We start from the raw sequence: 144,179 nt of genomic DNA on the forward strand, positions 1-144,179 counted from the left end.
ACTTTTCAATTTTTTCCTTTTCATTGTTGGCTATCGGGGGGATATAAATTGAGGTAATTGTCACGTGAAGATCGCCAAGTTTTGCCTTGACTGCGACAGTTTCAATAATATCTTGTCTAGGGGTGGGTATTCTGGTGAAAGTGTGACTCTTTCGAACACCAATCAGTACCCCTCCACCCCTTGTAATGCGATCTTCACGGATTATATTATATCCGGGGAAGGTAAGATTAATGTCTTCCGATAGCCAAGTTTCACAGAGGGCGAACACATCACAGTTGTGCTCGCCCACTAATGCTTTAAAGGAGTCTAGCTTACCAAGCAAGCTCCTACAGTTCCACTGTAAGATGGTAGCCCTTGGAGGAATTAATCGTCCAATCGGACCATCATGCTTAAGCATGGCCATTGGGCCAGCCACTGTTTGATCATCCCCTTCAGGAAAGGAAGGGCCCAAGTAGCGATCATGTGCAGGTGCTGCGGGAGGTTGAGGGTCATGAGGAGGGACTCTAGGATCTCGGAAAGGGACGGGGTAGGGGTTTTCGGACAACCCCCGATTGGAAAAGCCAAGCTTTCCAGAGGAGCTTCGGTCCGGGGGGATCGCTTTTTCTTGGGCTCCTTCCTGGCAGATTGAGGAGCGGGAGCAGAAGGATCAGCGTCTCGAGTTGGGACTGAGGATGTTGCTTTAGCAAGACGCTGTTGTGCCAAAGGTTTACTTTTTTTTTTTAGGACCTTCCGTTGTATCTTTTTGTATGATACTCTGGTCTTAGCTGATCTCAAAGGCACCTGTTCGGGTGCAGTTGGGTTGGACTCGCCATTTGCAGATGTATCCAAAACTGCAAAAGGGTTCGACGCGTTCGCACCTTTAAGGGCGTCGCTATAAGAGCCGCGTGCCCTCTCAGCTACCGTTTTTGTCTGTTCCCTTTGCAATTTACGGTACACCGGGCACAAGGCTACCTCATGCCAGTCTTCCCGACAATGCGAGCATTTTTGAGAAGGGGCTTTGCACTCCTCGGTGGCATGCGCCCCTCTGCATTTTCCGCAGCATATTTTGCGAGTGCAAAACGGATCGGCATGTCCGATCCGACTGCATTTCGAACAGGTGGCCACCCTTGGCACGTATGGCCGGTCGATCGGTATCCGGAGACCTTCAATAATGAGGGCCTACGGAAGAACCGTACCCTCAAACGTGATCCTGATTGAGGAGGTCGGTACATATTTTTTCCCCTCCTTCGCTGAGGCGTCAAGCTTAAAAAGCTTTTTTGCCTCGAGCACTTTTACTTTTGGCGTACCTGGGGCTTGAAAAGCGCCCACGCCATATTTAACAATATCCTCTTCAGGATATTCGAAGTCCTGGATCACGCCGGACACTTCAACCAAACTACCGGGGATATAAACCCGGTAGTGCTCCGTAAACTCCGGATCAGCCGCAATGACGTTGGCTTGAGCCCGGTCCTTTGCGGTAACCCTGATCTTATTTGGACGCATCCGAAACACATCGGCAACGCCCGGGTACTTCTTGAACAGCGATGCCGCGATCGTCCTCACATCGAGCTGTTTTGTTCGTGGCATAAAATAAACAACCGGCTTACCCTCCCACGACGGCGGGTAAGCACGCGCTCGGTGTTCCGATAGCGGCTCGTTGGATGCTACCAGCGGGGCACTTTTTGCCACCTGGGTATTCTTTGCCAAAGTGGCACCACTACATGCGGCCTTCGATGTCGAAGGCCTTTCGTCGATCGCTATTTTTTTTTGCCGCTGGCGCAGCCTTAGGGCGCCCAGGCTTTCGTTTTACTTCCCTGCAAGAATCATTCTCCCGATCCGAATCAGAGACATCCTGCTCTACCGCCATGGTAGAGCCGGGGACAACGGTGCGTATAGGGAAGGATAACACTTACCGTGACACACGATGCTCAGATAGACTAACTCACTCACAGACACACACACACACACACAGTAGGACTGCTACAAGCGTCGATCGATGCGATAACGCTGCGTCGATACGCTTGCTTATCGCTTGCAACGATCAGCAGCAACGATACACACACTCACACCACAAGAACACACGTCGATCGCTACTCGATCGATGGAAGTAACGGTACACTCTTCGCACGAATACAGGAGAAAGGCGGAGACACCGATAAGTGCGTACGGGTAATCGCGTTGACTACGCATTCGCACTCGAGAACAACAACCACTATCTGCCGTATGCGAAAAATACAAAGACGCTTCCGAGCGGAATACGTCCTCTCACTACGGAAGCTGGAGGCAGACGGAAATAGCAGAAATCTAAATAATCTTTTTAATCTCTGAAATCTTTGAGATTTCAAAAATCTTATAATTTGTAAAAATCTTAGAATTTTCAAAAATCTCAGAAATGTTAGATATCTCAAAAACTTCAAATATCTCAGAAATTTCAAAAATCTCAGAATTATCAAAAATCCCAGCATTTTTATAATGCTCAGAAATTTTTTATATCTCAGAAATCTGAGAAATGTCAAAATTTTTCGAAATTGTAGTAATCTCAGAAATATCAGAAATTTCAGAAACCTCAGAAATCATCGATGATTAATATTTTTCAGATTTTCAAAAATCTGAAAATTTTTAGAAATCTTAAAATTTTCAAAAATTTCAGATTTCTCAGAAATCTCAGAATTTTCAAAAATCCTGAAATTCTAAAAATCTCAGAGTTTAAAACATCGCAGAATTCTCAGAAATCTCAGAAATCTCAGAATTTTCTGTAATCTAAGAATATTCAAAAATCTCAGAAATTGTAGAAATCTAAAAATCTCATAAATCTCATTTATCTCAGAAATCTTAGAAATTTCAAAAATCACAGAATTTTCAAAAATCACAGAATTTTAAAAAAGCTTAGAATTTTAAAAAATCTCAGAAATTTCAGAAGTTTCAGAAATTTCAAAAATCTCAGAAATCTCAGATATCTCACAAATCTTTGAAATTTCAGAAATCTCAGAATTTTCTGAAATCTAAGAAATCGCAGAAATCTAAAAAATCTCATAAATCTCAAAAATCTCAGAAATCTTTGAAATTTCAAAAATCTCAGAATTTTCAAAAATCTCAGAACCTTCAACCATCTTAGAATTGTCAAAAATTCCAAAAATTTCAGAAATCTAAGATATTTAAAAATCTCAGAAATCTCAGAAATCTTTGAAACTTCAATAATCTTAGAATTTTCTGAAATTTTGAAAAACTCAAAAATTTTGAAAATCTCAGAAATTTTCAAAAATCTTAGAATTTTCAAAAATCTCAGAAATTTCGGAAATCTCAAAAATTTCAAAGAATTCAGAAATCTAAAAAAACTCAGAAATCTCAGAAATCTTTGAAATTTCAAAAATCTCAGACTTTTCAGAAGATTTGGAAGTCTCAAAAATTATTGAAATCTCAGAGTTTTCGAAAATATTTGAACTTTCAAAAATCTCAGAAATGTTAAAAATCTCAAAAATTTCAAAATTCTCAGAAATTTCAAAAATCTCAGAATTCTCAGAAATCGAGGAAGTTTAATAATTCTCAGAATTTTTTGATATCTCAGAAATCTCATAAATCTCAGAAATATCAAAATTTTCAGAAACGTCAAAATTCGTCGATATTTTAGAAATCTCAGAAATTTCAGAAATTTCAGAAACCTCAGAAATCTTAGAATATTAAAAAATTTCAGATTTTCAAAAATCTGAAAATTTCTAGAAATCTCAGAATGCTCAAAAATATCTAAATTCTCAGAAATCTAAGAAATAGTTTATTGTTTATTGTTTATTGTTTAATAATTGGTTCGTCCACCGAGAATGGTTTAACGAGGCAAACACGCTTGCTATGGCTAAGATGCTTTACAAGAATTTACAATAAACGCAGAGAACTTTTAAATTGGGACATAGACATCGTAAAATCAAACTGACACGAACATTGATTGAAACGCCTAATTATGGCCTTAAGCGGGGCGTTAGTACCGTATAGTGTGTTAGCGCGAGCTTCGTGCAACATTTGTCGGTGTCTTGAAACCGGTCGCGGGACAGCAAAAGAAATCCTACTTACTAGTGACGGTTCATCGATGGTTTCTAGTAGTAGTCCTGCTATAAAGATAACCTGAGCTCTGTTGCGCCTGACTTCTAACGTTTCTAGGCCCAGAAGAAGACAACGTTGATTGTAGGGTGGTAGTAAGGATCTGTCTGCCCAACCTAGCTTTCTTATGGCGTATCGTGTGAACCTTTTCTGTATTGTCTCAAGTCGTCTTATAGATATATCAGTATAAGGACAAGTCACAATAGAACAGAATTCTAACATCGGGCGAACTAACGAACAATACAGATTTTCAAAAATCTGAAAATTTCTAGAAATCTCAGAATTTTCATAAATCTCAGAATTCTCAGATATCTTATTATTTTCAAAAATCTTAGAATTTTAAGAAATCTCAGAAAATTCAAAAAACTCAGGAATTTCAAAAATCTCATAATCCTTTGAAATTTTAAAATTCTCAGAATTTTCAAAAATCTTAGAATTTTGGGAAATCTAAGAATTTTAAAGATCTCATAATTTTCAAAAATCTCAGAAATCTAAGAATTTTCAAAAATGTCAGAATTCTCAGAAATCTCAGAAATCTCAGAATTTCCTGAAATCTCAGAATTTTCAAAATTCTCAGAAATCGCAGAAATCTAAAAATTCTCATAAATCGCAGAAATCTCAGAAATCTTAGAAATCATTGAAATTTCCAAAATCTCAGAATTTTCCAAAATTTCAAAAATCCCAGAATTTTCGAAAAGCTTAGAATTTTCAAAAATCTCAGAAATTTCAAAAATGACGAAATTTTCAAAAATTTCATAATTTTTAAAAATCTTACAAATTTCTAAAATCTTAGAAATTTAAAAAATTTCAGAAATCTCAAAAATCTCACAAATTGCAGATATTTTAAGAAATTTTCAAAAATCTCAGAAATCTCAGAATTTTTAAAAATCTTAAAATTCTAGAAATCTCAGAATTGTAAAAAATCGAAGAAGTCTTAGAAATCTCAGAAATCTCAGAAATCTCAGAAATTTCATAAATCTCAGAATTCCCAGAAATCTAAGAATTTTCAAAAATCTCACAATTTTGAGAAATCTCAGAATCTGAGAATTTTCAAAAATCTCAGGATTATCAGAACTCTCAGAAATCTCTAATATAACCGGATTCTCAGAAATCTCAGAATTTTCTGAAATCTCAGAATTTTAAACAAATCTCAGAAATCTGAGATTTCTCAGATGAAGATTTCTGAGATGTGTGTGTGTGTGTGTGTGTGTGTGTGTGTGTGTGTGTTATCGGAGATTTCAGTTAATTCTGAGATTTCTGAGATTTTTCAGATATCTGAACTCTTTGTAATTTCTGAAATTTCTGACTTTTCTGAGATTTTTGAAAATTTTGATATTTTTGAAAATTCTAAGATTTTTAAATTTTTAGCGATTTTCAAAATTTATCAAAATTTTTAGATTATTGAAATTTCAAAAATTTCTGAGATTTCTGAGATTTCTGAGATTTGTGAGATTTCTGAGATTTGTGAGATTTTTGAAATTTCAAAGATTTCTGAGATTTCTGAGATTTTTGAGATATCTGAAATCTTTGACATTTCTGAAATTTCTGAATTTTCTGAGAATTTTGAAAATTCTGAGATTTTTGAAAATTCTAAGATTTTTAAATTTTTTTAGATTTTCAAAATTTCTTAAAATTCTAAGATTATTGAAATTCCAAAGATTTCTGAGATTTCGGAAATTTCTGAAATTCAAGAAATTTTTGATATTTCTGCGATTTCCTAGATTTCAGAAAATTCTGAGATTTTTGAAATTTCAAAGATTTTTGAAATTTTTGAGATTTCTGAGGTTTTATAAATTTCTGAAATTTCTGGGATATTTGAAAATTCTAAGCTTTTTGAAAATTCTGAGATTAATGAAATTTCAAAGAGTTCTGAGATTTCTGAGATTTCTGAGTCTTCTGAGATTTTAAAGATTTTTGAGATTTCTGAGATTTTTAAATTTCTGAGATCTCTGAAATTTCTGGTATTTTTGAAAATTCTAAGCTTTTTGAAAATCCTGAGATTTTTGAAATTTATCAGATTTCTGAGATTTATGAGATTTTTGAGATTTCTGAAATCTTTGAAATTTCTGAGATTTATGAGATTTTTTAGATACCTGCGAATTCTGAGCTTTTTGAAATTTCTGAGATATCTGAAATTTTTGAAAATTCTAAGATTTTTGAAAATTATGAGATTTTTGAAATCTCAAAGATTAATGAGATTAATGAGATTATTTAGATTTCTGAGATTTCTTAGATTTTAGAAGTTTCTGAGATTTCAGAAAATTCTTAGATTCTGAGAATTCTAAATTTTCAAATTTGTGAGATTTCTGAGATTTTTAAAAATTCTGAGATTTCTTGAAAATTCTAGAGATCTGAGAAATCTGAGATTTTAAAATTTCAACGATTTCTAAGATTTCTGAGATTTTTGAAATTTCTGAGATTTATGAGATTTCTGAGAATTCTGAGAATTCTGAGATATCTGAGATTTCTGAGATTTTTAGAATTCATAGATTTTTCAAAATTATGAAATATTTGAAGTTTCAAAGATTTCTGAGATTTCTGAGATTTTTGAGAATTCTGAAATCTTAAAAATTTCTGAGATTTTTGAAATTTCTGAGATTTTTGAAAATTCTAAGATTTTTGAAAATTTCTAATATTTTTAAATTTTTGGAGATTTTCAAAACTTCTGAAGATTCTGAGATTATTGAAATTTCAAAGATTTCTGAGAATTCTGAGTTATCTGAGATTTCCGAGATTTCTAGAAATTTTTAGATTTATTTTGAAAATCTGAAAATCTTCTAAGATTTCTGAGGTTTCTGAAATTTCTGATATTTCTGAGATTACTAAAATTTCGAAGTCGCAGTCTGCCTCCAACTTCCGTAGTGAGAGGACGTATTCCGCTCGGAGGCGTCTTTGTCTTTTTCGCATACGGCAGATAGTGGTTGTTGTTCTCGAGTGCGAATGCGTAGTCGACGCGATAACCCGTACGCACTTATTGGTGTCTCGGCCTTTCTCCTGTATTCGTGCGGAGAGTGTACCGTTACTTTTTTCGATCGAGTGGCGATCGACGTGTCGCTTGCAACGATGAGCGATCGCTGATCGTTGCAAGCGATAAGCAAGCGTATCGACGTAGCGTTATCGCATCGATCGGCGCTTGTAGCAGCCCTACTGTGTGTGTGTGTCTGTGAGTGAGTTTGTCTATTTGAGCATCGTGTGTCACGGTAAGTGTTATCCTTCCCTATACGCACCGTTGTCCCCGGCTCTACCATGGCGGTAGAGCAGGATGTCTCTGATTCGGATCGGAAGAATGATTCTTCCAGGGAGGTAAAACGAAAGCCTGGGCGCCCTAAGGCTGCGCCAGCGGCAAAAAAAATAGCGATCGACGAAAGGCCTTCGACATCGAAGGCCGCATGTAGTGGTGCCACTTTGGCAAAGAATACCCAGGTGGCAAAAAGTGCCCCGCTTGCAAAGAGTGCCCCGCTTGCAAAGAGTGCCCCGCTGGTAGCATCCAATAAGCCGCTATCGGAACACCGAGCGCGTGCTTACCCGCCGTCGTGGGAGGGTAAGCCGGTTGTCTATTTTATGCCACGAACAAAACAGCTCGATGTGAGGCTTACCCGTCGTCGTGGGAGGGTAAGCCGGTTGTCTATTTTATGCCTCGAACAAAACAGCTCGATGTGAGGACGATCGCAGCATCGCTGTTTAAGAAGTACCCGGGCGTTGCCGAAAAAAAAAATAAAAAAAAAAAAAAACAAAACAGCTCGATGTGAGGACGATCGCGGCATCGCTGTTTAAGAAGTACCGGGCTCAAGCCAACGTCATTGCGGCTGATCCAGAGTTTACGGAGCACTACCGGGTTTATATCCCCGGTAGTCTGGTTGAAGTGTCCGGCGTGATCCAGGACTTCGAATATCCTGAAGAGGATATTGTTAAATATGGCGTGGGCGCTTTTCAAGCCCCAGGTACGCCAAAAGTAAAAGTGCTCGAGGCAAAAAAGCTTTTTAAGCTTGACGCCTCAGCGAAGGAGGGGAAAAAATATGTACCGACCTCCTCAATCAGGATCACGTTTGAGGGTACGGTTCTTCCGTAGGCCCTCATTATTGAAGGTCTCCGGATACCGATCGACCGGCCATACGTGCCAAGGGTGGCCACCTGTTCGAAGTGCAGTCGGATCGGACATGCCAATCCGTTTTGCACTCGCAAAATATGCTGCGGAAAATGCAGAGGGGCGCATGCCACCGAGGAGTGCAAAGCCCCTTCTCAAAAATGCTCGCATTGTCGGGAGAACTGGCGTCCTCTAAAGCAACATCCTCAGTCCCAACTCGAGACGCTGATCCTTCTGCTCCCGCTCCTCAATCTGCCAGGAAGGAGCCCAAGAAGAAGCGATCCCCCCGGACCGAAGCCCCTCTGGAAAGTTTGGCTTTTCCAACCGGGGGTTCTCCGAAAACCCCTACTCCGTCCCTTTCCGAGATACTAGAGTCCCTTCTCATGACCCTGAACCTCCCGCAGCACCTGCACATGATCGCTACTTGGGCCCTTCCTTTCCTGAAGGGGATGATCAAACAGTGGCTGGCCCAATGGCCCTGCTTAAGCATGATGGTCCGATTGGACGATTGATTCCTCCAAGGGCTACCATCTTACAGTGGAACTGTAGGAGTTTGCTTGGCAAGCTAGACTCCTTTAAAGCATTAGTGGGCGAGCACAACTGCGATGTGTTCGCCCTCTGTGAAACTTGGCTATCGGGAGACATTAATCTTACCTTCCCCGGATATAATATAATCCGTGAAGATCGCATTACAAGGGGTGGAGGGGTACTAATTGGTGTTCGAAAGAGTCACGCTTTCAACAGAATACCTACCCCTAGGCAAGAAATTATCGAAACTGTCGCAGTAAAGGCAAAACTTGGCGATCTTCACGTGACAATTGCATCAATTTATATCCCCCCGATAGCCAACAATGAAAAGGAAAAAATTTAAAAGTTCAAAGAGGATCTTGGAAATTTAGCAGCGGTCTTGCCTGGACCGCATTTGATCCTGGGAGATTGCAACTCTCACGGAGTCGACTTAGGCTGCGATAAGGATGACATTCGCGCTCCTTTTATCTGAGACATCTGCGACAGATTTGGGTTTCCAATTCTCAACTCAGGAGAGGCAACTAGGATGCAGAAACCTTTTTTTTTTTTTTTTTTTTTGTTAACGGGGAGGGTTCCTTCAAAAGGTCCCCATTTCGGAAGGTGGTCTGCGGCTACAGACCAACCCTCAAGATGGGGTTGTGAAGCAGGGTTGTGGGGGGTGAAGCAGACCCGGCAGCCGATGCGAACCAACTAAACCACTCCTCGACCTGATCCGAAACCTGCCGATGCGCTGATGTGCGTAGTACTCCATGCAGGTTCGTTTGTGCAATGCACTCATCCCGTTGACGCGCGGTTGCTGCGTCATTCGTCCTTGTTGTCTCAGCTGCTGCTGCTGCTTCGTGCCTTCCTCTCCGCTGCTGCTGCTCAGACCCGTCCGTCCGTAGCCGTTACTCCCGGTTGGGTCTAAGCTCCTGCTGCTGCTTTGGTTACCCGTCGCTGCTGCTGCTGCTTCCGTTGTAGTATAGTCCTTTGTGTGCGGTTACGGCGGCAGCTATTCTACCTTGGTTGTTCCGTGTTCCGCCGTCGTTGATGTCGCCTCCGTCTTGCCGTTGGTGGACTTTCCTCATTCCACCTCACTTGGAGATTTCTGAAGATGGTCCGAGCGGCAGTCCGGACTGCTTCCCATGTGTCACGGTTGGCACACATTTCCGCCGCCAGATTGTCCATCGTCAGGCGGGTGTGGCTCTGCTGCTGCATCTCATGTCGGATCCGAGCAAACCGTGGACAGTGGAACATTACGTGGTCGACATCTTCCACGTCATGTTCGCACACCGGGCAGTTTGGCGAACCGTCGAGGATGCCTTTCTCGACGAAGTAGCTCCGGAGAAACCCATGCCCTGTAAAGAGTTGAGATAGAAAGAAATCAATTTCTCCGTGCTTACGATTTACCCAGGACATAATGTCCGGGATAAGTCTCCTCGTCTTCATCCCCGGCGATCCCTGCTGCTCTGCTCCGGCTGTCCACTGTTGTTGCCAGCGTTCCATGGTCTCCTCTCTGCGTCGCTTTCGTATGTCTGGTCCCAGTATATCCCCTCGCTACCTTGTCGTCATGGCAGCGAATATCCTCCTCAAGGAGGAGGACTAGCGGGATAGTACTTGCGACCACGCAAGCTGCATCGTAGGAAACCGTCTGGAAGGCGCTGGCTACTCGGAGTACTCCTGTGCGGTGTGGCCTCTGAACGGTTGTGCGATGAATATCTCTGTGTAGAAGTGTCCGTCCCCACGATGGTGCCGCGTAACGGACAATGCTGTTCCCAACGTTAACCAGGGCTCTCCTTCTGCTGCTTTTGGGGCCGCACTTGTTCGGCATCAGAGCGGTCAAGGCATTTGCGATACGCGTTGCCTTGGTGCAGACCTTCTCCAAATGCCGGCCGTAGTGCTGCTTGCGGCAGAGCTCGACGCCGAGGTACTTGAGCGATTCCGTGGAAGTGATCGTGTGTCCACCCGCTTGTAGTTGACCTACTTGCGGGTTGTGATACGTGCAGAAGATCATGTAGCCGGTCTTTTGATGGGCCAGCTTCAGACCCACTGCATCCATCCAACGCTCGATCCTCTCCAGGTTCCTCGTATTATGGTTGCTGATTTCCTGTGGGTCCCTCCCGATAAGGGTGAACGCCACATCATCCGCAAATCCAATAATGTCCGCACGCTTCCCGGACAGCTCCAGACGTAGAAGGTCGTCGTACATGACATTCCACAGTGTTGGCCCTAGAACCGAACCCTGCAGAACACCTGCCGTCACTGGTAGCGAGACCATTCCTTCGTCCGTCTCGTAGTGGAGCGTGCGATTGACGAAGTAGTTCCGCAGCAACGCCTGGAGGTACAATGGCGTGTTTCTTTGCTGCAGAGCTGCTCCAATCACTGTCCAGTTGGCCGTATTGAAGGTATTCTTCACGTCGATTGTCACCATTGCACACAGTCGGTCGCCCTTGCGCTTTTTATCCAGCGCAACCTTTCCGTTGGCGATCACCCTGTTGATGGCGTCCATAGTAGAGCGTCCTTTCCGGAATCCGTATTGGGCATCAGCGAGACCGCCCGTCGCATCGAGATGCTCCGTAAGTCTGCGCTGTATAAGTCGCTCCAACACTTTTCCCAGGACGCTCAGCAGGCAGATCGGCCGATACGACGATGATTCACCCGGTGGTTTCCCGGCCTTCGAGAACAGCACCAACCGTTGCCTCTTCCACTCATCGGGGAAATGGCCGGAATTGATGTAGTGCTGGAACGTTCTCGAGAAGACGCGTGGAAATGCCGTCATCGCCGCTGTCAAGGCCACGTTTGGGATATTATCGTCTCCAGGGGCACGCTGTGGGTTGAGCGATTTTGCAATGCCCAACAGCTCGTCCTCGGTGACTGAATCTCTAGCCGTGTCCTCGTCCGTCCGTCCTGTCTCTGCTTCTATTGCGGGCCACTCCATGGGCGGTTGTACCGGAAACAGTTCCCCGACGATGTGCTGTAGCTACGCTGGGTCCCGTTCCATCGGTACGCGGGCACCTTCCCACGCCTGCTTCCGAATTTTGTAGCCTGGTCCGAATCCGTGCGGACCCAGCTGTTCCGGAAGTTGTTCAGCGTGCTCTTTTTTGCTCCGCTTAACCGCTTGCTCCAGAGCTGCTCTCGCCGCTGTGTATGCTGGCCGCCGATCTTGTCGCTGTTCGTCCGTTCGCGCTCTCCTGAGTCTTCTCCGCATTCCGATGTAAGTACGGCGTAGCTGGGAAATTTCACTGTTCCCCCAATATACCGATCGCCGTCCTCCTCGTGCTGCGGGCAGTCTAGGCATTGTCGCGTCGCAAGCAGTGGCCATTGCCTGCGTCAGCTCGTCCGCCAAGAGGGTGCGGTTATGGATGTCCAACGACCCGAACATTTCAACAAACAGTTCTTTGTTGAAAAACCGGGTCGCCCATCTACTCTCCGTTGTTTGTTGTCTGTCGTTCTGTCCCTGGTTGCGCTGCGCCGTCGTCCTTCCGACCGAAAACTTGAAGGTGTTGTGGTCGCTTGGATTTTCGTCGCAAACTCGCCAGTTGTTGTCCCCCAGGAGCGACGGGCTGCAGAAGGAAACGTCGACGATGGAGCTACGGCCATTGTTGCTGCACCAGGTTGGCCGGTTACCCCGGTTCAACAAGACCAGCCCCAGCGAAGCCATAGCTTCCATCACCACCGCTCCCCTATGCACTCGTTCTCCATCGTTGTGCCTGCGTTCCATTCCCCACGCTCCAGACCAGGCGTTGACATCCCCGCCGATCACGGTGTCCCGGTTCCGTGGAATAACTGACGCAATCTCGGTCCATTTGCGTCTGAAGTCTTCCACTGTCGAATCGGGACCCACTGGAGGTAGGTACACGGAGCAGAACACAATCCCGCGCATCTCGACCACAACGAAGCAATCTCGCCGATTCTCAATGATGCGCTGGATGGGGTAATGTCCAGTCGATACTGCCGCAACTTTGCCCGTCGGGTCCGCTACCCAGTTGCCGTTGTTCTCCGTGATCCGATATGGATCGGAGATCAGCACCAGGTCGCATCCTTCCTGCCGGGCGGTTTGCAGCAGCATGTCCTGCGCCAACCGGCAGTGGTTGACGTTCTGCTGGAGTATACTATTTTTGAGGAGGCCGTATACTTATTCCAACTACTTGACGGCAGCTGCGCTGTCCAAACGAGTGGCCAATTGCTTCCGGGCCCTTGCAGACGAGGCACTTCCGCTCCTCAGTGCATGGTCCTGTGTGTTTCAGTTCCACACACCGAGGACACCTGCCGGACCGATCCTTTCCGCGGCATTTCATGGCGATGTGGCCAAACTCGTAGCACCGGTAGCACTGTCGTTTGGCCTCCACCTTCTTCAGTCTGCAGCACTGGCTGAGACTGACTACATGCTGTTTGAGCAGTACGTCGTCGGTCACTGCCACCTCAGGGCAACCGAAGAATGCGACCAGCGTGCCGTAGTTGGTTTTTACGGTCGTAATCTGGTCGGCATCAATCGCCACTCCCAGGGCTGTGCTTAGGTCCGTCGCAATCTCCTCACTGGTGCAGCTTGGGGGAATATTGGTACAAGTGAGGCGAGTTGTGGGGGTCCGTGGTCGGGCTTTTGCCTTGCCCTCCAGTAGGCTGGACACCTTTCTCCACATCTCGAGCGTCTCGGTGTGGCTCTCGCAGTTTAGTTCTAGTAGGAGGTTCCCCTGAAAGTTCATCCGAGCTCGCTGCACCTTTTTCTTGTCGTCTCCCAGCTTCCTGTTGACGATGCGCAGTATCTCGCCCAGTGTCGCGTCGTTAGTTGCTTCCAACTCCAACGCGTTCTGGACCCGATGTGCGCGTTGCTTCGGTTGTTTCGGCGGCTGCGGTTGATTCGGCTGCTGCTGCTGCTGCTGGTTTGCATCAAGTGCTGCTGCCTCCTGCTTCCGCTGCTTCTTCCGTGCCCGTCGCTTTGCCGACTTACTAACCACCTTCGTCCATTCGGGTGTCGGTTCCTGTAGTTTTTCCTGGTCCTGTCCGTTGTCCGTGGTCTTTTGTTTGTTTGTTTTCCGTTGACGTTTGCGTTTGTTGGTTTTTTTGTTTGGCTGTGTGTTTGTGTGTTGGTCTGTCGCGTTGTTGGTGGGGGGCAGGGTCGAGGGTGTGTCCGTGGTCGTGGCGGTGTCCATTTGGCTGTCACATGTTGTTGTGGTCTTTGTGATTGTTTGTGTGTTGGTGATTGTTTCCGTTTGTGTCTTTGTCATTTTGTTTGCGATTGTCGGGAGTGTGTTTATGTTTGTGTCTTGTGTGTTTTTTGATAGGTTTGTAAGTGTAGTTTGTCTTGTTTCTGGGTTGTCTAACGCTGTTACCGTCTGTGTCTGTCCATGTTCGATTTCCTTGGTCATTTTAGTGTAGGCTTCCCACTTCAGCAATAGCTGCTTGTTGGCCTCCAAGAGCAGTGCCGTCATGTGCACCAGTTCCTCAGCCTTCGCATCGGTGGTTCCGGGAGACAGCTGCGTTACGGGAGATTGGGGGGATGGCTGGGTCTCCACGAGGGAGGACTCTGCCACCTCGCCCTCACTACCCGCAAGCTGCCGCTCAACCGGTTCGGCCGTGGGACCTCGAGGTTCGTCTGCACATGACGGTGACTTGGGAATGTCCGTCGTTGCCGTAGCGTCTTTGTCGTTCGTCACGTTGTCAGTTACTGTTGCGAGCGTATTCAGGACCTTTCTGATGACAGGCTCCCAGTTCCTCGGCAGAACAGACTGGGCTCTAGTCTTCTGTCCATCGCGTATTGTACGGACGAAGCCGGTCAGCATCGCGATCGCCCTCTGCACCGGGTCAACGGGGCTAGCACCAGCAGGGTACCGCTCGAGGAAGGCCTCCAAGCTGCGACCAGCCACGGACGCAACCAACGGCCCTGTTCCCTTCTCCATGACCGGCTCAAGACTTGCCTGCCCTGCCAGGCCCCATCCAACCTTTGACGTTTTCAAAGGTGCGGTAGCTTCCGCTATTGGTAGGGCTAGCACGGCCGGCAAGGAGCTTCCAGTCATGCGTCTGGTGAGCAGGACCTCTTGTCTGGCTGATATCATCGGGGCCGTCGCGCCTGAGCTGAGCCGTCCTCTGGCAGATACCCGGATGGAGCCCGATAGTCGCTTTGGGGATGCGGTTAGAAGCGACTTGGAGTTGCTGCGTGTCATTGGAGGCATTGTGTATGAACGAGAGGAGGGAAAAGTGTAGTACCGTTTGGTTGGTGTGGGAGGGGAGGGATTTTCCTGGAATTAAAGGAGTAGAAGGAGAGTGTAGTATTGTTTGGTTGGGGTGGGTTTAGGTTGGTGTCGTTGTGGGGGAAGGAATGGGGCTGGATAAAAGGCGAAAGAAACAAGCAAGAGAGGAAGAGTTAAGTGGAGATTTGGTCTGCAATGAAAAGAGCGGAAGGAGAGTGTAGTATTGCTTGGGGTGAGGATGGGTTTGGGTGGTTTGCTGGAAGAGAGAGTAAAGAAAAGATGTTCTGAAAGAAGAGGAGAAGAAGGAGAGTGTAGTATTGTTTGGGTTGGGATTGGTTAGTGTATGGCTGAAGGACGGAACAAGTAAAGAAAGGGATGTTCTGAAATAAAAGAGAAGAAGGAGAGTGTAGTATTGCTTTGTTTGGGATGGGCTTAGAGAGGAGGAATTATATCTGAAAGACGGGAGAAGAAAGCGAGAGATATAGGAATGTAGGGAAAGTGATGTTCTGAAATAAAAGAGAAGAAGGAGAGTGTAGTATTGCTTGGGTTGGGATTGATTAGTATTAGGCTGAAAGGCGGAAGAAGTAAAGAAAAAGTTTGCTCTGGAATAAAAGAGAAGAAGGAGAGTGTAGTATTGCTTGGGCTGGGATTGATTAGTGTATGGCTGAAGGACGGAAGAAGTAAAGAAAGAGGGTTTTCTGGAATAAAAGAGAAGAAGGAAAGTGTAGTATTGCTTGGGTTGGGATTGGTAAGTTTATGGCTGTGGAGAAAGTGAAATGAAGAAAAGGGTTTTTCTGGAATAAAAGAGAAGAAGGAGAGTGTAGTATTGCTTGGGTTGGGATTGGTTAGTATATGGCTGAAAGACGGAAGAAGTAAGGAAGAAAGATGTTCTGGAATAAAGGAGAAGAAGGAGAGTGTAGTATTGCTTTGTTTGGGATGGGCTTAGAGTGAAGGGGATTATAGCTGGAGGACGGGAGAAGAAAGCGAGAATAAGAAGAAGTAGGGAAAGAGTTGTTCTGAAGTAAAAGAGAAAAGAGAGAGTGTAGTATTGCTTGGGTATGGGTTGGTTAGTGTGTAGCTAAAAGATGGAAAGAAAAGGCGAGAAATAAAGGAAAAAATAAAGGAAACAGATTTTCTGGAATAAAGCAGAAAAGGGAAAGTGTAGTGTTGCTTTTTTTGGGATGGGCTTAGGTGGTTTGCTGGAAGAAAGAGAGGAATTATAGCTAAAGGACGGGAGAGAAAGCGAGTAAATTGAGAGAAAGATGAGACAAATAGAGGTGATGGGGCCGTAGGAGGAACGAGGCGTAGAGAGAGATCGGGAGAGAGTAGGAGAGAGTGGTGAAAGGTTTGTTCCGAGATAGGAGAGAAAGGGAGAGTGTAATAATGCTTTGGTTGGGATAGATTTGGGTGGTTCTCCAGTAGGAGGGAGAAAGAGTAGCGCTGGCTGATAGAAGAGGCAAGCACGAAAGAGAGGAGAAAGTGTATGTTTTATATAGAGTGGGATGTGGTTGCAATTACAGAGGGCGATTAGATATGCTATTGGATTTAGCGGCAATTTTAGATTAATCAATCAAATTAATTATGCCAACGGGAATTAAATGAAAATATGAGTTTAATAATGCTCCGTAGGCAAGTTAGCTACTGGGGGAAACTTTGCAATATCAAGATAAAAAATCGAATTAATTATTGATTACTTTCGTACGCAAGGGTGACTAAAGGTGCCGCAGGAATATTACAAAGAACCAAATATTGTCAGTTGATATGTTATGTAGTTAATTGGAATTGGTGATTAGAATCTAAGGTGATGTCTACTGATACTTTGCTGTATGAATTAGCAATAAACAATTAGACTGTCTTTGGCAGTCGAAAGCCGTTGGGAGGGCGAAAGAGATAGTGGTGTTGTTATGGTTGCAGCGTGTGCAAAGGAAGGTCTATGTGAATGTGATGGTGCTATGGTTTCAACTGTGGTTATGGGTTATATGGTAAAAAAGCCGTTGGGTGCTAGAGGGAGATAGTGATAAATGGGAGAATACAGGAGAAGCAAGAATTGCAGAAAAGTGCGTACGTGATCTGGCGAGCAGGTGTTACGGGTATAGGATAGCATAGACGAGAAAAAGGGGTGGTGCGTAAATAAATATTATTTAACAGGTGAACTGTATGAGTTTTCCCGTTTAGGTAAAAGGTACGTGCGTTAACGAACAGGTATAGGGATTTTTTCCCCTTTACCTACGATGAGGGAAGCGGGTACGTGCGCTAGCTGGCAGGTGATGTTGAATTTTCCCGTTGGGTTTTTTCCCTTGGGCTGGAGTGTTCGTGTGTGAAGGGGTTATGTGTGTGCAAAATAATTATTTCAGAAGATTGTGAAATAATCTACGGGAAGGAAAATAAAACGTGCGACCAAGAAGGGTTTTTTTATGATGAAATGGTTTCAGAGTTAATAACGGGGTTGCGAAATTATTGGCTTTTAGCGGAAAAGGAATTTTGGTTAGTGGAGATGGGTTTTGTTTTACGGTTTTTTAATTGTGTTGTTATAAATTTAGAGAAGCAAGATATTGTAAGCATGCGAATGAATTTAGTGGGAATGTTCAATTTCTACGGATTAGTAATAAATGAAGGGTTGGGATACTTTGGTTTGAATCTACGCCGATGCTTGTAGGATGCTTCGTCGCTTGAAGAACAAATCTCTGCAGCATACACACACACACAAACACAAGCACAAGCACCACGATAATTGAGATGGGATTGGTTTGGCAGAAGGCCGCAGCCAGAATATGTCGTTGATCCGCGTATTTATTGTAGAGGACAATGAATCAAGACGGTTATCAACAACTCGGTTACCTCCCAATTATCCTCAATTATCCGTGGATTTAAAACACTGGCACTAACACTGTGGGACTGGTTTAGCAAAAGGCCTTACCAACTTGGGGTGTCGACGCCGTCCGTGGAAAACCGTCAATTAGTTGTAGAAGACAATTAACAAATATAGCAATCAACAGATGCGAACACCTCCCACTTGCACTAATCTTACACTTAAATACGAGCACTGTGCCACCAAGGGCGAATTAAAAAGCCGATGAGATAACGAAGCGGACAATAACACAACAATTGGCACAACAATAAAATTATTTTGATTAATAACTGTACGCAGAAGGCGATTTAAATACCGTTCAGGAACAATTTAAATTAAACGGTAACTGAAAAACCATAAATCAACTGTAAATGCTGACGGTAGGAAAAGCACGGAGATGTTGTCACAGAAGGCAACGGATCGCAACAAAATGTTTTATTTAATTGACTATACGCAGAAGGCGATTAAAAACACCGTTGAGGAATAATTAAAAATAACGGTAACTGAGAGGACCAAAAAAGAAACGATTTTAATGCCGAAGGTGAGAGAAGGACGGCGTTTTAGTTTAACAAGAACGCCGTCAGCAAGTTTGTCAAAGAGGGCAACTAATCACCACAATAAAATTATTTTGATTATTACACTGTACGCAGAAGGTGATTTAAATACCGTCCAGGAGCAATTTAAATTAAACTATCACTGAATGACCATAAATCAACTGTAAATGGTGACGGTGGGAAAAGGACGGAGGTTTGACACAGAAGGCAGCTGATCACCGCAAAAAAATGTTTAATTAATTAGCTATACGCAGAAGGCGATTAAAAATACCGTTGAGGAATGATTAAAATAAACGGTAACTGAGAAAACCAAAAACAACAATTTAAATGCCGAAGGTGAGAGAAGGACGGCGTTTTAGTTTAACAAGAACGCCGTCAGCAAGTTTGTCAAAGAAGGCAACTAATCACCACAATAAATTTATTTTGATTATTAAACTGTACGCAAAAGCGATAAAAACACCGTTGAGCAATTATTAAAATAGACGGTAACTGAGAAAACTAAAAAATGTTGAAATGCCGAGGGAGAAAAGGGGCAGATTTTGAAATTTAACAGGGACGCCGTCGGCAAGTTTGTCACAGAAGGCAACTTAACACCACAAAATTTGATTAATTAACTGTACGCAGAAGGCGATTTAAAAACCGTTGCAAGAAAATATTTATAATAACGGCAATTGAAAAAACCAAAGAAAATTCAAATGCCGGCGGTAACACGAGAACAAAAAGCTAAACAAAAAAACACTGTCGGCAAGTTTGTCGCAGAAGGCAACCTTATTCAATAAAACCAGTAAAAATGGGCAAAACGGCAATTTTACACGGTATCCACACGGAAATCACTCGTATTTACACGGGACACATTGATGCTGGCAGGATATACCCTCGCTGGGATCACCAAACACAACACATGAAGAAACACAATTTTCAAGCACAGAGCACTATGAAGCACGATGCCAATTCTCTGTTGTTCACACGATCACACACACAAGCACAATTTTCCACTTCACGATTTGCTGATTTAACACTTGCTACGAGCACTCCACTAATTTTTCCCTAAGGCAAGCCGAGCTAAGCCGAAGCAAAGCCAAGCATACAGCCGAAGGAAGAAACAGCTTTGTAGAACTCTGGTACCGAGGTGAGAGCGGAGTGTAAACACGTCTGCTCCGTTCGGCTGTTGGGGATGCAGACACCTAAGAATAGGGCGAGTGCACTGGACCTGTCTCTATGTCCATCAGCGATGGCCCTGGATTTTAGTTGGAAGGTGATCCAGGACCCTATCGGCAGTGATCACTTGCCGATAGAAATTTCCTACATCAAGGGAGGATGTCCAGTAGGTGGAATCCCCGTTAAATGTGACTTAACGAGGAACATCGACTGGACGAGATACGGTGAATTAGTAGCCGCTTCGCTTTCTCTTGACTTGGAAGATTTGTCTCCAGTTCAGGAGTACGAAAAACTTGTTTCACTTATAAACAAGTGCGCTCTTGAGGCCCAAACAAGGCGCTCCCACCAAGCAAGGACATTCAAAAAACCCCCCACTCCTTGGTGGGACAAGGATTGCCAAGCGGCTTTTAACAAGAAGCGGGAGGCGTTTAAAGCATTCCGGGACACGGGCTCAAGGTCTTTATATGAAAAATATAAAGGACTGGAGAGATCGTGAAAAAACCTGTTGAAGGCGAAGAAAAAGGGCTATTGGCGTAGATACGTCAATAACCTAGACCCTTCCGCTTAACTTAATTCGCTTTGGAGGATGGCTAGAAGGATGCGAAACAGTAACAACATCAACGAGAGCGAAAGCTTTTCTGGCGAGTGGCTTAATGAATTTGCCCAAAAGCTCTGCCCCGATTTCGTTCCTGCGCAGAACTTTCATCAAAATGCGCCTGGCAGTGACCCTATCATGGACTCACCGTTCACTATGGTTGAACTATCGCTTGCTCTCCTTTCAAGCGACAATTCTTCCCCAGGCCTGGATCAGATCAACAGCAAACTGCTGCAAAATCTTTCCGACATGGGCAAGAAACGTCTGTGAAGAATCTTCAACGATATGTTGGAGTTCAACAGCGTCCCGCAAGAATGGAGGGAAGTGAAAGTTGTCACTATTTTGAAGCCTGGCAAACCACCATCAAGACACGATTCATATCGGCCGATATCATTACTTTCGTGTCTGAGGAAACTCCTTGAAAGGATGATTGTTTTACGGTTAGAAGAATGGTTGGATACCAACAACCTTCTCTCAAGTACTCAGTTTGGTTTTCGTAAAGCCAGGCATACTAATGACTGTTTAGCGCTTTTGGTCACTGAAATAGAGCCCTTGCACGCAAGCAGAACATGGGGTCTATCTTCCTTGACATACAGGGGGCATTTGACTCAGTTTCTCCATACAAACTAAGTCAAAAGTTAGAAAATGCGGGCCTGGGACCAAAGTTGAATAACTTGTTATTCAACCTTTTGTCGGAAAAAGCTATGAATTTCAACAATGGTCACGTGCAGCTAAAACGGACCAGTTTCCATGGACTAGCACAAGGGTCCTGCTTGAGCCCCCTGTTGTATAACTTTTATGTTAGTGAGATAGACTCTTGTCTAGCGCCAAACTGCAGTCTTAGACAATTGGCAGACGACGGCGTTATATCTGTTGCAAGCAGAGACACCGACGAAATACAACTGGCTTTACAAACCACTCTGGACAATCTTTCCGAGTGGTCTGAAAACCTTGGTATCAAGTTCTCTGCAACGAAAACTGAGATGGTAGTCTTTTCTCCTTTTAGCGACACGGGAAAAAACAGGGAGAAAAGGCTATATGATCCGAAAATTGATGTCTTTCTGTATGGTGAAAAGATATCAACTACCGACAATTTTCGATACCTTGGTGTATGGTTTAATTCAAGGCTAAACTGGAGTACACACTTCACCCGTCTGGTGCAAAAATGCAGTAAAAGAATCAACTTTCTAAGGACAGTCACAGGATTCTGGTGGGGCGCACATCCATCAGACGTCCTGAGACTGTATAAGACAACGGTGCTATCCGTATTGGAATATGGAAGCATATGCTTCCATTGGGCATCCAATACGTTGATACTCAAGCTTGAAAGGCTACAGTACCGCTGTCTTAGACTCGCACTAGGGAGCATGAAATCCACACACAACATGTCCCTAGAAGTGATGACCGGAGTGATGCCGCTCAAACTACGTTTTGAAATGCTGTCGCTTCGCCTTCTAGTCCGTTGTTCAGTATCAAATCCCTTGATAATAGAAAATTTTGAAGCGCTTCTAGAGACAGGTTCTAAGAGCAAAATCCTCAAGATCTACGAAGATTTTGTTGCCCTACAAGTGCATGCTAGCGCTCCACAGGCATTAAATCGTGCTGCCCTTCCTGAGAACTACAGTTACATTTTAATAACAGATTCCTCATTGCACGAGGAAATTAAGACCATACCTAATGATCTTCGCCCGAGGGTAGTTCCGGGTATTTTCATGGATAAGTATGGTCATTTAGACCAAATAAGCCAGTACTACACTGATGGATCATCCTCTGAGGAGGGCATTGGCTTCGGTGTTTTTAGCGAGTTCACCGAAGCTTTTTTCAAATTGAGGCAGCCATGTAGTGTTTACACCGCAGAGCTAGCCGCAATCTTGTACGCACTATCCATGATAGCAGCGAGACCTTCGGACCAGTACTTCATCTTCACTGATAGCCTTAGTGCTATTGAAGCTCTGAGATCTCCGAAGACTGTTAAGAGTCAGGATTTCCTCACCATCAAAATCATTGAACTGCTTGGCTCAATGTTCGATAAGGCGTATAAGATCTCGCTAATTTGGGTCCCTTGTCATTGTGGAATTCCCGGCAATGAGAAGGCAGACTCACTGGCCAAAACAGGCGTCAAAGAAGGCGCTTTTTACGACCGACCTATCTCGGCCCAGGAGTTCCTTCGTTTCCCACAGCAACTTTTCCTGTCTCGCTGGCAGAGCATGTGGGAGGCGGATGAACTCGGGCGTTTTCTCTTCTCGATCTCTCCGCAAGTGTCCTTGCGGCCTTGGTTCTATGGGCTCTCTGTGGACCGGGCGTTCATATGGATGATGTCTCGACTGATGTCGAATCATTTTGCGTTGAATGCTCATCTACAGCGTATAACTCTGGCTCAGACAAAAGTATGTGGCTGCGGTGACGGATTCCACGATGTGGATCACCTTCTGTGGTCCTGCGTGGAATTTGAAACCGCAAGACCCTCCGTGTTGAGCGCAGTCGAGAATGTCGGCAGACGACCGGGTACAGAAATTAGAGAAGTGTTGGCTACCAAGGACCTTTCCTACATGAGGATCATTTACCGATTCGCCAGAGACAACGGTCTTGTCCTATGATTCCACATCCCAAGTATCCTTCCAATCCTTATTCGTATTCCCCAATTCCTTTTTTGTTAAATGTTGTGTTGTCTATGTTTTAAGTGTATTTTTTGTAGTGCCACGGGTGATCCGATGACTGGGCAAGAGCACTCGAGAGTGGTTCCAACACTGCCGTAAAAGGGAGGCAGGCGTTGTTCAAAGTGCAGTGTTCTCCACTCCAATCCAGTTTTGACACATTGAGTTTGACAGTGGTGGCGTCGGGTTCGGGGTGTTCGGCGGGTTCAGTCTCGGGAGTAGTGAAGTCGCTTTCGCTGCTGCGGGATAGAGCTTGTCGATCATCCTTTGATTGGACGTTGACTAGATTGAGCTTGGAATGTCATTGCTGGAATGCACTGGAGAGCACTGTACGCAGACAAATAAATGTTCGTGCTGTATTAACGATGTCTATTTGTTCGTTACAGTCCAGACCATATCGTAAAGATCAACAATAGAACGGCCACAACACCACCGGAATTCGGATATAATGAACCTCCATCATCACATAGACACAACAATAGTCCTGGACCATCAAAACGCACAACATCCACCAATAGATCATCATCATCATCATCATCATCATCATCATCATCATCATCATCATCATCATCATCATCATCAGCATCATCAACACCATCACCACAACCATCCACAACCGAGTATGCCCGGGATAAGGCAAAGAATAAGGAGGAAATGCTTTATCAATATAATTGTTTTTTTTTGTTTTCAACACAAGTGGTGTGAACAATACGGCACTGGACTGTCATATTCAATTGTAAATAAATAAATAAATAAATAAATCTTAAAATTCTAGAGATTTCAGAATTTTCAAAAATCTCAGAAATATTAGAAATCTCCGAAATCTCAGAATTCTCAGAAACCTGAGAATTTTCAAAAATCTCAGAATTTTGAGAAATCACAGAAATCTTTGTATTTTCAAAAATCTCAGGATTCTTTGAAATCTCAGAAATTTCAAAAATATCAGGATTCTCAGAAATCTCAGAATTTTAAAAAAACCTCAGAGATCGCAGAAATATAAAAAATCTCATAAATCTCGGATATCTCAGAAATCTCAGAAATCTCATAAATCTTTGAAATTTTTAAAATCTCATCATTTTCAGAAAGTTTTGAAACCTCAGAAATTTCAGAAATCTTTGTAATTTCAAAAATTTCACAATTTTCAAAAATCTTTGAATTTTCAACAATCTCAAAATTTTTAAAAATCTCAGAAATCTCAGATGTCTCAGAAATTTCAAAAAACTGAGAATTCCTAGAAGCCTAAGAATTTTCAGAAATCTCAGAAATTTTAAAAATCGAAGAAACCTGAGAAATCTTAAAAATCTCAGAAATCTCATAAATCTTAGAAATTTTGGAAAATTCAAAAATCTCAGAATTTTCTTAAATCTTAAAATTTTCAAAAATATCAGAAATTTCAAGAACCCCAGAAATTTAAAAATCTAAGAAATCCCAGAAATTTAAAAAGTCTCAGAAATATCAGAAAAGTGAGGAACTTCAGAAATCTCATAAATCTTTGAAATTTCAAAAATCTCTAAGTTTTCAGAAATTTCAGAAATCTCAGAAATTTCAGAAATCTTAGAAATTTCAAAAATCTCAGAATTCTCAGAAATTAAAGAATTTTCAAAAATCTCTTAAATCTCAGAAATCTCAGAAATCTCAGAAATTGTTGAAATTTATAAATCTCAGAATTTTCAAGAATCTTAGAACTTTCAAAAATCTCAGAAATTTTAGAAATCTCAGAAATTAAAAAAATCTCAGAATTCTCAGAAATTTAAGGATTTTAAGAAATATCAGAAATTTCAAAAATCTCTGAAATCTCAGAAATCTAAAAAATCTCATAAATCTCAGATATCTCAGAAAACTCATAAATCTTTGAGATTTCTAGAATCTCAGCATTTTCAGAAAGTTTGGAAACCTCAGATTTTTCAGAAATCTTTGTAATTTCAAAAATTTCACAATTTTCAAAAATCTTCGAATTTTCAAAAATCTCAGAAATTTCAAAAATTTCAGAAATCTCAGAAAACTCATTTATCTCAGAAATCTCAGAATTCTCAGAAACTTAAAATTTAAATTAAATTTCAGAAATCTCAGGAATCTCAAAAATCTCATATATCTTTGAAATCTTACATTTCTTTGATTTTTCAGAATTCCCAGTATCCTTGGAAATCTCAGAAATTTCAAAAATATCAGAATTCTCAGAATTCTTTGAAATATCAAAAATCTAAGAATTTTATTAAATCTCAGAATTTTTATAAATCTCAGAAATCTCAGAAATTTCAAAACTCTCAGAATTCTCAGAAATCTAAGAATTTTCAAAAATCTCAGAAATTTCAAAAATCTCAGATATCTCAGAAATCTTAAAAAATCTCATAAGTCTAGTTCGCTTGCAGACCCCAAAGTGTCATTTTGCATATTGTTATTGTTCTGCAAGCCTCGCGATGCGTGACGAAAATTATTGACGATACGGCAAGAAAACCTTCCGTGTCGATTATTCGAACATTCCGATAAAGCCTACCCAGAATGAAACCATTGATTTCATGGTGGATACTTTGAAGATTGGAGTGGAAAAAGTATCCTTGGTGCAGCTGAACAGTGTGAAGGGCATAGTTTATGTCACGATGCACACACTTGAGGAAGCGCAAGCTCTAGTGAGTGAACACGCTGGGAAGCACTTCCTGACGCACGAGGGGAAAAAGTTCCCTGTAAATATTGCCATGGAAGACAATACGACGATCGTGGAAATCCGTGATTTGCCCCCTGGAGTACCAGACAGTGATGTGAAGGCAGCATTGTCTGTGTATGGAGAGGTGTTGTCGATCACTAGAGAAGTATGGGCAGGGGTTGCCTCTGGAGTTCGAAACGTTCGAATGAAAATTACCAACCCGATAAAATCTTACATCACGCTGTGCGATGAAGTGACCAGCGTATCCTATCCGGGGCAGCGACAAACTTGCCGAAGCTGCCAAGAACCCGTACATCACGGGCTTAATTGTGTGCAAAGTCGGAAATGCCGCTTTAGGGAAAGCCTGTCCCAAGCTGACCCTGTCGTCAGCAACAAGAAGACGAAGAGTAAACCAAAATACTCTACTCTTGTGACGTCCGACGCGAAAGATGTGGATACAAAGCGTGTTGCAGCATCTACATCGAAAATCGGTCAAAGGCTTATCGTGCCGAGTGACGCCCGAAGCAGACACACAGCAGAACACGAAAGAGAAAGTAGCATCGAAGGAAGAAGCTACTGCCGTGCTAACCGCTGCTATCGTTCCTGCCGCTGCAATCGTTCCTGCTTCTGCTCCTGCGGCGATTAACGGATGGCCGTGTCAGCCCATCCCCCAACCAACAGAGAAGGAAGCTGTTTTCAAAGCTCCGCTCGATTTCCTCTCCCGCCCCAATTCCTCACACTCCAACGATGGAGTGCTTGGTGTAAAACGCAAGAAAAATGCGGAGACAGAGAACGAGAGTGATGCCTCGTGTTCTTCCACACACAGCCAAGCGAGTGAGACAAGGCGTAAGCCTGGTCGCCCTCCAAAAAGGCCCACTTACACACCACAATAGATGTCTTGTCGTGATGGATTCCAAATCGGTAAGTGATAATGTTAGTAGTAGCTACAATTTTGCTACTATTAACATTAATGCAATTTCTAACACGACAAAGCTTGAGGCCCTCAGAACTTTTATCAGGACGGTGGAGCTGGATATCGTATTTTTGCAAGAAGTATGTATTCCGGATCTGACGATCCCCGGATTTAGTGTCATTACTAATGTTGACGTCGCGGGGAGGGGTACAGCGATCGCTCTCCGAGATCATTTAAAATTCTCTCACGTCGAACGCAGTTTAGATTCGCGTCTAATTTGCCTGCGGCTTGAGAACACTGCCACCCTGTGCAATGTTTACGTTCCTTCTGGGAGTCAGCGTAGAGGGGAGAGGGAGGAGTTTTTCGAGCGAACGATATCGTTCTACCTACGAAATGCATGTCAACATGTCATTCTCGCAGGCGACTTCAACAGCGTGTTGGAGTCAAAGGACGTGACGGGAGCGAGAAACTTTAGTCATTCTCTCCGAAACGTTGTAAATAACATGGGTATGTGTGACAGCTGGGAGGTTCTACGAGGGAACGTGGTTGAGTTTTCCTATGTCACAAGTGGTTCTGGATCACGCATCGATCGTTGTTATGTTTCTTCGTCACTGAAAACACAGTTGAGGACGACCAGCATGCATGTCTTGTCCTTTTCGGATCACAAGGCTCTCACAGTCCGTCTCTGCCTGCCGACTCCACCCAGTGGCATGCGAAGCAAAGGTTATTGGCAACTCAGGCCTCACATCTTGAACAGCCAAAATTTAGAAGAGTTCGGAGTAAAGTGGAATTTTTGGACCAGACAACGTAGAAACTACGGCTCGTGGATTCAATGGTGGGTGGAGTTCGCGAAGCCTAAAATCAAATCATTTTTCCGTTGGAAAACGAATGAACGTTACCGAAGTTTCCGCATGCATCACGAACTTCTTTATAGAGGATTGAAGTCCTCATACGAGCGATATCTCACCGACTCTTCTGAGCTGGTGAATATTAATCGTATAAAAGGGAAGATGCTTTTCCTTCAGAAACGCTTCTCGGAGGACTTCACACGCATAAATGAGACACGCATATTTGGCGAAAGCATGTCAACCTTTCAGCTGGGGGAGGAAAGAAGGAGACGAACAGTGATCGATAAGGTGGAGGTTGCTGATGGATCGTTTTTGACTGATCTGGACACGATAAATGTTCATGTTGAGGGGTTCTTTAAATCATTGTACACAACAGACGATACACACACAACAAATACAGACCGCACATTTACATGTACACGCGTCATTTCCCAGGAATGTGAGACCAACAATGATTGCATGAAGGAGATTACCTCCGGTGAGATCCTTGATGCAATCAAACGTTCGGCTTCACGGAGGTCCCCTGGCCCGAATGGAATACCCACAGAATTTTACCTTCGCGCATTTGACATTATCAGTCGCGAATTTGGGTTAATTCTGAATGAGGCGCTTGATGGAGAGATTCCTACAAGTTTCGTTGACGGGGTCATAGTGCTCGTGAGAAAGCGAGGAGGTGGGCTAACCATGTCTGCATTTCGACCTATATCCCTCCTTAATGCAGATTATAAGCTCCTGTCTAGAATTGTCAAACATCGTCTCGACTTAATTGTCGGGAAGTGGGAGATAATCTCGGCAGTGCAAAAATGTTGCAATAACCCACGCAACATTTTTCAAGCTGTTCTCTCTGTTAAGGAGCGGGTGATTGATTTGCAGAGGAAACGCAAGTGCGGTAAGCTTATCTCATTCGATCTTTCGCATGCATTTGATCGCGTCGATAGAAGTTTTCTCTTCAACAACATGCTTTCGTTGGGGTTCAATCCTAAGTTAGTGGGACTTCTGCGGAGGATTGGTGAGCAGTCAACGTCCCGCATCCTTATCAATGGAACCCTCTCCTCTCCCTTGCCCATACGACGCTCTGTACGTCAAGGTGATCCGCTTTCCATGCAACTATTTATCCTATACATACAACCCCTCATCACGAGATTAGAAGGTATATGTTGCGGTCGGTGATACAAGTGAACACAAATTTACTTTGTGTTCAAGAGTGTCCACAGCCTGGAGTACTCTGATGCAAGCTATCCAAAACGTCGAGCCCTCCCTTACTCCCTCATTCCAAACCCTCCGCTTACCTGTCCTAACAAATGTTAGTAAAAGTAAGCGAATCCCAATCCTACGTTTGTTTGCTCACTACATCATCCACATTGTTGGAAACAACAATGCTGTGATTGATGTAGAAGTCCTTAAATGTTCATAGTAACCTTTGTAGTTGATTCTCATATCCAGTTTTTGTTTTCTTTAAATTGTAAACTAGAATTTAAGGTTTTTTATGTTTTTTTTCTAATAAATGTTTTATAAAAAAAAAGATTTATGAGATTTTTTAGATTTCTCAGATTTCTTCGATTTTTAAAATTTCTGAGATTTCTGAAAATTCTTAGGCTTCTAGGAATTCTCAGATTTTTGATATATCAGAGACATCTAAGATTTCTGAAATTTTTAAAAATTCTGAAATTTTTGAAAATTCAAAGATTTTTGAAAAGTGTGAAATATTTGAAATTACGAAGATTTCTGAAAATTCTGAGGTTTCCAAACTTTCTGAAAATGCTGAGATTTTTAAAATTTGAAAGATTTATGAGATTTCTGAGATTTCTGAGATTTCTGAGATTTATGAGATTTTTTATATTTCTGCGATCTCTGAGGTTTTTTTAAAATTCTGAGATTTCTGAAAATCCTGATATTTTTGAAATTTCTGAGATTTCTAAGAATCCTGAGATTTTTGAAAATACAAAGATTCCTGTGATTTCTCAAAATTCTGAGATTTTTGAAAATTCTCAGGGTTCTGAGAATTCTGAGATTTCGGAGATTTCTAATATTTCTGAGATTTTTGAAAATTCTGAAATCTCAAGAATTTTAAGATTTATTTATTTATTTATTTATTTACAATTGAATATGACAGTCCAGTGCCGTATTGTTCACACCACTTGTGTTGAAAACAAAAAAAAACAATTATATTGATAAAGCATTTCCTCCTTATTCTTTGCCTTATCCCGGGCATACTCGGTTGTGGGTGGTTGTGGTGATGATGATGATGATGATGATGATGATGATGATGATGATGATGATGATGCTGATGATGACGATGATAATGATGATGATGATGATGATGATGATCTATTGGTGGATGTTGTGCGTTTTGATGGTCCAGGACTATTGTTGTGTCTATGTGATGATGGAGGTTCATTATATCCGAATTCCGGTGGTGTTGTGGCCGTTCTATTGTTGATCTTTACGATATGGTCTGGACTGTAACGAACAAATAGACATCGTTAATACAGCACGAACATTTATTTGTCTGCGTACAGTGCTCTCCAGTGCATTCCAGCAATGAAATTCCAAGCTCAATCTAGTCAACGTCCAATCAAAGGATGATAAACAAGCTCTATCCCGCAGCAGCGAAAGCGACTTCACTACTCCCGAGACTGAACCCGCCGAACACCCCGAACCCGACGCCACCACTGTCAAACTCAATGTGTCAAAACTGGATTGGAGTGGAGAACACTGCACTTTGAACAACGCCTGCCTCCCTTTTACGGCAGTGTTGGAACCACTCTCGAGTGCTCTTGCCCAGTCATCGGATCACCCGTGGCACTACAAAAAATACACTTAAAACATAGACAACACAACATTTAACAAAAAAGGAATTGGGGAATACGAATAAGGATTGGAAGGATACTTGGGATGTGGAATCATAGGACAAGACCGTTGTCTCTGGCGAATCGGTAAATGATCCTCATGTAGAGGAGGTCCCTGGTAGCCAACACTTCTCTGATTTCTGTACCCGGTCGTCTGCCGACATTCTCGACTGCGCTCAATAAGGAGGGTCTTGCGGTTTCAAATTCCACGCAAGACCACAGAAGGTGATCCACATCGTGGAATCCGTCACCGCAGCCACATACTTTTGTCTGAGCCAGAGTTATACGCTGTAGATGAGCATTCAACGCAAAATGATTCGACATCAGTCGAGACATCATCCATATGAACGCCCGGTCCACAGAGAGCCCATAGAACCAAGGCCGCAAGGACACTTGCGGAGAGATCGAGAAGAGAAAACGCCCGAGTTCATCCGCCTCCCACATGCTCTGCCAGCGAGACAGGAAAAGTTGCTGTGGGAAACGAAGGAACTCCTGGGCCGAGATAGGTCGGTCGTAAAAAGCGCCTTCTTTGACGCCTGTTTTGGCCAGTGAGTCTGCCTTCTCATTGCCGGGAATTCCACAATGACAAGGGACCCAAATTAGCGAGATCTTATACGCCTTATCGAACATTGAGCCAAGCAGTTCAATGATTTTGATGGTGAGGAAATCCTGACTCTTAACAGTCTTCGGAGATCTCAGAGCTTCAATAGCACTAAGGCTATCAGTGAAGATGAAGTACTGGTCCGAAGGTCTCGCTGCTATCATGGATAGTGCGTACAAGATTGCGGCTAGCTCTGCGGTGTAAACACTACATGGCTGCCTCAATTTGAAAAAAGCTTCGGTGAACTCGCTAAAAACACCGAAGCCAATGCCCTCCTCAGAGGATGATCCATCAGTGTAGTACTGGCTTATTTGGTCTAAATGACCATACTTATCCATGAAAATACCCGGAACTACCCTCGGGCGAAGATCATTAGGTATGGTCTTAATTTCCTCGTGCAATGAGGAATCTGTTATTAAAATGGAACTGTAGTTCTCAGGAAGGGCAGCACGATTTAATGCCTGTGGAGCGCTAGCATGCACTTGTAGGGCAACAAAATCTTCGTAGATCTTGAGGATTTTGCTCTTAGAACCTGTCTCTAGAAGCGCTTCAAAATTTTCTATTATCAAGGGATTTGATACTGAACAACGGACTAGAAGGCGAAGCGACAGCATTTCAAAACGTAGTTTGAGCGGCATCACTCCGGTCATCACTTCTAGGGACATGTTGTATGTGGATTTCATGCTCCCTAGTGCGAGTCTAAGACAGCGGTACTGTAGCCTTTCAAGCTTGAGTATCAACGTATTGGATGCCCAATGGAAGCATATGCTTCCATATTCCAATACGGATAGCACCGTTGTCTTATACAGTCTCAGGACGTCTGATGGATGTGCGCCCCACCAGAATCCTGTGACTGTCCTTAGAAAGTTGATTCTTTTACTGCATTTTTGCACCAGACGGGTGAAGTGTGTACTCCAGTTTAGCCTTGAATTAAACCATACACCAAGGTATCGAAAATTGTCGGTAGTTGATATCTTTTCACCATACAGAAAGACATCAATTTTCGGATCATATAGCCTTTTCTCCCTGTTTTTTCCCGTGTCGCTAAAAGGAGAAAAGACTACCATCTCAGTTTTCGTTGCAGAGAACTTGATACCAAGGTTTTCAGACCACTCGGAAAGATTGTCCAGAGTGGTTTGTAAAGCCAGTTGTATTTCGTCGGTGTCTCTGCTTGCAACAGATATAACGCCGTCGTCTGCCAATTGTCTAAGACTGCAGTTTGGCGCTAGACAAGAGTCTATCTCACTAACATAAAAGTTATACAACAGGGGGCTCAAGCAGGACCCTTGTGCTAGTCCATGGAAACTGGTCCGTTTTAGCTGCACGTGACCATTTTTGAAATTCATAGCTTTTTCCGACAAAAGGTTGAATAGCAAGTTATTCAACTTTGGTCCCAGGCCCGCATTTTCTAACTTTTGACTCAGTTTGTATGGAAAAACTGAGTCAAATGCCCCCTGTATGTCAAGGAAGATAGACCCCATGTTCTGCTTGCGTGCAAGGGCTCTATTTCAGTGACCAAAAGCGCTAAACAGTCATTAGTATGCCTGGCTTTACGAAAACCAAACTGAGTACTTGAGAGAAGGTTGTTGGTATCCAACCATTCTTCTAACCGTAAAAGAATCATCCTTTCAAGGAGTTTCCTCAGACACGAAAGTAATGATATCGGCCGATATGAATCGTGTCTTGATGGTGGTTTGCCAGGCTTCAAAATAGTGACAACTTTCACTTCCCTCCATTCTTGCGGGACGCTGTTGAACTCCAACATATCGTTGAAGATTCTTCACAGACGTTTCTTGCCCATGTCGGAAAGATTTTGCAGCAGTTTGCTGTTGATCTGATCCAGGCCTGGGGAAGAATTGTCGCTTGAAAGGAGAGCAAGCGATAGCTCAACCATAGTGAACGGTGAGTCCATGATAGGGTCACTGCCAGGCGCATTTTGATGAAAGTTCTGCGCAGGAACGAAATCGGGGCAGAGCTTTTGGGCAAATTCATTAAGCCACTCGCCAGAAAAGCTTTCGCTCTCGTTGATGTTGTTACTGTTTCGCATCCTTCTAGCCATCCTCCAAAGCGAATTAAGTGATGGGGAAGGGTCTAGGTTATTGACGTATCTACGCCAATAACCCTTTTTCTTCGCCTTCAACAGGTTTTTGCACGATCTCTCCAGTCCTTTATATTTTTCATATAAAGACCTTGAGCCCGTGTCCCGGAATGCTTTAAACGCCTCCCGCTTCTTATTAAAAGCCGCTTGGCAATCCTTGTCCCACCAAGGAGTGGGAGGTTTTTTGAATGTCCTTGCTTGGTGGGAACGCCTTGTTTGGGCCTCAAGAGCGCACTTGTTTATAATTGAAACAAGTTTTTCGTACTCCTGAACTGGAGACAAATCTTCCAAGTCAAGAGAAAGCGAAGCGGCTACTAATTCACCGTATCTTGTCCAGTCGATGTTCCTCGTTAAGTCACATTTAACGGGGATTCCACCTACTGGACATCCTCCCTTGATGTAGGAAATTTCTATCGGCAAGTGATCACTGCCGATAGGGTCCTGGATCACCTTCCAACTAAAATCCAGGGCCATCGCTGATGGACATAGAGACAGGTCCAGTGCACTCGCCCTACTCTTAGGTGTCTGCATCCTAGTTGCCTCTCCTGAGTTGAGAATTGAAAACCCAAATCTGTCGCAGATGTCTCGGATAATAGGAGCGCGAATGTCATCCTTATCGCAGCCCCAGTCGACTCCGTGAGAGTTTAAATCTCCCAGCAACAAAAGCGGTCCAGGCAAGACCACTGCTAAATTTCCAAGATCCTCTTTGAACTTTTCAATTTTTTCCTTTTCATTGCTGGCTATCGGGGGGATGTAAATTGAGGTAATTGTCACGTGAAGATCGCCAAGTTTTGCCTTTACTGCGACAGTTTCGATAATTTCTTGCCTAGGGGTAGGTATTCTGTTGAAAGCGTGACTCTTTCGAACACCAATTAGTACCCCTCCACCCCTTGTAATGCGATCTTCACGGATTATATTACATCCGGGGAAGGTAAGATTAATGTCTCCCGATTGCCAAGTTTCACAGAGGGCGAACACATCGCAGTTGTGCTCGCCCACTAATGCTTTAAAGGAGTCTAGCTTGCCAAGCAAACTCCTACAGTTCCACTGTAAGATGGTAGCCTTACAGTTCCACTGTAAGATGGTAGCCCTTGGAGGAATCAATCGTCCAATCGGACCATCATGCTTAAGCATGGCCATTGGGCCAGCCACTGTTTGATCATCCCCTTCAGGAAAGGAAGGGCCCAAGTAGCGATCATGTGCAGGTGCTGCGGGAGGTTCAGGGTCATGAGAAGGGACTCTAGGATCTCGGAAATGGACGGGGTAGGGGTTTTCGGAGAACCCCCGATTGGAAAAGCCAAGCTTTCCAGAGGGGCTTCGGTCCGGGGGGATCGCTTCTTCTTGGGCTCCTTCCTGGCAGATTGAGGAGCGGGAGCAGAACGATCAGCGTCTCGAGTTGGGACGGAGGATGTTGCTTTAGCAAGATGCTGTTGTGCCAAAGGTTTACTTTTTTTTTTAGCACCTTCCGTTGTTTATTTTTATAAGATACTCTCGTGGCCTTAGCTGATCTCAGAGGCATCTGTTCGGGTGCAGTCGGGTTGGACTCGCCATTTGCAGCTGTATCCAAAACTGCAAAAGGGTTCGACGCGTTCGCACCTTTAAGGGCGTCGCTAAAAGAGCCACGTGCCCTCTCAGCTACCGTTTTTGTCTGTTCCCTTTGCAATTTTCGGTACACCGGGCACAAGGCTACCTCATGCCAGTCCTCCCGACAATGCGAGCATTTTTGAGAAGGGGCTTTGCACTCCTCGGTGGCATGCGCCCCTCTGCATTTTCCGCAGCATATTTTGCGAGTGCAAAACGGATCGGCATGTCCGATCCGACTGCACTTCGAACAGGTGGCCACCCTTGGCACGTATGGCCGGTCGATCGGTATCCGGAGACCTTCAATAATGAGGGCCTGCGGAAGAACCGTACCTTCAAACGTGATCCTAATTGAGGAGGTCGGGACATATTTTTCCCCTCATTATTGAGCTTCGCTGAGGCGTCAAGCTTAAAAAGCTTTTTTGCCTCGAGCACTTTTGCTTTTGGCGTACCTGGGGCTTGAAAAGCGCCCACGCCATATTTAACAATATCCTCTTCAGGATATTCGAAGTCCTGGATCACGCTGGACACTTCAACCAGACTACCAGGGATATAAACCCGGTAGTGCTCCGTAAACTCTGGATCAGCCGCAATGACGTTGGCTTGAGCCCGGTCCTTTGCGGTAACCCTGATCTTATTTGGACGCATCCGAAACACATCGGCAACGCCCGGGTACTTCTTAAACAGCGATGCCGCGATCGTCCTCACATCGAGCTGTTTTGTTCGTGGCATAAAATAGACAACCGGCTTACCCTCCTACGACGGCGGGTAAGCACGCGCTCGGTGTTCTGATAGCGGCTCGTTAGTTGCTACCAGCGGGGCACCCTTTGTCAGCGGGGCACTTTTTGTCACCTGGGCACTCTTTGCCAAAGTGACACTACTACAAGTGGCCTTCGATGTCGAAGGCCTTTCGTCCAAGGCAATTTTTTTTGCCGCTGGTGTAGCCTTGGGACGCCCTGGCTTTCTTTTCACTTCTTTCGAGTGATCATTCTCCCGATCGGAGTCGGAAGCATCCTGCTCTACCGCCATGGTAGGGCCGGAGACAAAGGAGCGGATAAAAAAAAGGGGTAACACTTACCGTATCACACGATGCACAAATAAACACACACCGACACACACACACACTAACTTGTGGCACAAGCGTCGATCAAAGCGATAGCGTTGCGTTGATACGCTTGCTTATCGCTACGATCAGCAGCAACGATACACACACTAACACCACAGGAGCACACGTCGATCACCACTCGATCGATAGAAGTAACGGTACACTCTCCGCACGAATATCGGAGTAAGACGGAGACACCGATAGGTGCGTTACGGGTTATCGCGTTGACTACGCATTCGCACTCGAGAACAATAGACACTATCTGCCTTATGCAAAATAGACAATGACGCTTCCGAGCGGAATACGTCCTCTCATTACGGAAGCTGGAGGCAGTTGAAAAATCAAATATTTATAAGAATTCTGGCATTAATGAGATTCTTTAGATTTCTGAGACATCTGAGATTTTTGAATTTTCTGAGATTTTTTAAGATTCTTAGATTTCTGAGAATTCTGAGAGTTTGAAATTTCTGAGATTTTATAATATTCTAAGATTTTTGAAATTTCAAAGAATTCTGAGAATTCTGATATTTTTGAAGTTTCTGAGATTTTTCGAAAATCCTGAGATTTTTTAAAAATTGTGAGATTTCTGAGATTTCTAAGATTTCTGAGATTTTATAAAAATTTAGAAGTTTCTGAGAATTCTGAGATTTCTGAAATAAATGACTTTTCTGAGATTTCTGAAATTTTTGAAATTTCTGAGATTTTTGAAAATTCTAAGATTTTCGAACATTCTGAGATTTTTGAAATTTCTGAGATTTTTAAAAATTTCTGAGATTTTTGAATTTTCTGAGATTTTCAAAATTTCTGAAAATTCTGAGATTTTGGAAATTATTAAGAGTTCTGAGTTTTATGAGATTTTTGAGATTTCTGAGATTTTAAAATTTCAACGATTCCTGAAATTTCTGCGATTTTTAAAATTTGTAGGATCTTTGAAATTTTTTTTTAATGATTTCTCAGAAATCTCAGAAATTTCAAAAATCTCAGAGATTTTTGAAATTTCTGATATTTCTGAGAAATCTGATTTTCTTAGATGTTTGAAATTTCTGAGATATCTGAAATTTTTGAGATAGCTGAAATTTCTGATAGTTTTGAAAATTCTAAGATTTTTGAGAATTCTGAGATTTTTTGAAATTTCTGAGATTTATGAGATTTCTAAGATTTCTAAAAATTCTGAGGTTGTTGAAAATTCTTGGATTTCTGAGAATTCTGAGATTTTTGCAATTTTAAAGATTTCTGAGAATAATGAAATATTTGATATTTCTGAGATTTCTTAAAGTCCTGAGATTTTTAAAAAAATTTCAGATTTCTGAGATTTCTATGATTTCTGAGATTTTGAAAATTCTTAGATTTCTGAGAATTCTGATATTTTTTGAAATTTCTGAGATTTATGAGATTTCTGAGATTTTTAAAAATACTGACATTTTTGAAATTCTTAGATTTCTGAGAATTCTGAGATTTTTGAAGCTATTTAAGATTTCTGAGATTTCTGTGAATTCTGAGAATTCTGAGAGATCTGAGATTTCAGAGATTTTTGAAAATTCAAAGATTGTTTAAAACTCTGAGATTTTTGAAATTTCTAAGATTTCTGAAACTTCTAAGATTTCCAAAATTTCTGAAAATTTTGAGATTTTTGAAATTTCAAAGATTTATGAGATTTCTGAAGTTTCTGACTTTTCTGATATTTCTGAAAATTTTTAAATTTCTGGGATTTCTAATATTTTTAAATTTTTGGGGTTCCTGAAATTTCTGATGTTTTTGAAAATTTTAAGATTTTAGAAAATTCTGAGATTTTTGAATTTTCCAAAATTTCTAAGATTTATGAGATTTATGAGATTTTTTAGATTTCTAGGATTTCTGCGATTTTTAAAATTTCTGAGATTTCTGAAAATTCTTAGGCTTCTAGGAATTCTCAGATTTTTTAAATTTCTGAGACATCTGAGATTTCTGAGATTTTTAAAAATTCTGAGATTTTTGAAAATTCGAAGATTTTTGAAAATTGTGAAATGTTTGAAATTACAAAGATTTCACAATTTTCTGAGGTTTCCAAACTTCCTGAAAATGCTGAGATTTTAAAAATTTCAAAGATTTATGAGATTTCTGAGATATCTGAGATTTATGAGATTTTTTAGATTTCTGAGATTTTTTAGATATCTGAGATTTCAGAGATTTTTTAAATTTCTGATATTTCCTAAAACTCTTAAATTTCTGAGAATTCTGAGATTTTTTTAATTTCTGAGATTTCTAAAATTTCTGAGATTTTTGAAAGTTGTAAGATTCTTGAAAATTCTGACATTTATAAATTTCAACAATTTCTGAGATTTAAGAGAATTTTGAAAATTCTTTAATTTCTGCGAATTCTGAGATTTTTGAAATTTCAAAGATTTATCAGATTTCTGAAGTTTCTGACTTTTCTGATATTTCTGAGATATTTAAAATTTCTGGGATGTCTTAGATTTTTAAATTTCTGAGGTTCCTGAAATTTCTGATATTTTTGAAAATTTCAAGAATTTAGAAAACTCTGAGATTTGTGATTTTTCCAAAATTTCTAAGATTTATGAAATTTATGAGATTTTTTAGATTTCTCAGATTTCTTCGATTTATAGAATTTATGAGATTTCTGAAAATTCTTAGGCTTCTAGGAATTCTTAGATTTTTGATATATCAGAGACATCTGCGATTTCTGAGATTTTTAAAAATTCTGAGATTTTTGAAAATTCGAAGTTTTTTGAAAATTGTGAAATTTTTGAAATTACAAAGATTTATGAGATTTCTGAAGTTTCCAAACTTTCTGAAAATGCTGAGATTTTAGAAATTTCAAAGAATTCTGAAATTTTTTTCAGAAATCTGAAATTTTCTGAAATTTTTTCAAAGAGATGAGATTTCTGAGATATCTGAGATTTATGTGATTTTTTTAGTTTTCTGAGATTTCAGAGATTTTAGAAATTTCTGATATTTCTTTTTTTTTATAAAAACATTGTTTATTTAAAACAACTTAAAAACAAGCTAACAAAAGAATAGTGGGGTACATGTAGGGACGACGTACAGGTTTTACAAAGAACACTTAAGGATATTTTCATCAATCACAGCATTGTTGTTTCCAACAATTTGGATGATGTAGTTTGCAAACAAACGTAGGATAGGAATCCTCTTACTTATGCTAATGTGACTTAAAATAGGTAAGAGGAGGGAAGGGAAGTTGAGGTTGTGGTTTGGGACAATGGCTTCCATAGCCTGCATCAGTGTGCTCCAAGCACTAGACACCCTGGAGCACAGGGCAAACTTGTGCTCCAGAGTCTCTGTCCGGGAGCAGTATGAACAGGCTGAAGGAGCCCGATTCATCCTGTCGAGCAGCAGTCCATGTGGCACCTTGTTGTGCACCAGTAAGTACAGCATCGAGCGTTGTTCGGATGAAAGTTTGTAGCTGGTGACATTTTTCCAAATCCATCGCCAATCCGTGGAAGGTGACTCCATAGCCACTTTGGAGTCTGGAAGTCTGTCGACCATCATTTGCCGCAAACTTTTGGTTGTCACTGTAGGTACCGGATGGTATGCGAGCTGCTGGATTACCATCCGAAGGCACGGATACGTTGTGGCAATGGAGCCTAGATTCGGGGGATTCCCAGCACAATCTATGTGCTGAGCCCCGATTTTCAGGCAACCCTGCTCTGCAACGTACCGATTCACCAGCAACGCTGTTGTGGTAATGGCGGGAATGTGAAGATTGAGTCCACCTCGGTTGCGTGGAAGGGCCAAATGGGTTAATGGGATCCGAAAACCCCCAGATCCGTCCCACAGGTAAGACCGCACCGTCTTGGAGGCCAAATCGATGTCCATCGATCGTGCACCACACACCGATGCAACAAACCAAAGCTTGGGCAGAAGGAAAGTGTTCAAAAGCACCACCTTTTGCGCCAAATTGAGGTCTCTAACACGATGCAATCTGACCAAATGACGGAACTGTTGGATCACGTTTTCCCAGTTATGCCCCATGGCCTCCCGTATATTGTTCGTGAACAATATGCCAAGCAGGCGCAATCTTTCTACTTCCCGCAGCCACGGAACATGCATCGGGGTGGTTGTTGGTGTGATATGTCCTATGTCCAGTGCCGTTGTTTTTTCCACGTTCAGCTTCGCCCCAGCGGTTCTGCCAAACGCTTCTATTGTTGTTTTAACCTCCTCGAGTTTGGGAAGGGAGGTTGTCACCACCGAGATGTCGTCAGCATATGCGTTGATCAGGTCATCCTGATCGCAACAAATACTTTCTAATCTGGAGATGAGCGGATTAAGGTAAAGGACAAACAGGTGCATGGATAAAGGATCACCCTGTCTGACAGAGCAGCGTATGGGAAACGACGGGGAAAGGTTTCCATTTACAAGGATACGGGAGGAGGATCGTTCACCAACTGTTCGCAAAAATCGCACAAGTCCTGGATTGAAGCCCAGAGAAGACATAGTTTGCCACAAAAAACTTCTATTAACTCTGTCAAAGGCCTGTGATAGATCAAAGGAAACGAGCTTACCACGCTTTCGCTGATTCTTGAGATCAACCACCCTCTCCTTAACAGAGAGCACCGCTTGAAAAATGTTGCAAGGTTTGTTGCTACATTTTTGCGCTGTCGATAATATTCCCCACTTCCTGATTATAGAATCAAGACGTAGTTTAATAATTCTCGACAGTAGCTTGTAATCTGTGTTAAGCAGAGATATGGGTCGAAAACAAGAAATGGAGCCCGTACCTCCTTTCTTTTTCACTAGAACTATGACACCGTCAACAAAGTCTCGCGGAAACTTTCCTTCAAGAGCCTCATTCAAAATGAGATGTAGTTCCCTTTGGATTATCTCGTATGTACGAAGATAAAATTCCTTAGGGATCCCATCAGGGCCAGGAGACTTTCGCGACGCAGATTTTTTAATCGCATCGAGGATTTCATCAGGTGTGATCTCAACCATGCAATTATTATTGGTATCACAATCCTCTGGAATGATTTGGATACAGGTAAACGTGTCGTCCGTAGGCAAGTCTTCGTCAGAGTACAGTTGTTTGTAATATGTGTGAATGTGTTGTCTGATATCTTCTTCTTGATCAATCACTCTGCCATCTTCAGACAAAAGTTTGTCAATTACGGTTCGAGTTCGCCTGCGTTCCTAAAGTTGAAACGTGGACACACTCTCACCAGCAACACGAGTTTCGTTGATGCGTGTGTACTCTTCAGAGAAGCGTCTCTGAAGAGATAAGATTTTACCCTTGACTCGGTTTATATTACTAAGCTCGTCAGGGTTTGTCAGGTAGTTATTGTAAGAGTTTTTTAGAACTCTATGCAGGATGCCCATACGCAAGCTAAACGCGGAGTATTTTTGATTCGTCTTCCAGCGGAAAAACGATTTGATTTTTGGTTTGGCGAATTGAATCCACCAGTCCATCCAGGAACTGAAGTTCCTTCTTTGTCTTGTCCATACGTTCCACTTGCATCTGAATTCCTGCATATTTTCCTGTGTTAATATTTGAGGCCTTAACTGCCAGTATCCATTGCTACGCGATCTTTGGCAAATGTTAACTGGCAGGCAAACTCGAACCGTCAGAGCTTTATGATCAGAAAAGGCCAGTACGTGTAAGCAAGTCGTCCGTAAGTGTGTCTTGAGTGTCGATGATACGTGAACCCGAACTACGTGTGATATGGGTAAACTCTACAAAGTCGCCTTTGAGGGCCTCCCAGCTATCACACATCCCCATAACGTTGACAACATTCCTCAGAGCAGGGCTAATATTTCTCTCGCCCGTTGCGTCCTTTTGATTCAACACGCAGTTGAAATCCCCTGCGAGAATGACATGCTGAGATGCATTTCGCAGGTAGTACGCTATGGTGCGATTGAAAAACTCCTCCCGCTCTGACCAACGTTGGCTTCCAGAGGGAGCGTAAACGTTACAGAGTGTGGTAGAATTCTCAAGACGAAGACAGATTATACGTGAGTCTAAACTGCGTTCGACGTGAGAATATTTCAGGTGTTCCCGTATAGCGATCGCTGTTCCACGTTTATCAACATTCACGTTCGAGAGCACTTTGTACCCAGGAAGCGCAATGTTGCCATCATACACTTCTTGCAGGAAAATAATATCTGCGTCAATTGATCGAACAAATGAACGCAGAGTATTTATTTTAGTCGGGTTTGAGATGGTATTTAAATTAATTGAAACTAATGTAAAACTAGCGAATTTCAAATAATTTTTTACCCCTCAGTGTGTGTGTTAGTCGCCGTGATTGTCTTAGCATTTTTCGGTGGTCTGCCAGGCTTACGCCTGACTGATTCTCCGATCGATGCGTTAGACGCGTCACTGTCAGTCTCGTCTTGGTTTTTACGCTTACCTTTTGTTTCAGCGTCAGGATTTGTGGTAGGAGGTGTGGGGGTAGGATCCCGAGGAGCTTTGAACACAGGTACAGCTATCGCCGTACCGCACTCGAGTTCCTTCTGCTGTGCTGTTGATGTCGAAGCTGCCGCTGCGCTGCTCGGTTTCATCGGTGCCACCGTCAGAGCCTTCGGTGCTACGGTCGGTTCCGTCGGTGCCACTGTCGGAGCCTTCGGCGCTACGGTCGGAGCCTTCGGTGTCACGCTCAGAGACTTTGGTGTTTCAGTCGGAGCCTTCGGTGTCGCTGTCGGAGCCCTCGGTGCTACGGCTTTGCTAGTGAGCGGTGCACCCGCTACTTTTAGCGTTTTTGCCGGAGCTTTCGGTGGTGCAGTGTTTTTGGGTGCTGTTGCTGTTGCTGCTGCTTTTGTCACCCCAGCATATGATGTGCCTTGCTTAGCCAAGCTACGCTTGCTCTGCATGCATCCCATGCCAGTGTGTTCGGGCATCAAGCAGTAACGGCAGTACGGATTTTGCCCATTATATGTGATGGTGGTGCGCTCTTCCCCGATGGTAATCGTCGGTCCGATTTGGAGTGTCGGTGATTTGAGGATGATCTTCACCGCGATGATCCCAGTTTTTTTCCCCGGCACTTTACTATCCGGACCGTACTCAGTCTCCGTGATAGAGATGATTTTGCCGAAGCAAGACATCGCTGCCTCGATTTCTGCTGCCGTGACATACGGCGGAAGCTCGTGCAGCCGCATTTCCGTTGCACCATCCTCTAGCATAATCGGCAGCAGATATGATGCTCCGTCGATGGTCAGAAAATGCTTCCCCTGGTGTTTCGATACGATCTGCTCTGCTTGTTGCATCGTTTCCGTCTCAACGTAAACGATTGCCGTCGAGGTGCACATTTGGATCCTCGTGACGACCTCTCCGGCTTCAAGCGTATCGACAATAAAGTCGATCACCTCTGAACGGGAAGGGCGTCTCGGAATCCCTTCGTACACTATTTTTAAAGTGTTTGCCCTAATGGGCCTTGGTTTGATTGTCTCCATGACAATTCGAAAAACTCTGGTTACGAGATGACAAAGTACTCTTGCTACTTGAAAAAAAAACACGTCTGCTCGCTGCAGCAGTCAAGAGTCAACTGCCATAAATCTCAGAAATATCAATAATGTCAAAATTCCCAAAAATCTTAGAACTTCAAAAATCTCAGAATTTTCATAAACCTCAGTATTTTCAAAAATCTCAGAAATCTCAGAAACAAAAGAATTTTCTACAATCTCAGAATTTGTAAAAATCTCAGAATTCTCAGAAATCTCAGAAATTGTTGAAATTTAAAAATCTCAGAATTTTCAAGAATCTTAGAATTTTCAAAACACTCAGAATTTTTAAAAATCTCAGAAATCTCAGAAATCTCAGAAATTTCAAAAAATCTCAGAATTCTCAGAAATTTAAAAATTTTCAAAAATCTCATAAATCTCAGAAATCTCAGAAATCGTTAAAATTTAAAAATCTCAGAATTTTCAAGAATCTTAGAATTTTCAAAACACTCAGAATTTTTAGAAATTTAAAAAAATCTCAGAAATCTCAGAAATTTAAAAATATCTCAGAATTCTCAGAAATTTAAGAATATTAAAAAATTTAAGAAATCTCAGAAATCTCAGAAATCGTTGAAATTTTAAAATCTCAAAATTTTCAAGAATCTTAACATTTTCAAAAATCTCGGAAATTTTAGAAATCTCACAAATTAAAAAAATCTCAGAATTCTCAGAAAACTCAGAAATTCCAAAAATCTCAGAATTTTAAGATTTCTCAGAAATCTCAAAAATCTCAGAAATCTAAGAATTTTCAAAATCTCAGAATTTTTTAAAATCTCAGGAATCTCAGAAATCTAGAAAATCTCATGAATCTCAGAATCTCATAAAATTTTGATTTTTCAAAAACCTCAGAATTTTCAGAATTTTTGGAAATCTCAGAAGTTTCAGAAATCTTAGAAATTTAAAAAATCTTAGAATTTAAAAAAATCTTTCAATTTTCAGAAATCTTAGAAATATTAAATATCTCAGAATTCTCAGAAAACTCAGAAATTCCGAAAGTCTCAGGAATCTCTGATATCTAAAAAATCTCATAAATCTCAGAAATCTCAGAAATCGTTGAAATTTAAAAATCTCAGAATTTTCAAGAAGCTTAGAATTTTCAAAAAACTCAGAAATTTCAAAAATTCAAGAAATTAAAAAATCTCAAAAATTGTGAAATTTGGAAAATCTCAGAAATAAAAGAAAACTAAGAATTGTCAGAAATTTCAGAAATCTCAGAAATATAAGAAATTTCAAAAATCTCAGAATTCTCAGAAATCAAAGAATTTTCATCAATCTAAGAATTTTAAAAAATCTCAGGAATCTCAGAAATCTCAGAAATATCAATAATGTCAGAATTCTCAAGAATCTTAGAACTTCAAAAATCTCAGAATTTTCAGAAACCTCAGTATTTTCAAAAATCTCAGAAATCTCAGAAACAAAAGAATTTTCTACAATCTAAGAATTTTAAAAAATCTCAGAATTCTCAGAAATCTCAGAAATTGTTGAAATTTAAAAATCTCAGAATTTTCAAGAATCTTAGAATTTTCAAAACACTTAGAATTTTTAAAAATCTCAGAAATCTCACAAATCTCAGAAATTTCAAAAAATCTCAGAATTCTCAAAAATTTGAGAATTTTCAAAAATCTCATAAATCTCAGAAATCTGAGAAATCGTTGAAATTTTAAATCTCAGAATTTTCAAGAATCTTAAATTTTCAAAAAACTCGGAAATTTTAGAAATCTCAGAATTTTCAAGAATCTTAGAATTTTCAAAAATCTCAGAAATTTTAGAAATCTCAGAAGATAAAAAAATCTCAGATTTTTAAGAAGTTTAAGAATTTTAAGAAATATCAGAAATCTCAGAAATCTTGGAAATTTCAAAAATCTCAGAATTCTCAGAAATCTAAGAATTTTCATCAATCTCAGAATTTTAAAAAATCTCAGAAATCTCAGAAATCTCAGAAATATCAATAATGTCAGAATTCCCAAAAATCTTAGAACTTCAAAAATCTCAGAATTTTCTACAATCTCAGAATTTTTAAAAATCTCAGAATTCTCAGAAATCTCAGAAATTGTTGAAATTTAAAAATCTCAGAATTTTCAAGAATCTTAGAATTTTCAAAACACTCAGAATTTCTAAAAATCTCAGAAATCTCAGAAATTTTAAAAAATCTCAGAATTCTCAGATATTTGAGAATTTTCAAAAATCTCATAAATCTCAGATATCTCAGAAATCTCAAAAATCTTTGAAATTTCTAAAATCTCAGCATTATCAGGAAGTTTGGAAACCTCAGAAAATTGAGAAATCTTTGTTATTTTAAAAATTTTACAATTTTCAAAAATCTTCGAATTTTCAAAAATCTCAGAATTTTTAAAAATCTCAGAAATCTCAGATGTCTCAGAAATTTCAAAAATCTGAGAATTCCTAGAAGCCTAATTTTTTTAGAAATCTCAGAAATTTTAAAAATCGAAGAAATCTGAGAAATCTAAAAAATCTCATAAATCTCAGAAATCTCAGAAATCGTTGAAATACTAAAATCTCAGAATTTTCAAGAAGCTTAGAATTTTCAAAAAAAATCAGAATTTTCAAGAAGCTTAGAAGTTTCAAAAAACTCAGAATTTTTAAAATTCTCAGAAATCTCAGAAATCTCAGAAATTTTTAAAATCTCAGAATTCTCAGAAATCTAAGAATTTTCAGAAATCTCAAAAATTTTAAAAATCTAAGTAATTAAAAAATCTCAGAAATTGTGAAATTTGCAAAATCTCAGAAATATCAGAAATATCAGAAATTTCAGAAATTTCAGAAATCTCAGAAATCTTAGAAATTTCAAAAATCTCAGAATTCTCAGAAATCTAAGAATTTTCATCAATCTCAGAATTTCAAAAAATCTCAGAAATCTCAGAAATCTCAGAAATATCAATAATGTCAGAATTTTCAAAAATCTTAGAACTTCAACAATCTCAGAATTTTCAGAAACCTTAGTATTTTCAAAATTCTCAGAAATCTCAGAAACAAAAGAATTTTCTACAATCTCAGAATTTTAAAAAATCTCAGAAATCTCACAAATCTCAGAAATTTCAAAAAATCTCAGAATTCTCAGATATTTGAGAATTTTCAAAAATCTCAGAAATCTCAAAAATTGTTGAAATTTTAAAATCTCAGAATTTTCAAGAATCTTAAAATTTTAAAAAAAATCGGAAATTTTAGAAATCTCAGAAATTAAAAAAATCTCAGAATTCTCAGAAAACTCAGAAATTCCAAAATTCTCAGGAATCTTAGACATCTAAAAAATCTCATAAATCTCAGAAACCTCAGAAATCGTTGAAATTTAAAAATCTCAGAATTTTAACGAATCTTAGAATTTTCAAAAAACTCAGAATTTTCAAAAATTCTCAGAAATCTCAGAAATCTCAGTAATTTCTAAAATCTCAGAATTCTCAGAAATCCTAAAAATTTTCAAAAATTGCTAAAATCTAAGAAATTAAAAAATTTGAGAAATTGTGAAATTTAAAAAATCTCAGGAATTTCAGAAACGTCATAAATTCCAGAAATCTCATAAATCTTTGAAATTTCAAAAATATCAAAATTCTCAGAAATCTAAGAATTTTTAAAAATTTAAGAATTTTTAAAAATCTCAGGAATCTCAGAAATCTCAGGAATATCAAAAAATTTCAGAATTCTCAAAAATCGTAGAATTTTCAGAAACCTCAGTATTTTCAAAAATCTCAGAAATCTCAGAAACAAAAGAATTTTCTACAATCTAAGGATTTTTAAAAAATCTCAGGAATCTTAGAAATCTCAGAAATTGTTGAAATTTAAAAATCCCAGAATTTTCAAGAATCTTAGAATTTTCAAAACACTCAGAATTTTCAAAAATCTCAGAAATCTCAGAAATCTCAGAAATTTCAAAAAATCTCAGAATTCTCAGAAGTTTAAGCATTTTCAAAAATCTCATAAATCTCTGAAATCTCAGGAATCGTTGAAATTTTAAAATCTCAGAATTTTCAAGAATCTTAAAATTTTCAAAAATCTCAGAAATTTTAGAAATCTCAGAAGTAAAAAAAATCTCAGATTTCTCAGAAATTTAAGAATTTTCAGAATTATCAGAAATTTCAAAAATCTCAGAAATCTCAGAAATCTAAAAAATCTCATAAATCTCAGATATCTCAGAAATCTCATAAATCTTTGAAATTTCTAAAATCTCAGCATTTTCAGGAAGTTTGGAAACCTCAGAAAATTGAGAAATCTTTGTAATTTCAAAAATTTCACAATTTTCAAAAATCTTCGAATTTTCAAAAATCTCAGAATTTTTAAAAATCTCAGAAATCTCAGATGTCTCAGAAATTTCAAAAATCTGAGAATTCCTAGAAGTGTAATTTTTTTCAGAAATCTCAGAAATTTTAAAAATCGAAGAAATCTGAGAAATCTAAAAAATCTCATAAATCTCATAAATCTTAGAAATTTTGGAAAATTCAACAATCTCAAAATTTTCAAAAATATCAGAAATTTCAGGAACCCCAGAAATTTAAAAATCTAAGAGATCCCAGAAAATTTTTTAAATCTCAGAAATATCAGAAAAGTCAGAAACTTCAGAAATCTCATAAATCTTTGAAATTTCAAAAATCTCAAAATTTTCAGAATTTTAGGAAATCTCAGAAATTTCAGAAAATTTCAATAATCTCGGAATTTAAAACAATCTTTGGATTTTCAAAAATCTCAAAAATCTCAGATCTCTCAGAAATATCCGAATTGTCAGAAATCTCAGAAATCTTAAAAAATTTCAAAAATCTCAGAATTCTCAGAAATCTAAGAATTTCAAAAATGTCAGAATTTTTAAAAATCTCAGAAATCTCAGAAATCAAAAAATCTCAGAATTCTCAGAAATCTCAAAAATCTCAGGAATTTCAAAAAATCTCAGAATTCTCAGAAATCTAAGAATTTTCAAAAATCTCAAAAATCATAGAAATTTCAGAAATCTTACAGTTTGTAAAAATCTCAGGAATCTCAGAAATCTCAGAAATATCAAAAATGTCAGAATTCTCAGAAATCTTTAAAATGGCAAAAATCTCAGAACTCTCCGAAATCCAAGAATTTTCAACAATCTCAGAATTTTTAGAAATCTCAGAAATTTCAAAAAATCTCAGAATTCTCAAAAATCTTAGAATTTTCAAAAATATCAGAAATCGTTGAAATTTTTAAATCTCAGAATTTTCAAGAATCTTAGAATTTTCAAAAATCTCAGAAATTTTAGAAATATCAAAAGTTAAAAAAATCTCAGTTTTCTCAGAAATTTAAGAATTTTAAGAAATATCAGAAATTTCAAAAATCTCTGAAATCTCAGAAATCTAAAAAATCTCATAAATCTCAGATATCTCAGAAATCTCATAAATCTTCGAAATTTCTAAAATCTCAGCATTTTCAGGAAGTTTGGAAACCACAGAAAATAGAGAAATTTTTGTAATTTTAAAAATTTCACAATTTTCAAAAATCTTCGAATTTTCAAAAATCTCAGAATTTTTAAAAATCTCAGAAATCTCAGATGTCTCAGAAATTTCAAAAATCTGAGAATTCCTAGAAGCCTAATTTTTTTCAGAAATCTCAGAAATTTTAAAAATCGAAGAAATCTGAGAAATCTTAAAAATCTCATAAATCTCATAAATCTTAGAAATTTTGGAAAATTCAACAATCTTAAAATTTTCAAAAATATCAGAAATTTCAGGAACCCCAGAAATTTAAAAATCTAAGAGATCCCAGAAAATTTTTTAAATCTCAGAAATATCAGAAAAGTCAGAAACTTCAGAAATCTCATAAATCTTTGACATTTCAAAAATCTCAAAATTTTCAGAAATTTAGGAAATCTCAGAAATCTAAAAAATCTTAAAAAATTTAAAAAATCTCAGAATTCTCAGAAATCTAAGAATTTCAAAAATGTCAGAATTTTTAAAAATTTCAGAAATCTCAGAAATTTAAAAAATCTCAGAATTCTCAGGAATCCCAAAAATCTCAGGAACTTAAAAAAATCTCAGAATTCCCAGAAATCTAAGAATTTTCAAAAATCTCAGAAATCATAGAAATTTCAGAAATCATACAATTTTTAAAAATCTCAGGAATCTCAGAAATCTCAGAAATATCATATCTGTCAGAATTCTCAGAAATCTTCAAAATGGCAAAAATCTCAGAATTCTCAGAAATCCAAGAATTTTCAACAATCTCAGAATTTTCAACAATCTCAGAATTTTTAGAAATCTCAGAAATTTCAAAAAATCTCAGATTGCTCAAAAATCTTAGAATATTCAAAAATATCAGAAATTTCAGTAATCTAAGCTAATTTAAGATATCTCAGAATTTTAAAGAATCTTAGAATTTTGAAAAAACTCAGAATTTTCAAAAATTCTCAGAAATCTCAGAAATCTCAAGAATTTCTAAAATCTCAGAATTCTCAGAAATCTAAGAATTTTCAAAAATTTCTAAAATCTAAGAAGTTAAAAAATCTGAGAAATTGTGAAATTTAAAAAATCTCAGAAATTTCAGAAACGTCATAAATTTCAGAAATCTCATAAATCTTTGAAATTTCAAAAATCTCAACATTTTCAGAAATTTCAGAAATGTTAGAAATTTCAAAAATCTCAGAATTTGAAACAATTTTTGGATTTTCAAAAATCTTAGAAATCTCAGATCTCTCAGAATTATCCGAATTCTCAGAAATCTCAGAAATCTTAAAAAATTTCAAAAATCGCAGAATTCTCAGAAGTCTAAGAATTTCAAAAATGTCAGAATTTTTAAAAATCTCAGAAATCTCAGAAATCTAAAAAATCTCAGAATTCTCAGAAATCTCAGAAATTTCAAAAATCTCAGAATTCTCAGAAATCTAAGAATTTTCACAAATCTCAGAAATCATAGAAATTTCAGAAATCTTACAATTTTTAAAAATCTCAGGAATCTCAGAAATCTCAGAAATATCAATTATGTCAGAATTCTCAGAAATCTTTAAAATGGTAAAAATCTCAGAAAACTCAGATATCCAAGAATTTTCAATAATCTCAGAATTTTCAACAATCTCAGAATTTTTAGAAATCTCAGAAATTTCAAAAAATCTCAGAATTCTCAAATATCTCAGTATTTTCAAAAATATCAGAAATTTCTGCAATCTTAATAATTTCAGATATCTCAGAAACTTCAAAAATCTCAGAATTTTAAGATTTCTCAGAAATCTCAGAAATATCAGAAATTTCAAAAATCTCAAAATTCTCAGAAATCTAAGAATTTTCAAAATCTCAGAATTTCATAACATCTCAGGAATCTCAGAAATCTAAAAAATCTCATGAATCTCAGAAATCTCATAAAATTTTGATTTTTCAAAAATCTCAGAATTTTCAGAAATTTTGGAAATCTCAGAAGTTTCAGAAATCTTAGAAATTTAAAAAATCTTAGAATTTAAAAAAATCTTTCAATTTTCAGAAATCTTAGAAATCTTAAATATCTCAGAATTCTCAGAAAACACAGAAATTCCGTTAGTCTCAGGAATCTCTGATATCTAAAAAATCTCATTAATCTCATAAATCTCAGAAATCGTTGAAATTCTAAAATCTCAGAATTTTCAAGAAGCTTAGAATTTTCAAAAGACTCAGAAATGTCAAAAATCTAAGAAATTAAAAAATCTCAGAAATTGTAAAATTTGGAAAATCTCAGAAATTTCAGAAACGTCATAAATTTCAGAAATCTCAGAAATCTTAGAGATTTCCAAAGTCTCAGATTTCACAGAAATCCAAGAATTTTCATCAATCTCAGAATTTCAAAAAATTTCAGAAATCTCAGAAATCTCAGAAATATCAATAATGTCAGAATTCTCAAAAATCTTAGAACTTCAAAAATCTCAGAATTTTCAGAAACCTCAGTATTTTCTAAAATCTCAGAAATCTCAGAAACAAAAGAATTTTCTACAATCTCAGAATTTTAAATAATCTCAGAAATCTCACAAATCTCAGAAATTGTTTAATTTGAAAAATCTCAGAAATATCAGAATTATTAGAAATGTCAGAAACTTCAGAAATCTCAGAAATCTTAGAAATTTCAAAAATCTCAGAATTCTCAGAAATCCAAGAATTTTCATCAATCTCAGAATTTTAAAAAATCTCAGAAATATCAATAATGTCAGAATTCCTAAAATTCTTAAAACTTCAAAAATCTCAGAAATTTCAGAAACCTCAGTATTTTCAAAAATCTCAGAAATCTCAGAAACAAAAGAATTTTCTACAATCTCAGAATTTTTAAAAATCTCAGAATTCTCAGAAATCTCAGAAATTGTTGAAATTTACAAATCTCAGAATTTTCAAGAATCTAAGAATTTTCAAAACACTCAGAATTTTTAAAAATCTCAGAAATCTCAGAAATTTCAAAAATTCTCGGAATTCTCAGAAATTTAAGAGTTTTCAAAAATCTCATAAATCTCAGAAATCGTTGAAATTTTAAAATCTCAGAAATCTCAGAAATTTCAAAACTCTCAGATTTCTCAGAAATCTAAGAATTTTCAAAAATCTTTTAAATTTCAAAAATCTTAGAAATTTCAAAAATCTCAAAAATCTCAGAAATGTCATAAAATTTTAATTTTTCAAAAATCTCAGAATTTTCAAAAATTTTGGAAATCTCAGAAGTTTCAGAAATCTTAGAAATTAAAAAAATCTTAGAATTTAAAAAAAAATCTTTCAATTTTCAGAAATCTCAGAAATCTCAGATATCTCAGAATTCTCAGAATTCTCAGAAAACTCAGAATTTCCAAAAATCTCAGGAATCTCTGATATCTAAAAAATCTCATAAATCTCAGAAATCGTTGAAATTTAAAAATCTCAGAATTTTCAAGAAGCTTAGAATTTTCAAAAAACTCAGAATTTTCAAGAAGCTTAGAAGTTTCAAAAAACTCAGAATTTTTAAAATTCTCAGAAATCTCAGAAATTTCTAAAATCTTAGAATTCTCAGAAATCTAAAATTTTCAGAAATCTCAAAAATTTTAAAAATCTAAGTAATTAAAAAATCTCAGAAATTGTGAAATTTGCAAAATCTCAGAAATATCAGAAATATCAGAAATTTCAGAAATTTCAGAAATCTCAGAAATCTTAGAAATTTCAAAAATCTCAGAATTCTCAGAAATCTAAGAATTTTCATCAATCTCAGAATTTTAAAAAATCTCAGGAATCTCAGAAATCTCAGAAATATCAAAAAAACTCAGATTTCTCAAAAATCTTAGAATATTCAAAAATATCAGAAATTTCAGTAATCTAAGCTTATTTAAGATATCTCAGAAACTTCAAAAATCTCAGAATTTTAAGATTTCTTAGAAATCTCAGAAATCTCAGAAATCTCAGAAATTTCAAAAATCTCAAAATTCACAGAAATGTAAGAATTTTCAAAATCTCAGAATTTTTAAAAATCTCAGGAACCTCAGAAATCTCAGAAATCGTTGAAATTTTAAAATCTCACAATTTTCAAGAATCTTAAAATTTTCAAAAATCTCTGAAATTTTAGAAATCTCAGAAATTAAAAAAAATCTCAGAATTCTCAGAAAACTCAGAAATTCCAAAATTACCAGGAATCTTGGAAATCTAAAAAATTTCATAAATCTCAGAAATCTCAGAAATTGTTGAAATCTAAAAATCTCAGAATTTTAAAGAATCTTAGAATTTTGAAAAAACTCAGAATTTTCAAAAATTCTCAGAAATCTCAGAAATCTCAAGAATTTTTAAAATTTCAGAATTCTCAGAAATCTCAGAAATTGTTGAAATTTAAAAATCTCAGAATTTTCAAGAATCTTAGAATTTTCAAAAATCTCAGAATTTTCAGAAACCTCAGTATTTTCAAAAATCTCGGAAATCTCAGAAACAAAAGAATTTTCTACAATCTCAGAATTTTTAAAAATCTCAGAATTCTCAGAAATCTCAGAAATTGTTGAAATTTAAAAATCTCAGAATTTTCAAGAATCTTAGAATTTTCAAAACACTCAGAATTTTTAAAAATCTCAGAAATCTCAGAAATTTCAAAAAATCTCAGAATTCTCAGAAATATCAATAACGTCAGAATTCCAAAAAATCTTAGAACTTCAAAAATCTCAGAATTTTCTACAATCTCAGAATTTTTAAAATCTCAGAATTCTCAGAAATCTCAGAAATTGTTGAAATTTAAAAATCTCAGAATTTTCAAGAATCTTAGAATTTTCAAAACTTTCAGAATTTTTAAAAAACTCAGAAATCTCAGAAATTCTCAGAAATTTCAAAAAATCTCAAAATTCTCAGAAATTTGAGAATTTTCAAAAATCTCATAAATCTCAGAAATCTCAGAAATCTCAGAAATCGTTGAAATTTAAATATCTCAGAATTTTAAAGAGTCTTAGAATTAAAAAAAAAACTCAGAATTTTTAAAAATTCTCAGATATCTCAGAAATCTCAGAAATTTCTAAAATCTCAGAATTCTCAGAAATCTAAGAATTTTCAAAAATTTCTAAAATCTAAGAAATAAAAAAATCTGAGAAATTGTGAAATTTAAAAAATCTCAGAAATTTCAGAAACGTCATAAATTTCAGAAATCTCATAAATCTTTGAAATTTCAAAAATCTCAAAATGGTCAGAAATCTAAGAATTTTCAAAATCTCAGAATTTTAAAAAATCTCAGGAATCTCAGAAATCTCAGAAATATCAAAAACTGTCAGAATTCTCCAAAATCTTAGAATTTTCAAAAATCTCAGAATTTTCAGAAACCTCAGTATTGTCAAAAATCTCAGAAATCTCAAAAACATAAGAATTTTCAAAAATCTCAGAATTTTTAAAAATCTCAGAAATATCCGAAATTTCAAAACTCTCAGATTTCTCAGAACTCTAAGAATTTTCAAAAATCTTAGAAATTTCAAAAATCTCAAATATCTCAGAAATCTAAAAAATCTCATAAATCTCAGAAATCTCAAAAAATTTTAATTTTTCAAAAATCTCAGAATTTTTCAACACCGCATGTGTTGAAAAAAAAAAAATACAATCATATTGATAAGGCATTTCCTCCCTATTATTTGCCTTATCCCGGGCATACTCGGTTGTGGATGGTTGTGGTGATGGTGTTGATGATGCTGATGATGATGATGATGATGATGATGATGATGATGTAGTGGTGGTTGTTGTGAGTTTTGATGGTCCGGGGCTATTGCTGTGTCTATTGTGATGATGGTGGTTGGTTACATCCGAATTCCGGCTATAGTGGTGATGTGGCCGTTCTATTGTTGTCCTTTGTGGATTGGTCTGGACTGCAACAAACAAACAAATATTGTTTAGACAGCACATTTATTTGTCTTCGTACAGTGTTCTCCAGTGCATTCCAGCAATGACATTCCAAGCTCAATCTAGTCAACGTCCAATCAAAGGATGATCGACAAGCTCTATCCCGCAGCAGCGAAAGCGACTTCACTACTCCCGAGACTGAACCCGCCGAACACCCCGAACCCGACGCCAACATTGTCAAACTCAATGTGCCAAAACTGGACTGGAGTGGAGAACACTGCACTTTGAACAACGCCTGCCTCCCTTTTACGGCAGTGTTGGAATCACCCTCGAGTGCTATTGCCCAGTCATCGGATCACCCGTGGCACTACAAAAAATACACTTAAAACATAGACAACACAACATTTAACAAAAAGGAATTGGGGAATACGAATAAGGATTGGAAGGATACTAGGGATGTGGAATCATAGGACAAGACCGTTGTCTCTGGCGAATCGGTAAATGATCCTCATGTAGGGGAGGTCCCTGGTAGCCAACACTTCTCTGATTTCTGTACCCGGTCGTCTGCCGACATTCTCGACTGCGCTCAACAAGGAGGGTCTTGCGGTTTCAAATTCCACGCAGGACCACAGAAGGTGATCCACATCGTGGAATCCGTCACCGCAGCCACATACTTTTGTCTGAGCCAGAGTTATACGCTGTAGATGAGCATTCAACGCAAAATGATTCGACATCAGTCGAGACATCATCCGTATGAACGCCCGGTCCACAGAGAGCCCATCGAACCAAGGCCGCAGGGACACTTGCGGAGAGATCGAGAAGAGAAAACGCCCGAGTTCATCCGCCTCCCACATGCTCTGCCAGCGAGACAGGAAAAGTTGCTGTGGGAAACGAAGGAACTCCTGGGCCAAGATAGGTCGGTCGTAAAAAGCGCCTTCTTGGACGCCTGTTTTGGCCAGTGAGTCTGCCTTTTCATTGCCGGGAATTCCACAATGAGAAGGGACCCAAATTAGCGAGATCCTATACGCCTTATCGAACATTGAGCCAAGCAGTTCAATGATTTTTATGGTGAGGAAATCCTGACTCTTAACAGCCTTCGGAGATCTCAGAGCTTCAATAGCACTAAGGCTATCAGTGAAGATGAAGTACTGGTCCGAAGGTCTCGCTGCTATCATCGATAGTGCGTAAAATATTGCGGCTAGCTCTGCGGTGTAGACACTACATGGCTGCCTCAATTAAAAAAGAGCTTCGGTGAACTCGCTAAAAACACCGAAGCCAGTGCCCTCCTCAGAGGATGATCCATCAGTGTAGTACTGGCTTATTTGGTCTAAATGACCATACTTATCCATGAAAATACCCGGAACTACCCTCGGGCGAAGATCATTAGGTATGGTCTTAATTTCCTCGTGCAATGAGGAATCTGTTATTAAAATGGAACTGTAGTTCTCAGGAAGGGCAGCACGATTTAATGCCTGTGGAGCGCTAGCATGCACTTGTAGGGCAACAAAATCTTCGTAGATCTTGAGGATTTTGCTCTTAGAACCTGTCTCTAGAAGCGCTTCAAAATTTTCTATTATCAAGGGATTTGAAACTGAACAACGGACTAGAAGGCGAAGCGACAGCATTTCAAAACGTAGTTTGAGCGGCATCACTCCGGTCATCACTTCTAGGGACATGTTGTGTGTGGATTTCATGCTCCCTAGTGCGAGTCTAAGACAGCGGTACTGTAGCCTTTCAAGCTTGAGTATCAACGTATTGGATGCCCAATGGAAGCATATGCTTCCATATTCCAATACGGATAGCACCGTTGTCTTATACAGTCTCAGGACGTCTGATGGATGTGCGCCCCACCAGAATCCTGTGACTGTCCTTAGAAAGTTGATTCTTTTACTGCATTTTTGCACCAGACGGGTGAAGTGTGTACTCCAGTTTAGCCTTGAATTAAACCATACACCAAGGTATCGAAAATTGTCGGTAGTTGATATCTTTTCACCATACAGAAAGACATCAATTTTCGGATCATATAGCCTTTTCTCCCTGTTTTTTCCCGTGTCGCTAAAAGGAGAAAAGACTACCATCTCAGTTTTCGTTGCAGAGAACTTGATACCAAGGTTTTCAGACCACTCGGAAAGATTGTCCAGAGTGGTTTGTAAAGCCAGTTGTATTTCGTCGGTGTCTCTGCTTGCAACAGATATAACGCCGTCGTCTGCCAATTGTCTAAGACTGCAGTTTGGCGCTAGACAAGAGTCTATCTCACTAACATAAAAGTTATACAACAGGGGGCTCAAGCAGGACCCTTGTGCTAGTCCATGGAAACTGGTCCGTTTTAGCTGCACGTGACCATTTTTGAAATTCATAGCTTTTTCCGACAAAAGGTTGAATAGCAAGTTATTCAACTTTGGTCCCAGGCCCGCATTTTCTAACTTTTGACTCAGTTTGTATGGAAAAACTGAGTCAAATGCCCCCTGTATGTCAAGGAAGATAGACCCCATGTTCTGCTTGCGTGCAAGGGCTCTATTTCAGTGACCAAAAGCGCTAAACAGTCATTAGTATGCCTGGCTTTACGAAAACCAAACTGAGTACTTGAGAGAAGGTTGTTGGTATCCAACCATTCTTCTAACCGTAAAACAATCATCCTTTCAAGGAGTTTCCTCAGACACGAAAGTAATGATATCGGCCGATATGAATCGTGTCTTGATGGTGGTTTGCCAGGCTTCAAAATAGTGACAACTTTCACTTCCCTCCATTCTTGCGGGACGCTGTTGAACTCCAACATATCGTTGAAGATTCTTAACAGACGTTTCTTGCCCATGTCGGGAAGATTTTGCAGCAGTTTGCTGTTGATCTGATCCAGGCCTGGGGAAGAATTGTCGCTTGAAAGGAGAGCAAGCGATAGTTCAACCATAGTGAACGGTGAGTCCATGATAGGGTCACTGCCAGGCGCATTTTGATGAAAGTTCTGCGCAGGAACGAAATCGGGGCAGAGCTTGTGGGCAAATTCATTTAGCCACTCGCCAGAAAAGCTTTCGCTCTCGTTGATGTTGTTACTGTTTCGCATCCTTCTAGCCATCCTCCAAAGCGAATTAAGTGAAGCGGAAGTGTCTAGGTTATTGACGTATCTACGCCAATAGCCCTTTTTCTTCGCCTTCAACAGGTTTTTGCACGATCTCTCCAGTCCTTTATATTTTTCATATAAACACCTTGAGCCCGTGTCCCGGAATGCTTTAAACGCCTCCCGCTTCTTGTTAAAAGCCGCTTGGCAATCCTTGTCCCACCAAGGAGTGGGGGGTTTTTTGAATGTCCTTGCTTGGTGGGAGCGCCTTGTTTGGGCCTCAAGAGCGCACTTGTTTATAAGTGAAACAAGTTTTTCGTACTCCTGAACTGGAGACAAATCTTCCAAGTCAAGAGAAAGCGAAGCGGCTACTAATTCACCGTATCTCGTCCAGTCGATGTTCCTCGTTAAGTCACATTTAACGGGGATTCCACCTTCTGGACATCCTCCCTTGATGTAGGAAAATTCTATCGGCAAGTGGTCACTACCGATAGGGTCCTGGATCACCTTCCAGCTAAAATCCAGGGCCATCGCTGATGGACATAGAGACAGGTCCAGTGCACTCGCCCTACTCTTCGGTGTGTGCATCCTAGTTGCCTCTCCTGAGTTGAGGATTGAAAACCCAAATCTGTCGCAGATGTCTCGGATAATTGGAGCGCGAATGTCATCCTTATCGCAGCCCCAGTCGATTCCATGGGAGTTGAAATCTCCCAGGATCAAAAGTGGTCCAGGCAAGACCGCTGCTAAATTTCCAAGATCCTCTTTGATCTTTTCAATTTTTTCTTTTTCATTGTTGGCTATCGGGGGGATATAAATGGATGCAATTGTCACGTGAAGATCGCCAATTTTTGCCTTGACTGCGACATTTTCGATAATTTCTTGCCTAGGGGTAGGTATTCTGTTGAAAGCGTGACTCTTTCGAACACCAATTAGTACTCCCCCACCCCTTGTAATGCGATCTTCACGGATTATATTATATCCAGGGAAGGTAAGATTAATTTCTTCCGATAGCCAAGTTTCACAGAGGGCGAACACATCGCAGTTGTGCTCGCCCACTAATGCTTTAAAGGAGTCTAGCTTGCCAAGCAAACTCCTACAGTTCCACTGTAAGATGGTGGCCCTTGGAGGAATTAATCGTCCAATCGGACCATCATGCTTAAGCATGGCCATTGGGCCAGCCACTGTTTGATCATCCCCTTCAGGAAAGGAAGGGCCCAAGTAGAGATCATGTGCAGGTGCTGCGGGAGGTTGAGGGTCATGAGGAGGGACTCTAGGATCTCGGAAAGGGACGGGGTAGGGGTTTTCGGTAAACCCCCGGTTGGAAAAGCCAAGCTTTCCAGAGGGGCTTCGGTCCGGGGAGATCGCTTTTTCTTGGGCTCCTTCCTGGCAATTTGGGGAGCGGGAATGGGATGTTCAGCATCTCGTTTTTGGACTGGGGTGGAAGCTTTAGCTTTGGCGAGACGCTGTTGTGCCAAGGATTTAGTTTTTGTCCTTAGGACTTTCCTTTGTACCTTTTTATAAGGTACTCTCTTCACCGGTCTCAATGGCACCTGTTCGAGTGCAGTCGGGCTGGACTTGCCATTTGCATCTGTACCCAAAACAGCAAAAGGGTTTGATGCGTTTGCTCCCTTTAGAGCATCGCTGTACGATCCGCGTGCCCTCTCGGAAATTGTTTTCGTCTGCTCCTTTTGGAGTTTTCGGTACACGGGGCACAAAGCTACCTCGTGCCACTCGTCCCGGCAATGCGAACATTTTTGGGAGGGAGCTTTGCACTCCTCGGTGGCATGTGCCCCTCTGCATTTTCCACAGGAAGTTTTGCGAGTGCAAAACGCATCGGCATGCCCAATCCGACTGCACTTTGAACAGGTGGCCACCCTTGGTACGTACGGCCGGTCAATGGGTATCCTGAGGCCTTCTAGAATGAGGGCCTGCGGGAGTACCGTACCCTCAAACGTAACCCGGATTGAGGAGGTCGGGACATATTTTTTTTCTGGCTTGCTTGAAGCATCAAGCTTGAAGAGCTTTTTTGCTTCAAGCATTTTTATCTTGGGCGAGTTCGGGGTTTGAAAAACCCCAAAGCCCAATTGCACCACTTCCTCCTCAGGGTAATCGAAATCCTCGATTACGCCGGAAACCTCAACCAGACTACCGGGAATATAAACCCGGTAGTGCTCCGTATATTCTGGGTCAGCCGCAATGACGTTGGCTTGAGCCCGGTCCTTTGCGGTAACCCTGATCTTGTTTGGGCGCATCCGAAAAACATCGGCAACGCCCGGGTACTTTTTGAATAACGATGCCGCGATCGTCCTTACATCGAGTTGTTTAACTCGCGGCATAAAATATACTATTGGCTTACCCTCCCACGACGGCGGGTAAGCACGCGCTCGGTGTTCTGATAGCGGCTCGTTAGTTGCTACCAGCGGGGCACCCTTTGTCAGCGGGGCACTTTTTGTCACCTGGGCACTCTTTGCCAAAGTGACACTACTACAAGTGGCCTTCGATGTCGAAGGCCTTTCGTCCAAGGCAATTTTTTTTGCCGCTGGTGCAGCCTTGGGACGCCCTGGCTTTCTTTTCACTTCTTTCGAGTGATCATTCTCCCGATCGGAGTCGGAAGCATCCTGCTCTACCGCCATGGTAGGGCCGGAGACAACGGAGCGGATAAAAAAAGGGGTAACACTTACCGTATCACACGATGCACAAATAAACACACACCGACACACACACACACTAACTTGTGGCACAAGCGTCGATCAAAGCGATAGCGTTGCGTTGATACGCTTGCTTATCGCTACGATCAGCAGCAACGATACACACACTCACAACACAAGAACACACGTCGATCGCCACTCGATCGATAGAAGTAACGGTACACTCTCCGCACGAATATCGGAGTAAGACGGAGACACCGATAGGTGCGTTACGGGTAATCGCGTTGACTACGCATTCGCACTCGAGAACAATAGCCTCTTTCTGCCGTATACAAATGATCCGTAAAGACGCTTTCGAGCGAAACACGTCCTTTCGCAACGGAAGCTGGAGGCAGAATCAAGTTTCAGAAATCTTAGAAATTTTAAAAATCTTAGAATTTAAAAAAAAATCATGCAATTTTCAGAATACTCAGAAATTTCAGAATTCTCAGAAAACTCAGAAATTCCAAAAATCTCAGGAATCTTAGAAATCTAAAAAGTCTTATAAATCTCAGAAATCTCAGAAATCGTTGAAATTTAAAAATCTCAAAATTTTCAAGAAGCTTAGAATTTTGAAAAATCTCAGAATTTTCAAGAAGCTTAGAATTTTCAAAAAACTCAGAATTTTCAAGAAGCTTACAAGTTTCAAAAAACTCTGAATTTTTAAATTCTCAGAAATCTCAGAAATCTCAGAAATTTCTAGAATCTTAGAATTCTCAGAAATCTAAGAATTTTCAGAAATCTCAAAAATTTTAAAAATCTAAGTATTTAAAAAATCTCAGAAATTGTGAAATTTGAAAAATCTCAAAAATATCAGAGATAGTAGAAATGTCAGAAATTTCAGAAATCTCATAAATCTGAGAAATCTCAGATATCGTTGAAATTTAAAAATTTCAGAATTTTCAAGAAGCTTAGAATTTTCAAAAAACTCAGAATTTTCAAAAATTCTCAGAAATCTCAGAAATCTCAGAAATTTCTAAAATCTCAGAATTCTCAGAAATCTAAGAATTTTCAAAAATTTCTAAAATCTAAGAAATTAAAAAATCTGAGAAATTGTGAAATTTAAAAAATCTCAGAAATTTCTGAAACGTCATAAATTTCAGAAATCTCAGAAATCTTTGAAATTTCAAAAATCTCAAAATTGTCAGAAATCTAAGAATTTTCAAAATCTCAGAATTTTTAAAAATCTAAGGAATCTCAGAAATCTCAGAAATATCAGAAATATCAAAAACTGTCAGAATTCTCAAAAATCTTGGAATTTTCAAAAATCTCAGAATTTTCAGAAACCTCAGTATTGTCAAAAATTTCAGAAATCTCAGAAACAAAAGAATTTTCTACAATCTCAGAATTTTTAAAAATCTCAGAATTCTCAAAAATCTCAGAAATTGTTGAAATTAAAAAATCTCAGAATTTTCAAGAATCTTAGAATTTTTAAAAATCTAAGAAGTTAAAAAAATCTCAGATTTCTCAGAAGTTTAAGATTTTAAGAAATATTAGAAATTTCAAAAATCTCAGAATTCTCAGAAATCTAAAAAATCTCATAAATCTCAGATATCAGAGAAATCTCATAAATCTATAAAATTACTAAAATCTCAGCATTTTCAGGAAGTTTGGAAACCTCAGAAAATTGAGAAATCTTTGTTATTTCACAAATTTCACAATTTTCAAAAATCTTCGAATTTTAAAAAATTTCAGAATTTTTAAAAATCTCAGAAATTTTAGAAATCTCAGAAGTTAAAAAATTCTCTTAAATCTCAGAAATTTAGGAATTTTAAGAGATATCAGAAATTTCAAAAATCTCTGAAATCTCAGAAATCTAAAAAATCACATAAATCTCAGATATCTCAGAAATCTCATAAATCTTTGAAATTTCTAAAATCTTAGCATTTTCAGGAAGTTTGGAAACCTAAAAAAATTGAGAAATCTTTGTAATTTTAAAAATTTCAAAATTTTCAAAAATCTTCGAATTTTGAAAAATCTCAGAAATCTCAGATGTCTCAGAAATTTCAAAAATTTGAGAATTCCTAGAAGTCTAATTTTTTTTCAGAAATCTCAGAAATTTTAAAAATTGAAGAAATCTGAGGAATCTAAAAAATCTCATAAATCTCATAAATCTTAGAAATTTTAGAAACTTCAACAATCTCAAAATTTTCAAAAATATCAGAAATTTCAGGAACCCCAGAAATTTAAAAATCTAAGAGATCCCAGAAAATTAAAAAATCTCAGAAATATCAGAAAAGTCAGAAACTTCAGAAATCTCATAAATCTTTGAAATTTCAAAAATCTCAAAATTTAAAGAAATTTAGGAAATCTCAGAAATTTTAAAAATCTGAGGAATCTCAGAAATCTAAAAAATCTCAAAAATCTCAGAAATCTCAAAAATATTGATTTTTCAAAAATCTCAGAATTTTCAGAAATTTTTGAAATCTCAGAAATTTTAGAAATCTCAGGAATTTCAAAAAATTTCAGAATTCTAAGAAATCTAAGAATTTTCAAAAACCTCAGACATCATAGAAATTTCAGAAATCTTACAATTTTTAAAAATCTCAGGAATCTCAGAAATCTCAGAAATATCATATATGTCAGAATTCTCAAAAATCTTAAACATGGCGAAAATCTCAGAATTCACAGAAATCCAAGAATTTTCAACAATCTCAGAGTTTTCAACAATCTCAGAATTTTTAAGAACTCTCAGAATCCTCAAAAATCTTAGAATTTTAAAAAATATCAGAAATCTCAGTAATCTAAATAATTTCCGATATATCAGAAACTTAAAAAATCTCAGAATTTTAAGATTTCTCAGAAATCTCAGAAATCTCAGAAATTTCAAAAATCTCAAAATTCTCAGAAATCTAAGAATTTTCAAAATCTCAGAATTTTTAAAAATCTCAGGAATCTCAGAAATCTAAAAAATCTCATAAATCTCAGAAATCTCATAAAATTTTGATTTTTCAAAAATCTCAGAATTTTCAGAAATTTTGGAAATCTCAGAAGTTTCAGAAATCTTAGAAATTAAAAAAATCTTTCAATTTTCAGAAATCTTAGAAATCTCAGATATCTCAGAATTCTCAGAATTCTCAGAAAACTCAGAAATTCCGAAAGTCTCAGGAATCTCTGATATCTAAAAAAACTCAAAAATCTCAGAAATCTCAGAAATCGTTGAAATTCTAAAATCTCAGAATTTTCAAGAAGCGTAGAATTTTCAAAAAACTCAGAATTTTCAAGAAGCTTTGAAGTTTCAAAAAACTCTGAATTTTTAAAATTCTCAGAATTCTCAGAAATCTCAGAAATTTCTAAAATCTCAGAATTCTTAGAAATCTAAGAATTTTCAGAAATCTCAAAAATTTTAAAAATCTAAGTAATTAAAAAATCTCAGAAATTGTGAAATTTGCAAAATCTCAGAAATATCAGAAATTTCAGAACTTTCAGAAATCTCAGAAATCTTAGAAATTTCAAAAATATCAGAATTCTCAGAAATTTAAGAATTTTCAAAAATCTCATAAATCTCAGAAATCTCATAAATCGTTGAAATTTTAAAATCTCAGAATTTTCAAGAATCTTAAAATTTTCAAAAATCTCAGAAATTTTAGAAATCTAAGAAATTAAAAAAATCTCAGAATTCTCAGAATACTCAGAAATTCCAAAAATCTCAGGAATCTTAGAAATCTAAAAAATCTCATAAATCTCAGAAATCTCAGAAATCGTTGAAATTTAAAAATCTCAGAATTTTAAAGAATCTTAGAATTTTCAAAAAACTCAGAATTTTCAAAAATTCTCAGAAATCTCAGAAATCTCAGAAATTTCTAAAATCTCAGAATTCTCAGAAATCTAAGAATTTTCAAAAATTTCTAAAATCTAAGAAATTAAAAAATCTGAGAAATTGTGAAATTTAAAAAATCTCAGAAATTTCAGAAACGTCATAAATTTCAGAAATCTCATAAATCTTTGAAATTTCAAAAATCTCAAAATTGTCAGAAATCTAAGTATTTTCAAAATCTCAGAATTATTAAAAATCTAAGGAATCTCAGAAATCTCAGAAATATCAGAAATATCAAAATTTGTCAGAATTCTCAAAAATCTTAGAATTTTCAAAAATCTCAGAATTTTCAGAAACCTCAGTATTGTCAAAAATCTCAGAAATCTCAGAAACATAAGAATTTTCAAAAATCTCAGAATTTTTAAAAATCTCAGAAATCTCAGAAATTTCCAAACTCTCAGATTTCTCTGAAATCTAAGAATCTTTAAAAATCTTAGAAATCTCAGAAATCTAAGAATTTTCAAAAATCTCAAAAATCATAGAAATTTCAGAAATCTTACAATTTTTAAAAATCTCAGGAATCTCAAAAATCTCAGAAATATCAAATATGTCAGAAATCTCAGAAATCTTTAAAATGGCAAAAATCTCAGAAATCTCAGAAAGCCAAGAATTTTCAACAATCTCAGAATTTTCAACAATCTCAGAATTTTTAGAAATCTCAGAAATTTCAAAAAATCTCAGGATTCTCAAAAATCTTAGAATTTTCAAAAATATCAGAAATTTCAGTTATCAAAATAATTCCAGATATCTCAGAAACTTAAAAAATCTCAGAATTTTAAGATTTCTCAGAAATCTCAGAAATCTCAAAAATTTCAAAAATCTCAAAATTCTCAGAAATCAAAAAAATTTCAAAATCTCAGAATTTTTAAAAATCTCAGGAATCTCAGAAATCTAAAAATCTCAGAATTCTCAGAAATCTCAGGAATCTCAGGAATTTCAAAAAATCGCAGAATTCTCAGAAATCTAAGAATTTTCAAAAATCTCAAAAATCATAGAAATTTCAGAAATCTTACAATTGTTAAAAATCTCAGGAATCTCAGAAATCTCAGAAATATCAAATATGTCAGAATCCTCAGAAATCTTTAAAATGGCAAAAATCTCAGAATTCTCAGAAATCCAAGAATTTTCAACAATCTCAGAATTTTCAACAATCTCAGAATTTTTAGAAATCTCAGAAATTTCAAAAAATCTCAGAATTTTCAAAAATCTTAGAATTTTCAAAAATCTCAGAATTTTTAAAAATCTCAGAAATCTCAAATGTCTCAGAAATTTCAAAAAATCTTAGAATTCTCAGAAATTTGAGGATTTTCAAAAATCTCATAAATCTCATAAATCTCAGAAATCGTTGAAATTTTAAAATCGCAGAATTTTCAAGAATCTTAAAATTTTCACTAATCTCGGAAATTTTAGAAATCTCAGAAATTAAAAAAATCTCAGAATTCTCAGAAAACTCAGAAATTCCAAGAATCTCGGGAATCTTAGATATCTAAAAAATCTCAGAATTCTCAGAAATCTGAGAATTTTCAAAAATCTCAGAATTCGCAGAATCCTCGGAATTTTTAAAATCTCAATAATTTCAGATACCTCAGCATTTTCAAAATCTCAGAAATCTCAAATATCTCAGAATTCTCAGAATTCTCAGAAATCTAAGAATTTTCAAAAATATCACAAATCTCAGAATTCTCAGAATTTTTAAAAAATCTCAGGAATCTACGAATTTTCAAAAATCTCAGAAATCTTAGAAATCTCAGAGATCTCAGAATTTTCAGAATTCTCAGAAAATTTCAGAATAAATAAAAATCCCAGAAAACTCAGAATTTTCAGAAATTTAAAAAATCTCAGAATTCTTAGAAATCTAAGAAATTTCCAAAATCTCAAAAATCTCAGAAATCATAAAAATCTTCATCACCATCACCAATCACCAAATCTTCGAATTCTAAGAAATCTTAGAGTTTTCAGAAATCTTAGTAATTTAAAAAATCTCGGAAGTCTCAGAAATCTCAAAAATCTCATAAATATCCTAAATCCCAGAAATGTCACAAATCTTAGAATATTCAAAAATCTCATTATTCTTTAAAATCTCAGAAATAACAGAAATTTCCAAAATTTCAGAATTCTTAGAAATCTAAGAAATTTCAGAAATCTCAAAAATCTCAGAAATCTCAGAAATCTCAGAAATCTCAGAATTTTTAAAAATCTCAGAAATCTCAGAAATTTCAGAAATTTCAAAAATCTCAAATATCTCAAAAATCTAAAAAATCTCATAAATCTCAGAAATCTCACAAAATTTTAATTTTTCAAAAATCTCAGAATTTTCAGAAATTTTGGAAATCTCAGAAGTTTCAGAAATCTTAGAAAATTTAAAAAATCTTAGAATTTAAAAAAATCTTTCAATTTTCAGAAATCTCAGAAATCTCAGATATCTCAGAATTCTCAAAATTCTCAGAAAACTCAGAATTTCCAAAAATCTCAGGAATCTCTGATATCTAAAAAATCTCATAAATCTCAGAAATCTCAGAAATTGTTGAAATTTAAAAATCTCAGAATTTTCAAGAATCTTAGAATTTTTAAAACACTCAGAATTTTTAAAAATCTCAGAAATCTCAGAAATTTCAAAAAATCTCAGAATTCTCAGAAATCTTAGAATTTTCAGAAATCTCAAAAATTTTAAAAATCTAAGTTATTAAAAAATCTCAGAAATTGTGAAATTTGAAAAATCTCAGCAATATCAGAAATATCAGAAATTTCAGAAATTTCGGAAATCTCAGAAATCTTAGAAATTTCAAAAATCTCAGAATTCTCTGAAATCTAAGAATCTTCATCAATCTCAGAATTTTAAAAATCTCAGGAATCTCAGAAATCTCAGAAATATCAATAATGTCAGAGTTCCCAAAAATCTTAGAATTTTCAAAAATCTCAGCATTTTCAGAAACCTCAGTATTTTCAAAAATCTCAGAAAAAAAAGAATTTTCTACTATCTCATAATTTTCAAGAAGCTTAGAAGTTTCAAAAAACTCAGAATTTTTAAAATTCTCAGAAATCTCAGAAATCTCAGAAATTTCAAAAATCTCATAATTCTCAGAAACCTAAGAATTTTCAAAATCTCAGAATTTATAAAAATCTCAGGAATCTCAGAAATCTAAAAAATCACATAAATCTCAGAAATCTCATCAAATTTTAATTTTTCAAAAATTTCAGAATTTTCAGGAATTTTGGAAATCTCAGAAGTTTCAGAAATCTTAGAAATTTAAAAAATCTTAGAAATGAAAAAAATCTTTCAATTTTCAGAAATCTCAGAAATCTCAGATAACTCAGAATTCTCAGAATTCTCAGAAAACTCAGAAATTCCAAAAATCTTAGGAATCTCTGATATCTAAAAAATCTCATAAATCTCAGAAATCTCAGAAATTGTTGAAATTTAAAAATCTCAGAATTTTCAAGAAGCTTAGAATTTTCAAAAAACTCAGAGTTTTCAAAAATTCTCAGAAATCTCAGAAATCTCAGAAATTTATAAAATCTCAGAATTCTCAGAAATCTAAGAATTTTCAAAAATTTCTAAAATATAAGAAATTAAAAAATCTGAAAAATTGTGAAATTTAAAAAATCTCAGAAATTTCAGAAACGTCATAAATTTCAGAAATCTCATAAATCTTTGAAATTTCAAAAATATCAAAATTGTCAGAAATCTAAGAATTTTTAAAATCTCAGAATTTTTAAAAATCTAAGGAATCTCATATATCTCAGAAATCTCATAAAATTTTAATTTTTCAAAAATCTCAGAATTTTCAGAAATTTTGGAAATCTCAGAAGTTTCAGAAATCTTAGAAATTTAAAAAATCTTAGAATTTAAAAAAATCTTTCAATTTTCAGAAATCTCAGGAATCTCAGATATCTCAGAATTCTCAGAATTCTCAGAAAACTCAGAAATTCCAAAAATCTTAGGAATCTTAGAAATCTAAAAAATCTCAGATTTCTCAGAAATCTCAGAAATCGTTGAAATTCTAAAATCTCAGAATTTTCAAGAAGCTTAGAATTTTCAAAAAACTCAGAATTTTCAAGAAGCTTAGAAGTTTCAAAAAACTCAGAATTTTTAAAATTCTCAGAAATCTCAGAAATCTCATAAATTTATAAAATCTCAGAATTCTCAGAAATCTAAGAATTTTCAGAAATCTCAAAAATTTTAAAAATCTAAGTAATTAAAATATCTCAGAAATTGTGAATTTTGCAAAATCTCAGAAATATCAGAAATATCAGAAATTTCAGATATTTCAGAAATCTCAGAAATCTTAGAAATTTCAAAAATCTCAGAATTCTCAGAAATCCAAGAATTTTCATCAATCTCCGAATTTTAAAAAATCTCAGGAATCTCAGAAATCTCAGAAATATCAATTATGTCAGAATTCCCAAAAATCTTAGAACTTCAAAAATCTCAGAATTTTCAGAAACCTCAGTATTTTCAAAAATCCCAGAAATCTCAGAAACAATAGAATTTTCTACAATCTCAGAATTTTTAAAAATCTCAGAATTCTCAGAAATCTCAGAAATTGTTGAAATTTAACAATCTCAGAATTTTCAAGAAGCTTAGAATTTTCAAAACACTCAGAATTTTCAAAAATTCTCAGCAATCTTAGAAATCTCAGAAATTTCTAAAATCTCAGAATTCTCTGAAATCTAAGAGTTTTCATAAATTTCTGAAATCTAAGAAATTAAAAAATCTGAGAAATTGTGAAATTTAAAAAATCTCAGAAATTTCAGAAACGTCATAAATTTCAGAAATCTCATAAATCTTTGAAATTTTAAATTCTCAAAATTCTCAGAAATCTAAGAATTTTTAAAAATCTCAGAATTTTTAAAAATCTAAGGAATCTCAGAAATCTCAGAAATATCAAAAAATGTCAGAATTCTCAAAAATCTTAGAATTTTCAAAAATCTCAGAATTTTCAGAAACCTCAGTATTTTCAAAAATCTCAGAAATCTCAGAAACGTAAGAATTTTCAGCAACCTCAGAATTTTTAAAATCTCAGAATTCTCAGAAATCTTAGAAATTTTAAAACTCTCAGAGTTCTCAGAAATCTAAGAATTTTAAAAAATCTTAGAAATTTCAAAAATCTCAAATATCTCAGAAATCTAAAAAATCTTATAAATCTTAGAAATCTCATAAAATTTTAATTTTTCAAAACTCTCAGAATTTTCAGAAATTTTGGAAATCTCATGAGTTTCTGAAAACTTAGAAATTTAAAAAATCTTAGAATTTAAAATAAATCTTTCAATTTTCAGAAATCTCAGAAATCTCAGATATCTCAGAATTCTCAGAATTCTCAGAAAACTCAGAATTTCCAAAAATCTCAGAAATCTTAGAAATCTAAAAAATCTCATAAATCTCAGAAATCTCAAAAATCGTTGAAATTTAAAAATCTCAGAATTTTAAAGAATCCTAGAATTTTAAAAAATCTCAGAAATTTTAGAAATCTCAGAAGTTAAAAAAATCTCAGATTTCTAAGAAATTTAAGAATTTTAAGAAATATCATAAATTTCAAAAATCTCTGAAATCTTAGAAATCTAAAAAATCTCAAAAATCGCATAACTCTCAGATATCTCATAAATCTTTGAAATTTCTAAAATCTCAGCATTTTCAGGAAGTTTGGAAACCTCAGAAAATTGAGAAATCTTTGTTATTTTAAAAATTTTACAATTTTCAAAAATCTTCGAATTTTCAAAAATCTCAGAATTTTTAAAAATCTCAGAAATCTCAGATGTCTCAGAAATTTCAAAAATCTGAGAATTCCTAGAAGCCTAATTTTTTTCAGAAATCTCAGAAATTTTTAAAAATCGAAGAAATCTGAGAAATCTAAAAAATCTCATAAATCTCATAAATCATAGAAATTTTGGAAAATTCAACAATCTCAAAATTTTCAAAAATATCAGAAATTTCAGGAACCCCAGAAATTTAAAAATCTAAAAGATCCCAGAAAATAAAAAAATCTCAGAAATATCAGAAAAGTCAGAAACTTCAGAAATCTCATAAATCTTTGAAATTTCAAAAATCTCAAAATTCTCAGAAATCTAAGAATTTTTAAAAATCTCAGAATTTTTAAAAATCTCAGGAATCTCAGAAATCTCAGAAATATCAAAAAATGTCAGAATTCTCAAAAATCTCAGAATTTTCCAAAATCTCAGAAAATTCAAAAATCCTAGAATTTTCAAAAATTGCAGAAATTTCAGAAATCTCAAAAATCTCAGAAAACTCAGAACTCTTAGTAATTTCAAAAATCTCAGAATTTTCAGAAATTTTGAAAATCTCAGAATTTTGAAAACCTCAGAAATTTTATAAATCTCAGAAATTTGGAAAATCTTAGAATTTTCAAAAATCTCCCGAATTTAAAAAATTTCAGAAATCTCAGAATTCTCAGAATCTTAGAAAATTAATTAAATCTCAGAAATCTCAAGAATCTCAGATATCTTTGAATTCTTAGATTTCTTTGATTTTTCAGAATTTCCAGTAATCTCAGAAATCTCAGAAATTTCAAAATTCTCAGAATTCTCAGAAATCTAAAAATTTTCATCAATCTCAGAATTTTAAAAAATCTCAGGAATCTGAGAAATCTCAGAAATATCAATAATGTCAGAATTCCCAAAAATCTAAGAACTTCAAAAATCTCAGAATTTTCAGAAACCTCAGTATGTTCAAAAATCTTAGAAATCTCAGCAAAAAAAGAATTTTCTACAATCTCAGAATTTTTAAAAATCTCAAAATTCTCAGAAATCTCAGAAATCGTTGAAATTTAAAAATCTCAGAATTTCAAAGAATCTCAGAATTCTCAGAAAACTCATAATTTCCAAAAATCTCATAAATCTCAGAAATCTCAGAAATCGTTGAAATTCTAAAATCTCAGTATTTTCAAGAAGCTTAGAATTTTCAAAAATTTCAGAATTTTCAAGAAGCTTAGAAGTTTCAAAAAACTCAGAATTTTTAAAATTCTCAGAACTCTCAGAAATATCAGAAATTTCTAAAATCTTTGAAATTTCAAAAATCTCAAAATTTTCAGAAATTTAGGAAATCTCAGAAATTTCAGAAATCTTAGAAATTTCAAAAATATCAGAATTTAAAACAATCTGTGAATTCTCAAAAATCTCAGAAATCTCAGAAATCTAAGAATTTTCAAAAATTTCTAAAATCTAAGAAATTAAAAAATCTGAGAAATTATTTATTTATTTTATTTATTTACAATTGATTATGACGGTCCGATGCCGTATTGTCAACACCGCTTGTGTTGAAAAAAAAAAATTACAATCATATTGATAAGGCATTTCCTCCCTATTATTTGCCTTATCCCGGGCATACTCGGTTGTGGATGGTTGTGGTGATGGTGTTGATGATGCTGATGATGATGATGATGATGATGATGATGATGATGATGTAGTGGTGGTTGTTGTGAGTTTTGATGGTCCGGGGCTATTGCTGTGTCTATTGTGATGATGGTGGTTGGTTACATCCGAATTCCGGCTATAGTGGTGATGTGGCCGTTCTATTGTTGTCCTTTGTGGATTGGTCTGGACTGCAACAAACAAACAAATATTGTTTAGACAGCACATTTATTTGTCTTCGTACAGTGTTCTCCAGTGCATTCCAGCAATGACATTCCAAGCTCAATCTAGTCAACGTCCAATCAAAGGATGATCGACAAGCTCTATCCCGCAGCAGCGAAAGCGACTTCACTACTCCCGAGACTGAACCCGCCGAACACCCCGAACCCGACGCCAACATTGTCAAACTCAATGTGCCAAAACTGGACTGGAGTGGAGAACACTGCACTTTGAACAACGCCTGCCTCCCTTTTACGGCAGTGTTGGAATCACCCTCGAGTGCTATTGCCCATTCATCGGATCACCCGTGGCACTACAAAAAATACACTTAAAACATAGACAACACAACATTTAACAAAAAGGAATTGGGGAATACGAATAAGGATTGGAAGGATACTTGGGATGTGGAATCATAGGACAAGACCGTTGTCTCTGGCGAATCGGTAAATGATCCTCATGTAGAGGAGGTCCCTGGTAGCCAACACTTCTCTGATTTCTGTATCCGGTCGTCTGCCGACATTCTCGACTGCGCTCAACAAGGAGGGTCTTGCGGTTTCAAATTCCACGCAGGACCACAGAAGGTGATCCACATCGTGGAATCCGTCACCGCAGCCACATACTTTTGTTTGAGCCAGAGTTATACGCTGTAGATGAGCATTCAACGCAAAATGATTCGACATCAGTCGAGACATCATCCGTATGAACGCCCGGTCCACAGAGAGCCCATCGAACCAAGGCCGCAGGGACACTTGCGGAGAGATCGAGAAGAGAAAACGCCCGAGTTCATCCGCCTCCCACATGCTCTGCCAGCGAGACAGGAAAAGTTGCTGTGGGAAACGAAGGAACTCCTGGGCCAAGATAGGTCGGTCGTAAAAAGCGCCTTCTTGGACGCCTGTTTTGGCCAGTGAGTCTGCCTTCTCATTGCCGGGAATTCCACAATGAGAAGGGACCCAAATTAGCGAGATCCTATACGCCTTATCGAACATTGAGCCAAGCAGTTCAATGATTTTTATGGTGAGGAAATCCTGACTCTTAACAGCCTTCGGAGATCTCAGAGCTTCAATAGCACTAAGGCTATCAGTGAAGATGAAGTACTGATCCGAAGGTCTCGCTGCTATCATCGATAGTGCGTAAAATATTGCGGCTAGCTCTGCGGTGTAAACACTACATGGCTGCCTCAATTTGAAAAAAGCTTCGGTGAACTCGCTAAAAACACCGAAGCCAGTGCCCTCCTCAGAGGATGATCCATCAGTGTAGTACTGGCTTATTTGGTCTAAATGACCATACTTATCCATGAAAATACCCGGAACTACCCTCGGGCGAAGATCATTAGGTATGGTCTTAATTTCCTCGTGCAATGAGGAATCTGTTATTAAAATGGAACTGTAGTTCTCAGGAAGGGCAGCACGATTTAATGCCTGTGGAGCGCTAGCATGCACTTGTAGGGCAACAAAATCTTCGTAGATCTTGAGGATTTTGCTCTTAGAACCTGTCTCTAGAAGCGCTTCAAAATTTTCTATTATCAAGGGATTTGATACTGAACAACGGACTAGAAGGCGAAGCGACAGCATTTCAAAACGTAGTTTGAGCGGCATCACTCCGGTCATCACTTCTAGGGACATGTTGTGTGTGGATTTCATGCTCCCTAGTGCGAGTCTAAGACAGCGGTACTGTAGCCTTTCAAGCTTGAGTATCAACGTATTGGATGCCCAATGGAAGCATATGCTTCCATATTCCAATACGGATAGCACCGTTGTCTTATACAGTCTCAGGACGTCTGATGGATGTGCGCCCCACCAGAATCCTGTGACTGTCCTTAGAAAGTTGATTCTTTTACTGCATTTTTGCACCAGACGGGTGAAGTGAGTACTCCAGTTTAGCCTAGAATTGAACCATACACCAAGGTATCGAAAATTGTCGGTAATTGATATCTTTTCACCATACAGAAAGACATCAATTTTCGGGTCATATAGCCTTTTCTCCCTGTTTTTTCCCGTATCGCTAAAAGGAGAAAAGACTACCATCTCAGTTTTCGTTGCAGAGAACTTGATACCAAGGTTTTCAGACCACTCGGAAAGATTGTCCAGAGTGGTTTGTAAAGCCAGTTGTATTTCGTCGGCGTCTCTGCTTGCAACAGATATAACGCCGTCGTCTGCCAATTGTCTAAGACTGCAGTTTGGCGCTAGACAAGAGTCTATCTCACTAACATAAAAGTTATATAACAGTGGGCTCAAGCAGGACCCTTGTGCTAGTCCATGGAAACTGGTCCGTTTTAACTGCACGTGACCATTGTTGAAATTCATAGCTTTTTCCGACAAAAGGTTGAATAATAAGTTATTCAACTTTGGTCCCAGGCCCGCATTTTCTAACTTTTGACTCAGTTTGTATGGAGAAACTGAGTCAAATGCCCCCTGTATGTCTAGGAAGATAGACCCCATGTTCTGCTTGCGTGCACGGGCAAGCTCTATTTCAGTCACCAAAAGCGCTAAACAGTCATTAGTACCCCTGGCTTTACGAAAACCAAACTGGGTATCTGATAGAAGGTTGTTTTTTTCCAACCATTCTTCTAACCGTAAAAGAATCATCCTTTCAAGGAGTTTTCTCAGACACGAAAGTAATGATATCGGCCGATATGAATCGTGTCTTGATGGCGGTTTGCCAGGCTTCAAAATAGTGACAACTTTCACTTCCCTCCATTCTTGCGGGACGCTGTTGAACTCCAACATATCGTTGAAGATTCTTTACAGACGTTTCTTGCCCATGTCGGGAAGATTTTGCAGCAGTTTGCTGTTGATCTGATCCAGGCCTGGGGAAGAATTTTTGCTTGAAAGGAGAGTAAGCGATAGCTCAACCATAGTGAACGGTGAGTCCATGATAGGGTCACTGCCAGGCGCATTTTGATGTAAGTTCTGCGCAGGAACGAAATCAGGGCAAAGCTTGTGGGCAAATTCATTTAGCCACTCGCCAGAAAAGCTTTCGCTCTCGTTGATGTTGTTGCTGTTTCGCATCCTTCTAGCCATCCTCCAAAGCGAATTAAGTGATGGGGAAGGGTCTAGGTTATTGACGTATCTACGCCAATAACCCTTTTTCTTCGCCTTCAACAGGTTTTTACACGATCTCTCCAGTCCTTTATATTTTTCATATAAAGACCTTGAGCCCGTGTCCCGGAATGCTTTAAACGCCTCCCGCTTCTTATTAAAAGCCGCTTGGCAATCCTTGTCCCACCAAGGAGTGGGGGGTTTTTTGAATGTCCTTGCTTGGTGGGAACGCCTTGTTTGGGCCTCAAGAGCGCACTTGTTTATAATTGAAACAAGTTTTTCGTACTCCTGAACTGGAGACAAATCTTCCAAGTCAAGAGAAAGCGAAGCGGCTACTAATTCACCGTATCTTGTCCAGTCGATGTTCCTCGTTAAGTCACATTTAACGGGGATTCCACCTCCTGGACATCCTCCCTTGATGTAGGAAATTTCTATCGGCAAGTGATCACTGCCGATAGGGTCCTGGATCACCTTCCAACTAAAATCCAGGGCCATCGCTGATGGACATAGAGACAGGTCCAGTGCACTCGCCCTACTCTTCGGTGTGTGCATCCTAGTTGCCTCTCCTGAGTTGAGGATTGAAAGCCCAAATCTGTCGCAGATGTCTCGGATAATTGGAGCGCGAATGTCATCCTTATCGCAACCCCAGTCGATTCCATGGGAGTTGAAATCTCCCAGGATCAAAAGTGGTCCAGGCAAGACCGCTGCTAAATTTCCAAGATCCTCTTTGATCTTTTCAATTTTTTCTTTTTCATTGTTGGCTATCGGGGGGATATAAATAGATGCAATTGTCACGTGAAGATCGCTAATTTTTGCCTTGACTGCGACAGTTTCGATCATTTCTTGCCTAGGGGTAGGTATTCTGTTGAAAGCGTGACTCTTTCGAACACCAATTAGTACTCCCCCACCCCTTGTAATGCGATCTTCACGGATTATATTATATCCAGGGAAGGTAAGATTAATGTCTCCCGATAGTCAAGTTTCACAGAGGGCGAACACATCGCAGTTGTGCTCGCCCACTAATGCTTTAAAGGAGTCTAGCTTGCCAAGCAAACTCCTACAGTTCCACTGTAAGATGGTAGCCCTTGGAGGAATTAATCGTCCAATCGGACCATCATGCTTAAGCATGGCCATTGGGCCAGCCACTGTTTGATCATCCCCTTCAGGAAAGGAAGGGCCCAAGTAGCGATCATGTGCAGGTGCTGCGGGAGGTTCAGGGTCATGAGAAGACGGAGTAGGGGTTTTCGGAGAACCCCCGATTGGAAAAGCCAAGCTTTCCAGAGGGGCTTCGGTCCGGGGGGATCGCTTCTTCTTGGGCTCCTTCCTGGCAGATTGAGGAGCGGGAGCAGAAGGATCAGCGTCTCGAGTTGGGACTGAGGATGTTGTTTTAGCAAGACGCTGTTGTGCCAAAGGTTTACTTTTTTTTTAGCAACTTCCGTTGTATCTTTTTATAAGATACTCTCGTGGCCTTAGCTGATCTCAGAGGCATCTGTTCGGGTGCAGTCGGGTTGGACTCGCCATTTGCAGCTGTATCCAAAACTGCAAAAGGGTTCGACGCGTTCGCACCTTTAAGGGCGTCGCTAAAAGAGCCACGTGCCCTCTCAGCTACCGTTTTTGTCTGTTCCCTTTGCAATTTTCGGTACACCGGGCACAAGGCTACCTCATGCCAGTCCTCCCGACAATGCGAGCATTTTTGAGAAGGGGCTTTGCACTCCTCGGTGGCATGCGCCCCTCTGCATTTTCCGCAGCATATTTTGCGAGTGCAAAACGGATCGGCATGTCCAATCCGACTGCACTTCGAACAGGTGGCCACCCTTGGCACGTATGGCCGGTCGATCGGTATCCGGAGACCTTCAATAATGAGGGCCTGCGGAAGAACCGTACCTTCAAACGTGATCCTGATTGAGGAGGTCGGGACATATTTTTCCCCTCATTATTGAGCTTCGCTGAGGCGTCAAGCTTAAAAAGCTTTTTTGCCTCGAGCACTTTTGCTTTTGGCGTACCTGGGGCTTGAAAAGCGCCCACGCCATATTTAACAATATCCTCTTCAGGATATTCGAAGTCCTGGATCACGCCGGACACTTCAACCAGACTACCGGGGATATAAACCCGGTAGTGCTCCGTAAACTCTGGATCAGCCGCAATGACGTTGGCTTGAGCCCGGTCCTTTGCGGTAACCCTGATCTTATGTGGACGCATCCGAAACACATAGGCAACGCCCGGGTACTTCTTAAACAGCGATGCCGCGATCGTCCTCACATCGAGCTGTTTTGTTCGTGGCATAAAATAGACAACCGGCTTACCCTCCCACGACGGCGGGTAAGCACGCGCTCGGTGTTCCGATAGCGGCTCGTTGGATGCTACCAGCGGGGCACTCTTTGCCAGCGGGGCACTTTTTGCCATCTGGGTATTCTTTGCCAAAGTGGCACTACTACATGCGGCCTTTGATGTCGAAGGCCTTTCGTCGATCGCTATTTTTTTTTTTTGCCACTGGCGCAGCCTTAGGGCGCCCAGGCTTTCGTTTTACCTCCCTGGAAGAATCATTCTCCCGAGCCGAATCATAGACATCCTGCTCTACCGCCATGGTAGGGCCGGAGACAACGGAGCGGATAAAAAAAGGGGTAACACTTATCGTATCACACGATGCACAAATAAACACACACCGACACACACACTAACTTGTAGCACAAGCGCCGATCAAAGCGATAGCGTTGCGTTGATACGCTTGCTTACCGCTACGATCAGCAGCAACGATACACACACTCACAACACAAGAACACACGTCGATCGCCACTCGATCGATAGAAGTACCGGTACACTCTCCGCACGAATATCGGAGTAAGACGGAGACACCGATAGGTGCGTTACGGGTAATCGCGTTGACTACGCATTCGCACTCGAGAACAATAGCCACTATCTGCCGTATGCGAAATAGACAATGACGCTTCCGAGCGGAATACGTCCTCTCACTACGGAAGCTGGAGGCAGACTCAAAAATCTAAGAAATCTCAGAAATCTAAAAAATCTCATAAATCTCCGAAATCTTTGCGATTTCAAAATTCTCATAATTTTCAAAAATCTTAGAATTTTCAAAAATATCAGAAATTTCAGAAATATCAGAAATTTAAAAATCTCAGAAATCTCAGAAATTTTAAAATTCTCAGAGTTTTCAAAAATCTAAGAATTTTCGGAAATCTAAGAATTTGAAAAATCTCAGAATTTTCAAAAATCTCAGAAATCTAAGAAATCTCAAAAATCTCAGGAATCTCAGAAATCTCAGAAATCTCAGATATTTCAGAAGTCTCAGAATTTTCAGAGATCTCATAAATTCCAGAAATCTCAGAAATCTCGGAAATATAAGAAATCTCAAAAATCTCAGATATATCAGAAATCTTAAAAATCTCAGAAATCTCAGATATTTAAAAAATCGTTCTGAGGAAATTTCTGAGAAAAAATCTCAGAAATTTCAAAAATCTAAGAAATCTCAGAAATTTCGAAAATCTCATTAATCTCAGAAATCTTTGAGATTTCAAAAATCTCATAATTTTCAAAAATCATAAAATTTAAAAAAAATTCAGAAGTTTCAAAAATCTCAAAAAATAAAAATCTCAGAAATTCCAAGAATCACAGAATTTTCAAAAAGCTTAGAATTTTCAAAAATCTCCGAAATTTCAGAAATCTCAGATATTTAAAAATCTCAAAAATCTCAGAAATCTCGGAAATCTTTGAAATTTCAATAATCTCAGAATTTTCAGAAATTTTGAAAATCTCAGAAATTTTAAAAATCTCAGAAATTTCAAAAATTTCAGAATTTTCAAAAATCTTAGAATTTTAAAAAATCTCAGAAATCTCAGAAATTTCAAAAATTTCAGAAATCTTTGAAATTTCAAAAATCTCAGAATTTTCAGAATTCTCAGAATTTTCAAAAATCTAAGAATTCACGAAAACTCAAAAATCTCAGGAATCTCAGAAATCTCAGAAATCTCAGATTTCTCAATATTCTTAGAATTCTCAGATATCTCAGAAATCTCAGAAATATCAAAAATCTCAGAAACATCAAAAATCCTAAAAATCTCAGAAATCTCAGAAGTCTCAGAATTCGTTGAAATTTAAACAGCCCAGAACATTCAAGAATTGTAAAATTTTCAAAAATCTCAGAAGTTTTAAAAATCTCAGACATTTCATAAATGTCAGAAATTTCAGAAAACTCATTTTTCTTTGTAATTTCAAAAATATTTTAATTTTTAGCAATCTCAGATATCTCAGAAATCTCAAAAATATCCGGATTCTCAGAAATCTCGGAATTTTCTGAAATTCCAGGATTTTCAAAAATCTCAGAATTCGCAGTAATCTCATAACTCTCAGAAATCTCAGAAATCTCAGAATTTTAAAAAATCTTAAAATTCTAGAAATTTCAGAATTTTAGAAAATCGCAGAATTCATAGAAATCTCAGAAATCTCGGAATTCTCCGAAATTCAAGAATTTTCAAAAATCTCAGAATTTAAATAAATCTCAGAAATCTCAGAAATCTTTAAAAATTTTAAAAAATCTCAGAATTTTCAAAAAGCTTAGAATTTTCAAAAATCTCAGAAATCTCAGAAATTTCACAAATCTTTGAAATTTCAAAAATCTAAGAATTTTGAAAAATCAGAAATCTCAAAAATCTCAAAAATCTCCAAAATCTCAAAAATCTCAGAGATCTCAGAAATCTAGGAATTTCAGAAATCTATGAAATTTCATAAATCTCAGAGTTTTCAGAAATTTTGAAAAACTCAAAAATTTTAAAAATCTCAGAAATTTTCAAAAATCTTAAAATTTTCAAAAATCTCAGAAATTTCGGAAATCTCAGAAATTTGAAAGATGATGTCGAATCATTTTGCGTTGAATGCTCATCTACAGCGTATAACTCTGGCTCAGACAAAAGTGTGTGGCTGCGGTGACGGATTCCACGATGTGGATCACCTTCTGTGGTCCTGCGTGGAATTTGAAACCGCAAGACCCTCCTTGTTGAGCGCAGTCGAGAATATTGGCAGACGAACGGGTACAGAAATAAGAGAAGTGTTGGCTACCAGTGACCTTCCCTACATGAGGATCATTCACCGATTCGCCAGAGACAACGGTCTTGTCCTATGATTCCACATCCCTAGTATCCTTCCAATCCTTATTCGTATTCCCCAATTCCTTTTTTGTTAAATGTTGTGTTGTCTATGTTTTAAGTGTATTTTTTGTAGTGCCACGGGTGATCCGATGACTGGGCAACAGCACTCGAAGGTGATTCCAACACTGCCGTAAAAGGGAGGCAGGCGTTGTTGAAAGTGCAGTGTTCTCCACTCCAGTCCAGTTTTGGCACATTGAGTTTGACAACGTTGGCGTCGGGTTCGGGGTGTTTGGCGGGCTTTCGCTGCTGCGGGATAGAGCTTGTCGATCTTCCTTCGACTGGACGTTGACTAGAGCGAGCTTGGAATGTCATTGCTGGAATGCACTGGATAACACTGTACGAGGACAAATAAATGTGCTGTCTTAACAATATTTGTTTGTTTGTTGCAGTCCAGACGAATCCACAAAGGACAACAATAGAACGGCCACAACACCACAATAGCCGGAATTTGGATGCAACCAACCACCATCATTACAATAGCCACAGCAATAGAACCGGACCATCATCCACGAATACATGTTCATCATCATCACATACACCGTTTCGCACTGACAACACGTACTTTGCACCGCTCCTCGATATAACGGATTAAATTAACCGATTCACGTTATTTCACACAATTTCGCGTACTGCACTGAATACTGCAAGTGGGCAGTTGTTTCTCTGCGTTGGATTGCGGATTGATTGTTATCAGCATAAAACTGCCACTGATCTTGTGTTTTTGTGCTTCACGAGTTTGTTCCGGATAGAAGTTTGCTTGACGCCTTGTGATCGTCGGTCGTTGATCTCACACTTCCTGATGGCAGAAGTATGCGTGTCATGTTCCCGTGTATCAGCACCCGAGGATCCCTCCTACAAGTGTGATGGTTTCTGCAAAGGCTGGATGCATCGTTCGTGTATTGGTGTAAGTAACGCAGTGTTTAAGGAACTTACCAAGGGAGGCACCCTGTTTCTATGGCTATGCCCCGGATGCTGTAAGCTACGCAGCAGCGGTCAATCAGTTGTGATTGCTGAGCTGAACGACGCACTCAACGATCTCAAATCTCAACTAACGGCTGAGTTTGAGTCCCGCATGTTATCTGCCTTGGAGAAGACGAAACGTTCGTTGCTCTCTTCACTGACACATCAAACTAGTGTCCGACCCCAGCCCACCACTTCATCCTCGAACCGCATTGCCGCAACCGAAACGCACACTCCTGAATGCACACTTACACCTTTAACCGAACCGGCTAATCCTGCAAAGCGTCGCCTGATTGATCGCTCTCCCCCGTCAGATGTACAGACTCATCCACTACTTACCGGCACAGCCCCGATAATAGCTCCATCTCATGCCGCATTATTGCTGCCTCCCGAAACGCCTAGATTTTGGCTGTATCTGTCGCGCTGCCGACCGATGGCCACTGTCGAAGAAGTACTGGCGTCCGTTAAGCAGCAACTCAGCACTGATGATGTCATTGTTAGAAAGTTAGTGCCAGCTAGTCGAGATCCCAGCACGCTGACCTTTTCGTCATTTAAGGTCGGTTTGTCGCTCGCGCTCCAGGATCGAGCCTTGTCACAGTCCACCTGGCCTATCCGAACAGCCTATAAGGAGTTCGTTGATAGACGAACCGTAAACAACGTAGCACGTTCCGCAATCGAGTTTCACCACCCGCACTCCATCTCCAGCACTCATCAACGGACGGATCTGCAAGATACTAATGCTAGCTTATCGCCGGCACGCACATCTACATTGGCTCCCACAACACTCAATACCGCGGGTCCGTCTTCACCACCACCATTTCAAGCGCAGCAATAACAATCGTCCACACCGGTTCCCACTCTCCCAACACCAATCATAAGCTAAATCTCTACTACCAAAATACGCGAGGTATTAGAACTAAGCTTACTGATCTTCGCCTCGCACTCACGGATATATATTATGACGTCATTGTTATCACCGGGACTTGGTTGGATGATTCGATACCCTCGTCACTCTTTTCCGATGACAACCTCATCGTTTACCGATGCGATCGTACATCTAATAATAGCAGTGCCACCCGCGGTGGTGGAGTTCTTATTGCCTGCTTATCGAATCTCACAACATCGCAAGTTCCTGTGTGCTATCCCTCCTTAGAAATCCTGTGGATAAATGTGCTCTGTAAGGGAATCCGTGTCTTCATCGGAGTATATTACATCCCTCCCGAATCAAGCAGAAACACAGCAGTGTTAGATTCGCTGTTCAACTCGATCGCGGATGTACAACGGCGTATGAAGCCGCACGACGTATTATTCCTTTGTGGGGACTTCAATCAACCACATAAGCAATACGGCCTGGCCGTCCCTTATGAATAAAAAAAAAAATCAACCACATATTTCCTGGTCATCCGCCGATGGATTTTTCGTCCCATTCCCCACGTCACCCTCTCATGCTTATTTTTGTGGTGGAGTACATGAATGTAATCTTAAACAAATTTCTAACGTAAAAAACTCAATGAACAGACAGTTAGATTTAGTTTTCATTAATGAGTCGGCTCTGTTCACTGCCTCGAGAGTATCAAGTGCTGCCATACCTTCACTTAGGTTAGACAATTACCACCCAGCTCTAGAGTTTAATTTATCTGTTAGTGCTAGTGATTCCCTCCCCTCCCCTATCCATAGCATGATGCGAGGGTTTAACTTTCGTAAGTTGGATACCGCGAAATTGGCCCGTATGTTGGGCGCTTCCGATTGGTCTTTTTTGGACTCTTCTCGGTCGGTGAATGAGGCAACTGACCATTTTTACGAAATTATAAGTGCGGCGTTACCGTTATGTTTCCCTCCATCATTCCCCCCTCAATCCCCCCCCTGGTCCGATTCGACCCTTCGTTCCCTCCGCAGAGACAGATCTCGAGCACTACAGCGTCTGCGTAGACATCCGTCACAGCATCACCACGTGACATTTAAATACGCAGCTTATGCTTATCGCATATACAATCGGGCACGATATTCCCGTTACCTCCACATACTCCAAAACCGTCTTCATTCCCGTCCTCATTCCTTCTGGGCTTTCGTCAAGAGTCAGCGCAAAATCGCCTCCATTCCCACTGTTATGTCGCTCGGAGATGTGTCGGTTGACAATAGCTCTGATATCTGCGCCCGTTTTTGCTGACCATTTATCCTCCAATTTCTCTGCTCCTGTGAATAGTCAGCCTCTAATTACTTCAGTTAGATCACATATTTCAGAGCCTTCAAACACTATTCCTTCCTCTCTTATTACGATCGATGCAATACCCCTCGCCATTAACAAACTCAAATCATCCTTTTCTCCTGGTCCTGACGGTATTTCTGCTGTAATTGTGAAAAAATGTAGTACTGTTTTCGCCCCTCTGTTACTACAGTTATTCCGTTTATCTATGTGTTCGTCCGTTTTTCCTTCGGTCTGGAAACAAGCTTGGCTTGTTCCTATACTTAAGAAGGGAAATCCCTCCATTGTCTCGAACTATCGCGGTATCTCACTTTTATGTGCATTTGCCAAGGTATTTGAGTATGTCTTGCATGCCTGTATCCTTAACGTTTCACGTAGTCTGGTATTCCCTCAACAGCACGGGTTTGTTCCTAAACGTTCCACTTCCTCCAACCTCATGTGTTTAACGTCGTTCGTGTCGACTCATCTTGATGTTGTGCCTCAAGTCGATAGTGGCCTTACGCTAACGTCCCACATCGACTCTATGGTTGCTAGAACCTAGAAAACACTGGGTATCCTGAAGCGTATTGCTCGTGACTTCTCTAATCTTCTGTGTTTGAAAACGCTGTACTGTTCACTGGTCAGGTCATTGCTGGAGTATTGCTCAGTAATCTGGTCACCAACGGCTCGGATCCATATGGATCGAATCGAGCGGGTGCAGAGGTCTTTTACCAGGTTTGCGGTTCGCAAATTCCTTGGAAGATCCACCTCCACCCTGCCCGGTTACGAGTCAAGGTGTCAGTTGCTGAGTCTTGACTCTCTCGAAGACCGTCGATTACGTTCCCAAACACATTTTGTCGCTTCCCTCTTGTTGAACTGTATAGATGCTCCTTCTCTGCTTGGTTCCATCCCGTTCTATGTCCCTAACTGTTCCCTTCGTATTCGTCCCCCTTTGATTATCCCTAGGCGCCGTACGTCTGCCGGTCGCAACGATCCTTTTTTGAGGGCACTGCGTTCGTTTAACTCCTCGTCTCTTGTGTTCGATTTCCATCTCTCCCTTCCATCCTTTCACTCCAGTATGCGGTCTTTCCTTTAGCACTCAACTCCCTCCCCATTTCTCTAAGTTTAGAGTTAAATAATTTTAAGTAGAGTGTAAGAGTGCAGTGTAGCCTATAGGCAGACAACACGTTTTTTTTTTTTCAAACATTGTTTATTTAAAACAACTTAAAAATAGCTAACGAAAGAATAGTGGGGTACATGTAGGGACGACGTTCAGGTTTTACAAAGAACACTTAAGGATATTTTCATCAATCACAGCATTGTTGTTTCCAACAATGTGGATGATGCAGTTTGCAAACAAACGTAGGATAGGAATCCTCTTACTTATGCTAATGTGACTTAAAATAGGTAAGAGGAGGGAAGGGAAGTTGAGGTTGTGGGGTAAATAAATAAAAATAATAATAATAATCATTTTCATCATCATCATCATCATCATCATCATCATCATCATCATCATCATCATCATCATCATCATCATCATCACCATCACCACAACCATCCACAACCGAGTATGCCCGGGATAAGGCAAAGAATAAGGAGGAAATGCCTTATCAATATAATTGTTTTTTTTTTTTTCAACACAAGTGGTGTTGACAATACGGCACTGGACCGTCATATTCAATTGTAAATAAATAAATAAATTAATAAATAAATAAGAATTCTTAGAATTCTAAGAATTTTCAAAAATCTCGGAATAATGAGAAATCTTAGAGATCTAAGAATTTTCAAAAATCTTAGGATTATCAGAAATCTCAAAAATATCCGGATTCTCAGAATTCTCAGAATTTTCTAAAATCTCAGAATTTTCAAAAATTTCTGAAATCTCAGAAATCGCAATAATCTTAAAAATCTCATAAATCTCAGAAATCTTAGAAATTTCCAAAATCTCTGAATTTTCAAAAATATCAGAAATTTCAGAAATCTCAGAAATCTCAAAAATCTAAAAAATCTCAGATATCTCAGAAACCTCAGAATTCTCAGAAATCTTCATAATTCATTTATCTCAGAATTTTCAGAAATTTTGAAAATCTAAAAAAATATAAAAATCTCAGAAATTTTCAAAAATCTTAGAATTTTCATAAATCTCAGAAATTTCAGAAATAACAGAATTTTTTTTACACAATCTTAGAATTTTCAAAACTCTCAGAAATTTCAGAAGTCTCAAAAATTTAAAAATCTCAGAAATGTCATCAATCTCAGAAATTTCAGAAATCTCAGAAAATTAAAAATCTCAGAAATCTCAGAAATCTCAGAAATCCTAGAAAGCTTTGAAATTTCAATAATCTCAGAATTTTCAGAAATTTTGAAAATCTGAAAAATTAAAAAAATCTCAGAAATTTCAGAAATCTCAAAAATTTCAAAAATTTCAGATTACTCAAAAATTTCAAAAATCTCAAAAATTTCAGATATCTCAGAATTTTCAAAAATCTCAGAAATCTCAGAAATCTCAAAATTAAAAAAAAATCTTTAAATTCTAGAAATCTCAGGGTGTAAAAAAATCGCAAATTCTTAGAAATCTCAGAAAACTCATAAATTTCGTAAATCTCAGAAATCTAAGAATTTTCAAAAATCTCAGAATTTTGAGGAATCTCAGTAATCTAAGAATTTACAAAAATCGCAGGATTCTCAGAAATCTCAGATATCTCAAAAATATCCGGGTTCTCAGAATTCTCAGAATTTTCTGAAATCTCAGAATTTTCAAAAGTCTCAGAAAATGCAGAAATCTTAAAAATTCCCATAAATCTAAGAAACCTTTGAAATTTCAAAAATCTCAGAATTCTCAAAAATCTTTGATTTTCAAAAATATCAGAATTTTTAGAAATTTCAGAATTTTCGGAATTTTCAAAAATCTCGGAAAACGCCGAAATCTTAAAAATCTCATTAATCTCAGAAATCTCAGAAATCTTTGAAATTTCAAAAATCTCAAAATTTTAAAAAATTTTAGAATTTTCAAAAAGCTTAGAATTTTCAAAAGTCTCAGAAATTTCAAAAATCTCAGAAATTTAAAAATCTCAGCAATCTTAAAAATCTCAAAAATTTCGGAAATATCAGAAATCTAAGAAATCTTTGATATTTCAATAATCTCAAAATTTTCAGAAATTTAGAAAATCTCAGAAATTTTAGAATTTTCAAAAATTTCACAAATCACAGAAATCACAAAAATCTCAGAAGTCTCAGAAATCTAAGAATTTTCAAAAATCACAGAATTCAAAGAAATTTCAGAAATCTCAGGATTTTTTAAAATCTCCAAAATCGCAGAAATCTCAAAAATCTCAGAATTTTCAAAAATCTTAGAATTTTCAAAATTCTCAGAAATGTCAGAAATCTCAGATTTAAAAAACTCAGAAATCTCAAAAATCTCAGAAATCACAAAAATCTCAGAAATCTTTGAATTTTCAAAAATCTCAGAGTTTTCAAAAGCCTCAGAAATTTCAGAAATCTAAGAAATTAAAAAATCTCAGAAAACTCAGAAATCTCAAAAATCTCAGAAATATCAAAAATATCGGAAGTTTCAGAAATGTCAAAATTTTCGAAATTTTAGTAATTTCAGAAATTTCAGAAATCTCAGAAAGCTTAGATAATTAAAAAATTTCAGATTTTCAAAAATCTGAAAATTTCCAGAAATCCCAGAATTTTCATAAATCTCAGAATTCTCAGAAATCTCATTATTTTCAAAAATCTTAGAATTTTAAGAAATCTCAGAAAATTCAAAAAACTCAGGAATTTCAAAAATCTCATAATTCTTTGAAAATTTAAAATTCTCAGAATTTTCAAAAATCTTTGAAATTTCAAAAATCTCAAATATCTCAGAAATCTAAAAAATCTCATAAATCTCAGAAATCTCATAAAATTTTGATTTTTCAAAAATCTCAGAATTTTCAGAAATTTTGGAAATCTCAGAAGTTTCAGAAATCTTAGAAATTTAAAAAATCTTAGAATTGAAAAAAAACTTTCAATTTTCAGAAATCTTACAAATCTTAAATATCTCAGAATTCTCAGAAAACTCAGAAATTCCAAAAATCTCAGGAATCTTAGAAATCTAAAAAATCTCATAAATCTCAGAAATTTCAGAAATCGTTGAAATTTTAAAATCTCAGAATTTTAAAGAATCTTAGAATTTTCAAAAAACTCAGAACTTTCAAAAATTCTCAGAAATCTAAGAATTTTCAAAAATGGCAGGATTCTCAGAAATGTGAGAATTTTCATAAATGTCAGAATTCTCAGAAATCTCAGAAATCTCAGAATTTCTTGAAATCTCAGAATTTTCAAAATTCTCAGAAATTGCAGAAAGCTAAAAATTCTCATTAATCTCAGAAATCTCAGAAATCTCTAAAATATCCGGATTCTCAGAAATCTCAGAATTTTCTGAAATCTCAGAATTTTAAACAAATCTCAGAAATCTTAAAAATTTCAAAAATCTCAGAATTTTTAAAAATCTCAGAATTTTCAAAAATCTTAGAATTTTCGAAAATCATAGAAATTTCAGAAGCTTTAAAAATCTCAAAACAACCATCTCAACAATCTCAGAAATCTCAGAATTCTCTTAAATCTCAGAAATATCAGAAATTTCAGAAATCTCAAAATTTTTAGTAATCTCAGAAATCTTAGAATTTTTGAAAATCTTAGGATTCTCAGAAATATCTGAATTTTTTGAAATTTCAGAATTTTCAAAAATCTCAGAAATCTCAGTTTTCTAAAAAATCTCATAAATCTCAGAAATGTTACAAATCTCAGAAATTTTTGAAATTTCAAAAACCTCAGAATTTTCAAAAATCTTAGAATTTTCAAAAATCTCAGCTATTTCAGAAATTTCAAAAAATTCAGAAATCTCAAAAATGTCAGAAATTTCAGATTTCTAAGACATTTCAAAAATTTCAGAACGCTCACAAACTTCAGAAATTTTAAAAATCTTAAAATTCTAGACATCTTAGAATTTTAAAAAATCTCAGAAATCTCAGAAATCTCAGAAATCTAAGAATTTTCAAAAATCTCAGAATTTTTTGAAATCTCAGGAATCTAAGAATTTTAAAAAATCTCAGGATTCTCAGATATCTCAGAAATTTCAAAAAAATTCGAATTCTTAGAAATCCCAGAATTTTCTGAAATCTCAGAATTTCCAAAAATCTCAGAAATCTCAGAAATCTACAAAATCTCAATAATATCAGAAATCTCAGAAATGTTTGAAATTTCCAAAATCTCAGAATTTTTTAAAATCTTAGAATTTTCAAAAATCTCAGAAATTTCAGAAGCTTTAAAAATCTCAAAACAACCATCTCAACAATCTCAGGAATCTCAGAAATCTCATTAATTTCTTTTCATTTCATTTCATTTCTTCATTTCAGAAATTTCATTAATCTCAGAATTTTAGAAATTTTGAAAATCTCAGAAATTTTAACAATCTCAGAAATCTTAGAAATTTCTGAAATCTCAAAATTCTCAGAAGTCTCAGAAATCTCATAAATCTTTGAAATTTCAACAATCTCAGAATTTTCAGAAGTTTTGGAAGTCTCAGATATTATAGACATCTCAGAAATTTCAAAAATCTAAGAAATAGCAGAAATTTTATTTATTTTATTTATTTATAATTAATTATGACGGTCCAGTGCCGTATTGTTCACACCGCTTGTGTTGAAAAAAAAAAACAATTATATTGATAAGGCATTTCCTCCTTATTCTTTGCCTTATCCCGGGCATACTCGGTTGTGGGTGGTTGTGGTGATGATGATGATGATGATGATGATGATGATGATGACGATGATAATGATGATGATGATGTATTCGTGGATGATGGTCCGGTTCTATTGCGGTGGCTATTGTAATGATGGTGGTTGGTTGCATCCGAATTCCGGCTATTGTGGTGTTGTGGCTGATCTGTTGTTGATCATTTTGTTATGGTCTGGACTGTAACGAACAAATAAACATCGTTAAGACAGCACGAACATTTATTTGTCTGCGTACAGTGCTCTCCAGTGCATTCCAGCAATGACATTCCAAGCTCAATCTAGTCAACGTCCAATCAAAGGATGATCGACAAGCTCTATCCCGCAGCAGCGAAAGCGACTTCACTACTCCCGAGACTGAACCCGCCGAACACCCCGAACCCGACGCCAACATTGTCAAACTCAATGTGCCAAAACTGGACTGGAGTGGAGAACACTGCATTTTCAACAACGCCTGCCTCCCTTTTACGGCAGTGTTGGAACCACTCTCGAGTGCTCTTGCCCAGTCATCGGATCACCCGTGGCACTACAAAAAATACACTTAAAACATAGACAACACAACATTTAACAAAAAAGGAATGGGGAAATACGAACAAGGATTGGAAGGATACTTGGGATGTGGAATCATAGGACAAGACCGTTGTCTCTGGCGAATCGGTAAATGATCCTCATGTAGAGGAGGTCCCTGGTAGCCAACACTTCTCTAATTTCTGTACCCGGTCGTCTGCCGACATTCTCGACTGCGCTCAACAAGGAGGGTCTTGCGGTTTCAAATTCCACGCAATACCACAGAAGGTGATCCACATCGTGGAATCCGTCACCGCAGCCACATACTTTTGTCTGAGCCAGAGTTATACGCTGTAGATGAGCATACAACGCAAAATGATTCGACATCAGTCGAGACATCATCCGTATGAACGCCCGGTCCACAGAGAGTCCATCGAACCAAGGCCGCAGGGACACTTGCGGAGAGATCGAGAAAAGAAAACGCCCGAGTTCATCCACCTCCCACATGCTCTGCCAGCGAGACAGGAAAAGTTGCTGTGGGAAACGAAGGAACTCCTGGGCCGAGATCGGTCGGTCGTAAAAAGCGCCTTCTTTAACGCCTGTTTTGGCCAATGAGTCAGCCTTCTCATTGCCGGGGATTACACAATGAGAAGGGACCCAAATTAGCGAGATCTTATACGCCTTATCGAACATTGAGCCAAGCAGTTCAATGATTTTTATCGTGAGGAAATCCTGACTCTTAACAGCCTTCGGAGATCTCAGAGCTTCAATAGCACTAAGGCTATCAGTGAAGATGAAGTACTGGTCCGAAGGTCTCGCTGCTATCATCGATAGTGCGTAAAATATTGCGGCTAGCTCTGCGGTGTAGACACTACATGGCTGCCTCAATTAAAAAAGAGCTTCGGTGGACTCGCTAAAAACACCGAAGCCAGTGCCCTCCTCAGAGGATGATCCATCAGTGTAGTACTGGCTTTTTTGGTCTAAATGACCATACTTGTTCATGAAAATACCCGGAACTACCCTCGGGCGAAGATCATTAGGTATGGTCTTAATTTCCTCGTGCAATGAGGAATCTGTTACTAAAATGGAACTGTAGTTTTCAGGAAGGGCAGCACGATTTAATGCCTGTGGAGCGCTAGGATGCACTTGTAGGGCAGCAAAATCTTCATAAATCTTGAGGATTTTGCTCTTAGAACCTGTCTCTAGAAGCGCTTCAAAATTTTCTATTATCAAGGGATTTGATAATGAACAACGGACTAGAAGGCGAAGCGACAGCATTTCAAAACGTAGTTTGAGCGGCATCACTCCGGTCATCACTTCTAGGGACATGTTGTGTGTGGATTTCATGCTCCCTAGTGCGAGTCTAAGACAGCGGTACTGTAGCCTTTCAAGCTTGAGTATCAACGTATTGGATGCCCAATGGAAGCATATGCTTCCATATTCCAATACGGATAGTACCGTTGTCTTATACAGTCTCAGGACGTCTGATGGATGTGCGCCCCACCAGAATCCTGTGACTGTCCTTAGAAAGTTGATTCTTTTACTGCATTTTTGCACCAGACGGGTGAAGTGAGTACTCCAGTTTAGCCTTGAATTAAACCATACACCAAGGTATCGAAAATTGTCGGTAATTGATATCTTTTCACCATACAGAAAGACATCAATTTTCGGATCATATAGCCTTTTCTCCCTGTTTTTTTCCGTGTCGCTAAAAGGAGAAAAGACTACCATCTCAGTTTTCGTAGCAGAGAACTTGATACCAAGGTTTTCAGACCACTCGGAAAGATTATCCAGAGTGGTTTGTAAAGCCAGTTGTATTTCGTCGGCGTCTCTGCTTGCAAAAGATATAACGCCGTCGTCTGCCAATTGTCTAAGACTGCAGTTTGGCGCTAGACAAGAGTCTATCTCACTAACATAAAAGTTATACAACAGGGGGCTCAAGCAGGACCCTTGTGCTAGTCCATGGAAACTGGTCCGTTTTAACTGCACGTGACCATTGTTGAAATTCATAACTTTTTCCGACAAAAGGTTGAATAATAAGTTATTCAATTTCGGTCCCAGGCCCGCATTTTCTAACTTTTGACTCAGTTTGTATGGAGAAACTGAGTCAAATGCCCCCTGTATGTCAAGGAAGATAGACCCCATGTTCTGCTTGCGTGCACGGGCAAGCTCTATTTCTGTCACCAAAAGCGCTAAGCAGTCATTAGTACCCCTGGCTTTACGAAAACCAAACTGGGTATCTGATAGAAGATTGTTTTTTTCCAACCATTCTTCTAACCGTAAGAGAATCATCCTTTCAAGGAGTTTCCTCAGACACGAAAGTAGCGATATTGGCCGATATGAATCGTGTCTTGATGGCGGTTTGCCAGGCTTCAAAATAGTGACAACTTTCACTTCTCTCCATTCTTGCGGGACGCTGTTGAACTCCAACATATTGTTGAAGATTCTTAACAGACGTTTCTTGCCCATGTCGGGAAGATTTTGCAGCAGTTTGCTGTTGATCTGATCCAGGCCTGGGGAAGAATTTTTGCTTGATAGAAGAGCAAGCGATAGCTCAACCATAGTGAACGGTGAGTCCATGATAGGGTCACTGCCAGGCGCATTTTGTGCAAATTTTTGCGCAGGAACGAAATCGGGGCAAAGCTTGTGGGCAAAATCATTCAACCACTCGCCAGAAAAGCTTTCGCTCTCGTTAGTGTTATTGCTGTTTCGCATCCTTCTAGCCATCCTCCAAAGTGAATTAAGTTAAGCGGAAGGGTCTAGGTTATTGACGTATCTACGCCAATAGCCCTTTTTTTTCGCCTTCAACAGGTTTTTGCACGATCTCTCCAGTCCTTTATATTTTTCATATAAAGACCCTGAGCCCGTGTCCCGGAATGCTTTAAACGCCTCCCGCTTCTTATTAAAAGCCGCTTGGCAATCCTTGTCCCACCAAGGAGTGGGAGGTTTTTTGAATGTCCTTGCTTGGTGGGAGCGCCTTGTTTGGGCCTCAAGAGCGCACTTGTTTATAATTGAAACAAGTTTTTCGTACTCCTGAACTGGAGACAAATCTTCCAAGTCAAGAGAAAGCGAAGCGGCTACTAATTCACCGTATCTCGTCCAGTCGATGTTCCTCGTTAAGTCACATTTAACGGGGATTCCACCTACTGGACATCCTCCCTTGATGTAGGAAATTTCTATCGGCAAGTGATCACTGCCGATAGGGTCCTGGATCACCTTCCAACTAAAATCCAGGGCCATCGCTGATGGACATAGAGACAGGTCCAGTGCACTCGCCCTACTCTTAGGTGTCTGCATCCTAGTTGCCTCTCCTGAGTTGAGAATTGAAAACCCAAATCTGTCGCAGATGTCTCGGATAATAGGAGCGCGAATGTCATCCTTATCGCAGCCCCAGTCGACTCCGTGAGAGTTGCAATCTCCCAGGATCAAAAGTGGTCCAGGCAAGACCACTGCTAAATTTCCAAGATCCTCTTTGAACTTTTCAATTTTTTCCTTTTCATTGTTGGCTATCGGGGGGATATAAATTGAGGTAATTGTCACGTGAAGATCGCCAAGTTTTGCCTTGACTGCGACAGTTTCAATAATATCTTGTCTAGGGGTGGGTATTCTGGTGAAAGTGTGACTCTTTCGAACACCAATCAGTACCCCTCCACCCCTTGTAATGCGATCTTCACGGATTATATTATATCCGGGGAAGGTAAGATTAATGTCTTCCGATAGCCAAGTTTCACAGAGGGCGAACACATCACAGTTGTGCTCGCCCACTAATGCTTTAAAGGAGTCTAGCTTACCAAGCAAGCTCCTACAGTTCCACTGTAAGATGGTAGCCCTTGGAGGAATTAATCGTCCAATCGGACCATCATGCTTAAGCATGGCCATTGGGCCAGCCACTGTTTGATCATCCCCTTCAGGAAAGGAAGGGCCCAAGTAGCGATCATGTGCAGGTGCTGCGGGAGGTTGAGGGTCATGAGGAGGGACTCTAGGATCTCGGAAAGGGACGGGGTAGGGGTTTTCGGACAACCCCCGATTGGAAAAGCCAAGCTTTCCAGAGGAGCTTCGGTCCGGGGGGATCGCTTTTTCTTGGGCTCCTTCCTGGCAGATTGAGGAGCGGGAGCAGAAGGATCAGCGTCTCGAGTTGGGACTGAGGATGTTGCTTTAGCAAGACGCTGTTGTGCCAAAGGTTTACTTTTTTTTTTTAGGACCTTCCGTTGTATCTTTTTGTATGATACTCTGGTCTTAGCTGATCTCAAAGGCACCTGTTCGGGTGCAGTTGGGTTGGACTCGCCATTTGCAGATGTATCCAAAACTGCAAAAGGGTTCGACGCGTTCGCACCTTTAAGGGCGTCGCTATAAGAGCCGCGTGCCCTCTCAGCTACCGTTTTTGTCTGTTCCCTTTGCAATTTACGGTACACCGGGCACAAGGCTACCTCATGCCAGTCTTCCCGACAATGCGAGCATTTTTGAGAAGGGGCTTTGCACTCCTCGGTGGCATGCGCCCCTCTGCATTTTCCGCAGCATATTTTGCGAGTGCAAAACGGATCGGCATGTCCGATCCGACTGCATTTCGAACAGGTGGCCACCCTTGGCACGTATGGCCGGTCGATCGGTATCCGGAGACCTTCAATAATGAGGGCCTACGGAAGAACCGTACCCTCAAACGTGATCCTGATTGAGGAGGTCGGTACATATTTTTTCCCCTCCTTCGCTGAGGCGTCAAGCTTAAAAAGCTTTTTTGCCTCGAGCACTTTTACTTTTGGCGTACCTGGGGCTTGAAAAGCGCCCACGCCATATTTAACAATATCCTCTTCAGGATATTCGAAGTCCTGGATCACGCCGGACACTTCAACCAAACTACCGGGGATATAAACCCGGTAGTGCTCCGTAAACTCCGGATCAGCCGCAATGACGTTGGCTTGAGCCCGGTCCTTTGCGGTAACCCTGATCTTATTTGGACGCATCCGAAACACATCGGCAACGCCCGGGTACTTCTTGAACAGCGATGCCGCGATCGTCCTCACATCGAGCTGTTTTGTTCGTGGCATAAAATAAACAACCGGCTTACCCTCCCACGACGGCGGGTAAGCACGCGCTCGGTGTTCCGATAGCGGCTCGTTGGATGCTACCAGCGGGGCACTTTTTGCCACCTGGGTATTCTTTGCCAAAGTGGCACCACTACATGCGGCCTTCGATGTCGAAGGCCTTTCGTCGATCGCTATTTTTTTTTGCCGCTGGCGCAGCCTTAGGGCGCCCAGGCTTTCGTTTTACTTCCCTGCAAGAATCATTCTCCCGATCCGAATCAGAGACATCCTGCTCTACCGCCATGGTAGAGCCGGGGACAACGGTGCGTATAGGGAAGGATAACACTTACCGTGACACACGATGCTCAGATAGACTAACTCACTCACAGACACACACACACACACACAGTAGGACTGCTACAAGCGTCGATCGATGCGATAACGCTGCGTCGATACGCTTGCTTATCGCTTGCAACGATCAGCAGCAACGATACACACACTCACACCACAAGAACACACGTCGATCGCTACTCGATCGATGGAAGTAACGGTACACTCTTCGCACGAATACAGGAGAAAGGCGGAGACACCGATAAGTGCGTACGGGTAATCGCGTTGACTACGCATTCGCACTCGAGAACAACAACCACTATCTGCCGTATGCGAAAAATACAAAGACGCTTCCGAGCGGAATACGTCCTCTCACTACGGAAGCTGGAGGCAGACGGAAATAGCAGAAATCTAAATAATCTTTTTAATCTCTGAAATCTTTGAGATTTCAAAAATCTTATAATTTGTAAAAATCTTAGAATTTTCAAAAATCTCAGAAATGTTAGATATCTCAAAAACTTCAAATATCTCAGAAATTTCAAAAATCTCAGAATTATCAAAAATCCCAGCATTTTTATAATGCTCAGAAATTTTTTATATCTCAGAAATCTGAGAAATGTCAAAATTTTTCGAAATTGTAGTAATCTCAGAAATATCAGAAATTTCAGAAACCTCAGAAATCATCGATGATTAATATTTTTCAGATTTTCAAAAATCTGAAAATTTTTAGAAATCTTAAAATTTTCAAAAATTTCAGATTTCTCAGAAATCTCAGAATTTTCAAAAATCCTGAAATTCTAAAAATCTCAGAGTTTAAAACATCGCAGAATTCTCAGAAATCTCAGAAATCTCAGAATTTTCTGTAATCTAAGAATATTCAAAAATCTCAGAAATTGTAGAAATCTAAAAATCTCATAAATCTCATTTATCTCAGAAATCTTAGAAATTTCAAAAATCACAGAATTTTCAAAAATCACAGAATTTTAAAAAAGCTTAGAATTTTAAAAAATCTCAGAAATTTCAGAAGTTTCAGAAATTTCAAAAATCTCAGAAATCTCAGATATCTCACAAATCTTTGAAATTTCAGAAATCTCAGAATTTTCTGAAATCTAAGAAATCGCAGAAATCTAAAAAATCTCATAAATCTCAAAAATCTCAGAAATCTTTGAAATTTCAAAAATCTCAGAATTTTCAAAAATCTCAGAACCTTCAACCATCTTAGAATTGTCAAAAATTCCAAAAATTTCAGAAATCTAAGATATTTAAAAATCTCAGAAATCTCAGAAATCTTTGAAACTTCAATAATCTTAGAATTTTCTGAAATTTTGAAAAACTCAAAAATTTTGAAAATCTCAGAAATTTTCAAAAATCTTAGAATTTTCAAAAATCTCAGAAATTTCGGAAATCTCAAAAATTTCAAAGAATTCAGAAATCTAAAAAAACTCAGAAATCTCAGAAATCTTTGAAATTTCAAAAATCTCAGACTTTTCAGAAGATTTGGAAGTCTCAAAAATTATTGAAATCTCAGAGTTTTCGAAAATATTTGAACTTTCAAAAATCTCAGAAATGTTAAAAATCTCAAAAATTTCAAAATTCTCAGAAATTTCAAAAATCTCAGAATTCTCAGAAATCGAGGAAGTTTAATAATTCTCAGAATTTTTTGATATCTCAGAAATCTCATAAATCTCAGAAATATCAAAATTTTCAGAAACGTCAAAATTCGTCGATATTTTAGAAATCTCAGAAATTTCAGAAATTTCAGAAACCTCAGAAATCTTAGAATATTAAAAAATTTCAGATTTTCAAAAATCTGAAAATTTCTAGAAATCTCAGAATGCTCAAAAATATCTAAATTCTCAGAAATCTAAGAAATAGTTTATTGTTTATTGTTTATTGTTTAATAATTGGTTCGTCCACCGAGAATGGTTTAACGAGGCAAACACGCTTGCTATGGCTAAGATGCTTTACAAGAATTTACAATAAACGCAGAGAACTTTTAAATTGGGACATAGACATCGTAAAATCAAACTGACACGAACATTGATTGAAACGCCTAATTATGGCCTTAAGCGGGGCGTTAGTACCGTATAGTGTGTTAGCGCGAGCTTCGTGCAACATTTGTCGGTGTCTTGAAACCGGTCGCGGGACAGCAAAAGAAATCCTACTTACTAGTGACGGTTCATCGATGGTTTCTAGTAGTAGTCCTGCTATAAAGATAACCTGAGCTCTGTTGCGCCTGACTTCTAACGTTTCTAGGCCCAGAAGAAGACAACGTTGATTGTAGGGTGGTAGTAAGGATCTGTCTGCCCAACCTAGCTTTCTTATGGCGTATCGTGTGAACCTTTTCTGTATTGTCTCAAGTCGTCTTATAGATATATCAGTATAAGGACAAGTCACAATAGAACAGAATTCTAACATCGGGCGAACTAACGAACAATACAGATTTTCAAAAATCTGAAAATTTCTAGAAATCTCAGAATTTTCATAAATCTCAGAATTCTCAGATATCTTATTATTTTCAAAAATCTTAGAATTTTAAGAAATCTCAGAAAATTCAAAAAACTCAGGAATTTCAAAAATCTCATAATCCTTTGAAATTTTAAAATTCTCAGAATTTTCAAAAATCTTAGAATTTTGGGAAATCTAAGAATTTTAAAGATCTCATAATTTTCAAAAATCTCAGAAATCTAAGAATTTTCAAAAATGTCAGAATTCTCAGAAATCTCAGAAATCTCAGAATTTCCTGAAATCTCAGAATTTTCAAAATTCTCAGAAATCGCAGAAATCTAAAAATTCTCATAAATCGCAGAAATCTCAGAAATCTTAGAAATCATTGAAATTTCCAAAATCTCAGAATTTTCCAAAATTTCAAAAATCCCAGAATTTTCGAAAAGCTTAGAATTTTCAAAAATCTCAGAAATTTCAAAAATGACGAAATTTTCAAAAATTTCATAATTTTTAAAAATCTTACAAATTTCTAAAATCTTAGAAATTTAAAAAATTTCAGAAATCTCAAAAATCTCACAAATTGCAGATATTTTAAGAAATTTTCAAAAATCTCAGAAATCTCAGAATTTTTAAAAATCTTAAAATTCTAGAAATCTCAGAATTGTAAAAAATCGAAGAAGTCTTAGAAATCTCAGAAATCTCAGAAATCTCAGAAATTTCATAAATCTCAGAATTCCCAGAAATCTAAGAATTTTCAAAAATCTCACAATTTTGAGAAATCTCAGAATCTGAGAATTTTCAAAAATCTCAGGATTATCAGAACTCTCAGAAATCTCTAATATAACCGGATTCTCAGAAATCTCAGAATTTTCTGAAATCTCAGAATTTTAAACAAATCTCAGAAATCTGAGATTTCTCAGATGAAGATTTCTGAGATGTGTGTGTGTGTGTGTGTGTGTGTGTGTGTGTGTGTGTTATCGGAGATTTCAGTTAATTCTGAGATTTCTGAGATTTTTCAGATATCTGAACTCTTTGTAATTTCTGAAATTTCTGACTTTTCTGAGATTTTTGAAAATTTTGATATTTTTGAAAATTCTAAGATTTTTAAATTTTTAGCGATTTTCAAAATTTATCAAAATTTTTAGATTATTGAAATTTCAAAAATTTCTGAGATTTCTGAGATTTCTGAGATTTGTGAGATTTCTGAGATTTGTGAGATTTTTGAAATTTCAAAGATTTCTGAGATTTCTGAGATTTTTGAGATATCTGAAATCTTTGACATTTCTGAAATTTCTGAATTTTCTGAGAATTTTGAAAATTCTGAGATTTTTGAAAATTCTAAGATTTTTAAATTTTTTTAGATTTTCAAAATTTCTTAAAATTCTAAGATTATTGAAATTCCAAAGATTTCTGAGATTTCGGAAATTTCTGAAATTCAAGAAATTTTTGATATTTCTGCGATTTCCTAGATTTCAGAAAATTCTGAGATTTTTGAAATTTCAAAGATTTTTGAAATTTTTGAGATTTCTGAGGTTTTATAAATTTCTGAAATTTCTGGGATATTTGAAAATTCTAAGCTTTTTGAAAATTCTGAGATTAATGAAATTTCAAAGAGTTCTGAGATTTCTGAGATTTCTGAGTCTTCTGAGATTTTAAAGATTTTTGAGATTTCTGAGATTTTTAAATTTCTGAGATCTCTGAAATTTCTGGTATTTTTGAAAATTCTAAGCTTTTTGAAAATCCTGAGATTTTTGAAATTTATCAGATTTCTGAGATTTATGAGATTTTTGAGATTTCTGAAATCTTTGAAATTTCTGAGATTTATGAGATTTTTTAGATACCTGCGAATTCTGAGCTTTTTGAAATTTCTGAGATATCTGAAATTTTTGAAAATTCTAAGATTTTTGAAAATTATGAGATTTTTGAAATCTCAAAGATTAATGAGATTAATGAGATTATTTAGATTTCTGAGATTTCTTAGATTTTAGAAGTTTCTGAGATTTCAGAAAATTCTTAGATTCTGAGAATTCTAAATTTTCAAATTTGTGAGATTTCTGAGATTTTTAAAAATTCTGAGATTTCTTGAAAATTCTAGAGATCTGAGAAATCTGAGATTTTAAAATTTCAACGATTTCTAAGATTTCTGAGATTTTTGAAATTTCTGAGATTTATGAGATTTCTGAGAATTCTGAGAATTCTGAGATATCTGAGATTTCTGAGATTTTTAGAATTCATAGATTTTTCAAAATTATGAAATATTTGAAGTTTCAAAGATTTCTGAGATTTCTGAGATTTTTGAGAATTCTGAAATCTTAAAAATTTCTGAGATTTTTGAAATTTCTGAGATTTTTGAAAATTCTAAGATTTTTGAAAATTTCTAATATTTTTAAATTTTTGGAGATTTTCAAAACTTCTGAAGATTCTGAGATTATTGAAATTTCAAAGATTTCTGAGAATTCTGAGTTATCTGAGATTTCCGAGATTTCTAGAAATTTTTAGATTTATTTTGAAAATCTGAAAATCTTCTAAGATTTCTGAGGTTTCTGAAATTTCTGATATTTCTGAGATTACTAAAATTTCGAAGTCGCAGTCTGCCTCCAACTTCCGTAGTGAGAGGACGTATTCCGCTCGGAGGCGTCTTTGTCTTTTTCGCATACGGCAGATAGTGGTTGTTGTTCTCGAGTGCGAATGCGTAGTCGACGCGATAACCCGTACGCACTTATTGGTGTCTCGGCCTTTCTCCTGTATTCGTGCGGAGAGTGTACCGTTACTTTTTTCGATCGAGTGGCGATCGACGTGTCGCTTGCAACGATGAGCGATCGCTGATCGTTGCAAGCGATAAGCAAGCGTATCGACGTAGCGTTATCGCATCGATCGGCGCTTGTAGCAGCCCTACTGTGTGTGTGTGTCTGTGAGTGAGTTTGTCTATTTGAGCATCGTGTGTCACGGTAAGTGTTATCCTTCCCTATACGCACCGTTGTCCCCGGCTCTACCATGGCGGTAGAGCAGGATGTCTCTGATTCGGATCGGAAGAATGATTCTTCCAGGGAGGTAAAACGAAAGCCTGGGCGCCCTAAGGCTGCGCCAGCGGCAAAAAAAATAGCGATCGACGAAAGGCCTTCGACATCGAAGGCCGCATGTAGTGGTGCCACTTTGGCAAAGAATACCCAGGTGGCAAAAAGTGCCCCGCTTGCAAAGAGTGCCCCGCTTGCAAAGAGTGCCCCGCTGGTAGCATCCAATAAGCCGCTATCGGAACACCGAGCGCGTGCTTACCCGCCGTCGTGGGAGGGTAAGCCGGTTGTCTATTTTATGCCACGAACAAAACAGCTCGATGTGAGGCTTACCCGTCGTCGTGGGAGGGTAAGCCGGTTGTCTATTTTATGCCTCGAACAAAACAGCTCGATGTGAGGACGATCGCAGCATCGCTGTTTAAGAAGTACCCGGGCGTTGCCGAAAAAAAAAATAAAAAAAAAAAAAAACAAAACAGCTCGATGTGAGGACGATCGCGGCATCGCTGTTTAAGAAGTACCGGGCTCAAGCCAACGTCATTGCGGCTGATCCAGAGTTTACGGAGCACTACCGGGTTTATATCCCCGGTAGTCTGGTTGAAGTGTCCGGCGTGATCCAGGACTTCGAATATCCTGAAGAGGATATTGTTAAATATGGCGTGGGCGCTTTTCAAGCCCCAGGTACGCCAAAAGTAAAAGTGCTCGAGGCAAAAAAGCTTTTTAAGCTTGACGCCTCAGCGAAGGAGGGGAAAAAATATGTACCGACCTCCTCAATCAGGATCACGTTTGAGGGTACGGTTCTTCCGTAGGCCCTCATTATTGAAGGTCTCCGGATACCGATCGACCGGCCATACGTGCCAAGGGTGGCCACCTGTTCGAAGTGCAGTCGGATCGGACATGCCAATCCGTTTTGCACTCGCAAAATATGCTGCGGAAAATGCAGAGGGGCGCATGCCACCGAGGAGTGCAAAGCCCCTTCTCAAAAATGCTCGCATTGTCGGGAGAACTGGCGTCCTCTAAAGCAACATCCTCAGTCCCAACTCGAGACGCTGATCCTTCTGCTCCCGCTCCTCAATCTGCCAGGAAGGAGCCCAAGAAGAAGCGATCCCCCCGGACCGAAGCCCCTCTGGAAAGTTTGGCTTTTCCAACCGGGGGTTCTCCGAAAACCCCTACTCCGTCCCTTTCCGAGATACTAGAGTCCCTTCTCATGACCCTGAACCTCCCGCAGCACCTGCACATGATCGCTACTTGGGCCCTTCCTTTCCTGAAGGGGATGATCAAACAGTGGCTGGCCCAATGGCCCTGCTTAAGCATGATGGTCCGATTGGACGATTGATTCCTCCAAGGGCTACCATCTTACAGTGGAACTGTAGGAGTTTGCTTGGCAAGCTAGACTCCTTTAAAGCATTAGTGGGCGAGCACAACTGCGATGTGTTCGCCCTCTGTGAAACTTGGCTATCGGGAGACATTAATCTTACCTTCCCCGGATATAATATAATCCGTGAAGATCGCATTACAAGGGGTGGAGGGGTACTAATTGGTGTTCGAAAGAGTCACGCTTTCAACAGAATACCTACCCCTAGGCAAGAAATTATCGAAACTGTCGCAGTAAAGGCAAAACTTGGCGATCTTCACGTGACAATTGCATCAATTTATATCCCCCCGATAGCCAACAATGAAAAGGAAAAAATTTAAAAGTTCAAAGAGGATCTTGGAAATTTAGCAGCGGTCTTGCCTGGACCGCATTTGATCCTGGGAGATTGCAACTCTCACGGAGTCGACTTAGGCTGCGATAAGGATGACATTCGCGCTCCTTTTATCTGAGACATCTGCGACAGATTTGGGTTTCCAATTCTCAACTCAGGAGAGGCAACTAGGATGCAGAAACCTTTTTTTTTTTTTTTTTTTTTGTTAACGGGGAGGGTTCCTTCAAAAGGTCCCCATTTCGGAAGGTGGTCTGCGGCTACAGACCAACCCTCAAGATGGGGTTGTGAAGCAGGGTTGTGGGGGGTGAAGCAGACCCGGCAGCCGATGCGAACCAACTAAACCACTCCTCGACCTGATCCGAAACCTGCCGATGCGCTGATGTGCGTAGTACTCCATGCAGGTTCGTTTGTGCAATGCACTCATCCCGTTGACGCGCGGTTGCTGCGTCATTCGTCCTTGTTGTCTCAGCTGCTGCTGCTGCTTCGTGCCTTCCTCTCCGCTGCTGCTGCTCAGACCCGTCCGTCCGTAGCCGTTACTCCCGGTTGGGTCTAAGCTCCTGCTGCTGCTTTGGTTACCCGTCGCTGCTGCTGCTGCTTCCGTTGTAGTATAGTCCTTTGTGTGCGGTTACGGCGGCAGCTATTCTACCTTGGTTGTTCCGTGTTCCGCCGTCGTTGATGTCGCCTCCGTCTTGCCGTTGGTGGACTTTCCTCATTCCACCTCACTTGGAGATTTCTGAAGATGGTCCGAGCGGCAGTCCGGACTGCTTCCCATGTGTCACGGTTGGCACACATTTCCGCCGCCAGATTGTCCATCGTCAGGCGGGTGTGGCTCTGCTGCTGCATCTCATGTCGGATCCGAGCAAACCGTGGACAGTGGAACATTACGTGGTCGACATCTTCCACGTCATGTTCGCACACCGGGCAGTTTGGCGAACCGTCGAGGATGCCTTTCTCGACGAAGTAGCTCCGGAGAAACCCATGCCCTGTAAAGAGTTGAGATAGAAAGAAATCAATTTCTCCGTGCTTACGATTTACCCAGGACATAATGTCCGGGATAAGTCTCCTCGTCTTCATCCCCGGCGATCCCTGCTGCTCTGCTCCGGCTGTCCACTGTTGTTGCCAGCGTTCCATGGTCTCCTCTCTGCGTCGCTTTCGTATGTCTGGTCCCAGTATATCCCCTCGCTACCTTGTCGTCATGGCAGCGAATATCCTCCTCAAGGAGGAGGACTAGCGGGATAGTACTTGCGACCACGCAAGCTGCATCGTAGGAAACCGTCTGGAAGGCGCTGGCTACTCGGAGTACTCCTGTGCGGTGTGGCCTCTGAACGGTTGTGCGATGAATATCTCTGTGTAGAAGTGTCCGTCCCCACGATGGTGCCGCGTAACGGACAATGCTGTTCCCAACGTTAACCAGGGCTCTCCTTCTGCTGCTTTTGGGGCCGCACTTGTTCGGCATCAGAGCGGTCAAGGCATTTGCGATACGCGTTGCCTTGGTGCAGACCTTCTCCAAATGCCGGCCGTAGTGCTGCTTGCGGCAGAGCTCGACGCCGAGGTACTTGAGCGATTCCGTGGAAGTGATCGTGTGTCCACCCGCTTGTAGTTGACCTACTTGCGGGTTGTGATACGTGCAGAAGATCATGTAGCCGGTCTTTTGATGGGCCAGCTTCAGACCCACTGCATCCATCCAACGCTCGATCCTCTCCAGGTTCCTCGTATTATGGTTGCTGATTTCCTGTGGGTCCCTCCCGATAAGGGTGAACGCCACATCATCCGCAAATCCAATAATGTCCGCACGCTTCCCGGACAGCTCCAGACGTAGAAGGTCGTCGTACATGACATTCCACAGTGTTGGCCCTAGAACCGAACCCTGCAGAACACCTGCCGTCACTGGTAGCGAGACCATTCCTTCGTCCGTCTCGTAGTGGAGCGTGCGATTGACGAAGTAGTTCCGCAGCAACGCCTGGAGGTACAATGGCGTGTTTCTTTGCTGCAGAGCTGCTCCAATCACTGTCCAGTTGGCCGTATTGAAGGTATTCTTCACGTCGATTGTCACCATTGCACACAGTCGGTCGCCCTTGCGCTTTTTATCCAGCGCAACCTTTCCGTTGGCGATCACCCTGTTGATGGCGTCCATAGTAGAGCGTCCTTTCCGGAATCCGTATTGGGCATCAGCGAGACCGCCCGTCGCATCGAGATGCTCCGTAAGTCTGCGCTGTATAAGTCGCTCCAACACTTTTCCCAGGACGCTCAGCAGGCAGATCGGCCGATACGACGATGATTCACCCGGTGGTTTCCCGGCCTTCGAGAACAGCACCAACCGTTGCCTCTTCCACTCATCGGGGAAATGGCCGGAATTGATGTAGTGCTGGAACGTTCTCGAGAAGACGCGTGGAAATGCCGTCATCGCCGCTGTCAAGGCCACGTTTGGGATATTATCGTCTCCAGGGGCACGCTGTGGGTTGAGCGATTTTGCAATGCCCAACAGCTCGTCCTCGGTGACTGAATCTCTAGCCGTGTCCTCGTCCGTCCGTCCTGTCTCTGCTTCTATTGCGGGCCACTCCATGGGCGGTTGTACCGGAAACAGTTCCCCGACGATGTGCTGTAGCTACGCTGGGTCCCGTTCCATCGGTACGCGGGCACCTTCCCACGCCTGCTTCCGAATTTTGTAGCCTGGTCCGAATCCGTGCGGACCCAGCTGTTCCGGAAGTTGTTCAGCGTGCTCTTTTTTGCTCCGCTTAACCGCTTGCTCCAGAGCTGCTCTCGCCGCTGTGTATGCTGGCCGCCGATCTTGTCGCTGTTCGTCCGTTCGCGCTCTCCTGAGTCTTCTCCGCATTCCGATGTAAGTACGGCGTAGCTGGGAAATTTCACTGTTCCCCCAATATACCGATCGCCGTCCTCCTCGTGCTGCGGGCAGTCTAGGCATTGTCGCGTCGCAAGCAGTGGCCATTGCCTGCGTCAGCTCGTCCGCCAAGAGGGTGCGGTTATGGATGTCCAACGACCCGAACATTTCAACAAACAGTTCTTTGTTGAAAAACCGGGTCGCCCATCTACTCTCCGTTGTTTGTTGTCTGTCGTTCTGTCCCTGGTTGCGCTGCGCCGTCGTCCTTCCGACCGAAAACTTGAAGGTGTTGTGGTCGCTTGGATTTTCGTCGCAAACTCGCCAGTTGTTGTCCCCCAGGAGCGACGGGCTGCAGAAGGAAACGTCGACGATGGAGCTACGGCCATTGTTGCTGCACCAGGTTGGCCGGTTACCCCGGTTCAACAAGACCAGCCCCAGCGAAGCCATAGCTTCCATCACCACCGCTCCCCTATGCACTCGTTCTCCATCGTTGTGCCTGCGTTCCATTCCCCACGCTCCAGACCAGGCGTTGACATCCCCGCCGATCACGGTGTCCCGGTTCCGTGGAATAACTGACGCAATCTCGGTCCATTTGCGTCTGAAGTCTTCCACTGTCGAATCGGGACCCACTGGAGGTAGGTACACGGAGCAGAACACAATCCCGCGCATCTCGACCACAACGAAGCAATCTCGCCGATTCTCAATGATGCGCTGGATGGGGTAATGTCCAGTCGATACTGCCGCAACTTTGCCCGTCGGGTCCGCTACCCAGTTGCCGTTGTTCTCCGTGATCCGATATGGATCGGAGATCAGCACCAGGTCGCATCCTTCCTGCCGGGCGGTTTGCAGCAGCATGTCCTGCGCCAACCGGCAGTGGTTGACGTTCTGCTGGAGTATACTATTTTTGAGGAGGCCGTATACTTATTCCAACTACTTGACGGCAGCTGCGCTGTCCAAACGAGTGGCCAATTGCTTCCGGGCCCTTGCAGACGAGGCACTTCCGCTCCTCAGTGCATGGTCCTGTGTGTTTCAGTTCCACACACCGAGGACACCTGCCGGACCGATCCTTTCCGCGGCATTTCATGGCGATGTGGCCAAACTCGTAGCACCGGTAGCACTGTCGTTTGGCCTCCACCTTCTTCAGTCTGCAGCACTGGCTGAGACTGACTACATGCTGTTTGAGCAGTACGTCGTCGGTCACTGCCACCTCAGGGCAACCGAAGAATGCGACCAGCGTGCCGTAGTTGGTTTTTACGGTCGTAATCTGGTCGGCATCAATCGCCACTCCCAGGGCTGTGCTTAGGTCCGTCGCAATCTCCTCACTGGTGCAGCTTGGGGGAATATTGGTACAAGTGAGGCGAGTTGTGGGGGTCCGTGGTCGGGCTTTTGCCTTGCCCTCCAGTAGGCTGGACACCTTTCTCCACATCTCGAGCGTCTCGGTGTGGCTCTCGCAGTTTAGTTCTAGTAGGAGGTTCCCCTGAAAGTTCATCCGAGCTCGCTGCACCTTTTTCTTGTCGTCTCCCAGCTTCCTGTTGACGATGCGCAGTATCTCGCCCAGTGTCGCGTCGTTAGTTGCTTCCAACTCCAACGCGTTCTGGACCCGATGTGCGCGTTGCTTCGGTTGTTTCGGCGGCTGCGGTTGATTCGGCTGCTGCTGCTGCTGCTGGTTTGCATCAAGTGCTGCTGCCTCCTGCTTCCGCTGCTTCTTCCGTGCCCGTCGCTTTGCCGACTTACTAACCACCTTCGTCCATTCGGGTGTCGGTTCCTGTAGTTTTTCCTGGTCCTGTCCGTTGTCCGTGGTCTTTTGTTTGTTTGTTTTCCGTTGACGTTTGCGTTTGTTGGTTTTTTTGTTTGGCTGTGTGTTTGTGTGTTGGTCTGTCGCGTTGTTGGTGGGGGGCAGGGTCGAGGGTGTGTCCGTGGTCGTGGCGGTGTCCATTTGGCTGTCACATGTTGTTGTGGTCTTTGTGATTGTTTGTGTGTTGGTGATTGTTTCCGTTTGTGTCTTTGTCATTTTGTTTGCGATTGTCGGGAGTGTGTTTATGTTTGTGTCTTGTGTGTTTTTTGATAGGTTTGTAAGTGTAGTTTGTCTTGTTTCTGGGTTGTCTAACGCTGTTACCGTCTGTGTCTGTCCATGTTCGATTTCCTTGGTCATTTTAGTGTAGGCTTCCCACTTCAGCAATAGCTGCTTGTTGGCCTCCAAGAGCAGTGCCGTCATGTGCACCAGTTCCTCAGCCTTCGCATCGGTGGTTCCGGGAGACAGCTGCGTTACGGGAGATTGGGGGGATGGCTGGGTCTCCACGAGGGAGGACTCTGCCACCTCGCCCTCACTACCCGCAAGCTGCCGCTCAACCGGTTCGGCCGTGGGACCTCGAGGTTCGTCTGCACATGACGGTGACTTGGGAATGTCCGTCGTTGCCGTAGCGTCTTTGTCGTTCGTCACGTTGTCAGTTACTGTTGCGAGCGTATTCAGGACCTTTCTGATGACAGGCTCCCAGTTCCTCGGCAGAACAGACTGGGCTCTAGTCTTCTGTCCATCGCGTATTGTACGGACGAAGCCGGTCAGCATCGCGATCGCCCTCTGCACCGGGTCAACGGGGCTAGCACCAGCAGGGTACCGCTCGAGGAAGGCCTCCAAGCTGCGACCAGCCACGGACGCAACCAACGGCCCTGTTCCCTTCTCCATGACCGGCTCAAGACTTGCCTGCCCTGCCAGGCCCCATCCAACCTTTGACGTTTTCAAAGGTGCGGTAGCTTCCGCTATTGGTAGGGCTAGCACGGCCGGCAAGGAGCTTCCAGTCATGCGTCTGGTGAGCAGGACCTCTTGTCTGGCTGATATCATCGGGGCCGTCGCGCCTGAGCTGAGCCGTCCTCTGGCAGATACCCGGATGGAGCCCGATAGTCGCTTTGGGGATGCGGTTAGAAGCGACTTGGAGTTGCTGCGTGTCATTGGAGGCATTGTGTATGAACGAGAGGAGGGAAAAGTGTAGTACCGTTTGGTTGGTGTGGGAGGGGAGGGATTTTCCTGGAATTAAAGGAGTAGAAGGAGAGTGTAGTATTGTTTGGTTGGGGTGGGTTTAGGTTGGTGTCGTTGTGGGGGAAGGAATGGGGCTGGATAAAAGGCGAAAGAAACAAGCAAGAGAGGAAGAGTTAAGTGGAGATTTGGTCTGCAATGAAAAGAGCGGAAGGAGAGTGTAGTATTGCTTGGGGTGAGGATGGGTTTGGGTGGTTTGCTGGAAGAGAGAGTAAAGAAAAGATGTTCTGAAAGAAGAGGAGAAGAAGGAGAGTGTAGTATTGTTTGGGTTGGGATTGGTTAGTGTATGGCTGAAGGACGGAACAAGTAAAGAAAGGGATGTTCTGAAATAAAAGAGAAGAAGGAGAGTGTAGTATTGCTTTGTTTGGGATGGGCTTAGAGAGGAGGAATTATATCTGAAAGACGGGAGAAGAAAGCGAGAGATATAGGAATGTAGGGAAAGTGATGTTCTGAAATAAAAGAGAAGAAGGAGAGTGTAGTATTGCTTGGGTTGGGATTGATTAGTATTAGGCTGAAAGGCGGAAGAAGTAAAGAAAAAGTTTGCTCTGGAATAAAAGAGAAGAAGGAGAGTGTAGTATTGCTTGGGCTGGGATTGATTAGTGTATGGCTGAAGGACGGAAGAAGTAAAGAAAGAGGGTTTTCTGGAATAAAAGAGAAGAAGGAAAGTGTAGTATTGCTTGGGTTGGGATTGGTAAGTTTATGGCTGTGGAGAAAGTGAAGTGAAGAAAAGGGTTTTTCTGGAATAAAAGAGAAGAAGGAGAGTGTAGTAATGCTTGGGTTGGGATTGATTAGTGTATGGCTGAAAGACGGAAGAAGTAAGGAAGAAAGATGTTCTGGAATAAAGGAGAAGAAGGAGAGTGTAGTATTGCTTTGTTTGGGATGGGCTTAGAGTGAAGGGGATTATAGCTGGAGGACGGGAGAAGAAAGCGAGAATAAGAAGAAGTAGGGAAAGAGTTGTTCTGAAGTAAAAGAGAAAAGAGAGAGTGTAGTATTGCTTGGGTATGGGTTGGTTAGTGTGTAGCTAAAAGATGGAAAGAAAAGGCGAGAAATAAAGGAAAAAATAAAGGAAACAGATTTTCTGGAATAAAGCAGAAAAGGGAAAGTGTAGTGTTGCTTTTTTTGGGATGGGCTTAGGTGGTTTGCTGGAAGAAAGAGAGGAATTATAGCTAAAGGACGGGAGAGAAAGCGGGTAAATTGAGAGAAAGAGGAGAGAAATAGAGGTGGTGGGGCCGTAGGAGGAACGAGGCTTAGAGAGATATCGGGAGAGAGTAGGAGAGAGTGGTGAAAGGTTTGTTCCGAGATAGGAGAGAAAGGGAGAGTGTAATAATGCTTTGGTTGGGATAGATTTGGGTGGTTCTCCAGTAGGAGGGAGAAAGAGTAGCGCTGGCTGATAGAAGAGGCAAGCACGAAAGAGAGGAGAAAGTGTATGTTTTATATAGAGTGGGATGTGGTTGCAATTACAGAGGGCGATTAGATATGCTATTGGATTTAGCGGCAATTTTAGATTAATCAATCAAATTAATTATGCCAACGGGAATTAAATGAAAATATGAGTTTAATAATGCTCCGTAGGCAAGTTAGCTACTGGGGGAAACTTTGCAATATCAAGATAAAAAATCGAATTAATTATTGATTACTTTCGTACGCAAGGGTGACTAAAGGTGCCGCAGGAATATTACAAAGAACCAAATATTGTCAGTTGATATGTTATGTAGTTAATTGGAATTGGTGATTAGAATCTAAGGTGATGTCTACTGATACTTTGCTGTATGAATTAGCAATAAACAATTAGACTGTCTTTGGCAGTCGAAAGCCGTTGGGAGGGCGAAAGAGATAGTGGTGTTGTTATGGTTGCAGCGTGTGCAAAGGAAGGTCTATGTGAATGTGATGGTGCTATGGTTTCAACTGTGGTTATGGGTTATATGGTAAAAAAGCCGTTGGGTGCTAGAGGGAGATAGTGATAAATGGGAGAATACAGGAGAAGCAAGAATTGCAGAAAAGTGCGTACGTGATCTGGCGAGCAGGTGTTACGGGTATAGGATAGCATAGACGAGAAAAAGGGGTGGTGCGTAAATAAATATTATTTAACAGGTGAACTGTATGAGTTTTCCCGTTTAGGTAAAAGGTACGTGCGTTAACGAACAGGTATAGGGATTTTTTCCCCTTTACCTACGATGAGGGAAGCGGGTACGTGCGCTAGCTGGCAGGTGATGTTGAATTTTCCCGTTGGGTTTTTTCCCTTGGGCTGGAGTGTTCGTGTGTGAAGGGGTTATGTGTGTGCAAAATAATTATTTCAGAAGATTGTGAAATAATCTACGGGAAGGAAAATAAAACGTGCGACCAAGAAGGGTTTTTTTATGATGAAATGGTTTCAGAGTTAATAACGGGGTTGCGAAATTATTGGCTTTTAGCGGAAAAGGAATTTTGGTTAGTGGAGATGGGTTTTGTTTTACGGTTTTTTAATTGTGTTGTTATAAATTTAGAGAAGCAAGATATTGTAAGCATGCGAATGAATTTAGTGGGAATGTTCAATTTCTACGGATTAGTAATAAATGAAGGGTTGGGATACTTTGGTTTGAATCTACGCCAATGCTTGTAGGATGCTTCGTCGCTTGAAGAACAAATCTCTGCAGCATACACACACACACAAACACAAGCACAAGCACCACGATAATTGAGATGGGATTGGTTTGGCAGAAGGCCGCAGCCAGAATATTTCGTTGATCCGCGTATTTATTGTAGAGGACAATGAATCAAGACGGTTATCAACAACTCGGTTACCTCCCAATTATCCTCAATTATCCGTGGATTTAAAACACTGGCACTAACACTGTGGGACTGGTTTAGCAAAAGGCCTTACCAACTTGGGGTGTCGACGCCGTCCGTGGAAAACCGTCAATTAGTTGTAGAAGACAATTAACAAATATAGCAATCAACAGATGCGAACACCTCCCACTTGCACTAATCTTACACTTAAATACGAGCACTGTGCCACCAAGGGCGAATTAAAAAGCCGATGAGATAACGAAGCGGACAATAACACAACAATTGGCACAACAATAAAATTATTTTGATTAATAACTGTACGCAGAAGGCGATTTAAATACCGTTCAGGAACAATTTAAATTAAACGGTAACTGAAAAACCATAAATCAACTGTAAATGCTGACGGTAGGAAAAGCACGGAGATGTTGTCACAGAAGGCAACGGATCGCAACAAAATGTTTTATTTAATTGACTATACGCAGAAGGCGATTAAAAACACCGTTGAGGAATAATTAAAAATAACGGTAACTGAGAGGACCAAAAAAGAAACGATTTTAATGCCGAAGGTGAGAGAAGGACGGCGTTTTAGTTTAACAAGAACGCCGTCAGCAAGTTTGTCAAAGAGGGCAACTAATCACCACAATAAAATTATTTTGATTATTACACTGTACGCAGAAGGTGATTTAAATACCGTCCAGGAGCAATTTAAATTAAACTATCACTGAATGACCATAAATCAACTGTAAATGGTGACGGTGGGAAAAGGACGGAGGTTTGACACAGAAGGCAGCTGATCACCGCAAAAAAATGTTTAATTAATTAGCTATACGCAGAAGGCGATTAAAAATACCGTTGAGGAATGATTAAAATAAACGGTAACTGAGAAAACCAAAAACAACAATTTAAATGCCGAAGGTGAGAGAAGGACGGCGTTTTAGTTTAACAAGAACGCCGTCAGCAAGTTTGTCAAAGAAGGCAACTAATCACCACAATAAATTTATTTTGATTATTAAACTGTACGCAAAAGCGATAAAAACACCGTTGAGCAATTATTAAAATAGACGGTAACTGAGAAAACTAAAAAATGTTGAAATGCCGAGGGAGAAAAGGGGCAGATTTTGAAATTTAACAGGGACGCCGTCGGCAAGTTTGTCACAGAAGGCAACTTAACACCACAAAATTTGATTAATTAACTGTACGCAGAAGGCGATTTAAAAACCGTTGCAAGAAAATATTTATAATAACGGCAATTGAAAAAACCAAAGAAAATTCAAATGCCGGCGGTAACACGAGAACAAAAAGCTAAACAAAAAAACACTGTCGGCAAGTTTGTCGCAGAAGGCAACCTTATTCAATAAAACCAGTAAAAATGGGCAAAACGGCAATTTTACACGGTATCCACACGGAAATCACTCGTATTTACACGGGACACATTGATGCTGGCAGGATATACCCTCGCTGGGATCACCAAACACAACACATGAAGAAACACAATTTTCAAGCACAGAGCACTATGAAGCACGATGCCAATTCTCTGTTGTTCACACGATCACACACACAAGCACAATTTTCCACTTCACGATTTGCTGATTTAACACTTGCTACGAGCACTCCACTAATTTTTCCCTAAGGCAAGCCGAGCTAAGCCGAAGCAAAGCCAAGCATACAGCCGAAGGAAGAAACAGCTTTGTAGAACTCTGGTACCGAGGTGAGAGCGGAGTGTAAACACGTCTGCTCCGTTCGGCTGTTGGGGATGCAGACACCTAAGAATAGGGCGAGTGCACTGGACCTGTCTCTATGTCCATCAGCGATGGCCCTGGATTTTAGTTGGAAGGTGATCCAGGACCCTATCGGCAGTGATCACTTGCCGATAGAAATTTCCTACATCAAGGGAGGATGTCCAGTAGGTGGAATCCCCGTTAAATGTGACTTAACGAGGAACATCGACTGGACGAGATACGGTGAATTAGTAGCCGCTTCGCTTTCTCTTGACTTGGAAGATTTGTCTCCAGTTCAGGAGTACGAAAAACTTGTTTCACTTATAAACAAGTGCGCTCTTGAGGCCCAAACAAGGCGCTCCCACCAAGCAAGGACATTCAAAAAACCCCCCACTCCTTGGTGGGACAAGGATTGCCAAGCGGCTTTTAACAAGAAGCGGGAGGCGTTTAAAGCATTCCGGGACACGGGCTCAAGGTCTTTATATGAAAAATATAAAGGACTGGAGAGATCGTGAAAAAACCTGTTGAAGGCGAAGAAAAAGGGCTATTGGCGTAGATACGTCAATAACCTAGACCCTTCCGCTTAACTTAATTCGCTTTGGAGGATGGCTAGAAGGATGCGAAACAGTAACAACATCAACGAGAGCGAAAGCTTTTCTGGCGAGTGGCTTAATGAATTTGCCCAAAAGCTCTGCCCCGATTTCGTTCCTGCGCAGAACTTTCATCAAAATGCGCCTGGCAGTGACCCTATCATGGACTCACCGTTCACTATGGTTGAACTATCGCTTGCTCTCCTTTCAAGCGACAATTCTTCCCCAGGCCTGGATCAGATCAACAGCAAACTGCTGCAAAATCTTTCCGACATGGGCAAGAAACGTCTGTGAAGAATCTTCAACGATATGTTGGAGTTCAACAGCGTCCCGCAAGAATGGAGGGAAGTGAAAGTTGTCACTATTTTGAAGCCTGGCAAACCACCATCAAGACACGATTCATATCGGCCGATATCATTACTTTCGTGTCTGAGGAAACTCCTTGAAAGGATGATTGTTTTACGGTTAGAAGAATGGTTGGATACCAACAACCTTCTCTCAAGTACTCAGTTTGGTTTTCGTAAAGCCAGGCATACTAATGACTGTTTAGCGCTTTTGGTCACTGAAATAGAGCCCTTGCACGCAAGCAGAACATGGGGTCTATCTTCCTTGACATACAGGGGGCATTTGACTCAGTTTCTCCATACAAACTAAGTCAAAAGTTAGAAAATGCGGGCCTGGGACCAAAGTTGAATAACTTGTTATTCAACCTTTTGTCGGAAAAAGCTATGAATTTCAACAATGGTCACGTGCAGCTAAAACGGACCAGTTTCCATGGACTAGCACAAGGGTCCTGCTTGAGCCCCCTGTTGTATAACTTTTATGTTAGTGAGATAGACTCTTGTCTAGCGCCAAACTGCAGTCTTAGACAATTGGCAGACGACGGCGTTATATCTGTTGCAAGCAGAGACACCGACGAAATACAACTGGCTTTACAAACCACTCTGGACAATCTTTCCGAGTGGTCTGAAAACCTTGGTATCAAGTTCTCTGCAACGAAAACTGAGATGGTAGTCTTTTCTCCTTTTAGCGACACGGGAAAAAACAGGGAGAAAAGGCTATATGATCCGAAAATTGATGTCTTTCTGTATGGTGAAAAGATATCAACTACCGACAATTTTCGATACCTTGGTGTATGGTTTAATTCAAGGCTAAACTGGAGTACACACTTCACCCGTCTGGTGCAAAAATGCAGTAAAAGAATCAACTTTCTAAGGACAGTCACAGGATTCTGGTGGGGCGCACATCCATCAGACGTCCTGAGACTGTATAAGACAACGGTGCTATCCGTATTGGAATATGGAAGCATATGCTTCCATTGGGCATCCAATACGTTGATACTCAAGCTTGAAAGGCTACAGTACCGCTGTCTTAGACTCGCACTAGGGAGCATGAAATCCACACACAACATGTCCCTAGAAGTGATGACCGGAGTGATGCCGCTCAAACTACGTTTTGAAATGCTGTCGCTTCGCCTTCTAGTCCGTTGTTCAGTATCAAATCCCTTGATAATAGAAAATTTTGAAGCGCTTCTAGAGACAGGTTCTAAGAGCAAAATCCTCAAGATCTACGAAGATTTTGTTGCCCTACAAGTGCATGCTAGCGCTCCACAGGCATTAAATCGTGCTGCCCTTCCTGAGAACTACAGTTACATTTTAATAACAGATTCCTCATTGCACGAGGAAATTAAGACCATACCTAATGATCTTCGCCCGAGGGTAGTTCCGGGTATTTTCATGGATAAGTATGGTCATTTAGACCAAATAAGCCAGTACTACACTGATGGATCATCCTCTGAGGAGGGCATTGGCTTCGGTGTTTTTAGCGAGTTCACCGAAGCTTTTTTCAAATTGAGGCAGCCATGTAGTGTTTACACCGCAGAGCTAGCCGCAATCTTGTACGCACTATCCATGATAGCAGCGAGACCTTCGGACCAGTACTTCATCTTCACTGATAGCCTTAGTGCTATTGAAGCTCTGAGATCTCCGAAGACTGTTAAGAGTCAGGATTTCCTCACCATCAAAATCATTGAACTGCTTGGCTCAATGTTCGATAAGGCGTATAAGATCTCGCTAATTTGGGTCCCTTGTCATTGTGGAATTCCCGGCAATGAGAAGGCAGACTCACTGGCCAAAACAGGCGTCAAAGAAGGCGCTTTTTACGACCGACCTATCTCGGCCCAGGAGTTCCTTCGTTTCCCACAGCAACTTTTCCTGTCTCGCTGGCAGAGCATGTGGGAGGCGGATGAACTCGGGCGTTTTCTCTTCTCGATCTCTCCGCAAGTGTCCTTGCGGCCTTGGTTCTATGGGCTCTCTGTGGACCGGGCGTTCATATGGATGATGTCTCGACTGATGTCGAATCATTTTGCGTTGAATGCTCATCTACAGCGTATAACTCTGGCTCAGACAAAAGTATGTGGCTGCGGTGACGGATTCCACGATGTGGATCACCTTCTGTGGTCCTGCGTGGAATTTGAAACCGCAAGACCCTCCGTGTTGAGCGCAGTCGAGAATGTCGGCAGACGACCGGGTACAGAAATTAGAGAAGTGTTGGCTACCAAGGACCTTTCCTACATGAGGATCATTTACCGATTCGCCAGAGACAACGGTCTTGTCCTATGATTCCACATCCCAAGTATCCTTCCAATCCTTATTCGTATTCCCCAATTCCTTTTTTGTTAAATGTTGTGTTGTCTATGTTTTAAGTGTATTTTTTGTAGTGCCACGGGTGATCCGATGACTGGGCAAGAGCACTCGAGAGTGGTTCCAACACTGCCGTAAAAGGGAGGCAGGCGTTGTTCAAAGTGCAGTGTTCTCCACTCCAATCCAGTTTTGACACATTGAGTTTGACAGTGGTGGCGTCGGGTTCGGGGTGTTCGGCGGGTTCAGTCTCGGGAGTAGTGAAGTCGCTTTCGCTGCTGCGGGATAGAGCTTGTCGATCATCCTTTGATTGGACGTTGACTAGATTGAGCTTGGAATGTCATTGCTGGAATGCACTGGAGAGCACTGTACGCAGACAAATAAATGTTCGTGCTGTATTAACGATGTCTATTTGTTCGTTACAGTCCAGACCATATCGTAAAGATCAACAATAGAACGGCCACAACACCACCGGAATTCGGATATAATGAACCTCCATCATCACATAGACACAACAATAGTCCTGGACCATCAAAACGCACAACATCCACCAATAGATCATCATCATCATCATCATCATCATCATCATCATCATCATCATCATCATCATCATCATCATCAGCATCATCAACACCATCACCACAACCATCCACAACCGAGTATGCCCGGGATAAGGCAAAGAATAAGGAGGAAATGCTTTATCAATATAATTGTTTTTTTTTGTTTTCAACACAAGTGGTGTGAACAATACGGCACTGGACTGTCATATTCAATTGTAAATAAATAAATAAATAAATAAATCTTAAAATTCTAGAGATTTCAGAATTTTCAAAAATCTCAGAAATATTAGAAATCTCCGAAATCTCAGAATTCTCAGAAACCTGAGAATTTTCAAAAATCTCAGAATTTTGAGAAATCACAGAAATCTTTGTATTTTCAAAAATCTCAGGATTCTTTGAAATCTCAGAAATTTCAAAAATATCAGGATTCTCAGAAATCTCAGAATTTTAAAAAAACCTCAGAGATCGCAGAAATATAAAAAATCTCATAAATCTCGGATATCTCAGAAATCTCAGAAATCTCATAAATCTTTGAAATTTTTAAAATCTCATCATTTTCAGAAAGTTTTGAAACCTCAGAAATTTCAGAAATCTTTGTAATTTCAAAAATTTCACAATTTTCAAAAATCTTTGAATTTTCAACAATCTCAAAATTTTTAAAAATCTCAGAAATCTCAGATGTCTCAGAAATTTCAAAAAACTGAGAATTCCTAGAAGCCTAAGAATTTTCAGAAATCTCAGAAATTTTAAAAATCGAAGAAACCTGAGAAATCTTAAAAATCTCAGAAATCTCATAAATCTTAGAAATTTTGGAAAATTCAAAAATCTCAGAATTTTCTTAAATCTTAAAATTTTCAAAAATATCAGAAATTTCAAGAACCCCAGAAATTTAAAAATCTAAGAAATCCCAGAAATTTAAAAAGTCTCAGAAATATCAGAAAAGTGAGGAACTTCAGAAATCTCATAAATCTTTGAAATTTCAAAAATCTCTAAGTTTTCAGAAATTTCAGAAATCTCAGAAATTTCAGAAATCTTAGAAATTTCAAAAATCTCAGAATTCTCAGAAATTAAAGAATTTTCAAAAATCTCTTAAATCTCAGAAATCTCAGAAATCTCAGAAATTGTTGAAATTTATAAATCTCAGAATTTTCAAGAATCTTAGAACTTTCAAAAATCTCAGAAATTTTAGAAATCTCAGAAATTAAAAAAATCTCAGAATTCTCAGAAATTTAAGAATTTTAAAAAATATCAGAAATTTCAAAAATCTCTGAAATCTCAGAAATCTAAAAAATCTCATAAATCTCAGATATCTCAGAAAACTCATAAATCTTTGAGATTTCTAGAATCTCAGCATTTTCAGAAAGTTTGGAAACCTCAGATTTTTCAGAAATCTTTGTAATTTCAAAAATTTCACAATTTTCAAAAATCTTCGAATTTTCAAAAATCTCAGAAATTTCAAAAATTTCAGAAATCTCAGAAAACTCATTTATCTCAGAAATCTCAGAATTCTCAGAAACTTAAAATTTAAATTAAATTTCAGAAATCTCAGGAATCTCAAAAATCTCATATATCTTTGAAATCTTACATTTCTTTGATTTTTCAGAATTCCCAGTATCCTTGGAAATCTCAGAAATTTCAAAAATATCAGAATTCTCAGAATTCTTTGAAATATCAAAAATCTAAGAATTTTATTAAATCTCAGAATTTTTATAAATCTCAGAAATCTCAGAAATTTCAAAACTCTCAGAATTCTCAGAAATCTAAGAATTTTCAAAAATCTCAGAAATTTCAAAAATCTCAGATATCTCAGAAATCTTAAAAAATCTCATAAGTCTAGTTCGCTTGCAGACCCCAAAGTGTCATTTTGCATATTGTTATTGTTCTGCAAGCCTCGCGATGCGTGACGAAAATTATTGACGATACGGCAAGAAAACCTTCCGTGTCGATTATTCGAACATTCCGATAAAGCCTACCCAGAATGAAACCATTGATTTCATGGTGGATACTTTGAAGATTGGAGTGGAAAAAGTATCCTTGGTGCAGCTGAACAGTGTGAAGGGCATAGTTTATGTCACGATGCACACACTTGAGGAAGCGCAAGCTCTAGTGAGTGAACACGCTGGGAAGCACTTCCTGACGCACGAGGGGAAAAAGTTCCCTGTAAATATTGCCATGGAAGACAATACGACGATCGTGGAAATCCGTGATTTGCCCCCTGGAGTACCAGACAGTGATGTGAAGGCAGCATTGTCTGTGTATGGAGAGGTGTTGTCGATCACTAGAGAAGTATGGGCAGGGGTTGCCTCTGGAGTTCGAAACGTTCGAATGAAAATTACCAACCCGATAAAATCTTACATCACGCTGTGCGATGAAGTGACCAGCGTATCCTATCCGGGGCAGCGACAAACTTGCCGAAGCTGCCAAGAACCCGTACATCACGGGCTTAATTGTGTGCAAAGTCGGAAATGCCGCTTTAGGGAAAGCCTGTCCCAAGCTGACCCTGTCGTCAGCAACAAGAAGACGAAGAGTAAACCAAAATACTCTACTCTTGTGACGTCCGACGCGAAAGATGTGGATACAAAGCGTGTTGCAGCATCTACATCGAAAATCGGTCAAAGGCTTATCGTGCCGAGTGACGCCCGAAGCAGACACACAGCAGAACACGAAAGAGAAAGTAGCATCGAAGGAAGAAGCTACTGCCGTGCTAACCGCTGCTATCGTTCCTGCCGCTGCAATCGTTCCTGCTTCTGCTCCTGCGGCGATTAACGGATGGCCGTGTCAGCCCATCCCCCAACCAACAGAGAAGGAAGCTGTTTTCAAAGCTCCGCTCGATTTCCTCTCCCGCCCCAATTCCTCACACTCCAACGATGGAGTGCTTGGTGTAAAACGCAAGAAAAATGCGGAGACAGAGAACGAGAGTGATGCCTCGTGTTCTTCCACACACAGCCAAGCGAGTGAGACAAGGCGTAAGCCTGGTCGCCCTCCAAAAAGGCCCACTTACACACCACAATAGATGTCTTGTCGTGATGGATTCCAAATCGGTAAGTGATAATGTTAGTAGTAGCTACAATTTTGCTACTATTAACATTAATGCAATTTCTAACACGACAAAGCTTGAGGCCCTCAGAACTTTTATCAGGACGGTGGAGCTGGATATCGTATTTTTGCAAGAAGTATGTATTCCGGATCTGACGATCCCCGGATTTAGTGTCATTACTAATGTTGACGTCGCGGGGAGGGGTACAGCGATCGCTCTCCGAGATCATTTAAAATTCTCTCACGTCGAACGCAGTTTAGATTCGCGTCTAATTTGCCTGCGGCTTGAGAACACTGCCACCCTGTGCAATGTTTACGTTCCTTCTGGGAGTCAGCGTAGAGGGGAGAGGGAGGAGTTTTTCGAGCGAACGATATCGTTCTACCTACGAAATGCATGTCAACATGTCATTCTCGCAGGCGACTTCAACAGCGTGTTGGAGTCAAAGGACGTGACGGGAGCGAGAAACTTTAGTCATTCTCTCCGAAACGTAGTAAATAACATGGGTATGTGTGACAGCTGGGAGGTTCTACGAGGGAACGTGGTTGAGTTTTCCTATGTCACAAGTGGTTCTGGATCACGCATCGATCGTTGTTATGTTTCTTCGTCACTGAAAACACAGTTGAGGACGACCAGCATGCATGTCTTGTCCTTTTCGGATCACAAGGCTCTCACAGTCCGTCTCTGCCTGCCGACTCCACCCAGTGGCATGCGAAGCAAAGGTTATTGGCAACTCAGGCCTCACATCTTGAACAGCCAAAATTTAGAAGAGTTCGGAGTAAAGTGGAATTTTTGGACCAGACAACGTAGAAACTACGGCTCGTGGATTCAATGGTGGGTGGAGTTCGCGAAGCCTAAAATCAAATCATTTTTCCGTTGGAAAACGAATGAACGTTACCGAAGTTTCCGCATGCATCACGAACTTCTTTATAGAGGATTGAAGTCCTCATACGAGCGATATCTCACCGACTCTTCTGAGCTGGTGAATATTAATCGTATAAAAGGGAAGATGCTTTTCCTTCAGAAACGCTTCTCGGAGGACTTCACACGCATAAATGAGACACGCATATTTGGCGAAAGCATGTCAACCTTTCAGCTGGGGGAGGAAAGAAGGAGACGAACAGTGATCGATAAGGTGGAGGTTGCTGATGGATCGTTTTTGACTGATCTGGACACGATAAATGTTCATGTTGAGGGGTTCTTTAAATCATTGTACACAACAGACGATACACACACAACAAATACAGACCGCACATTTACATGTACACGCGTCATTTCCCAGGAATGTGAGACCAACAATGATTGCATGAAGGAGATTACCTCCGGTGAGATCCTTGATGCAATCAAACGTTCGGCTTCACGGAGGTCCCCTGGCCCGAATGGAATACCCACAGAATTTTACCTTCGCGCATTTGACATTATCAGTCGCGAATTTGGGTTAATTCTGAATGAGGCGCTTGATGGAGAGATTCCTACAAGTTTCGTTGACGGGGTCATAGTGCTCGTGAGAAAGCGAGGAGGTGGGCTAACCATGTCTGCATTTCGACCTATATCCCTCCTTAATGCAGATTATAAGCTCCTGTCTAGAATTGTCAAACATCGTCTCGACTTAATTGTCGGGAAGTGGGAGATAATCTCGGCAGTGCAAAAATGTTGCAATAACCCACGCAACATTTTTCAAGCTGTTCTCTCTGTTAAGGAGCGGGTGATTGATTTGCAGAGGAAACGCAAGTGCGGTAAGCTTATCTCATTCGATCTTTCGCATGCATTTGATCGCGTCGATAGAAGTTTTCTCTTCAACAACATGCTTTCGTTGGGGTTCAATCCTAAGTTAGTGGGACTTCTGCGGAGGATTGGTGAGCAGTCAACGTCCCGCATCCTTATCAATGGAACCCTCTCCTCTCCCTTGCCCATACGACGCTCTGTACGTCAAGGTGATCCGCTTTCCATGCAACTATTTATCCTATACATACAACCCCTCATCACGAGATTAGAAGGTATATGTTGCGGTCGGTGATACAAGTGAACACAAATTTACTTTGTGTTCAAGAGTGTCCACAGCCTGGAGTACTCTGATGCAAGCTATCCAAAACGTCGAGCCCTCCCTTACTCCCTCATTCCAAACCCTCCGCTTACCTGTCCTAACAAATGTTAGTAAAAGTAAGCGAATCCCAATCCTACGTTTGTTTGCTCACTACATCATCCACATTGTTGGAAACAACAATGCTGTGATTGATGTAGAAGTCCTTAAATGTTCATAGTAACCTTTGTAGTTGATTCTCATATCCAGTTTTTGTTTTCTTTAAATTGTAAACTAGAATTTAAGGTTTTTTATGTTTTTTTTCTAATAAATGTTTTATAAAAAAAAAGATTTATGAGATTTTTTAGATTTCTCAGATTTCTTCGATTTTTAAAATTTCTGAGATTTCTGAAAATTCTTAGGCTTCTAGGAATTCTCAGATTTTTGATATATCAGAGACATCTAAGATTTCTGAAATTTTTAAAAATTCTGAAATTTTTGAAAATTCAAAGATTTTTGAAAAGTGTGAAATATTTGAAATTACGAAGATTTCTGAAAATTCTGAGGTTTCCAAACTTTCTGAAAATGCTGAGATTTTTAAAATTTGAAAGATTTATGAGATTTCTGAGATTTCTGAGATTTCTGAGATTTATGAGATTTTTTATATTTCTGCGATCTCTGAGGTTTTTTTAAAATTCTGAGATTTCTGAAAATCCTGATATTTTTGAAATTTCTGAGATTTCTAAGAATCCTGAGATTTTTGAAAATACAAAGATTCCTGTGATTTCTCAAAATTCTGAGATTTTTGAAAATTCTCAGGGTTCTGAGAATTCTGAGATTTCGGAGATTTCTAATATTTCTGAGATTTTTGAAAATTCTGAAATCTCAAGAATTTTAAGATTTATTTATTTATTTATTTATTTACAATTGAATATGACAGTCCAGTGCCGTATTGTTCACACCACTTGTGTTGAAAACAAAAAAAAACAATTATATTGATAAAGCATTTCCTCCTTATTCTTTGCCTTATCCCGGGCATACTCGGTTGTGGGTGGTTGTGGTGATGATGATGATGATGATGATGATGATGATGATGATGATGATGATGATGCTGATGATGACGATGATAATGATGATGATGATGATGATGATGATCTATTGGTGGATGTTGTGCGTTTTGATGGTCCAGGACTATTGTTGTGTCTATGTGATGATGGAGGTTCATTATATCCGAATTCCGGTGGTGTTGTGGCCGTTCTATTGTTGATCTTTACGATATGGTCTGGACTGTAACGAACAAATAGACATCGTTAATACAGCACGAACATTTATTTGTCTGCGTACAGTGCTCTCCAGTGCATTCCAGCAATGAAATTCCAAGCTCAATCTAGTCAACGTCCAATCAAAGGATGATAAACAAGCTCTATCCCGCAGCAGCGAAAGCGACTTCACTACTCCCGAGACTGAACCCGCCGAACACCCCGAACCCGACGCCACCACTGTCAAACTCAATGTGTCAAAACTGGATTGGAGTGGAGAACACTGCACTTTGAACAACGCCTGCCTCCCTTTTACGGCAGTGTTGGAACCACTCTCGAGTGCTCTTGCCCAGTCATCGGATCACCCGTGGCACTACAAAAAATACACTTAAAACATAGACAACACAACATTTAACAAAAAAGGAATTGGGGAATACGAATAAGGATTGGAAGGATACTTGGGATGTGGAATCATAGGACAAGACCGTTGTCTCTGGCGAATCGGTAAATGATCCTCATGTAGAGGAGGTCCCTGGTAGCCAACACTTCTCTGATTTCTGTACCCGGTCGTCTGCCGACATTCTCGACTGCGCTCAATAAGGAGGGTCTTGCGGTTTCAAATTCCACGCAAGACCACAGAAGGTGATCCACATCGTGGAATCCGTCACCGCAGCCACATACTTTTGTCTGAGCCAGAGTTATACGCTGTAGATGAGCATTCAACGCAAAATGATTCGACATCAGTCGAGACATCATCCATATGAACGCCCGGTCCACAGAGAGCCCATAGAACCAAGGCCGCAAGGACACTTGCGGAGAGATCGAGAAGAGAAAACGCCCGAGTTCATCCGCCTCCCACATGCTCTGCCAGCGAGACAGGAAAAGTTGCTGTGGGAAACGAAGGAACTCCTGGGCCGAGATAGGTCGGTCGTAAAAAGCGCCTTCTTTGACGCCTGTTTTGGCCAGTGAGTCTGCCTTCTCATTGCCGGGAATTCCACAATGACAAGGGACCCAAATTAGCGAGATCTTATACGCCTTATCGAACATTGAGCCAAGCAGTTCAATGATTTTGATGGTGAGGAAATCCTGACTCTTAACAGTCTTCGGAGATCTCAGAGCTTCAATAGCACTAAGGCTATCAGTGAAGATGAAGTACTGGTCCGAAGGTCTCGCTGCTATCATGGATAGTGCGTACAAGATTGCGGCTAGCTCTGCGGTGTAAACACTACATGGCTGCCTCAATTTGAAAAAAGCTTCGGTGAACTCGCTAAAAACACCGAAGCCAATGCCCTCCTCAGAGGATGATCCATCAGTGTAGTACTGGCTTATTTGGTCTAAATGACCATACTTATCCATGAAAATACCCGGAACTACCCTCGGGCGAAGATCATTAGGTATGGTCTTAATTTCCTCGTGCAATGAGGAATCTGTTATTAAAATGGAACTGTAGTTCTCAGGAAGGGCAGCACGATTTAATGCCTGTGGAGCGCTAGCATGCACTTGTAGGGCAACAAAATCTTCGTAGATCTTGAGGATTTTGCTCTTAGAACCTGTCTCTAGAAGCGCTTCAAAATTTTCTATTATCAAGGGATTTGATACTGAACAACGGACTAGAAGGCGAAGCGACAGCATTTCAAAACGTAGTTTGAGCGGCATCACTCCGGTCATCACTTCTAGGGACATGTTGTATGTGGATTTCATGCTCCCTAGTGCGAGTCTAAGACAGCGGTACTGTAGCCTTTCAAGCTTGAGTATCAACGTATTGGATGCCCAATGGAAGCATATGCTTCCATATTCCAATACGGATAGCACCGTTGTCTTATACAGTCTCAGGACGTCTGATGGATGTGCGCCCCACCAGAATCCTGTGACTGTCCTTAGAAAGTTGATTCTTTTACTGCATTTTTGCACCAGACGGGTGAAGTGTGTACTCCAGTTTAGCCTTGAATTAAACCATACACCAAGGTATCGAAAATTGTCGGTAGTTGATATCTTTTCACCATACAGAAAGACATCAATTTTCGGATCATATAGCCTTTTCTCCCTGTTTTTTCCCGTGTCGCTAAAAGGAGAAAAGACTACCATCTCAGTTTTCGTTGCAGAGAACTTGATACCAAGGTTTTCAGACCACTCGGAAAGATTGTCCAGAGTGGTTTGTAAAGCCAGTTGTATTTCGTCGGTGTCTCTGCTTGCAACAGATATAACGCCGTCGTCTGCCAATTGTCTAAGACTGCAGTTTGGCGCTAGACAAGAGTCTATCTCACTAACATAAAAGTTATACAACAGGGGGCTCAAGCAGGACCCTTGTGCTAGTCCATGGAAACTGGTCCGTTTTAGCTGCACGTGACCATTTTTGAAATTCATAGCTTTTTCCGACAAAAGGTTGAATAGCAAGTTATTCAACTTTGGTCCCAGGCCCGCATTTTCTAACTTTTGACTCAGTTTGTATGGAAAAACTGAGTCAAATGCCCCCTGTATGTCAAGGAAGATAGACCCCATGTTCTGCTTGCGTGCAAGGGCTCTATTTCAGTGACCAAAAGCGCTAAACAGTCATTAGTATGCCTGGCTTTACGAAAACCAAACTGAGTACTTGAGAGAAGGTTGTTGGTATCCAACCATTCTTCTAACCGTAAAAGAATCATCCTTTCAAGGAGTTTCCTCAGACACGAAAGTAATGATATCGGCCGATATGAATCGTGTCTTGATGGTGGTTTGCCAGGCTTCAAAATAGTGACAACTTTCACTTCCCTCCATTCTTGCGGGACGCTGTTGAACTCCAACATATCGTTGAAGATTCTTCACAGACGTTTCTTGCCCATGTCGGAAAGATTTTGCAGCAGTTTGCTGTTGATCTGATCCAGGCCTGGGGAAGAATTGTCGCTTGAAAGGAGAGCAAGCGATAGCTCAACCATAGTGAACGGTGAGTCCATGATAGGGTCACTGCCAGGCGCATTTTGATGAAAGTTCTGCGCAGGAACGAAATCGGGGCAGAGCTTTTGGGCAAATTCATTAAGCCACTCGCCAGAAAAGCTTTCGCTCTCGTTGATGTTGTTACTGTTTCGCATCCTTCTAGCCATCCTCCAAAGCGAATTAAGTGATGGGGAAGGGTCTAGGTTATTGACGTATCTACGCCAATAACCCTTTTTCTTCGCCTTCAACAGGTTTTTGCACGATCTCTCCAGTCCTTTATATTTTTCATATAAAGACCTTGAGCCCGTGTCCCGGAATGCTTTAAACGCCTCCCGCTTCTTATTAAAAGCCGCTTGGCAATCCTTGTCCCACCAAGGAGTGGGAGGTTTTTTGAATGTCCTTGCTTGGTGGGAACGCCTTGTTTGGGCCTCAAGAGCGCACTTGTTTATAATTGAAACAAGTTTTTCGTACTCCTGAACTGGAGACAAATCTTCCAAGTCAAGAGAAAGCGAAGCGGCTACTAATTCACCGTATCTTGTCCAGTCGATGTTCCTCGTTAAGTCACATTTAACGGGGATTCCACCTACTGGACATCCTCCCTTGATGTAGGAAATTTCTATCGGCAAGTGATCACTGCCGATAGGGTCCTGGATCACCTTCCAACTAAAATCCAGGGCCATCGCTGATGGACATAGAGACAGGTCCAGTGCACTCGCCCTACTCTTAGGTGTCTGCATCCTAGTTGCCTCTCCTGAGTTGAGAATTGAAAACCCAAATCTGTCGCAGATGTCTCGGATAATAGGAGCGCGAATGTCATCCTTATCGCAGCCCCAGTCGACTCCGTGAGAGTTTAAATCTCCCAGCAACAAAAGCGGTCCAGGCAAGACCACTGCTAAATTTCCAAGATCCTCTTTGAACTTTTCAATTTTTTCCTTTTCATTGCTGGCTATCGGGGGGATGTAAATTGAGGTAATTGTCACGTGAAGATCGCCAAGTTTTGCCTTTACTGCGACAGTTTCGATAATTTCTTGCCTAGGGGTAGGTATTCTGTTGAAAGCGTGACTCTTTCGAACACCAATTAGTACCCCTCCACCCCTTGTAATGCGATCTTCACGGATTATATTACATCCGGGGAAGGTAAGATTAATGTCTCCCGATTGCCAAGTTTCACAGAGGGCGAACACATCGCAGTTGTGCTCGCCCACTAATGCTTTAAAGGAGTCTAGCTTGCCAAGCAAACTCCTACAGTTCCACTGTAAGATGGTAGCCTTACAGTTCCACTGTAAGATGGTAGCCCTTGGAGGAATCAATCGTCCAATCGGACCATCATGCTTAAGCATGGCCATTGGGCCAGCCACTGTTTGATCATCCCCTTCAGGAAAGGAAGGGCCCAAGTAGCGATCATGTGCAGGTGCTGCGGGAGGTTCAGGGTCATGAGAAGGGACTCTAGGATCTCGGAAATGGACGGGGTAGGGGTTTTCGGAGAACCCCCGATTGGAAAAGCCAAGCTTTCCAGAGGGGCTTCGGTCCGGGGGGATCGCTTCTTCTTGGGCTCCTTCCTGGCAGATTGAGGAGCGGGAGCAGAACGATCAGCGTCTCGAGTTGGGACGGAGGATGTTGCTTTAGCAAGATGCTGTTGTGCCAAAGGTTTACTTTTTTTTTTAGCACCTTCCGTTGTTTATTTTTATAAGATACTCTCGTGGCCTTAGCTGATCTCAGAGGCATCTGTTCGGGTGCAGTCGGGTTGGACTCGCCATTTGCAGCTGTATCCAAAACTGCAAAAGGGTTCGACGCGTTCGCACCTTTAAGGGCGTCGCTAAAAGAGCCACGTGCCCTCTCAGCTACCGTTTTTGTCTGTTCCCTTTGCAATTTTCGGTACACCGGGCACAAGGCTACCTCATGCCAGTCCTCCCGACAATGCGAGCATTTTTGAGAAGGGGCTTTGCACTCCTCGGTGGCATGCGCCCCTCTGCATTTTCCGCAGCATATTTTGCGAGTGCAAAACGGATCGGCATGTCCGATCCGACTGCACTTCGAACAGGTGGCCACCCTTGGCACGTATGGCCGGTCGATCGGTATCCGGAGACCTTCAATAATGAGGGCCTGCGGAAGAACCGTACCTTCAAACGTGATCCTAATTGAGGAGGTCGGGACATATTTTTCCCCTCATTATTGAGCTTCGCTGAGGCGTCAAGCTTAAAAAGCTTTTTTGCCTCGAGCACTTTTGCTTTTGGCGTACCTGGGGCTTGAAAAGCGCCCACGCCATATTTAACAATATCCTCTTCAGGATATTCGAAGTCCTGGATCACGCTGGACACTTCAACCAGACTACCAGGGATATAAACCCGGTAGTGCTCCGTAAACTCTGGATCAGCCGCAATGACGTTGGCTTGAGCCCGGTCCTTTGCGGTAACCCTGATCTTATTTGGACGCATCCGAAACACATCGGCAACGCCCGGGTACTTCTTAAACAGCGATGCCGCGATCGTCCTCACATCGAGCTGTTTTGTTCGTGGCATAAAATAGACAACCGGCTTACCCTCCTACGACGGCGGGTAAGCACGCGCTCGGTGTTCTGATAGCGGCTCGTTAGTTGCTACCAGCGGGGCACCCTTTGTCAGCGGGGCACTTTTTGTCACCTGGGCACTCTTTGCCAAAGTGACACTACTACAAGTGGCCTTCGATGTCGAAGGCCTTTCGTCCAAGGCAATTTTTTTTGCCGCTGGTGTAGCCTTGGGACGCCCTGGCTTTCTTTTCACTTCTTTCGAGTGATCATTCTCCCGATCGGAGTCGGAAGCATCCTGCTCTACCGCCATGGTAGGGCCGGAGACAAAGGAGCGGATAAAAAAAAGGGGTAACACTTACCGTATCACACGATGCACAAATAAACACACACCGACACACACACACACTAACTTGTGGCACAAGCGTCGATCAAAGCGATAGCGTTGCGTTGATACGCTTGCTTATCGCTACGATCAGCAGCAACGATACACACACTAACACCACAGGAGCACACGTCGATCACCACTCGATCGATAGAAGTAACGGTACACTCTCCGCACGAATATCGGAGTAAGACGGAGACACCGATAGGTGCGTTACGGGTTATCGCGTTGACTACGCATTCGCACTCGAGAACAATAGACACTATCTGCCTTATGCAAAATAGACAATGACGCTTCCGAGCGGAATACGTCCTCTCATTACGGAAGCTGGAGGCAGTTGAAAAATCAAATATTTATAAGAATTCTGGCATTAATGAGATTCTTTAGATTTCTGAGACATCTGAGATTTTTGAATTTTCTGAGATTTTTTAAGATTCTTAGATTTCTGAGAATTCTGAGAGTTTGAAATTTCTGAGATTTTATAATATTCTAAGATTTTTGAAATTTCAAAGAATTCTGAGAATTCTGATATTTTTGAAGTTTCTGAGATTTTTCGAAAATCCTGAGATTTTTTAAAAATTGTGAGATTTCTGAGATTTCTAAGATTTCTGAGATTTTATAAAAATTTAGAAGTTTCTGAGAATTCTGAGATTTCTGAAATAAATGACTTTTCTGAGATTTCTGAAATTTTTGAAATTTCTGAGATTTTTGAAAATTCTAAGATTTTCGAACATTCTGAGATTTTTGAAATTTCTGAGATTTTTAAAAATTTCTGAGATTTTTGAATTTTCTGAGATTTTCAAAATTTCTGAAAATTCTGAGATTTTGGAAATTATTAAGAGTTCTGAGTTTTATGAGATTTTTGAGATTTCTGAGATTTTAAAATTTCAACGATTCCTGAAATTTCTGCGATTTTTAAAATTTGTAGGATCTTTGAAATTTTTTTTTAATGATTTCTCAGAAATCTCAGAAATTTCAAAAATCTCAGAGATTTTTGAAATTTCTGATATTTCTGAGAAATCTGATTTTCTTAGATGTTTGAAATTTCTGAGATATCTGAAATTTTTGAGATAGCTGAAATTTCTGATAGTTTTGAAAATTCTAAGATTTTTGAGAATTCTGAGATTTTTTGAAATTTCTGAGATTTATGAGATTTCTAAGATTTCTAAAAATTCTGAGGTTGTTGAAAATTCTTGGATTTCTGAGAATTCTGAGATTTTTGCAATTTTAAAGATTTCTGAGAATAATGAAATATTTGATATTTCTGAGATTTCTTAAAGTCCTGAGATTTTTAAAAAAATTTCAGATTTCTGAGATTTCTATGATTTCTGAGATTTTGAAAATTCTTAGATTTCTGAGAATTCTGATATTTTTTGAAATTTCTGAGATTTATGAGATTTCTGAGATTTTTAAAAATACTGACATTTTTGAAATTCTTAGATTTCTGAGAATTCTGAGATTTTTGAAGCTATTTAAGATTTCTGAGATTTCTGTGAATTCTGAGAATTCTGAGAGATCTGAGATTTCAGAGATTTTTGAAAATTCAAAGATTGTTTAAAACTCTGAGATTTTTGAAATTTCTAAGATTTCTGAAACTTCTAAGATTTCCAAAATTTCTGAAAATTTTGAGATTTTTGAAATTTCAAAGATTTATGAGATTTCTGAAGTTTCTGACTTTTCTGATATTTCTGAAAATTTTTAAATTTCTGGGATTTCTAATATTTTTAAATTTTTGGGGTTCCTGAAATTTCTGATGTTTTTGAAAATTTTAAGATTTTAGAAAATTCTGAGATTTTTGAATTTTCCAAAATTTCTAAGATTTATGAGATTTATGAGATTTTTTAGATTTCTAGGATTTCTGCGATTTTTAAAATTTCTGAGATTTCTGAAAATTCTTAGGCTTCTAGGAATTCTCAGATTTTTTAAATTTCTGAGACATCTGAGATTTCTGAGATTTTTAAAAATTCTGAGATTTTTGAAAATTCGAAGATTTTTGAAAATTGTGAAATGTTTGAAATTACAAAGATTTCTCAATTTTCTGAGGTTTCCAAACTTCCTGAAAATGCTGAGATTTTAAAAATTTCAAAGATTTATGAGATTTCTGAGATATCTGAGATTTCTGAGATTTTTTAAAATTCTGAGATTTTTGAAAATTCTTATGTTTCTGAGATTTCAGAGATTTTTGAAATTTCTGATATTTCTTAAAATCCTTAAATTTCTGAGAATTCTGAGATTTTTTTAATTTCTGAGATTTCTAAAATTTCTGAGATTTTTGAAAGTTGTAAGATTCTTGAAAATTCTGACATTTATAAATTTCAACAATTTCTGAGATTTAAGAGAATTTTGAAAATTCTTTAATTTCTGCGAATTCTGAGATTTTTGAAATTTCAAAGATTTATCAGATTTCTGAAGTTTCTGACTTTTCTGATATTTCTGAGATATTTAAAATTTCTGGGATGTCTTAGATTTTTAAATTTCTGAGGTTCCTGAAATTTCTGATATTTTTGAAAATTTCAAGAATTTAGAAAACTCTGAGATTTGTGATTTTTCCAAAATTTCTAAGATTTATGAAATTTATGAGATTTTTTAGATTTCTCAGATTTCTTCGATTTATAGAATTTATGAGATTTCTGAAAATTCTTAGGCTTCTAGGAATTCTTAGATTTTTGATATATCAGAGACATCTGCGATTTCTGAGATTTTTAAAAATTCTGAAATTTTTGAAAATTCGAAGGTTTTTGAAAATTGTGAAATTTTTGAAATTACAAAGATTTCTGAAATTTCTGAGGTTTCCAAACTTTCTGAAAATGCTGAGATTTTAGAAATTTCAAAGAATTCTGAAATTTTTTTCAGAAATCTGAAATTTTCTGAAATTTTTTCAAAGAGATGAGATTTCTGAGATATCTGAGATTTATGTGATTTTTTTAGTTTTCTGAGATTTCAGAGATTTTAGAAATTTCTGATATTTCTTTTTTTTTATAAAAACATTGTTTATTTAAAACAACTTAAAAACAAGCTAACAAAAGAATAGTGGGGTACATGTAGGGACGACGTACAGGTTTTACAAAGAACACTTAAGGATATTTTCATCAATCACAGCATTGTTGTTTCCAACAATTTGGATGATGTAGTTTGCAAACAAACGTAGGATAGGAATCCTCTTACTTATGCTAATGTGACTTAAAATAGGTAAGAGGAGGGAAGGGAAGTTGAGGTTGTGGTTTGGGACAATGGCTTCCATAGCCTGCATCAGTGTGCTCCAAGCACTAGACACCCTGGAGCACAGGGCAAACTTGTGCTCCAGAGTCTCTGTCCGGGAGCAGTATGAACAGGCTGAAGGAGCCCGATTCATCCTGTCGAGCAGCAGTCCATGTGGCACCTTGTTGTGCACCAGTAAGTACAGCATCGAGCGTTGTTCGGATGAAAGTTTGTAGCTGGTGACATTTTTCCAAATCCATCGCCAATCCGTGGAAGGTGACTCCATAGCCACTTTGGAGTCTGGAAGTCTGTCGACCATCATTTGCCGCAAACTTTTGGTTGTCACTGTAGGTACCGGATGGTATGCGAGCTGCTGGATTACCATCCGAAGGCACGGATACGTTGTGGCAATGGAGCCTAGATTCGGGGGATTCCCAGCACAATCTATGTGCTGAGCCCCGATTTTCAGGCAACCCTGCTCTGCAACGTACCGATTCACCAGCAACGCTGTTGTGGTAATGGCGGGAATGTGAAGATTGAGTCCACCTCGGTTGCGTGGAAGGGCCAAATGGGTTAATGGGATCCGAAAACCCCCAGATCCGTCCCACAGGTAAGACCGCACCGTCTTGGAGGCCAAATCGATGTCCATCGATCGTGCACCACACACCGATGCAACAAACCAAAGCTTGGGCAGAAGGAAAGTGTTCAAAAGCACCACCTTTTGCGCCAAATTGAGGTCTCTAACACGATGCAATCTGACCAAATGACGGAACTGTTGGATCACGTTTTCCCAGTTATGCCCCATGGCCTCCCGTATATTGTTCGTGAACAATATGCCAAGCAGGCGCAATCTTTCTACTTCCCGCAGCCACGGAACATGCATCGGGGTGGTTGTTGGTGTGATATGTCCTATGTCCAGTGCCGTTGTTTTTTCCACGTTCAGCTTCGCCCCAGCGGTTCTGCCAAACGCTTCCATTGTTGTTTTAACCTCCTCGAGTTTGGGAAGGGAGGTTGTCACCACCGAGATGTCGTCAGCATATGCGTTGATCAGGTCATCCTGATCGCAACAAATACTTTCTAATCTGGAGATGAGCGGATTAAGGTAAAGGACAAACAGGTGCATGGATAAAGGATCACCCTGTCTGACAGAGCAGCGTATGGGAAACGACGGGGAAAGGTTTCCATTTACAAGGATACGGGAGGAGGATCGTTCACCAACTGTTCGCAAAAATCGCACAAGTCCTGGATTGAAGCCCAGAGAAGACATAGTTTGCCACAAAAAACTTCTATTAACTCTGTCAAAGGCCTGTGATAGATCAAAGGAAACGAGCTTACCACGCTTTCGCTGATTCTTGAGATCAACCACCCTCTCCTTAACAGAGAGCACCGCTTGAAAAATGTTGCAAGGTTTGTTGCTACATTTTTGCGCTGTCGATAATATTCCCCACTTCCTGATTATAGAATCAAGACGTAGTTTAATAATTCTCGACAGTAGCTTGTAATCTGTGTTAAGCAGAGATATGGGTCGAAAACAAGAAATGGAGCCCGTACCTCCTTTCTTTTTCACTAGAACTATGACACCGTCAACAAAGTCTCGCGGAAACTTTCCTTCAAGAGCCTCATTCAAAATGAGATGTAGTTCCCTTTGGATTATCTCGTATGTACGAAGATAAAATTCCTTAGGGATCCCATCAGGGCCAGGAGACTTTCGCGACGCAGATTTTTTAATCGCATCGAGGATTTCATCAGGTGTGATCTCAACCATGCAATTATTATTGGTATCACAATCCTCTGGAATGATTTGGATACAGGTAAACGTGTCGTCCGTAGGCAAGTCTTCGTCAGAGTACAGTTGTTTGTAATATGTGTGAATGTGTTGTCTGATATCTTCTTCTTGATCAATCACTCTGCCATCTTCAGACAAAAGTTTGTCAATTACGGTTCGAGTTCGCCTGCGTTCCTAAAGTTGAAACGTGGACACACTCTCACCAGCAACACGAGTTTCGTTGATGCGTGTGTACTCTTCAGAGAAGCGTCTCTGAAGAGATAAGATTTTACCCTTGACTCGGTTTATATTACTAAGCTCGTCAGGGTTTGTCAGGTAGTTATTGTAAGAGTTTTTTAGAACTCTATGCAGGATGCCCATACGCAAGCTAAACGCGGAGTATTTTTGATTCGTCTTCCAGCGGAAAAACGATTTGATTTTTGGTTTGGCGAATTGAATCCACCAGTCCATCCAGGAACTGAAGTTCCTTCTTTGTCTTGTCCATACGTTCCACTTGCATCTGAATTCCTGCATATTTTCCTGTGTTAATATTTGAGGCCTTAACTGCCAGTATCCATTGCTACGCGATCTTTGGCAAATGTTAACTGGCAGGCAAACTCGAACCGTCAGAGCTTTATGATCAGAAAAGGCCAGTACGTGTAAGCAAGTCGTCCGTAAGTGTGTCTTGAGTGTCGATGATACGTGAACCCGAACTACGTGTGATATGGGTAAACTCTACAAAGTCGCCTTTGAGGGCCTCCCAGCTATCACACATCCCCATAACGTTGACAACATTCCTCAGAGCAGGGCTAATATTTCTCTCGCCCGTTGCGTCCTTTTGATTCAACACGCAGTTGAAATCCCCTGCGAGAATGACATGCTGAGATGCATTTCGCAGGTAGTACGCTATGGTGCGATTGAAAAACTCCTCCCGCTCTGACCAACGTTGGCTTCCAGAGGGAGCGTAAACGTTACAGAGTGTGGTAGAATTCTCAAGACGAAGACAGATTATACGTGAGTCTAAACTGCGTTCGACGTGAGAATATTTCAGGTGTTCCCGTATAGCGATCGCTGTTCCACGTTTATCAACATTCACGTTCGAGAGCACTTTGTACCCAGGAAGCGCAATGTTGCCATCATACACTTCTTGTAGGAAAATAATATCTGCGTCAATTGATCGAACAAATGAACGCAGAGTATTTATTTTAGTCGGGTTTGAGATGGTATTTAAATTAATTGAAACTAATGTAAAACTAGCGAATTTCAAATAATTTTTTACCCCTCAGTGTGTGTGTTAGTCGGCGTGATTGTCTTAGCATTTTTCGGTGGTCTGCCAGGCTTACGCCTGACTGATTCTCCGATCGATGCGTTAGACGCGTCACTGTCAGTCTCGTCTTGGTTTTTACGCTTACCTTTTGTTTCAGCGTCAGGATTTGTGGTAGGAGGTGTGGGGGTAGGATCCCGAGGAGCTTTGAACACAGGTACAGCTATCGCCGTACCGCACTCGAGTTCCTTCTGCTGTGCTGTTGATGTCGAAGCTGCCGCTGCGCTGCTCGGTTTCATCGGTGCCACCGTCAGAGCCTTCGGTGCTACGGTCGGTTCCGTCGGTGCCACTGTCGGAGCCTTCGGCGCTACGGTCGGAGCCTTCGGTGTCACGCTCAGAGACTTTGGTGTTTCAGTCGGAGCCTTCGGTGTCGCTGTCGGAGCCCTCGGTGCTACGGCTTTGCTAGTGAGCGGTGCACCCGCTACTTTTAGCGTTTTTGCCGGAGCTTTCGGTGGTGCAGTGTTTTTGGGTGCTGTTGCTGTTGCTGCTGCTTTTGTCACCCCAGCATATGATGTGCCTTGCTTAGCCAAGCTACGCTTGCTCTGCATGCATCCCATGCCAGTGTGTTCGGGCATCAAGCAGTAACGGCAGTACGGATTTTGCCCATTATATGTGATGGTGGTGCGCTCTTCCCCGATGGTAATCGTCGGTCCGATTTGGAGTGTCGGTGATTTGAGGATGATCTTCACCGCGATGATCCCAGTTTTTTTCCCCGGCACTTTACTATCCGGACCGTACTCAGTCTCCGTGATAGAGATGATTTTGCCGAAGCAAGACATCGCTGCCTCGATTTCTGCTGCCGTGACATACGGCGGAAGCTCGTGCAGCCGCATTTCCGTTGCACCATCCTCTAGCATAATCGGCAGCAGATATGATGCTCCGTCGATGGTCAGAAAATGCTTCCCCTGGTGTTTCGATACGATCTGCTCTGCTTGTTGCATCGTTTCCGTCTCAACGTAAACGATTGCCGTCGAGGTGCACATTTGGATCCTCGTGACGACCTCTCCGGCTTCAAGCGTATCGACAATAAAGTCGATCACCTCTGAACGGGAAGGGCGTCTCGGAATCCCTTCGTACACTATTTTTAAAGTGTTTGCCCTAATGGGCCTTGGTTTGATTGTCTCCATGACAATTCGAAAAACTCTGGTTACGAGATGACAAAGTACTCTTGCTACTTGAAAAAAAAACACGTCTGCTCGCTGCAGCAGTCAAGAGTCAACTGCCATAAATCTCAGAAATATCAATAATGTCAAAATTCCCAAAAATCTTAGAACTTCAAAAATCTCAGAATTTTCATAAACCTCAGTATTTTCAAAAATCTCAGAAATCTCAGAAACAAAAGAATTTTCTACAATCTCAGAATTTGTAAAAATCTCAGAATTCTCAGAAATCTCAGAAATTGTTGAAATTTAAAAATCTCAGAATTTTCAAGAATCTTAGAATTTTCAAAACACTCAGAATTTTTAAAAATCTCAGAAATCTCAGAAATCTCAGAAATTTCAAAAAATCTCAGAATTCTCAGAAATTTAAGAATTTTCAAAAATCTCATAAATCTCAGAAATCTCAGAAATCGTTAAAATTTAAAAATCTCAGAATTTTCAAAAATCTTAGAATTTTCAAAACACTCAGAATTTTTAGAAATTTAAAAAAATCTCAGAAATCTCAGAAATTTAAAAATATCTCAGAATTCCCAGAAATTTAAGAATATTAAAAAATCTCAGAAATCTCAGAAATCTCAGAAATCGTTGAAATTTTAAAATCTCAAAATTTTCAAGAATCTTAACATTTTCAAAAATCTCGGAAATTTTAGAAATCTCACAAATTAAAAAAATCTCAGAATTCTCAGAAAACTCAGAAATTCCAAAAATCTCAGAATTTTAAGATTTCTCAGAAATCTCAAAAATCTCAGAAATCTAAGAATTTTCAAAATCTCAGAATTTTTTAAAATCTCAGGAATCTCAGAAATCTAGAAAATCTCATGAATCTCAGAATCTCATAAAATTTTGATTTTTCAAAAACCTCAGAATTTTCAGAATTTTTGGAAATCTCAGAAGTTTCAGAAATCTTAGAAATTTAAAAAATCTTAGAATTTAAAAAAATCTTTCAATTTTCAGAAATCTTAGAAATATTAAATATCTCAGAATTCTCAGAAAACTCAGAAATTCCGAAAGTCTCAGGAATCTCTGATATCTAAAAAATCTCATAAATCTCAGAAATCTCAGAAATCGTTGAAATTCTAAAATCTCAGAATTTTCAAGAAGCTTAGAATTTTCAAAAGACTCAGAAATGTCAAAAATCTAAGAAATTCAAAAATCTCAGAAATTGTGAAATTTGGAAAATCTCAGAAATAAAAGAAAACTAAGAATTGTCAGAAATTTCAGAAATCTCAGAAATATAAGAAATTTCAAAAATCTCAGAATTCTCAGAAATCAAAGAATTTTCATCAATCTAAGAATTTTAAAAAATCTCAGGAATCTCAGAAATCTCAGAAATATCAATAATGTCAGAATTCTCAAAAATCTTAGAACTTCAAAAATCTCAGAATTTTCAGAAACCTCAGTATTTTCAAAAATCTCAGAAATCTCAGAAACAAAAGAATTTTCTACAATCTAAGAATTTTAAAAAATCTCAGAATTCTCAGAAATCTCAGAAATTGTTGAAATTTAAAAATCTCAGAATTTTCAAGAATCTTAGAATTTTCAAAACACTTAGAATTTTTAAAAATCTCAGAAATCTCACAAATCTCAGAAATTTCAAAAAATCTCAGAATTCTCAAAAATTTGAGAATTTTCAAAAATCTCATAAATCTCAGAAATCTGAGAAATCGTTGAAATTTTAAATCTCAGAATTTTCAAGAATCTTAAATTTTCAAAAAACTCGGAAATTTTAGAAATCTCAGAATTTTCAAGAATCTTAGAATTTTCAAAAATCTCAGAAATTTTAGAAATCTCAGAAGATAAAAAAATCTCAGATTTTTAAGAAGTTTAAGAATTTTAAGAAATATCAGAAATCTCAGAAATCTTGGAAATTTCAAAAATCTCAGAATTCTCAGAAATCTAAGAATTTTCGTCAATCTCAGAATTTTAAAAAATCTCAGAAATCTCAGAAATCTCAGAAATATCAATAATGTCAGAATTCTCAAAAATCTTAGAACTTCAAAAATCTCAGAATTTTCTACAATCTCAGAATTTTTAAAAATCTCAGAATTCTCAGAAATCTCAGAAATTGTTGAAATTTAAAAATCTCAGAATTTTCAAGAATCTTAGAATTTTCAAAACACTCAGAATTTCTAAAAATCTCAGAAATCTCAGAAATTTTAAAAAATCTCAGAATTCTCAGAAATTTAAGAATTTTCAAAAATCTCATAAATCTCAGAAATCTCAGAAATCTCAAAAATCTTTGAAATTTCCAAAATCTCAGCATTATCAGGAAGTTTGGAAACCTCAGAAAATTGAGAAATCTTTGTAATTTTAAAAATTTCACAAATTTCAAAAATCTTCGAATTTTCAAAAATCTCAGAATTTTTAAAAATCTCAGAAATCTCAGATGTCTCAGAAATTTCAAAAATCTGAGAATTCCTAGAAGCCTAATTTTTTTAGAAATCTCAGAAATTTTAAAAATCGAAGAAATCTGAGAAATCTAAAAAATCTCATAAATCTCAGAAATCTCAGAAATCGTTGAAATTTAAAAATCTCAGAATTTTCAAGAAGCTTAGAATTTTCAAAAAACTCAGAATTTTCAAGAAGCTTAGAAGTTTCAAAAAACTCAGAATTTTTAAAATTCTCAGAAATCTCAGAAATCTCAGAAATCTCTAAAATCTCAGAATTCTCAGAAATCTAAGAATTTTCAGAAATCTCAAAAATTTTAAAAATCTAAGTAATTAAAAAATCTCAGAAATTGTGAAATTTGCAAAATCTCAGAAATATCAGAAATATCAGAAATTTCAGAAATTTCAGAAATCTCAGAAATCTTAGAAATTTCAAAAATCTCAGAATTCTCAGAAATCTAAGAATTTTCATCAATCTCAGAATTTCAAAAAATCTCAGGAATCTCAGAAATCTCAGAAATATCAATAATGTCAGAATTTTCAAAAATCTTAGAACTTCAACAATCTCAGAATTTTCAGAAACCTTAGTATTTTCAAAATTCTCAGAAATCTCAGAAACAAAAGAATTTTCTACAATCTCAGAATTTTAAAAAATCTCAGAAATCTCACAAATCTCAGAAATTTCAAAAAATCTCAGAATTCTCAGATATTTGAGAATTTTCAAAAATCTCAGAAATCTCAAAAATTGTTGAAATTTTAAAATCTCAGAATTTTCAAGAATCTTAAAATTTTAAAAAAAATCGGAAATTTTAGAAATCTCAGAAATTAAAAAAATCTCAGAATTCTCAGAAAACTCAGAAATTCCAAAATTCTCAGGAATCTTAGACATCTAAAAAATCTCATAAATCTCAGAAACCTCAGAAATCGTTGAAATTTAAAAATCTCAGAATTTTAACGAATCTTAGAATTTTCAAAAAACTCAGAATTTTCAAAAATTCTCAGAAATCTCAGAAATCTCAGTAATTTCTAAAATCTCAGAATTCTCAGAAATCCTAAAAATTTTCAAAAATTGCTAAAATCTAAGAAATTAAAAAATTTGAGAAATTGTGAAATTTAAAAAATCTCAGGAATTTCAGAAACGTCATAAATTCCAGAAATCTCATAAATCTTTGAAATTTCAAAAATATCAAAATTCTCAGAAATCTAAGAATTTTTAAAAATTTAAGAATTTTTAAAAATCTCAGGAATCTCAGAAATCTCAGGAATATCAAAAAATTTCAGAATTCTCAAAAATCGTAGAATTTTCAGAAACCTCAGTATTTTCAAAAATCTCAGAAATCTCAGAAACAAAAGAATTTTCTACAATCTAAGGATTTTTAAAAAATCTCAGGAATCTTAGAAATCTCAGAAATTGTTGAAATTTAAAAATCCCAGAATTTTCAAGAATCTTAGAATTTTCAAAACACTCAGAATTTTCAAAAATCTCAGAAATCTCAGAAATCTCAGAAATTTCAAAAAATCTCAGAATTCTCAGAAGTTTAAGCATTTTCAAAAATCTCATAAATCTCTGAAATCTCAGAAATCGTTGAAATTTTAAAATCTCAGAATTTTCAAGAATCTTAAAATTTTCAAAAATCTCAGAAATTTTAGAAATCTCAGAAGTAAAAAAAATCTCAGATTTCTCAGAAATTTAAGAATTTTAAGAATTATCAGAAATTTCAAAAATCTCAGAAATCTCAGAAATCTAAAAAATCTCATAAATCTCAGATATCTCAGAAATCTCATAAATCTTTGAAATTTCTAAAATCTCAGCATTTTCAGGAAGTTTGGAAACCTCAGAAAATTGAGAAATCTTTGTAATTTCAAAAATTTCACAATTTTCAAAAATCTTCGAATTTTCAAAAATCTCAGAATTTTTAAAAATCTCAGAAATCTCAGATGTCTCAGAAATTTCAAAAATCTGAGAATTCCTAGAAGTTTAATTTTTTTCAGAAATCTCAGAAATTTTAAAAATCGAAGAAATCTGAGAAATCTAAAAAATCTCATAAATCTCATAAATCTTAGAAATTTTGGAAAATTCAACAATCTCAAAATTTTCAAAAATATCAGAAATTTCAGGAACCCCAGAAATTTAAAAATCTAAGAGATCCCAGAAAATTTTTTAAATCTCAGAAATATCAGAAAAGTCAGAAACTTCAGAAATCTCATAAATCTTTGAAATTTCAAAAATCTCAAAATTTTCAGAATTTTAGGAAATCTCAGAAATTTCAGAAAATTTCAATAATCTCGGAATTTAAAACAATCTTTGGATTTTCAAAAATCTCAAAAATCTCAGATCTCTCAGAAATATCCGAATTGTCAGAAATCTCAGAAATCTTAAAAAATTTCAAAAATCTCAGAATTCTCAGAAATCTAAGAATTTGAAAAATGTCAGAATTTTTAAAAATCTCAGAAATCTCAGAAATCAAAAAATCTCAGAATTCTCAGAAATCTCAAAAATCTCAGGAATTTCAAAAAATCTCAGAATTCTCAGAAATCTAAGAATTTTCAAAAATCTCAAAAATCATAGAAATTTCAGAAATCTTACAGTTTGTAAAAATCTCAGGAATCTCAGAAATCTCAGAAATATCAAAAATGTCAGAATTCTCAGAAATCTTTAAAATGGCAAAAATCTCAGAACTCTCCGAAATCCAAGAATTTTCAACAATCTCAGAATTTTTAGAAATCTCAGAAATTTCAAAAAATCTCAGAATTCTCAAAAATCTTAGAATTTTCAAAAATATCAGAAATCGTTGAAATTTTTAAATCTCAGAATTTTCAAGAATCTTAGAATTTTCAAAAATCTCAGAAATTTTAGAAATATCAAAAGTTAAAAAAATCTCAGATTTCTCAGAAATTTAAGAATTTTAAGAAATATCAGAAATTTCAAAAATCTCTGAAATCTCAGAAATCTAAAAAATCTCATAAATCTCAGATATCTCAGAAATCTCATAAATCTTCGAAATTTCTAAAATCTCAGCATTTTCAGGAAGTTTGGAAACCACAGAAAATAGAGAAATTTTTGTAATTTTAAAAATTTCACAATTTTCAAAAATCTTCGAATGTTCAAAAATCTCAGAATTTTTAAAAATCTCAGAAATCTCAGATGTCTCAGAAATTTCAAAAATCTGAGAATTCCTAGAAGCCTAATTTTTTTCAGAAATCTCAGAAATTTTAAAAATCGAAGAAATCTGAGAAATCTTAAAAATCTCATAAATCTCATAAATCTTAGAAATTTTGGAAAATTCAACAATCTTAAAATTTTCAAAAATATCAGAAATTTCAGGAACCCCAGAAATTTAAAAATCTAAGAGATCCCAGAAAATTTTTTAAATCTCAGAAATATCAGAAAAGTCAGAAACTTCAGAAATCTCATAAATCTTTGACATTTCAAAAATCTCAAAATTTTCAGAAATTTAGGAAATCTCAGAAATCTAAAAAATCTTAAAAAATTTAAAAAATCTCAGAATTCTCAGAAATCTAAGAATTTCAAAAATGTCAGAATTTTTAAAAATTTCAGAAATCTCAGAAATTTAAAAAATCTCAGAATTCTCAGGAATCCCAAAAATCTCAGGAACTTAAAAAAATCTCAGAATTCCCAGAAATCTAAGAATTTTCAAAAATCTCAGAAATCATAGAAATTTCAGAAATCATACAATTTTTAAAAATCTCAGGAATCTCAGAAATCTCAGAAATATCATATCTGTCAGAATTCTCAGAAATCTTCAAAATGGCAAAAATCTCAGAATTCTCAGAAATCCAAGAATTTTCAACAATCTCAGAATTTTCAACAATCTCAGAATTTTTAGAAATCTCAGAAATTTCAAAAAATCTCAGATTGCTCAAAAATCTTAGAATATTCAAAAATATCAGAAATTTCAGTAATCTAAGCTAATTTAAGATATCTCAGAAACTTCAAAAATCTCAGAATTTTAAGATTTCTTAGAAATCTCAGAATTTTAAAGAATCTTAGAATTTTGAAAAAACTCAGAATTTTCAAAAATTCTCAGAAATCTCAGAAATCTCAAGAATTTCTAAAATCTCAGAATTCTCAGAAATCTAAGAATTTTCAAAAATTTCTAAAATCTAAGAAGTTAAAAAATCTGAGAAATTGTGAAATTTAAAAAATCTCAGAAATTTCAGAAACGTCATAAATTTCAGAAATCTCATAAATCTTTGAAATTTCAAAAATCTCAACATTTTCAGAAATTTCAGAAATGTTAGAAATTTCAAAAATCTCAGAATTTGAAACAATTTTTGGATTTTCAAAAATCTTAGAAATCTCAGATCTCTCAGAATTATCCGAATTCTCAGAAATCTCAGAAATCTTAAAAAATTTCAAAAATCGCAGAATTCTCAGAAGTCTAAGAATTTCAAAAATGTCAGAATTTTTAAAAATCTCAGAAATCTCAGAAATCTAAAAAATCTCAGAATTCTCAGAAATCTCAGAAATTTCAAAAATCTCAAAATTCTCAGAAATCTAAGAATTTTCACAAATCTCAGAAATCATAGAAATTTCAGAAATCTTACAATTTTTAAAAATCTCAGGAATCTCAGAAATCTCAGAAATATCAATTATGTCAGAATTCTCAGAAATCTTTAAAATGGTAAAAATCTCAGAAAACTCAGATATCCAAGAATTTTCAATAATCTCAGAATTTTCAACAATCTCAGAATTTTTAGAAATCTCAGAAATTTCAAAAAATCTCAGAATTCTCAAATATCTCAGTATTTTCAAAAATATCAGAAATTTCTGCAATCTTAATAATTTCAGATATCTCAGAAACTTCAAAAATCTCAGAATTTTAAGATTTCTCAGAAATCTCAGAAATATCAGAAATTTCAAAAATCTCAAAATTCTCAGAAATCTAAGAATTTTCAAAATCTCAGAACTTCTTAAAATCTCAGGAATCTCAGAAATCTAAAAAATCTCATGAATCTCAGAAATCTCATAAAATTTTGATTTTTCAAAAATCTCAGAATTTTCAGAAATTTTGGAAATCTCAGAAGTTTCAGAAATCTTAGAAATTTAAAAAATCTTAGAATTTAAAAAAATCTTTCAATTTTCAGAAATCTTAGAAATCTTAAATATCTCAGAATTCTCAGAAAACTCAGAAATTCCGAAAGTCTCAGGAATCTCTGATATCTAAAAAATCTCATTAATCTCATAAATCTCAGAAATCGTTGAAATTCTAAAATCTCAGAATTTTCAAGAAGCTTAGAATTTTCAAAAGACTCAGAAATGTCAAAAATCTAAGAAATTAAAAAATCTCAGAAATTGTAAAATTTGGAAAATCTCAGAAATTTCAGAAACGTCATAAATTTCAGAAATCTCAGAAATCTTAGAGATTTCCAAAGTCTCAGATTTCACAGAAATCCAAGAATTTTCATCAATCTCAGAATTTCAAAAAATTTCAGAAATCTCAGAAATCTCAGAAATATCAATAATGTCAGAATTCTCAAAAATCTTAGAACTTCAAAAATCTCAGAATTTTCAGAAACCTCAGTATTTTCAAAAATCTCAGAAATCTCAGAAACAAAAGAATTTTCTACAATCTCAGAATTTTAAATAATCTCAGAAATCTCACAAATCTCAGAAATTGTTTAATTTGAAAAATCTCAGAAATATCAGAATTATTAGAAATGTCAGAAACTTCAGAAATCTCAGAAATCTTAGAAATTTCAAAAATCTCAGAATTCTCAGAAATCCAAGAATTTTCATCAATCTCAGAATTTTAAAAAATCTCAGAAATATCAATAATGTCAGAATTCCTAAAATTCTTAAAACTTCAAAAATCTCAGAAATTTCAGAAACCTCAGTATTTTCAAAAATCTCAGAAATCTCAGAAACAAAAGAATTTTCTACAATCTCAGAATTTTTAAAAATCTCAGAATTCTCAGAAATCTCAGAAATTGTTGAAATTTACAAATCTCAGAATTTTCAAGAATCTAAGAATTTTCAAAACACTCAGAATTTTTAAAAATCTCAGAAATCTCAGAAATTTCAAAAATTCTCGGAATTCTCAGAAATTTAAGAGTTTTCAAAAATCTCATAAATCTCAGAAATCGTTGAAATTTTAAAATCTCAGAAATCTCAGAAATTTCAAAACTCTCAGATTTCTCAGAAATCTAAGAATTTTCAAAAATCTTTTAAATTTCAAAAATCTTAGAAATTTCAAAAATCTCAAAAATCTCAGAAATGTCATAAAATTTTAATTTTTCAAAAATCTCAGAATTTTCAGAAATTTTGGAAATCTCAGAAGTTTCAGAAATCTTAGAAATTTAAAAAATCTTAGAATTTAAAAAAAAATCTTTCAATTTTCAGAAATCTCAGAAATCTCAGATATCTCAGAATTCTCAGAATTCTCAGAAAACTCAGAATTTCCAAAAATCTCAGGAATCTCTGATATCTAAAAAATCTCATAAATCTCAGAAATCGTTGAAATTAAAAAATCTCAGAATTTTCAAGAAGCTTAGAATTTTCAAAAAACTCAGAATTTTCAAGAAGCTTAGAAGTTTCAAAAAACTCAGAATTTTTAAAATTCTCAGAAATCTCAGAAATTTCTAAAATCTTAGAATTCTCAGAAATCTAAAATTTTCAGAAATCTCAAAAATTTTAAAAATCTAAGTAATTAAAAAATCTCAGAAATTGTGAAATTTGCAAAATCTCAGAAATATCAGAAATATCAGAAATTTCAGAAATTTCAGAAATCTCAGAAATCTTAGAAATTTCAAAAATCTCAGAATTCTCAGAAATCTAAGAATTTTCATCAATCTCAGAATTTTAAAAAATCTCAGGAATCT

General features: G+C 38.9%; 1 protein-coding gene and 2 pseudogenes across 1 annotated transcript; 2 read left to right on the forward strand and 1 right to left on the reverse strand.

The window, feature by feature from the left end:
- Window positions 1-13,476: 13,476 nt before the first annotated feature.
- Window positions 13,477-14,860, forward strand: LOC126567088 (uncharacterized; annotated as a pseudogene).
- Window positions 14,861-15,293: 433 nt separating this feature from the next.
- On the reverse strand, window positions 15,294-93,800 carry LOC126567089 (uncharacterized). The gene is made up of 3 exons (XM_050223323.1): window positions 93,390-93,800; window positions 75,610-76,034; window positions 15,294-15,299 (listed from the first exon to the last, which is right to left on the reverse strand). Exons 1-3 carry the CDS (start codon window positions 93,778-93,780, stop codon window positions 15,294-15,296), a joined length of 822 nt encoding a protein of 273 aa, XP_050079280.1. The 5' UTR covers window positions 93,781-93,800.
- Window positions 93,801-105,690: 11,890 nt separating this feature from the next.
- LOC126567090 (uncharacterized) lies at window positions 105,691-107,074 on the forward strand (annotated as a pseudogene).
- The last annotated feature ends 37,105 nt before the right edge of the window (window positions 107,075-144,179 follow it).

This window comes from Anopheles maculipalpis, unplaced genomic scaffold (assembly GCF_943734695.1).
Source record: "Anopheles maculipalpis unplaced genomic scaffold, idAnoMacuDA_375_x PRTXT_6, whole genome shotgun sequence".
Taxonomy (NCBI): Eukaryota; Metazoa; Arthropoda; class Insecta; order Diptera; family Culicidae; genus Anopheles; species Anopheles maculipalpis.

Coding starts and splice junctions, on each gene's coding strand:
- LOC126567089 (XM_050223323.1), bottom strand. CDS start 93,780: ATGCCACGAACAAAACAGCTCGATGTGAGGACGATCGCGGCATCGCTG. Junction 76,035..93,389: donor AATCAGGATCACGTTTGAGG/GTACGGTTCTTC, acceptor TCACGTTTGAAG/GTACGGTTCTTCCGCAGGCC.